This window comes from Oncorhynchus mykiss, chromosome 16 (genome assembly GCF_057628025.1).
Source record: "Oncorhynchus mykiss isolate SJ-2025 chromosome 16, ASM5762802v1, whole genome shotgun sequence".
In the NCBI taxonomy this organism is placed as follows: domain Eukaryota; kingdom Metazoa; phylum Chordata; class Actinopteri; order Salmoniformes; family Salmonidae; genus Oncorhynchus; species Oncorhynchus mykiss.
This window is the reverse complement of record NC_143037.1, coordinates 19,804,310-19,933,488: the sequence shown is the minus strand read 5'-3', so window position 1 is coordinate 19,933,488 and position 129,179 is coordinate 19,804,310. Positions and strand designations below refer to the sequence as shown.

At 43.0% G+C, this 129,179-nt stretch overlaps 5 protein-coding genes across 7 annotated transcripts in view; 3 read left to right on the top strand and 2 right to left on the bottom strand.

Annotated features, from left to right (window-relative positions):
• Window positions 1–6,679, top strand: part of kcnj12a (potassium inwardly rectifying channel subfamily J member 12a) — an 11,880-nt gene extending 5,201 nt beyond the window's left edge. The window contains exon 2 of the mRNA XM_021565106.3: window positions 1,872–6,679. Within this exon, the coding sequence (XP_021420781.1) occupies window positions 2,050–3,387 (1,338 nt within the window). The 5' untranslated portion in view covers window positions 1,872–2,049 and the 3' untranslated portion in view covers window positions 3,388–6,679. The remainder of the gene's footprint in view (window positions 1–1,871) is intronic.
• Window positions 6,680–38,040: 31,361 nt separating this feature from the next.
• On the top strand, window positions 38,041–67,933 carry med24 (mediator complex subunit 24). Its single transcript, XM_090201680.1, is given in 31 exon segments — window positions 38,041–41,114; window positions 41,310–41,348; window positions 41,459–41,547; window positions 41,716–41,963; window positions 42,941–43,010; window positions 43,012–43,050; window positions 43,155–43,407; window positions 43,450–43,453; window positions 43,570–43,668; window positions 43,671–43,695; window positions 43,697–43,718; window positions 43,720–43,751; window positions 43,839–43,884; window positions 44,064–44,149; window positions 44,652–44,799; window positions 44,802–44,999; window positions 45,233–45,253; window positions 45,255–45,329; window positions 45,331–45,377; window positions 45,686–45,723; window positions 45,884–45,966; window positions 46,351–46,484; window positions 46,748–46,847; window positions 47,114–47,380; window positions 49,353–49,479; window positions 49,641–49,839; window positions 52,170–52,242; window positions 60,430–60,602; window positions 60,887–60,990; window positions 64,952–65,032; window positions 65,265–67,933. Coding segments are annotated over 31 exon segments (3,216 nt in total). The 5' UTR covers window positions 38,041–41,036; the 3' UTR covers window positions 65,483–67,933.
• Window positions 67,934–70,912: 2,979 nt separating this feature from the next.
• On the bottom strand, window positions 70,913–75,279 carry csf3a (colony stimulating factor 3 (granulocyte) a). Its single transcript, XM_021565105.3, has 5 exons — window positions 75,182–75,279; window positions 74,467–74,651; window positions 73,941–74,051; window positions 73,568–73,708; window positions 70,913–73,428 (listed from the first exon to the last, which is right to left on the bottom strand). Exons 1-5 carry the CDS (start codon window positions 75,195–75,197, stop codon window positions 73,234–73,236), a joined length of 648 nt encoding a protein of 215 aa, XP_021420780.1. The 5' UTR covers window positions 75,198–75,279; the 3' UTR covers window positions 70,913–73,233.
• A 9,514-nt stretch (window positions 75,280–84,793) lies between these two features.
• lrrc3ca (leucine rich repeat containing 3Ca) lies at window positions 84,794–104,060 on the bottom strand. Of its 3 annotated transcripts, none has more exons than XM_090202170.1 (2): window positions 103,959–104,060; window positions 84,794–86,141 (listed from the first exon to the last, which is right to left on the bottom strand). In XM_090202170.1, exon 2 carries the CDS (start codon window positions 86,056–86,058, stop codon window positions 85,264–85,266), a length of 795 nt encoding a protein of 264 aa, XP_090058296.1. In that variant the 5' UTR covers window positions 86,059–86,141; window positions 103,959–104,060; the 3' UTR covers window positions 84,794–85,263. The 3 variants fall into 3 exon arrangements, with proteins under 3 accessions (XP_090058296.1, XP_090058295.1, XP_021420779.3); XM_090202169.1 differs by having other exon boundaries at window positions 103,725–104,053; XM_021565104.3 differs by lacking the exon at window positions 103,959–104,060 and adding an exon at window positions 98,669–99,293.
• Window positions 104,061–104,073: 13 nt separating this feature from the next.
• top2a (DNA topoisomerase II alpha) lies at window positions 104,074–128,323 on the top strand. Its single transcript, XM_021565103.3, has 35 exons — window positions 104,074–104,399; window positions 105,841–105,978; window positions 106,214–106,304; window positions 106,444–106,507; window positions 107,796–107,941; window positions 108,091–108,188; window positions 108,323–108,535; window positions 108,746–108,919; window positions 109,225–109,326; window positions 109,846–109,983; window positions 110,112–110,250; window positions 110,455–110,612; window positions 111,063–111,188; window positions 111,480–111,590; window positions 111,946–112,051; window positions 112,208–112,317; window positions 113,534–113,626; window positions 113,790–113,904; window positions 115,521–115,642; window positions 115,867–116,015; window positions 116,292–116,523; window positions 116,843–116,977; window positions 117,264–117,464; window positions 117,708–117,903; window positions 118,161–118,258; window positions 118,425–118,562; window positions 119,548–119,631; window positions 120,292–120,492; window positions 120,654–120,783; window positions 122,636–122,794; window positions 124,848–125,010; window positions 125,186–125,241; window positions 125,356–125,469; window positions 127,309–127,538; window positions 127,757–128,323. Exons 1-35 carry the CDS (start codon window positions 104,382–104,384, stop codon window positions 127,886–127,888), a joined length of 4,680 nt encoding a protein of 1,559 aa, XP_021420778.2. The 5' UTR covers window positions 104,074–104,381; the 3' UTR covers window positions 127,889–128,323.
• The last annotated feature ends 856 nt before the right edge of the window (window positions 128,324–129,179 follow it).

The window sequence follows — 129,179 nt, the reverse complement described above, 5'->3', positions numbered from 1 at the left end:
TCAAGCCTTCAGAGTGTTGATCCGGGGTATAGGGATGAGACAGGGACTGTCTGGGGATCCAGAGGGACCTGTGGCTGGCTACTGGGGGCCTATAGACACTTTTACCCTGCTCTGCTGGTTACCCTGGAGACTGGACATGATGTGGACCAGGTGACGTCTGTGGCCCAGGTCACATCTGTGGCCCTTCGTAGCCGAGGTCTAGTAAATTAGTAGACAATATCTATACAGAAATGGATAAATCATTACAGATTGGCAAATGTGTTTGTAAACCTAAGGCTAGTGTGATGTACGGCGTGTGTGGCGCAAAATAAAAAGTTATATACAGTGTGTGTGTGTTTCTGTGTGTGTTTCTGCTGTGTGTGCGTGAATAAATATGTTATTCTTTAGTCTGTACATGTTTATTTTTAATTCTATACAAATTTGTTTTAAATGTGAATGATTGATCACTTAACCATGAGAAACGTTTCCGTCTAGTATTGAACATGCACACACGCAGAGGGTGGAGAAATGCAGTATACGTATTTATAAACTGGGTGGTTCTAGCCTTGAATGCTGATTGGCTGACAGCCGTGGTATATCAGACCGTACCACGGATATACCACGGATATGACAAAACATTTATTTTTACTGCTCTAATTACTTTGGTACCCAGTTTATAATAGCAATAAGGCACCTTGGGTGTTTGTGATATATGGCCAATATACCACGGCTAAGAGCTGTGTCCAGGCACTTCACATTCACATTACTAAGATCAGCCCTTAGCCTTGGTATATTGGTTAAAAATATAAGAGGCAGTGGTAAAATGCTGTAAATCTTACACCATCCTCGTTGCGTGATTAATAATACTGCAAATTATACTGAATCAGGTCAAGTAAATAGAGCTTGAAACCTGGCTAAGTAGTGACAGAACATTTTCATTTTTAGACCAAGTGTGTCTCTCCCTCTCCTTCTGTCCCTGTGCTTAACATCTGTGATGGCGCACCCATGAAAACTGTGGCACGCACAGGAGTCCCCTGGGAATCCTGAATTAAACACACGCATGCACACACACACAGGCAAAAAAAAAAAGACTTGATCAAATTGAGTGCAATGCTGACATGACAGCCAGAAGAGCTCAGTACGGAAATGAACACACCGCTGAGATAGGAAGCTTTACCATGTTGAACTTTCCACTACGTCCTAGTGTTGATGTAGCTGAAATCTGATAATTCTGCTGACTGTGTGTACTATAGCGTACAGAAGGCTGCAAAAAAAATTGTGAATGATGTCTGGTAGCATCTCATCGGTTCTAAGCAAGTGGCCGATAAAAGCACAGGAAACGTCTTGTGAGAGAAGTGTCTGGATCTAGCTAGCTCCTCTCCACTTTGCCCGGCAATCAACAAAAATACTTCTGAAAAGGGCCATTTGGAATGAATGTGTGAGTCGTGATCAGGCTTCGGAAGCAGGAGGTAAAGGGAGGGGGTGGGGGACAGACAGGGTGTGAGTCTTTTGCCATTCATATTGAAAACAAAATCATGATAAAAATCTAGCATTTTCTCAAGAGTCATGGTAATAGCACTAAGGCCATGATAATATCACCATAATGTACAAAACATTTAAGGAATCTTATACGGTATGGTGACTACATCATTTAAGGTATTGGTGTCAATGGATTATGTGAAATGTGGTTGTGTCATGTGGCAATAGCCTGAAGACTACTTATGAAAGTCCAGTGGCATAATGGATTATGTGTGCATGAATTACACCAAATAAATGTCTTTGTAGTGCAGTTCCCCAGAGTCTTAAATGGTGAAGTACTTTGATACTGATATGCTGTAATATGACAGTTATTTCAAAGTACTGACGTCCGTATCCCTCTCTTCTCTCCTCAGGGTGTGGTCGGCCGAGAGTACAACAACCCACACAGCACACCTTCTCCCTGGCTATGACCGGCTGAGATGGGGCTCTGGCAGTGACACCACTGGAAAGGACCTCTGAGTGATCACACATTGGGACATCCGGGACCTCCCACCTACTCCCGACCCTGCAGCCCGGGCCTACGTGGCCAGCATGAGTGTGGGGCGTCTCAACCGTTACAGCATTGTGTCATCCGAGGAGGAGGCGCTGCGGCTCACCAACATGCACGGTGGCAGCAGTGGTGGAATGAATGGCTTTGGCAACGGCAAAATCCACACACGCCGCAAGGTCCGCAACCGCTTCGTCAAGAAGAATGGCCAGTGCAATGTGCAGTTCGCAAACATGGAGGACAAGTCATCGCGCTACATGGCCGATATGTTCACCACGTGCGTGGACATCCGTTGGCGCTACATGCTGGTGCTGTTCACGCTGGTGTTTGTGCTGTCTTGGCTGGCCTTTGGCCTGGCCTTCTGGGTCATAGCGTTACTCCACGGCGACCTTGACAACCCGGCCGGAGACGACAACTTCACGCCCTGCGTTCTGCAAGTCAACGGCTTTGTGGCCGCCTTCCTGTTCTCCATCGAAACCCAGTCAACCATCGGCTACGGCTACCGCTGCGTGACGGAGGAGTGTCCCGTCGCAGTCTTCATGGTGGTCTTCCAGTCGATCGTGGGCTGCATCATTGACTGCTTCATGATTGGCGCCATCATGGCCAAGATGGCACGGCCCAAGAAGCGGGCACAGACGCTGCTGTTCAGCCACAACGCAGTGATCGCCATGCGCGACAGCAAGCTGTGCCTCATGTGGAGGGTGGGGAACCTGAGGAAGAGTCACATTGTAGAGGCCCATGTCAGAGCTCAACTCATCAAACCCCGGATCACTGACGAAGGGGAGTACATCCCCTTGGACCAAATAGACATCAATGTGGGCTTTGACAAAGGCCTGGACAGGATTTTCTTGGTGTCGCCCATTACGATTATCCATGAGATCGATGAGGATAGTCCACTCTATGGGATTGGTAAAAATGACCTGGAGACGGCAGACTTTGAGATCGTGGTCATACTGGAGGGAATGGTCGAGGCGACTGCCATGACCACACAGGCGCGCAGCTCCTACCTGGCCACGGAGGTGCTGTGGGGTCACCGGTTCGAGCCGGTGCTCTTCGAGGAGAAGAACCTGTACAAGGTGGATTACTCTCACTTTCACAAGACCTACGAGGTACCGTCCACCCCGCGCTACAGTGCCAAGGACATGGTGGAGAACAAATTCCTGGTGCCCACCTCCAACTCCTTCTGTTACGAGAATGAGCTGGCCTTTCTCAGCCGGGACGAGGACGAGGAAGAGGATGTGGTGGGCGTGGGCGTGGGGGGTGGTGTCAGAGTGCTGGCCAACCTGAACAGTCCGGACCGGACCAGTCGACACGAGTTCGAGAGGATACAGACCACTAGGGGACTGGACCAAAGGTCGTACCGCAGGGAGTCAGAGATATGACCCCTGCCCTTGTACCTACCCGGGGTCAACATTTGATACGTTTTCTTTCCTTCCAAGGGTAAAAATGCAGAACAATGCAAAGTGCCATAGGAAAAGCTGACTACTGTAATAGGTTGGAAAGAAAATAAGGGGACAGTGAAAGGGAAAGAGGGATACTGTTTGGAAGGAATAGGTGAAAGCTAGAGTACGCAGCTCGCAAAACTGTGGTAGAGAACGTCGTCAACAAAAGGAAAAGGCCTGTGAAGGACCTTATTCCTTCATGGAAACTTGAATATTTTTTTCACAATGTCATTTGAGTTTCAATGATGCATCGAACAGGTATAATGACAAGACCTAATAATCCGATACTAGGTGTTCATATTATTGCTTAGATAAGTTGTTTTGTGTGGAGTACCGTTTTTCAACATATTTTTGCTATTTCAACTTGCTGTTGGGCACAAATGATAGTGTTACAGTTTAAAGCTACCCATACGCTTCCCACATTGCTGGAATTCCCAATCGCTGTAACAGAGTTACGAAAATTCCTGTAAAAGTGTACTGCAGCATTCAGAAGCAATGAACCATGCTAAATCATTTAACCATCCACGAGCCATTGAAGCACAACGTAGTTTCACAACTTGAATTTGAACCAGTTGTGATGAATACATATAATTTGCACTATTAGCCCAATAGTAATGCAGTAAATGAATTTAGAATGGGCAGGGGTGAACATCTCAAAATTCTCTAGAAAGAAAATAAATTGAATTGATCATTTTGATACCGCCTTGCTTAAAACATAAAAATAACACAGGATTATTCTGACCTCAACGAAGTTTGAAACAACTATAGGGAAAATATCATTACGTTTCTTTTTTTTCTCTCTTTCTCTCTTTTTTATTCTCTTTAAAACAAATCTATGCACATCATTAATGATATCAAGGGGACAGAAACTGAATGGATTTCCGTAGAAGATGCTATGATGTCGTCCAATCACCATCGCATAATTCTACAAAGGGAACCGGTTTGATGAATGTGTGTCTGAACTCAATGAGGATTGAGGGCCTTCACATGTATAAAGTGTTTCCCCTCTAATATCTTTATAAGTAAAGAGCAGTTATTGTATGCTATCAAATCCCCTTTGATAGAAAAGTTCAAATAGTATGCAGAAAGAATGGTACTTTACCAGGTTAATTCATGTGTGTTAAAGGAATACTCCACTCATGATGATGGTGTAAGTGACAATTTGCTTTTTGAAAGTCCTACATCTTGAAAACTTGCTGACATTTTCGGACTATATCGACAATGGACTTATGAAATAAAATACTAAATATAGTTTAAAATAGTGTATTATTCCTTCAAGATTTGCTTTGCTGGAAAACTGTCATCAATATTTTCCTAATGGTCTACACAGGGTATGCATGTGGGGCAGGGTTAAAATGTGTAAAATGATTAATCCCATGGTTTTAGAAACATACTGTAAGAGCAAGCTATTAACCCCTATTAAGCACGAGAAACTATCTGTGATATGTTGAAAAAAGTCCTTAGTTGATTTGATTCAATTACATCTCAGAAGCAATAGGCTTACATGATCAGGTGGACAGACAATATGAAAAGCAATAATACTGAAATGTACCTCCATGTTATGTACTAAACATAAATGGTGAATGGCACAGAGCTAAATTTGGCTATCATGAGTCTATTTGTGGAACCCGGTTGGCTAGTCTGGTGACTCCATTCTCTCGTGGTGCACCTGTTTTATAACTGGCACCACACTTATCTCTCTGACAGTGATGTTTTGAGTCTCGAGGAGCGCTTTCACCAAAACATAATGTATCATAATGTATCTTTCGTCCTTCATTTACTGGAGTGATCTTCAAAGTTCAATAACTCAAGAAGTAGCTGAGCAGCTGAGTTAAGTTGGGTTCGGAACAACATTATATACATTATATTAAGAATGAGTACAATAACAAAAATTATTTGTAAGGTGTGTTGCTATGATATGGAAGCCTAAAGGTACCAAAACTCAATTTAAAATGCAAATTGGAATGGAAGTAACAAAAGGAGTCATAAATAGGAAAGGTGTCTTGAATGTTAATAATCTAGGTTCAACTTCAAGCACAAAATCAAGCAAAAAAATTCTAAATTCAAAACAAATAAATGTCATATTTTAGTATCTACAGATTTGTTTTTGTCTTAGTTACATATACTGAGTAGTTTGTAATTTATCAGTATCTAGGTAAAGCAAGAAAACTAAGGTGCATGACAGACTAATTTTAATCTTTGGCATGAATCGTAGCATATGAAATGTATACCTTGAATTTATGCCTACCCATAATGCACTGCTCTACTAAATAGCACACAATATATTATGCTGTGTCATGAAATCATTGAAATCCTCATTGAAATGTGCAGTTCATGTCCCCTAAAATACTACTTTTCCTCTTCCACCAAAATAACTGCCCTTGTATCTAAGAAAGGGGGAAGTAGGAGGTATAGTACTGTAAGACTAGCACAAGAAGAAACACCATGATGGTCATTCAGCTGGCGACAATGACTGATATTTTCCTAGTGGTCCTTTTATCCCAGGGGTATCCTTTGCCCTAAATAATTATACATAATGTGTTGCTTTTTAGAACTTTTAGGCTACGAGAGATTTTTGGGGAGATGAATGAAGCCTTTTTGTCCCAATCCTAGACTTTATGCTCATTGCCTTCTGGGAAGGCTCTGGTATCCTAATGTGTGACACCTTTGTACCTACTTATAATGTTTCGGTGGTATCCATGGTAAAGCATCATCAGCTTCTATGCTGCATCATCGGAATGCAAAATTCCATCATGCCTTTTTCTTTTTTATCGGAAGAAGTTTTAATATTACCCAACCTGGCTCCATGAAAACAGATAATGCACTAGCTGTACACAACATCAATAAACTATATTGGGCAACAGCTAAATACACACAAATCAACACATCTGTTTTAAAAGTAAGTTATTTTTAAATGACAGTATTTCATTGAGATACATTAGAATAAAATCATCCATATTTATCGATTTTTGTACCAGAAGAAAATCTGAAGAAATCACAAAGAAAGAGGCAAAAATTGATTTGTTGCCTCAGGTTATCAATGATTTGATTTTGTTTCATTTCAGCACAGAAGCTTGTGATTAAACAGGTATTTCTCTTAAAGGGATGATTGGAAAACCTTTGACCTCTGTAGAAGTCTTCCTATGGCCCAGGTGAAGAAACGTGCCCTGGGCTTTTATTTTAATGCAAAGTCAATTAAATTATTCAATTAAAACCTAATTGTAAATGAAAACTGGTTGGAGTGCATATTTTGTTAAATTTGCTTACTTCATGTATTTATCGTTGTAAAACTGAAAACATTGGTATTACATTACAGTAGTAGCCCACAACACAACAGCTGCTGTGAATTAACGTAATATTCCAGCATTTTGTTTCTCCCACCTAGCAAATTTCTGTGTTGCGAATCAACTCTAAACACAGGTGGTACTCATAAGGCCTGACTAATCAATCGACCAACTAACAGAGAGCTGTATCATGATGACAAATGTGATCAGACTGAGATCACAGATCAACATCTGTGTTGCCGAGGTGACCAGATGCCTCTCTGGTCTATGGACAATTATTCGATCCAGTCGTTCAATAAATCACTGTGACATACACTCACACAAACAGCCTGGCGGGTTCAGGAGCCTTTTGGGACCCTATGGACCAGAACTGGAGGACAACCAGACACAGGTGTAGAGAGAGAGATCAATGGAGGAAACAACTAGATGCATCATCATTACTCTACTGACAAAATAATAGAGAAAATGCTGGTTATATTTCTAATACTCGTTTCAATGTCTCACTTCTGGGATTCTCTCTAGCAGATCACTAACTTGACAAACCAATCACACAACGTCTGTTGGAGACAGACAGGTCGCGTGGCAAATGAGATGAGCCCCTCCCCTCTTTATAAGGTACCACTCGCCCAATTGTTCTCAGGCAAACCGTGAGGTTAGCGCTGCCAAACGTAGGACCTCAGCTCCTGTCGATAGTGTTGAGTACTGACCAAAAGGAAAGTTTTGCTTAGAGTATAATTTATTTGGAAGCTAGCGTCACACGGCTAGCTATCAAGACTTGGTTAGCCCACGCCGCAAGGCTTTAGCTAACTTGGCTAGCTAGCTGGAAAGCTAGTTAACCACCCTCAAAGGGCTCTTGCTGCATGGCCAGATCAACCCACGTTCACCCGTGCCAAGTTGATTAAACTGACTACCCTAGATTTACAGCTCGACGGTCGAGAGACACACTTTGTTTGTCGAGACACAAAGAACACACACACTTTCTCCAGCTAGCATTGTGCTATCTAGTTAGGCTGTTAGCCGAAAGGCGAGGAAAACTATTTTCTCGAGGAAAACTATTTTCTCTGAGCCATGGAGCCTTCTACCCCTTCACAGGGAGAACCAAGCAGGACTCTTGCCCCACTACTGTCACACTTGTATCCGTGTGGGGCTATGCTATCAGGCAAGGACACACACTCTTTGTGTATCATCTGCCTGGGGGCAGAGCATGCTGAAGCATCACTCGGTAATCCCTAGTCCTGTGTGCACTGTAGGGACATAAGCCTGCCCTTAAGCCAAGACTGCATAGATCAAACCCTTCACGGGCCCCATCGTCCTCACAGCCTGCGGGTGAGGAGGCTACCCCGCAACTTCAACCCTCATGGGCTGAGGTAGAGGAGGCTTACCCGAGGACCTCCAACCATTGTTTGATCACTCTACAGTGGAGGAAGGAGAAGGGGACCTCATCATCAATGAGTTCGATAGGACTGGCCTTCGATACTCGATGACCGATTCAGGCTTATCGATGTCTGCAGACTGGCAGTGGCACACACCCGTGGGGGGTGGCAGTGCAAAAGGGGATTGATACGACAGGAGGAGTCTCCCCTCTTATACCGTCCCAGGAAATACACTTCTTCCAGCTGTCCCAGCTTGCGTGGAGGAAGCCAAGTGGGGCAAGTGGGGCAACTGGGGCAAGCCCTTGTCCACTAAAGTCCAGACCAGGACATCCCTTGGTAGTTGAGCAGTCGCTGGCCAACCACACCAACCCCAGTGCAACGTCACAGACCGGCCCTTTTCTGAATCTATATTCAAGAAGAACATAATGTCCCTACTGTTGGCTTATCAGGCAGATTTGCCGCTGGCACTGCCAAACAGGACCTATGAGAGGAGATCTGCGTCATTGCCGATCTTAACGTCTGTGCCTCCAGAGGACGTGTCATGAGCCTTGCTGTGGTGGCGGAGAGTGCCCTGCAAGTGTGGGAACGTCTCTCATCTCATTGGATAGCGGAGGCTATTATATTTGCTTATAATAGCAAGGGTTTACAGCCCTGGAGGGACTGAAGGCTCATTCCACCAGAGGTGGGCAATGTTCAAAGTAGAGGTTGACCGATTAATCGGAATGGCCGATTAATTAGGGCAGATTTCAAGTTTTCATAACAATCGGTAATCGGCATTTTTGGACACCGATCATGGACGATTACATTGCACTCCACGAGGAAACTGTGTGGCAGGCTGACTACCTGTTATGCGAGTGCAGCAAGAAGCCCAGGTAAGGCGCTAGCTAGCATTAAACGTATCTTATAAAACTAGTTAACTACACATGGTTGATGATATTACTAGTTTATCTAGCTTGTCCTGCGTTGCATATAATCAATGCGGTGCCTGTTAATTTATCATTGAATCACAGCCTACTTCGCCAAACGGATGATTTAACAAGCGCATTCGCGAAAAAAGCACTGTCGTTGCACCAATGTGTACCTAACCATAAACATCAACGCCTTTCTTAAAATCAATACACAAGTATATATTTTTCAACCTGCATATTTAGTTAATATTGCATGCTAACATGAATTTCTTTTAACTAGGGAAATTGTGACACTTCTCTTGCCTTCTGTGCAACAGAGTCAGGGTATATGCAGCAGTTTGGGCCGCCTGGCTCGTTGCAAACTGTGTGAAGACTATTTCTTCCTAACAAAGAAAGCCAACTTCGCCAAACAAGGGATGATTTAACAAAAGCGCATTTGCGTAAAAAGCACAATCGTTGCATGAATGTACCTAACCATAAACATCAATGCCTTTCTTAAAATCAATACACAGAAGTATATTTTTTTTAACCTGCATATTTAGTTCAAAGAAATTCATGTTAGCAGGCAATATTAAACTAGGGAAATTGTGTCACTTCTCTTGCGTTCATTGCACGCAGAGTCAGGGTATATGCAACAGTTTGGGCCGCCTGGCTCGTTGCGAACTAATTTGCCAGAATTTTACGTAATTATGACTTAACATTGAAGGTTGTGCAATGTAACAGCAATATTTAGACTTATGGATGCCACCCGTTAGATAAAATACGGAACGGTTCCGTATTTCACTGAAAGAATAAACGTTTTGTTTTCGAAATGATAGGTCATTAATATGGTCAAATCCGTAAACTAAGGCTTATATTTCTGTGTGTTATTATATTACAATTAAGTCTATGATTTGATAGAGCAGTCTGACTGAGCGGTGGTAGGCAGCAGCAGGCTCGTAAGCATTCATTCAAACAGCACTTTATTGCGTTTGCCAGCAGCTCTTCACAATGCTTCAAGCATTGCGCCGTTTATGACTTCAAGCCTATCAACTCCTGAGATTAGGCTGGCAATACTAAAGTACCTATTAGAACATGCAATAGTCAAATGTATATGAAATACAAATGGTATAGAGAGAAATAGTCCTATAATAACTACAACCTTACACTTCTTACCTGGGAATATTGAAGACTCATGTTAAAAGGAACCACCAGCTTTTATATATTCTCATGTTCTGAGCAAGGAACTAAAACGTTAGCTTTTTTACATGGCACATATTGCACTTTTACTTTCTTCTGCAACACTTTGTTTTTGCATTATTTAAACCAAATTGAACATGTTTCATTATTTACTTGAGACTAAATTGATTTTATTGATGTATTATATTAAGTTAAAATAAAAGTGTTCATTGTTCATTCAGTATTGTTGTAATTGTCATTATTACGAATATATATATATATATATATATATATATATATATATATATATATATATAAATCGTCCGATTAATCGGTATCGGTGTTGAAAAATCATAAATCGGTCGACCACTAGTTCAAAAGGAATCTTATTGAGACACATTTGCAATTCGGCATGTTGGGCCACTCCCTATGAGGTTTTACCGACTGGATGTCACTGCATCTTCGTTGGTGCATACTGTTCTCAGTGCCTCTGGCCCAACATGCCGAATTTCAGGTCCGTTACCATGGTTGGGCCGCAGGCGTGAAAGATTCAGCAGGCTACTGGCATTACACATCTGGCTAAAAGATTGCAGTAGCTCTGTTGGAATCACTTTTATATATAACTTTGACACCTTCTGGAAACAGAAGATGCCCTACCATCCAAATCATCTTGTCTCCTGGACTCTGTCAAAGCATTTCAAGGCTTCGTTGAGACAATGATTTATCAATGACCCAAGACCAGGTCAGTTAATCCCTACCATTGTGTCACTGAGTTGTCATAATGCTGCAGCAAATGTAAATTATCCAAGGGTTGTTGGCAGACACAATGTAAATAACTTAATTTATGTCCCCCTAACTGCCTCTGTTGATCCTACAGCTATTGTATGCAGTAATCATGTGCCTATGAACCAAAGTTATACTGTTAGCACTGAGACAGTGTAGGAAGTCCACTATGTGCAGCTCACCATGTACTTTCAGCTCAAATATAAATAACATGAGCATGTCTACTTCTGATACGCTTCCCAGTAAAGCAATAAAAAACAATCAAACATCCCAGAAAAGTGATAAAAATAGCCTACATTAACATATGTAGCCTTTTGAAACAAGGTTCATGAAGTCAATAACTTACTAGTAACAGATGACATTCATATTCTGACTATCTCTGATAATACCTTTGATGATACAGTGGTAGCAACACATGGTTATAACATCTACAGAAAAGACAGAAATGCCAATGGTGGCGGTGTTGCCGTCTATATTCAGAACCACATTCCTGTAGCATAGAGAGGATCTCATGTGAAACACTGTTGAAGTAATATAGCTACAGGTTCATCTGCCTCACCTAAAGCCCATTTTTGTGGGAAGCTGCTATAGACCACCAAGTGCTAACAATCAGTATCTGGTTAATATCTGTGAAATTCTTGATGATGTATCTGACATCAACAGAGAGGTAGATTTTCTGGGTGATTTGAATATTGACTGGCTTTCATCAAGCTGCCCACTCAAGAGAAAATGTCAAACTGTAACCAGTGCATGCAACCTGGTTCAGGTTATCAGTCAACCTACCAGGGTAGTTACAAACAGCACAGGAATGAAATCATCAATGTATTGATCACATCTTTCCTAATGCTGCAGAAATTAGCTTTAAAGCAGTATCCAAATCCATCGGATGTAGTGATCACAATATAGTAGCCATATATATGAAAACTAAAGTTCCAAAGGCTGGGCCTAATATAGTGTATGAGAAGTCATACAATCAGTTTTGTAGGGATTCTTATGTTGATTATGTAAATAATATTTGCTGGTCTGTGGTGTGAAGAGCAACCAGACGCAGCACTTGACACATTTATGAAATTGCTTATTCCAGTTACTAATAAGCATGCACCCATTACGAAAACGACTGTAAAAACAGTTAAATCCCCTTGGATTGATGAGGAATTAAAAAATTGTGTGGTTGAGAGGGATAAGGCAAGAGGTATGGCAAATAAGTCTGGCAGCACAACCAATTGGCAAACATACTGCAAATTGAGAAATAATTAGACAAAACTGAATGAAAATAATTAGAAACAATACTATGAAGCAAAGAAAGGCTGAAAATATTTGGAGCTTTAGAGTACCTTAAATTACATTTTGGACAAAAATGCAAACTCAGCTCCCTCATTCATTGAATCAGATTGGTCATTCATCACAAAGCCCACTGATATTGCCAACAACTTTAATGGCTTTTTCACTTGCAAGATTTGCAAACTTAGGCATGACATGCCAGCAACAAACGCTGACACTACATATTCAAGTATATCTGACCAAATTATGAAAGACAAGCATTGCCATTTTGAATTCTGTAAAGTGAGTGTAGAAGAGGTGAAACAATTAATGTTGTCCATCAACAATGTCAAGCCACCGGGTTCTGACAACTTGGATGGAAAATTGCTTAGGATAATAGAGGACGATATTGCCACTCCTATTTGCCATATATTTAAGCCTACTAGAAAGTGTGTGCCCTCTGGCATGGACGGATGCAAAAGTAATTCCGCTACCTAAGAATAGTAAAGCCCCCTTTACCGGCTCAAAAAGCCGCCAAATCAGCCTGTTACCAACCCTTAGTAAACTTTTTGAGAAAATTCTTTGACCAGTATACAATGCTATTTTATAGTAAACAAATTGACAACAGACTTTCAGCACACCTATAAGGAAGGACATTCAACAGGCAAATGATTGAGGATTGGCTGAGAGAAATATATGATAAAAAAGATTGTGGGGGCTGTTTTGTTAGATTTCAGTGTGGTTTTTGACATTATCGATCATAGTCTGCTCCTGGAAAAACGTGTGTGTTATGGCTTTACACCCCCTGCTATATTGGGGATAAAAGGTTACCTAACAGAACATAGAGGGTGTTCTTTAATGGAAGCCTCTCCAACATAATCCAGGTAGAATCAGGAATTCCCCAGGGCAGCAGTCTAGGCCCCTCACTTTTTTCAGTCTTTACTAACGACATGCCACTCACTGGCTTTGAGTAAAGCCAGTGTGTCTATGTATGCGGATGACTCAACACTATACACATCAGCTACTACAGCGACTGAAATGACTGAAACACTTATTCCTAAATATTTGAAAAACTAAAAGTATTGTATTTAGGATAAATCATTCACTATACCCTAAACCTCAACTAAAACTTGTAATGAATAATGTGGAAATTTACCAAGTTGAGGTGACTAAACTGCTCGGAGTAACCCTGGATTGGAAACTGTCATGGTCAAAACATGCTGATACAACAATAGCTAAGATGGTCCAGAACATACTATGGAAGGCGCACAGTACTACATAGAGCCACGACTAAACAAAACTCTATTCCACATCGGGTAACTGATGCAAGCAGTAGAATCAGATTTTTAAAAACAGATAAAAATTCACCTTATGGAACAGAGGAGACTGTGAAGAGACACATACACAGGTACAGACACGCATACGCACACACACTCTGCACACACGTACATTGTAATATTGTCGTATGGTGGTATTATACATTTTGTACTGTAGATATGTAGTGGTGTAATAATGTTATATGAAGTAATGTTGTATCTTTTGTTTTATGTGTAATGAAAGTGCCTTAATGTGTTTGGACTACAGGAAGAGAATGGGTATCGCTAATAAATACAAATACAAAATACAGATAAGGAGGGTAGGGGCTCACAACAGGTGTTGTGTGATTGGTTCTTCAAGTTACTGATGCGCTACAACAAATCCCAAAAGTGAGACATCTCAGTCATGTTCTCATAGAACCAGGGTTACGCAAGTGACCCTAAGTTCTGTTGCTTTGAAACCAGCCTTAAAAGTATTTTTGACATATTCTTGTGATATTATGTTGTTGACACAGCACATGCAGTTTTACACCACTTGTGGTAAAATAATCCTGTATAGAGTATAACTTTCAAGATGGCGCAGCAAAAAGACCTGTTTGTTATCGTCCCATGTAAGTATTGTCTTTTTTGTATTTCTTTTGTATACATTTCAATGTCTATTTTCCATTTTCGAAATAACTATACATTCCTGCAACCTGCCTCACCCAATGTGGTACGGATCAGCTTGTAATGGCTCTCGTTTGTTGAATGAAAAGTGAACCAAGACCCAGCGTGGAAAGTGTTCATGATTTTAATATTCAAAAACACTCAAACAAAATAACAAACGTGAAAATGAAAACAAACAGTTCTGTCAGGCGAAAAACAAAGAAATAGAAAACATAGACTTTCCCACCCGAGTCACACCCTGACCTAACCAAACATAGAGTATAATAAGGATCTCTAAGGTCAGGGTGTGACACAGCTATTTCTTTTAGACCTTATAACTGGAACCTCCATCAGAAGCCAGCCAGCCCCAGCCAGCTACTAGCTATTTAGTCATTGTTAGCCTCTGCTAGCGGTCTTTACCTTTAGCTCAGACTCCTGCTGCTTTAGCCTGGATAGCCCGGATAATACCTGCCAGTCTGCACAAAGCGATACCAGCCCTTAGCATATCGGACTGCTTTTTTCCACTACATCACCGGATTTCTGCCGCAAGCTCTGGACCATTACACGGGATATTCGAAAGCTAGCTGGATGCTACCGAGGAGCTATTGTGGCTAACGACCTTATCCAGAAGCATGCACCAGTTAGCCGCGAGCTAGGCCAATTTCCCGGCTAGCAAACGAAGTACACCAACTACAACACTTCTCTTGTCAATTGGCCTGGACCCTTTGTCGACACGGAGCCCGCCGATCCATCACGACTGGTCTGCTGATATAACTCGGCCGATGTGTTCTCAACCGGGCTCTGCGTCGTGGATGTTTGGTGATGATCCATCTGCTAGCTCCGGCCTGCTAGCTCCCTGAATGCCGTGTCTCCCGCTCGCTCAATGTAATCGACTACCGAACGGTTCCCTGTTTCATCTAGTGCTGCTCATTGGACCCTACGGTCACTCGGCTACACAGCCGATGCCTGCTGTACTGTCCATTATTAACACGGTACTTCATTTTGTTTATCTGTCTACCCCAGCCTCAAACTCAGGCCCTGTGTGTAGCTAACTGACTCTTTCTACCCATTCATCGCCATATACCCATTGTTGTCCTAGCTGTTTACCCGTTGTCGTCTTACCCGTTGTTGTCTTAGCTCTCCCAATCAACACCTGTGATTGCTTATGCCTTTCTCTAATGTCAATATGCCTTGTATACTGTTGTTTAGGGCAGCTCTCATTGTTTTATTTTACTGCAGAGCCCCTAGTCTTGCTCAACATGCCTCAGATAGCTACTTTGTCCCACCCCCCACACATGCGGAGACCGCGCCCAGAGATGCAACCTCTCTCATCATCACTCAATGCCTAGGTTTACCCCCACTGTACTCGCACCCTACCTTACCCTTGTCTGTACACTATGCCCTGAATCTATCCTACCACGCCCAGATATCTGCTCCTTTTATTCTCTGTTCCCAACGCACTAGACGATCAGTTCTTATAGCCTTTAGCCGTACCCTCATCCTACTCCTCCTCTGTTCCTCTGGTGATGTAGAGATTAACCCAGGCCCTGTGTCCCTCCAGGCGCTCTCATTTTGTTAACGTCTGCAACCGTAAAAGCCTTGGGTTCTTGCATATTAACATCAGAAGCCTCCTCCCTAAATTTGCTTTATTCACTGCTTAGTACACTCCGCCAATCCTGATGTGCTAGCCGTGTCTGAATCCTGGCTTAGGAAGGCCATCAAAAACTCTGACATTTCCATCCCCAATATTTCACTGGTCATCCCCAAAGCCAACACCTCCTTTGGCCGCCTTTCCTTCCACTTCTCTGCTGCCAATGACTGGAACAAACTGCAAAAATCACTGAAGCTGGAGACTTATATCTCCCTCACTAAGTTTAAGCGTCAGCTGTCAGAGCAGCTTACCGATCACTGCAGCTGTACACAGCCCAACTGTAAATAGCCCATCCAACCAACCAACCAACTACCTCATCCCCATATTTGTTTTTGTTTTTCTGCTCTTCTGCACACCAGTATTTCTACTTGCACATCTATCACTCCAGTGTAAATTGCTAAATTGTAATTACTTCGGCACTATTGGCCTATTTATTGCCTTACCTCCTTATTTGCTCACACTTATTTACACACACTGTATACATATTTTTCTATTGTGTTATTGACTGTACGATTGTTTATCCCATGTGTAACTCTGTTGTTTTTGTCGCACTGCTTTGCTTTATCTTGGCCAGGTCGCAGTTGTAAATTAGAACTTGACCTCAACTGGCCTACCTGGTTAAATAAAGGTGAAAAAATATATATATTTAAAGAGTGGAGGCTGGTGACGTGAAAAATTTAGGAGGATGGAAGACCCACAGTATAGGCGCGGACCAAACGGACACGACAAAGGTTGTTTCAAAAATCATCGAAGACAAATTATTGTAGAACCCTTTCCTGCAGCCTCATGAGTGGAATGTTATTAATATTTGTAATTTCATAATTAAATCAACATTTAAAAAAATGTAACTCTGAAAATCATGTCAAATGTCCATGTGTGAAGTGTATACTTTTGTTTCAAAGTAGATTTGTTTAAGACTACCAAGAAACACTGTCCCCTGATTTAGCCCACTGCAGTAAAAGATGAACCTATAACATGAATTGTAAAAATACTATGGGGAATGGAAATGAGAGGGCTACTGCACAGGGTTGAAAAGGGATCACAGCAGGGATTGAATGAGTTATTGAGGCATGAGTTGAGGTGTTCAGAGGCTTCAGTGCAGGACAGGCTCATCATCGATGAATGGTGTAGGAGAAGAGCTCGACTCTTCAACTAAGGGCAGGACAGGATTTTCCTGGGAAGGAAAAAACAACAACAATACAGTTGGGCAAAATAACTAAGAATGAGTTAGTTCAAGCAAGGATTAAAATCACCTTAAAAATAAACATAGCAGACACATGTTATTACAACAGAGCCATCTGCCATTTGGGCAACACATTTCTCCATAAAATTAAACTCAGACATCTAAAAATTCACAAGGTCAAATAGACTTCCCGAGAAACGTTCCTGAATAAAGCCCTGATCATCCACATAACTGATGATGACTGACAACTGTGAGCGACAGCTGATGTCTGTTGTATCATCCATTTGCAATGTGAAAAAAAATCACTGATTCAACCTCTCTTTTAATCTCACTTTTAATGGATGATGCAACGGAAGCCATCAAATCATTCTGAATTGATTTCGACATCCCAGAGAAGACAGTAGAAACTTACATATGCTCAGCAAGTAAAGTATGGTAAAGTATAATTACCTCTGCAAGCTCCTTGTAGTAGCCAAGTGTTAGCTTAACTTTCCCTCCCGTAAAAGCCAACTCTTACATGCCCGAAAATGCAGTAGTGTTGATGAGCTGCTTGAGACATCGCTGTTTCTTCTTACCTTGCCATTGTGTTGCGCAGTTTGAATACGCAGACCTTCTTCCAGTACATGATTAATGCATCTTTTTCCCAGAAGCTTGAATCTGATGTAGACTATGCAAGGGGTTCCTCAACAAAATTCCACTATATTGTCGTTAGTGTTAGCTAGCTATTCTGGCAGAGAAAGCTACACTCTGCTAGCTACTAAAATTAGCAAGACAAATTGAAATAAATTGATCTCATTTTAAATAAAGCTCTAAAACCAAGAAAAATATATATAAAATCTACCTTCTCCGTCTCCTGTAGTTTGAACAAACAAATTTGAATAGAATAATATCCTAAAATCCTCAACTATCCATATTACTATCTCAATCTATCCAACAATGTCATCAACTCACCAAGTTTCTAAATCACACATGCGTAGTACTAGGTTAATTCTCTGATTCTTTGATCGGATGGACAACATGTCAGCTCATACTGCAAAAGCTTTGATTGGTTGGAGGACGTCCTCCAAAAGTCGACATAATTACTATATAGGTCTATGAAAAGTGGGTGAGGTTTTCTTATGAAATCAATGTAGCCAGAGAATGGAAAATAGCTGTCCTCCGGTTACACCACGGTGATACCCTAGAGGATGCTGAGACTACTATAGACCATCACAAAACAGTTTTAATTAGGTATTTGGTAACATGTGAATATATTTAGTATAGTTTTATCTAAAACTGTTAACTTTTTTCTGTTTTATAAATTTATAAATTTGGTCCTCCCCTTCCTCCTCTGAGGAGCCTCCGCTTATGGCAGTGGGGTTAACGTGACAGCCGAGTTGAGACGTTCGCTCCTAGTTAGGCAAGCTATGTCAAGCTATGTACGTTAACAACTTTTTGTCTTGTGATAAATAATCTGCCGTGCTTTGCATTAGAGCCCTATAGACACCAACTCTTGTAAATAATTGAAATCGGAGTGATTAAGTCAACCTCCAGTGAGTGACAGATGTAGGATTAGCGTAGCTGGCTTGGGTTGTGGTGAGCTCAGGGAGCGAGTGACACTGGATCACAGGGTCTGGAGAAGAATCAGCTCATGGAGTTATGTAATGGGGTTTGGTTGTGTCGATGAGAGGCTTTGGGGGGTTTTGGGATGTCAGTGTCACAAGTATGGGTGAAGCTGCCATATGTTGGATTACTGGTGGAAAGTAATAATGGATACATACGGTATCACATGAAAACATGGTAACTGCAAGACATAGTCAGTGAGGTTCTGTGCATGATAGGTAGCACACACAGATCCAAAATGGCTATCATCACAAAATGTTAATAATAGCTGTCATGCTCCTTCAAAGTTCAAGCAATGTTGTAACATGGATTTGTGTTGCAGCATGGTAAGGGTGCACTTGCACGACATGGGAGAAGATAAGCTCTTTTGTAACTGAGACTAATGAGTCAAGGGTCACTTTAATTTCAGATATGTCATACACATGCCACTCTGAAAAGCTTGGACCTAAAGGACTTATTCATGATTAATGTATCAAGAGTAATCGTAAGGGTTACAAATATACTTTGGTTAACTAGAATAATAAATGTTTGTTTGAAATTGCAATGTCTATTCCAGGGGCAGCTTTAGCAGTTTGGGGGTGCGTTTCAAAATGCTGTTAATTATGAAATATATAGGCCATATACAGCTGTTTTTAACACTTGTGCATCACAATTCAGTCAGTGAGGGCCCCCTGGGCAGCTGGTGCCTGTTTCAATTGACGCCTATGAAACATAGCAAAGTCTGCTTTTGGTCCATTCTACTCATTCCCCTTACGCATATAGAAGTTTGATGGTGCTGGGAACCAAACATGGCAGAATATTACAAGAAAAAAAGATTGAACGTGTTCTGTGTTCTTAATATTTGGCTATTTGGTTAAGTAAAGAAACTCAACCAGAATAACATTTGAAAAGTGTCATTTTCTTCAGATTCCAGCATGTTCCTAGCTGTACCCCCTGTGGCTGGAAAGGCTTGAATTCAAATAGGTCTATTAGCAGCAGTCTGAGCCCCTAGGGTGAGTGTGTCACCACTGCCCCGGCCTCTCCCTTGACACCCACGCCACGGTCCCTGTGAATAAAACCCATTACAGTTTTTTCCAAGCAATTTTTGGATCTGTGTTGAAAAGTATTTATAGCAATGGTCAAATACATTAGCAGAACATCTGATGATTGTCTTCCCTCAGTACCTCTTGCATATCTTAAACCACCTTTTGCAAAACTTTAAATACAAACGTCATCAGTAAATTCACTGATAATGATGACTATATGTGAGATAAAAAAAATGGACAGATTGTTTCTCACACAAGATTATTGTTAAACACACAAACTTCCCTTATTTATAAGATGTGTATGTTTGGTTGTAGGCCCACCTCTTTCAAAATGTGTTAGCTGGGGCTGGGGTGTGTCACCAATCAAACCCCTGAGCACAGGAGTTGAACATTTACTGACCTAGATTAGAGATAAAACTAGCTAGTTTTAGAATGTTGTGTTGTACAACAGCTGACTAAAGACAGGGCATTCAGATCAAGAACATGACATGTGCAGTTGAATGTTTCCATGGTAACGGTGTTGCTTAATTTCATGATGAAATTTGAAAACAAAGTTGCCACTTGTGGAAAACGAGTGTCATGAAATACATATACCAGAAACAGGGTACAGTTTTAGACTTGTCAGAAATGTCTGCAAGCCAGGCTAACTGTGTACAGCAAAATAGCTAGCAAGCACTCTTTGGCTAGCTAGTTAACATAAACTCACCCCATTCCGTACAAATGTGCGCAACCTCAACATTCAAACGAGGCTACAAAGAAAACTAATGGGACTATAGTGACTGTGTTGACTTCAACATCTGGGGTGTGAACTACGTTTCTATTCAAGCATTGATCGACATGGTAATGGCTCTATAGTAATGGAGAAAAATGGAAAAAAACTGACCCTCCGTTACATCGTGACGTGTCATGCCGTAACGTAACGCATAAAGCAACTATTTCTGTTTTACAATCTCTCTCCACCAGGTGTAGCACTTCTCACATCGTTTAAAAACAAGAAATGGACAGTGACGGGGTAAGGGGGGATACCTAGTCATTTTTTGCATCATCACTGTAAGCGATCGTCACTCTCAAAGCCATTGTTTACTTCTGAAGATCACTTTAGCACCGCCCTAAAACCCGATTCATATTCGACACAAACCTTCAAATAGGTATGTAATGACACATTATATAAACTCTTTATAGTGTTTTATTTACATTTTAGAGGCGATAAGTTGGACAGATCGAGTGAAAAAAATAAGTTTTCCCACACATCTCCTTCCCACTACCACGCATTAGTTTCGCTTCCCCACCCGCCATTTTTAAAAAGACCCGAAGGAGCTCATTGTCTTCTTCAATCATGCATAAACGGGCAGCGTGGAGGTCTCGGCATGAATTCTGTTGGAAAGGGGAGAAATTGTGCTTTACAATGGTAGTGACATTACAGTTGATCTGGAAGTATTACGTTTTTTGGGCGCTAAAATAAGGTCAATTGTAAGGACCAAGGCGATGTACAAAAGTGAGTGAGTTTACGTTAGTTGCTTTGCTGAACACAGAACGTTAGCGCACTGTTCTTTGAATGGCTAAATGGACCTGTCTCGTCGCAAGACTTTGACTAAAGTTGATATGTTGAATCTCGAATATTCCAGCCAATGACATGAGACGTTCTAAAACTAGACTGTTCAGATCAAACAAACAGTTGCGCGGTTTCTCATATGTATCTGAACTGGGCTTTGTGGCTATTCCGTGCCGGTACGCTTGTATGAACTGAAGTAGCTAGCTAGCCAATATCAACGTGGTCTTCAGACCACAAACATCAGAAATGTAACAAGGTCAGGTAGCGTTGTCACATAAGATCGCTAGTTATGACTAACTAGTGAAGAAACATTTTATATGAAAATGAAACAAACCAATGTCTTCGTCTGCTAAAAAGCTACTAACCAATGTTAGCTAGCTAATAGAAACTATTGGACGTGTATCTTGAAAACAATCAAAACAAGTAATCCAAAATACTACTCACATACATATTTACAACCAAATAGCAACATTTCACTTTATATCTAGAAAGATACATAGCAAGCTTGCTATGTCTTACCTTTTCAGCAGGAAAAAAATCGAATTCTCGGTCGGTTATGAATCCCTTCAAGTTCTTTCCCATGTGTGAACGTAAATCTGAGGTTTACTCTCATCTTGGCCCGGGGCTCTGTCGCTTTCCTTTTTTAAATGTCTGCTCTCCAAATTTCTGCCTGAGAACCGCTGCATCATTGCTGCTGGGTCAGGTCGTTAGGCCATCGCGTCTGCAAATGTCTGTAAGCTAGCTAACTCCACTAGCCATTAGCCAAGTGTTGGCCATGGGCTAAACTACTAGCTAGCGATCACACCCCCTCCTCACTGATGGAAAACACGCCACTCATTGTGCGTGCCACAAAATGAATATAGGGGTTCTCAGGCAGGCTAGGAGTACACTATTGTTACTGTTGCATCACATTGGATGAATACTAGTGATTTGTTGGAGCTTTTGAACATACATTTAATTTTTTTACATATTGCAGCTTTAAGTATTCTGTTCACAAAATATAACAAAGGTTACATATTTTACCCACGGTTATGTGAGCTATATGTATCACTCCAATATATTGTTATCACTCCACGGTAGAGGTGAGGATTTACAGATTTACTCCCTTGTACACCTGTGTCATGGCTGGGGTCCGCCAATATATATATCAAATCAAATCAAATTTTATTTGTCACATACACATGGTTAGCAGATGTTAATGCGAGTGTAGCGAAATGCTTGTGCTTCTAGTTCCGACAATGCAGTAATAACAAGTAATCTAACTAACAATTCCAAAACTACTGTCTTGTACACAGTGTAAGGGGATAAAGAATATGTACATAAGGATATATGAATGAGTGATGGTACAGAGCAGCATAGGCAAGATACAGTAGATGGTATCGAGTACAGTATGTACAAATGAGATGAGTATGTAAACAAAGTGGCATAGTATAGTATAAAGTGGCTAGTGATACATGTATTACATAAGGATACCGTCGATGATATAGAGTACAGTATATACGTATGCATATGAGATGAATAATGTAGGGTAAGTAACATTTATATAAGGTAGCATTGTTTAAAGTGGCTAGTGATATATTTACATCATTTCCCATCAATTCCCATTATTAAAGTGGCTGGAGTTGAGTCAGTGTCAGTGTGTTGGCAGCAGCCACTCAGTGTTAGTGGTGGCTGTTTAACAGTCTGATGGCCTTGAGATAGAAGCTGTTTTTCAGTCTCTCGGTCCCAGCTTTGATGCACCTGTACTGACCTCGCCTTCTGGATGATAGCGGGGTGAACAGGCAGTGGCTCGGGTGGTTGATGTCCTTGATGATCTTTATGGCCTTCCTGTGACATCGGGTGGTGTAGGTGTCCTGGAGGGCAGGTAGTTTGCCCCCGGTGATGCGTTGTGCAGACCTCACTACCCTCTGGAGAGCCTTACGGTTGAGGGCGGTGCAGTTGCCATACCAGGCGGTGATACAGCCCGCCAGGATGCTCTCGATTGTGCATCTGTAGAAGTTTGTGAGTGCTTTTGGTGACAAGCCGAATTTCTTCAGCCTCCTGAGGTTGAAGAGGCGCTGCTGCGCCTTCTTCACGATGCTGTCTGTGTGAGTGGACCAATTCAGTTTGTCTGTGATGTGTATGCCGAGGAACTTAAAACTTGCTACCCTCTCCACTACTGTTCCATCGATGTGGATAGGGGGGTGTTCCCTCTGCTGTTTCCTGAAGTCCACAATCATCTCCTTAGTTTTGTTGACGTTGAGTGTGAGGTTATTTTCCTGACACCACACTCCGAGGGCCCTCACCTCCTCCCTGTAGGCCGTCTCGTCGTTGTTGGTAATCAAGCCTACCACTGTTGTGTCGTCCGCAAACTTGATGATTGAGTTGGAGGCGTGCGTGGCCACGCAGTCGTGGGTGAACAGGGAGTACAGGAGAGGGCTCAGAACGCACCCTTGTGGGGCCCCAGTGTTGAGGATCAGCGGGGAGGAGATGTTGTTGCCTACCCTCACCACCTGGGGGCGGCCCGTCAGGAAGTCCAGTACCCAGTTGCACAGGGCGGGGTCTGAGCTTGGAGGGTACTATGGTGTTGAATGCCGAGCTGTAGTCGATGAACAGCATTCTCACATAGGTATTCCTCTTGTCCAGATGGGTTAGGGCAGTGTGCAGTGTGGTTGAGATTGCATCGTCTGTGGACCTATTTGGGCGGTAAGCAAATTGGAGTGGGTCTAGGGTGTCAGGTAGGGTGGAGGTGATATGGTCCTTGACTAGTCTCTCAAAGCACTTCATGATGACGGATGTGAGTGCTACGGGGCGGTAGTCGTTTAGCTCAGTTACTTTAGCTTTCTTGGGAACAGGAACAATGGTGGCCCTCTTGAAGCATGTGGGAACAGCAGACTGGTATAGGGATTGATTGAATATGTCCGTAAACACACCGGCCAGCTGGTCTGCGCATGCTCTGAGGGCGCGGCTGGGGATGCCGTCTGGGCCTGCAGCCTTGCGAGGGTTGACACGTTTAAATGTCTTACTCACCTCGGCTGCAGTGAAGGAGAGACCGCATGTTTTCGTTGCAGGCCGTGTCAGTGGCACTGTAATGTCCTCAAAGCGGGCAAAAAAGTTATTTAGTCTGCCTGGGAGCAAGACATCCTGGTCCGTGACTGGGCTGGATTTCTTCCTGTAGTCCGTGATTGACTGTAGACCCTGCCACATGCCTCTTGTGTCTGAGCCATTGAATTGAGATTCTACTTTGTCTCTGTACTGGCGCTTAGCTTGTTTGATAGCCTTGCGGAGGGAATAGCTGCACTGTTTGTATTCGGTCATGTTACCAGACACCTTGCCCTGATTAAAAGCAGTGGTTCGCTCTTTCAGTTTCACACGAATGCTGCCATCAATCCACGGTTTCTGGTTAGGGAATGTTTTAATCGTTGCTATGGGAACGACATCTTCAACGCATGTTCTAATGAACTCGCACACCGAATCAGCGTATTCGTCAATGTTGTTATCTGACGCAATACGAAACATCTCCCAGTCCACGTGATGGAAGCAGTCTTGGAGTGTGGAGTCAGCTTGGTCGGACCAGCGTTGGACAGACCTCAGCGTGGGAGCCTCTTGTTTTAGTTTCTGTCTGTAGGCAGGGATCAACAAAATGGAGTCGTGGTCAGCTTTTCCGAAAGGGGGGCGGGGCAGGGCCTTATATGCGTTGCGGAAGTTAGAGTAACAATGATCCAAGGTCTTTCCTCCCCTGGTTGCGCAATCGATATGCTGATAAAATTTGGGGAGTCTTGTTTTCAGATTAGCCTTGTTAAAATCCCCAGCTACAATGAATGCAGCCTCCGGATAAATCGTTTCCAGTTTGCAGAGAGTTAAATAAAGCACATATAGACCCCATGGCCGCGACACACGTTCTCTACATCATTTGAGGTGCCTCTAGCACCGTAGAGGATTGGAGTGATCCATATAGCTCACATAATCGCGGTTACATACATAGCCTTTGTTATGTTTCACTATATTGGATCACTCCAATATATTAGTATACCCGTACCAGATTTAGTCCGTACTAGAGGGACCTGGCCAGTCAGCGGCGAGGCGCAGGGGCTGTCAATGTGGAAGGGGGGTATAGGCACTGTCCCCGAAAGGGAAGACGATGCCCAGGACCACTGAACCAACCGCAGAGGGAGGTGCCACATTTAACCGATAGTACCTAGCAAATGTGCAAGAGGAAGCCCAGCTGGCCGTAGCACAGATATCAGCAAGGGGCACTCCTCTCAGTAGAGCCCAGGACATAGCCACACCTAGTGTTGAATGTGCCACCACAGACATCAGCACTGGCCTGCCAGCCAGGTGGTATGCTGTCAGTAATCATGTTCAAGATCCAATGAGCGAGCCTCTGCTTTGATAACCCAGCCCCCAGGACACTCTCACCATAGCAGACAAAGAGCTGGTCTGTGGTTCTTACTGACCGTGTCCGCACCACATAGGCAGCCAGTTCCCGCACAGGGCACAGCATGCCGGGGTGAGGCCCTGACTTCCCCCACCACTGACGGGGGGGGTCGTAAGCAGACAGGATAAAAGGGATGTTCACATGCCTGTCTGACAGAACCTTCGGGAAGAATGAAGGATTGGGGCAGAGAGATATACTCCTCCCACCAGGTTCTATACAGTAGCACTCAGAATGGATCTCACCCACCCTCTTCATGGAAGTAATCGCTATCAAGAAAGACACCTTCAAAGAGAGGTTTTTCAGGGAGGCAGACTCCAATGGTTCGAAAGGCGGCTTTGCCAAAGCTGCCAAGATCACATCCAGATCCCAGCTCACCATTCAGCGGGTCCTAGCTGGACGCAGGCAACGAACCCCCTTCATAAACCTGGAGACCAAGGGATGGCACCCCATATGGCAGGGCAGATATAGCGGCCAAATACCCTCAGTGTAGAGGCTGCCAAGCCCTCATCCAAGCGAGACTGCAAGTATTGAAGGACATACTGCACCCAGCATGACTTGGGCACAACCTCAATACCAGTGCACCAAGAGCAGAACAATCGCCAGTGCAACTGGCATGCCGCGGTTGTATCCGGTGCCCTTGTGCTCTGCATGGTGTACATTACACCCTCCTGTAGTCCTAACATGGATCATTGGTGCCATTCAGGGGCCAAGCCCACAGACTGAGGCGGTGTGGTCTCGGATGCCACAGAATCCCCCCGACCTGAGACAACAGGGACAGGAGAAGGCTGAACCAGGGTGGTCTGGGCCAGTATGGGGCCACCAGCTGTAGATGATGCTCCGCCATCTTGGTCCTGTCCAGCACAGCCTGGATCATGGGACAAGGTGGGAATGCATGAAGCTCCAGCCCTGGCCAATCATGAGCCAGAGCATCCAATCCCAGAGGCCCTGGTGTCTCCGACATGGAGTACCACAGGGGGGCAGTGTGCATTCTCCCAAACTTGTCCCACAGGTGCTGCACCAACTGGGGATGTAGGCTCCAGTCCCAAGGTGGCGGGCCCTCCCTCGAGAGCATATCCGCTGCTACATTCAGGATGCCATGTACATGCGCTGTGCGTAGAGACGCTAGACATCCCTGAGCCCAGAGAAGGAGCTCCTGTGCCATAAGATGGAGGCGGTGGGACCTCAGTCCACCCTGATGGTTGATGTAAGCCACCACTGTGGTGTTGTCCATTCTCACAAGGACATGTTTTCCCTTCAGATGTGGAAGGAAAGACAGAAGGGCCAGCAGTACAGCTCAGAGCTCTAGTGTATTGATGAGCCTGTCCCTCCAAGGGGGTAGCCAACAGCCGCTGGCCAACCTGTCCTTGGTCACACCACCCCAACCGTTCTGGGAGGAGTCTGTACTGACCAACTCTCAGCATCTCCGCCCCGCCTGAGAGAGAGGAGCGACAGCGCCACTTCAACAATGCCCTGAGGCACTGTGCGGTCACCCACAGCTGGCAGTGACGGTGACGCTTCGGGTGCAGACGGTGGAAGTTGAACCACTGTTGAAAAGGCTGGAGATAAAGCAGGCCCAGGGGAATTAGCAACGAGGCCACCGTCAGCAATCCCAACAGGTGTTGGCATGTCAGGGAGGTTACCATCCGCCCCTGCCGAAAGTGGTCGGGGCAAGATAAGATCGCCTGAACCCTTCTGGTGGGCAAGCGTGCTCTCATGAGGATTGAGTCCAGTTCCATGCCAATGAAGACCACACTCTGGGTGGGCATCAGGCGACTCTTCTTGACGTTTACAGTAATGCCCAGCCCGCCGATGTGGGTCAGGAGCATGTCTCTGTCTGACAGGACCTGGTTCCTGGTCGTGGCACACATTGGCCAATCGTCCAGGTAATTGAGGATCAACAATCCTCGGGTGTGAGTGGTGCCAGGACAGTGTCCTTGCACTTTGTGAATGTGCTGGGTGCCAAGGAGAGACCGAAGACAAGAACCATGAATTCGTAAGCCGTTCCTTCGAATGCGAATCAGAGGTACTGCCAATGAGCTGGGTCCATTGAGCTGGGTGAACAGGAACATGGAAGTACGCACCCTTAGGTCCAGCGTCACAAAACACTGGTCCCTGTACACGGCCTGCAACACACTGGCTTTGGACAGCATGTGGAACCTCAGTACCTTCAAGTACCCATTGAGGTTGCAGAGGTCCATTCTGATGTCTCAATCCTGCGGATGGCACCCTTGTCCAAGTGTGAGGAGATCTCCAGCCACAGGGTTTTCTTCAGGGGGGTCAGCAACCATGGTGACATGAAGGCCCCTGAAGGACGGGGGCCAACACCGGAATTAGAGTTGGTACCCCTTGAGCATTGTGGACAACACCCTCCTCCCACTTTGAGACCGGTAGAAGCAGCCAAGGCCAGGGAAGGGTGTGTCAGGAGTCCGGCCGGGGCCCGCCTCAGGGAGGGGCTCCACCGCACGCTGTGCCCCTCCCCGCTGTTGTCCCGCAGCCCGAGGTGATGGGGCAGGAAAGGGACCCCACTGTCGTTCGGGTGCAGGCGGGTGGCAACGGTCTGTCTGCCTGAGGATGTGGAATGAACCGTCTCAGGGTCTCCCTGTCCCTACGAACCTCTCCTGCAAGGCCTCACAGAACTCAGCAGAGATGGGGACAGGTGGAGAATCATCACTGTCCACCAGTTTGAAGTCCAGTGCAGTGGCTACCCGACTGAGTAGGCTCCTCATAGCCTCTCAAGCCGCTGGGGGGCGATTAAGCCCCGCTGCCGGCTTCTGATGGCCTGTCAGCCTGGTAGCCCCGCTCACAGTGGAGAACAGTGCCAGCATTGTCCCCCAGAATAATCCTATCACTGGCCAACAGGGAACAGCTGTCGTCGCCTTCGAAGCTATCAACCTCCTGACGCAGGGCATGCACCCTCCGTCCAAGGTGGTCCCAGCAGTTTGCCTCCTGCCCCCATCCAGGACTGGCATCAGCTATGCTCTACCTGTGTTGGCTCCCGCCACACTTCCTGGGAGGGGTACTGGGCGCAGTACAGGGACCAACAGCTCGCTGGCGCACCACTCCTAATGGAAGGAGCTCGTCTCCAGCCTGAGCCCAAGTCTGGCCACCCACTCGCGCATGGCCTCCAATCGCACTAAGGGCAGGAGTTCTGAGAACACCACACAAAACAGGCATCCAGTAGCGCACTCCACCGCCCTCCCTGCGTGGCTCAAACCCAGGCAGTGCATACACGAGGTATGCGGATCCCACCATCACACCTGTCACAAAGGGAAGCCATAAGCTCAGCCAAGCCAACAAGGCCAAGGAGCATGGGTCCGACACCCTGGGAAAGCTTATGTCATGACCCGCTTGGAGGTATAGGAACCTGGTGAAGGATAAACTATCCAGTACCTCTGCAAAAAAACAGGGAAGACCCGTGTGGTAAAAGCAGGCATACAAAAAAACAGCAACCAGTTAATGGATTTGATTTTCATGTTATTTATTTTATGCCAACTGCAATATTACCTAGCCGTTTAATATCCAAGCAGTAAAAACAGCACCATATGATGGAGTAACCCCGTTCAGGAACTCCAAAGCTAATGTCTCAACATAGTGAAAAGCCCACCATGATACTCTTACACTCTGCAGGGGAAAGAACAAGAAAGAAAAAAACTTGCATGGTAATTAGCAGAGAACCAGCCGTTTAAGCAATTCAGAACACACACATAGAACAAGCCAGTCGGCAAGTTGTGTAAGGTAAATTACAGTTTGTGGCTGCAAGAGCCACCATACTAACAGGCTGACCACACCGCTCGCATCACGTGCGTTGCAAAATAAATTTAGAAATCTGTGTTATTCAATTATTGCAGCCACACTGCTCGAGTGTCTGCGTTGCCACGGGCTAAAATAGAAATGCGTTCTATTTCTGATGCAGATCGCACTGCAAGTCCTGCCTCTCCCATCTCCTCATTGGTTTATAGAAGCAGGTACCCACGTGCCATCTTCTCATTGGTTATACTCACGTGGGTGACTGAAAGACGAACGAGGTCAGTGGTGGTAATGCACCTAATTTATGAAGGTTGCCAATTGCAATATAAAGTCAAGAGAAGAAAAAGCCTGGAAGGAAGAGAGTTGACTAGAAACGATTCGGTTGACCGTTTTGTGGGTGGATTAATTGGCGGAGTAGAGGACCTTGTGCATTTCAGGTCAATTAACAACTCAATGTTTATATCCTAGGACAAATTAGCTAGCACAGCAAGCTAGCTAAATAGGACAACTTAGCTAGCAAGTGCAAGCTAGCTAGCTAAATTGCCATAAAGGTTTAATAATGCTTTTTCGACCTGTCCCCAAATTAATGTAATTGTAGTTAGTTTTGATATTTTAACTGCGTGTCGTGATCGCGTTTGGTGTGGGGGGACAAAATAAATGTATGCACGATGGCGTACGAGCACAGCCGGTTTGGGTTCCATGTAATGGATGCACACAGAGTCATAGGGTCGCTTAGGGTCCCAGGAACTCAGTCAGGGTCTAAACGTACTGTTATAGTAGAATGCAAAAGGTGCAATTTTTCTCTTGTTTTATGTCAGTCACTGACAGTCACTCAGGCATGCAGGGCCCTGACATCCAGTGGGCCCTGTGAGAGCTAAACTCATGACTATGATTATATTTCCATTATTAGCAGCATCTAGGCTGTCCTCTTTGAAGAAGCTGAGACAGAATGGCTATATAAGGAATGGAACATATAGGACCATGGCCCTGCTACCATTTTAACCTATACAGCTGTCAGATGTGGGCGTTAAGTAGCAAGAACTGAGATGGAAAGATGATGGAGAAAGGTCAAGGGAAGCTATTTTCATATAGAGGGAGGGGACTCTATACGTTATGCAAAGACAGAATCCTATAAAGGCAGGACTCTGTAAAATGAGAATTTAGTATTCTCCATGGAGGGGCTTGGCTCCGTTACATTTGTAATAAAGTCTTTCCATGGAAGGGTTCGTCTTTGTTATTTTGTATTAAAGTCTATTTTGAATTCACAAGTTCTAGTAAGAGTGTTATATTTCTGAGTCAATATCAGATACACTCAGATATCATTAACATGGCATTAGTCATAGCAAAATGTGTAGAATTGCAGGAAATCAGCTGTAAAACGGAACATTTTTTCTCTGCCCCATGGCAAAATTTGTAGAATAACATAAAATGTGTCATGAAATTGTCACACTCTGATCTGTTTCACCTGTCTTTGAGCTTGTCTCCACCTCCCTCCAGGTGTCGCCCATCTTCCTCATTATCCACAGTGTATTTATAGCTGTGTCCTCAGTTTGTCTTGTCAGTCTGTCTTCTTGCTTGCTCAAGTTCTGTTTCCCCGGCTCTGACCATTCTGCCTGCCCTGACCCCGAACCTGCCTGTCGTTCTGTATCTGCCCGACTCTGACCCGTTTGTGAACCTCTGCCTGTCCTGAGCCTGCCTGCTGTTTTGTGACTTATTGACTCTGCCCTGGATTACGGACCTCTGCCTGCCTTTGTCTTTTGCCTGCTCCCTATTTGAGTCAATAAACATTGCGTTAATCTTTTTGCAGGCAGTAGTGTTCTTTTGATGAATCTACTTGTATTTATGTTTTGAGAAGGCAACTACATTTTGAAAACGCATTTACTGTTTTGCACAAGGCCCCAGAGTTCTGTGTCTTGTGAACTCTGTTTTGAAAATTGACAATTGTTCCAAAAAAATGCTTGTAAACAATTGAGGAAAACTGTAATTAACATACGGAGGCTGCTGCCTGCCATGTGACTACCCCGGCCAAGAAAAATTAGCCCGCAGCTGGAGAACCATACACTGAGACCTACTCCCCAATGTGTACCTGCCTGGCCCTCCCCTTTATATGTTTCCCCCCTGTTTTTGAGGCACCCAGAAAATATGTAATCAGGTTTTGACCATTAATGCACTCAAAAATTCCTACTATTTTGCTGAAATTGTGAAAAAAATTGAGAGTGAGGATGACACCCAAGGGAATGTCAGCCCCTTCTGTGGTCCAAATTAGCATATCCACACACGCCCCAGCCAGCTGGGGGCTTTCATTCACATACTATGAAACAAGGAACAACCCAACAACACACACATTCCTTTCAAGAGAGGAGACTGACTGACTATGGGAGCCAGAGTGTGTAGTACATTACTGTACAGTCAGCCATGCTCTGTGTGCCTGCCATATAGGTTAATTAGCCCCACATCACACTCCCAATGGCTGGGGCTCTGGCAGGGGCTCTTGGTGACAGTAAAACGATGGGCAGTCGTGTTGAAGGGGCTATATAAAGCACTACCATGTCAAGCTGTACGGCTCTCCGGCCGCTTTCATTGCTCAAAGTACTCGCTCTTAGTTACCAAGATGATATCACTGAGTGATAGAGACTTTTAGCTCGGAGGTCTCTAGCTATTCAATCAGCCTACCTTCGCTTTTAAATACATTAATAGAACATTCTTCCACTGCAAATCCACCACCTTGTGAACAGTGTTTGATGCCAGAAGGCAAGATGGATTATTATCATATGTACAATTGCATCACAATTAGGCCTAACCTTTATAAAGCCAACATTACTACGTGGTAAACATAGCCCTGAATCCAGGGGCCTTGCACCAAGGTAGAAAAATATTATCAATATATTCTAACATGAGAAGCATTGGCCAACTTTATCACAATGAAATTCAGTATCAATGGTTTCTTGAATAACTTTAGTTAGCTTTATCTTAGCCTAGTATAGTGCCCTGTGTGGTGAAGTCATGAGAAAAGACCAGCAGCTCTTTGGTCTGTCTGGGAGGGAACTGGCATCTGTCATCAACTGCTCTAATAGCCCTTTCACTGGGAGAGAGCAGGGATTTGATTCTCATCTCTTTAGCCCTCCATCCACCCCTCCCTTCTCTCCATCCATGCCAGCTGGAGTAGCATCTTTCTATTACTGATATCACTGTGTCCCAATTGGACACAGGCCCTTCTCCGGCCGAGACAGAGTCTCCTGTGTAAGGCAAAATGGGGGCCATTGTAGAGGGGGGCTCTGGGGAAAAGAACATCCACACAAAGACAGGCTGGGTTGGAGGCGTGGGGTGTTCGGGGAGAGAGCACCTCGTCCAACCTGTCTGGCTATTCCCCTTTAAGCCAGGCACAACAACAACCAGGGAAACCTGACCTCACAGGACACCTCACTTGTGTGGGAGGTCCACTTTCAAAACATAGTCATGATAGGACTGATGTTATTACCCTATTAGTGATAATCATGATGACATGGTATCATGTTGAGAATAAAATAGTATAGTATGGCACAAGCTAATATAAGCTAAAAGTAGCCAGTAACCCTCAAGATTGTCAGTCAAATGGAGTTTCAGCGTCCTGCATTTAATGGCATGCACGTCACTACCTTTCAACTCCAATGGTTTGTATGGTCACTAAGGGCACTTAAGGATGGGCCATTGGCAGAACTCTAATATGGCGCCTGAGACAGGCACACAGAGGACATTGCTGCTGACAAAGACAAGTGAAACTGGAGACTCACAGTGACAAGTCCCCATTGCTACAGACAAGGACCTTACTGAGAACCCCAAAAAATGAATGACCCTATTACATTAGAATTTCTTTCTCAAGTCATCTATTACATAAGAATGTATTTCTGAAGTCATTTATTCTCTTTGGTAATCTAATGTGGTATAGTTACATTATGTAATATGTCAGATAACACTTGTTGTTCTTAGGTTTTCCAACATTAATTTAACTAGTCATGGTCTATTGGCGCTATATTCAAAACACCCCGAGGGGGGAGGGGGGCAGTAGACCTATTGTGGCATTTTCAGTGTCATATGTTCAACCATTAAATTAGTAATTGTGTATCAATATCAGCTGTATTGTTATTCTACACCAAACCTATCCTCTGAAGATTTGTTCGCGTTCCAAGTTCTCAACTAAACTGTGGCAAAGGAGCGCAACATAAGTGTGAAAGGCGTGACATCTAGTGGCGAAAATTGGCGGTTTGAACGAAAGTAACCAATGGGCCTGTTGTTTCATCAAAACTGTCTCTCTTGACCAATCAGTGTATACGATGTTTTTCTCGTAGTTTAAACAAAAGATGGCGTTCATTGTATTGTAAATCCAACATTAGGCTACATTTATCTATTAAATTCATACATTGTCGACGTTTCATGTAAGTATTTATTTAACTGGTTATTTATCTAGCTACGAATCATAGTCTTCACATTGAGTACACCAAGGCTCTCGGTGCAAGCTAACAGTAAGCTGCTACGCTAACTACTTTGCTGTGGAAGACAGCTTGCTAGCTAGTCGTTGTTACTAGATATGTCTCAAATGTATATTGCAATACGTCAACAACTTTCCTGCAAACAGTCTACACGGTGAACAACAAAAAGCTATCTAGAAAGGCACTCTGGGTACGGTAGTTTCATACTAGTAACGTTATGTGCATGATGCATAATTGCTCTGGTAAATTACATGGCGTTATAGTTAAGTTCTTCAACATGACCTTTCCAGAATTTTGTTTAGTGATGGCTTCAATATACTGTTGTTACTCGCCAAATAGTGAAAAGCGACTTCTCACCAAAGTAAAGATGTCGGTAGTGTGTGAACGTCCTGTTTGTTATCTGTTAGCTTCGACCGCAACTAAGGATTCTGAGGGGACATTGCGTTGGTAGCGTGGTAAGTTTGGAAGTTAAACTTTTGTTCTCGTATTGTATCCCGTGTTATAGAGCAGCTTTTCAGGAACACAGAACACTTTTACGAGGATATTACTTATTTAGGTCAAGATAAGGTGGTCTTAGACCCTTTCAGAGACACTCTGACAGCCAAATACTCCATCAAAAAGTGAATAGATTCTCACTTGCGATGCCTTTCGTATCACATCAAAATAATTTCACAAATGCAAAATACATACTTTGTACACTGTTTTAACCAGCTTTATCCCAGTTGCAGCCAACAGTATTTTTCAGTGACCACACGTTTCTGGCGGCCTTCCGTTACACATTTCAAACAGCTAATTAGCTAATTAATTAGCAAACACTAATTAACACGCGATGTGAGATGGCAGTGTGGGGACGCTAACCTTACCCTATAAATTTGTGTATCAATTTAACGTTTCGGTTTATTTCTCGCTGATATGAAAGATAAGGTCCTTGTGCCTACAAAATCAGGTGGGGCACTTTATAAAACTCCCCCATACAAAGAGGCTTTCCTCCAATGACTTAAGTGTAATGTAATGGAATTGAGTCACGATCAAAAGCTAGGACTTGCTATGAGATATCTTATTTTCAAGTGATCAGAAAAGGCAGAAAAGTTAGCGGACATGTCAATGATTCCCATGTCAATAAGAAACCAAATCATCTGTCTGGAATCTTAAATTCCAAATAAAATTGTATTTCTTACATGCTTCCTAACCACAGGTGTAGACCAACAGGGAAATACTTTCTTTCGGGTCTTTTCCAATAATGCAGAGTTAACGATAAAATAAAAATATAAATAGTGACACAAGGAATAAATACACAGTGGATAATGAGTAAAAATAACAACATGTCCTATATACAGGGAGTACCAGTACCGAGTCGATGTGCAGGGGTACGAGGTAACTGAGATAGATATGTACATATAGGTAGGGGTAAAGTGACTAGCTAACAGGATAGAGAAGACTGAGTTGTAGCAGCAGCAGCAGCATATGTGAAGCAGTAGCAGCAGAGTGGGTGTGGGTAGAGTCCAGGGTGTGCATAGTCAGTGCAAAAGAGTTAGTTAAAAAGGGTCAATGCAGGTAGTCCAGGTAGCCATTTTATTAGCTATTTAGCAGTCTTGTGGCTTGGGGGTAGAAGCTGTTTAGGGTTCCTGTTGGTTCCAGATTTGGTGCACTGGTACCGCTTGCTGTTCGGTAGCAAAGAGAACAATCTATGGCTTGGGTGGCTGGAGTCTTTGAGGCCTTCCCCAGACACTGCCTTGTATAAAGGTTCTGGATGGCAAGGAGCTCAGCCCCAGTGATGAGCTGGGCTGTATTCACCACCCTCTGTAGCACCTTGTAATTGGGTGTCTTACAGTTGCTGTACCAAGCAATGACGCAGCTAGTCAAAATGCACTCAATGGTGCAGCTGTAGAACTATTTGAGGATCTGAGGGCCCATGCTAAATCTTTTTTTAGCCTCCTGAGGGGGAAGAGGTGCTGTCGTGCACTCATCACAATTGTGTGGCTGTGTGTAGACCATGTTAATTCCTTAGTGATGTGGTCACAGAGGAACTTGAAGGTCTTGACCCGCTCCAGTACAGCCCCATCGAAGTGGATGGGGGCGTGCTCGTTTCTCCGTTTCCTGTAGTCCACGATCAGCTCCTTTGTCTTGCTGACATTGAGGGAAAGGTTGTTGTCCTGGCACCACACTGCCAGGTCTCTGACCTCCTTCTTATAGGCTGTCTCATTGTTGTCGGTGATCAGTCCTACCATCGTCGTGTCATCCGCAAACTTGATAATGGTGTTGGAGTTGTTCGTGGCCACACTGTCGTGGAACAGGGAGTACAGGGGGGGACTAAGCACACACCCTGAGGGGCCCCTGTGTTGATGTTCAGGGTGGCGGAAGTGTTATTGCCTACCCTCACCGCCTGGGGGCGGCCTGCCAGGAAGACCAGAATCTTGTTGCAGAGGGAGGTGTTCAAAATTCAACACTTTGTCCATTATCTCAAGATACAGTGGTCATGTTGTTATATTTTCAGGGCTGATGTAGAACACGGAGATTATTCAAATAAAAGTAAAATACACACACCAGGGGTGGTAACAGAGTAGATATTACTGGGATTTTTTATTTATTTACCAATTAGTAACATTTTGACTGTATATATCACAGGTATGTTGTATTTTTAGTAGCCCAACTGATTAAGCCTAGAGAGACAAATAATACCTCCAACCTTGTGCCCTTGCCACCTGCATGCGCACACACACACGCCACACAACGCACACATTGCTTAACACGACTCAAACTTCTCAGCATCTGCACACATTTACACAGCACTCCCACCATCACACACACCAGGATTAGAAAAGCTGATAAAACTTACTGTTAACTTCCCCAAAAAATCCTATTGGAAAATAATGCTTTTTATATTTATTGCTGGAAATACCAGTGCATTGAAATACATTTGACCATCATGCTTATTGGTCTATAGGTTAATTTGCATAATGTAGTGGAATTAAATTGCGCTGTGTGAATTTTTATCCAACACAACTATCAGCGCACAGCATACAGAGCCTGTTTTGAGCACGATTTCTCCTGCAGCTCCTAAACTGGTTGTTGCTGGAGTAAAACGTGCGCTTTTATAACCTCATTCATTGCGCAACAATTTTAAATGCAATCGCATGATAAAAAAACGTTTTGGTGCATGATTAAAAATACCTAGTATTGTTATTGCCTCCTATTTACCATTTCAGGGCAGGCAACAAGCTAACAGAGCATCACCCACCACTTTACAATGAGAGCTGGGGGCAGTATGCATTTTGAAAACATACTTAATTGTTTGAAACCTGAATGTTTTATTTATGAGGCATGTTTTACCTTTATTCAAAGTAGCCTATAGGGAAAATCCGACCATGGAAACGTGGAGGCAATTATTTTATAAAGACTTCATAGGCGGCGAAGTGAGTTTCGAGTTTGATTAAGCTTAGGCTACAATTTATCCTACAATTTCTACAGTTCTGCTTGCCCGTTCTGATTTTAATATACGCATTTTCGTGGAACACCTTCATTTCATTAATAACGTTTTTGTTTCTCAAAGTCATTGTCACGTGGTTAGTCATACAAATCGGACTTAAAATGATACAAATCAAGAAGTTAAAAGTCAACTAATGCGAGATCATCAGCCTCTACCGTATGGACACATTGTGACAGAACTGATATTGCAGGTGAAAACCTGAGGAAAATCCATCCAGGAAGTGCTGTTTTTTTGAAACTACTCCTTTCCATTGCACTCCTCCATTTAAAGGGATATCAACCAGATTCCTTTCCCTATGGCTTCCACAAGGTGTGAACAGTCTTTAGACATAGTTGCAGGCTTTTATTCTGAAAAATGAGCGAGAATGATCACATCGTGTCAGTGGATAGCCAGATGTCCTCAGATTTATGCATGCGCGCGCGCCTGGAGCGAGACCTTTTCTTTCTCTCTTCTATTGAAAATGCTACCGTCCGGTTGAAATATTATCGATTATTTATTGTATAAACAACCTGAGGATTGATTATAAAAAAAAAAAATTGACATGTTTCTACGAACTTTACGGATACTATTTGGAATTTTCGTCTGCCCATCGTGACCGTATGAGCCTGTGGATTTCTGAACAAAACAAGCCAACCAAATTGAGTTTTTTGGATATAAAGAGAATCTTTTTCGAACAAAACAAACATTTATTGTGTAACTGGGAGTCTCGTGAGTGCAAATATACGAAGATCATCAAAGGTAAGCGATTAATTTGATTGCTTTTCTGACTTTCGTGACCAATCTACTTTGCCTGCTAGCTGTTTGTGATGCTTTGTCTGTTGAGAGCTGTCCTCACATAATCGTATTGCTTTCACCGTAAAGCCTTTTTGAAATCTGACACGCCAGGTAGATTAACAACAAGTTGTGTTTTGGTATATTGCACTTGTGATTTCATGAAAAATTAATATTTTTAGTAATTTAATTTTAATTTGGCGCTATGCAATTCGCCGGATGTTGACAAATTATCCCGCTAAAGGGATCTGTGCTCCAAGGGTAAAAAAAAAAAAAACTCTCCTACATTTCTGTGCAGTGGTGGAAAAAGTACTCAGTAAAATCGCCCAGTAAAATACAACTTGAGTAAAAGTATTTGCTTTTAAATATACTTAATTATCAAAAGTAAATGTAATTGCTAAAATATACTTAAGTATCAAAAGTACAAATAAAAGTATAGATTGTTTCTTATTCCTTATATTAAGCCAACCAGACAACACAATTCTCTTGTTTTTATTTATTTATGGATAGCCAGGGGCACACTCCAACACTCAGACATAACACAAATGCTTTATTTGTAAATTTAGTGAATCCTCCAGATTAGAGGCGGCAGGCATGACCAGGGATGTTCTCTTGATAAGTGTGTGAATTGGACCATTTTCCTGTGCTGCAAGGCATTGAAAATGTAACTAGTACTTTTGGGTGTCAGGGAAAATGTATGGAGTAAAAAGTACGTTCATTTTCTTTAGAAATGTGATAAAGTAAAAGTTGTCATATATATAAATTGTAAAGTACAGATACTCAAAAAACGTACTTAAGTAGTTCTTCAAAGTATTTTTACTTAAGTACTTTACACCACGCTCCCTCAACGTCACCAGGACAGAGAAACCAGACACATGCTCATTGCTCACATGGCGCACTCCGAACAAAAGACAATGAAAAAATGGACACATCTAGTAAATTATTGTTATGAAATAAGCCAAAACCAAGTGTAGCAGGTTGGGAACTCTGCAAACAATGTTTCCACTCTGAGAACGAGAATGGTAAATGACTGTAATTAATATATGCATTGACAGAAATTAATCATGCTTTCTGGTGAAGTATTTTATTTATTTCTGTATAGAAAGGAGTAATTACACTGTATAGAAAGAACAAAATGTAAACGCAACAATTTCAACAATTTTACTCTGTTATATTCATATAAGGAAATCAGTAAATTGAAATAAATTCATTGGGTCCTGATGTATGGACCTTTCGGTTACTGGCCCAACGCTCTAACCACTAAGCTTTCCGCCCCAGTAGCTATTGAAGGTGAGCATTTTCCCACTGAAGTCGGTTACAATGCTGAACTGCAGTCAGGTTAAGACCCTGGTGAGGATGACAAGCACCCAGATAAGCTTCCCTGAGATGGTTTCTGACAGTTTGTGCAGAAAAGATTTGTTTGTGCAAACCCACAGTTTCATCAGCTGTCTGGGTGGCTGGTCTCAGACGATCCCGCAGGTGAAGAAGCCGAATGTGGAGGTCCAGGGCTGGCGTGGTTACACGCGGTCTGCGGTTGTGAGACCAGTTGGACGTCCTGACACATTCTCTAAAACGAAGTTGGAAGCGGCTTATGGGTGCACTTTGTGCACCCAGCTGTGGTGGAAATTCCTTCAGTCAGCATGCCAATTGCACGCTCCCTCAACTTGAGACATCTGTGGCATTGTGTTGTGTGACAACTGCACATTTTGGAGTGGCCTTTTCTTGTCCCCAGCACAAAGTGCACCTGTGTAATTATTTTGCTGTTGAATCAACTTCTTGAAATGCCACACCTGTCAGGTGGATGGATTATCTTGGCAAATGAGTGCTTTAACCATATTTAATAACAAATGGTAAATAGAAGGTATGTCATCTTTGTCAGATTGCATCTCTTTATACGCAGAGCCAGGATGAGAAATCGCATAGCGGTGGGTCCAATAGGGAAGCATATGGAAATAAATGTGCAAAAATGCTACAAACAGAACAAAAATATAAGCGAACGATGTAAAGTGTTGGTCCCATGTTTCATGAGCTGAAATAAATGATCACAGAAATGTTCCATATGCACAAAAAAATGTATTTCTCTCATATGTTGTGCACAAATTGGTTTACATCCCTGTTAGTGAGCATTTCACCTTCTGCTACCATTTCTGTCAAGCCGTCTTCTTCGCATACAATTTGATGCATATGTTTGATAAATCCACCGTATGCACCACACAGAACGCACTGCAACTGCCTCTTCAATACAATGCTGCAAGGCAAAAGCAGCGTTCCATTAGAAATGAATGTACTTCTGGTGTACCAAAACGCAATGACGCTGTAGGTGTGATGGAGGCGTTGGTTGATGTTCGCTTCGTCTTGCAACTAAGGGATTCTGTTGGGATACAGAACCAGAATCCCTCAGTTGCGGCAGAATCCCTTAGTTGTGGTCAAATAAGCTAGTTCTTTGTGTGTGCAAGGTGTAACTTATCCAAAATAAACTACTTTTGAGCACTTTTTCTGTTTACCGCCAGACTACTTCTGGTTCATGTGCATGCGTTGGATCTGCACTACGAGCTTCATTGAGCATCCGACGCTACATGCATGGGCTAGCATCAAAGTGAGCCAGCAGTGTCACCAGGCACAACTTTGTGGCTACAGTTTCACCAAGACGTACATAATGGAGCTGATCCATCTTATGACATTTTCATATGCTAAAAACACTTGATTTCCATGTATTGCATGTGTTTGATAATGTGTTTAGCTCTTGTCGGTATGAAGGTGGTCAATTTTAAACAAGCCATACTCCAGGCTTGGAAGGAGCCTAGTCCCATGTGGCTCCCTTTCCACCTCAACCTGGCAGGTCAGCTGACTTGTGTTGATCATCCATGTAAATGTATGCGATGTGGAAAGTAAACAGTTAATTAATGATTTCAGAGTATGAAATAAGTCATTTCTTTATTTCCCTATGTTCCAGAGGCTCTTATGGAGCAGGCAATGATTGGCCCTTCTCCCAACCCGCTCATCTTGTCCTACCTAAAGTATGCCATCAGTTCCCGTATGGTTGACATTTTGAAAACCATCGTTTATCCTATACATAGCGTCAAAATAGACATATGATCTGTATTCTTTGGTTGTAGCGATATTAAAGGGTTCATCTTCATATTCTGCACATAGTAGGAAAGGCAGTGTTCAAGATTGGCTAGTGTGCTTGATTTATAATGCACAATAATTACAAATGGAAATGTCTTTCCTCAGATGGTGTCTTATTCAAGTGTACTCTTAGCCATCAGTTTGGCCACCTTTTTATATCTCTCCGGCTAATACCAACTGTCTGACCACTACTAGACATGCATACTTTCATCGGCTGACAACTTGTCTGACAAATGCCCCTGTTTGTTCCCAAGTTTGTTGATTTCTCCAGGGAGCTCTGCGTCAAGTCCCTGTAGATTCTGGACATGTGCTCCCACCGTCTCAGGTGCACATCCTTTCATAAGTCCTTCCTTTAAATTGGGCATTGGTGGCTCATCCTGGCTCTGTGTATAAATAGATGCAACCTGACAAAGATGACATACCTTCTATTCACCATTTGTTATTAAATATGGTTAAAGTACTATTCGGTATGAGTCTGCTGCTCGAATAATTTTCTCAGGGCTAAAGAGAGTGAGTGCATTTCTGATGTCAAGTCACCTTTTCATATTGAAAAATAATCTGCAGTATAATCCCAAACCTCAATTTGCATGGTAGTGTGGTTGCTGACAGGCTGTGCCTGGTACTGCGAGAGGCTCGGGGAGCTGGGGCCGGCGGCCGTCACTGAAGCCAGCCATAGGGCCTGCCAGGAGAGGCTAAGGGACCTGGTGAACAGCACAAAGAACAGGGCCCTGGTCCACATCGCATGCCTGGAGAACCAAGGTCAGTCAGCAGCTACGGAATCTTCTAAGGGATTTTCCTTTCACTACCTGTGCTTGGCTGCATATTATTGTGATCAAACTGAAATGACAGCAAAATATTAATATTGTTGTTGTAGCATTTGATTGAATGGATTTCATTGGTATTGTTAGAGTTGCGTAAATTCGAATCTGGTATCAGGATAAATATAACAATGAGTCACCGATTTTATACTATGTATTTTTTTATTAGCTAAGTAATAAATGGAAAATGCAACTTTCGTATATACGGGCTCACTGTAATGCCACGCAGGGCAGAACAGAGAACTGACAGGATGTACATAAACAGTTGTTCTTATACTGTGATAGTTCCAAACCCGTCTGTTGGCCTATGTCTATCACAGTAGAGGCTGGGCGTGGTTTAAACTTGCCCAGCCTATCGCAGGCGCTCAGTCGGGTCCCCGCCTCTTGGCGCTTCTTGGAGTCCTCCCTCCGTCGATGTATAGATCCTTACTGTTCTGGTATCACCCCCTAGTTATAACAGTTGCTCAGTTCCTGCTATTGTGTTGTTCAGTATTTTTCCATCTCAGTTAAACCTCGTGATGACCACCCCTCCCTATCACAACTTTGTAAGATACAGCAAGTCACACCATGTGCTCAATATTGTTACATACAAAAACAAGGACAAAGCATCTGCTGGGCTGTTATCTACAGTTTTGCAACATGCAGGTCACACCAAGTTACTCAGTTCTTGTCACACACAAACATGATGCGCCAGTGCACAAATGCAGACACCTCACACAACCAACATCAGATAATATTTAATCATATATATGCTAATGGCTATAATGTAAAATACAGAATCCAACAGTATGTTTAAGTCCACATCATATCTGAGGGCTTGGCTCCGTCCATTGTATGTGTATTCTTTCAGTTAGTAGGATAAATCTTACTTTATCTTTGTCCGATTTTCTGCTTTTCCCCTGATATATGTTTTAAAAGCCTCCTGGACCAATGTGGAGCTAGCTTTTTTCAAAGTGACAGAGGGCCTCAGCAGTCTAACCAATCAGACAGAGAGGCAAGCTGGAAGTGTGTATTTCATTGGTGAAGAGGTGAGAATGTAGCACCTTTGGAGCATAAGCGATTGCCTTTGTAAACAATAATTGAAGCCACAATGTTTTTAAAAAATAATCATCTGACCTATCTTCCACCTCAGTATTCCTACGATAGGGTTGGAACAGTCCGACCCCCTGCATCACTCATCGTTCCCCTCGGTCCACGCCTTCATCATGCTGGAAGGAACCATGAACCTGACGGGGGAGACTCAGCCACTGGTGGAACAGCTGATGATGATCAAGAGGGTGCAGGTGAGCCTTGATTGGTCTAGAGCACTGTTTCGTAAATATTGGTCGGGACTCAGTGTGGGCCCTGGCCATGTGAGAGGTGGATTTCGAGTAGTGAGAATAAATGTATAATCACACACTATTTATACTTAATTTGGATCACGGGAGGACAGTCAATTTATAATTTGGGTTCTTGAGCTGAAAAGGTTTAAGAACCCCTGGTCTAGAGTTAACGTATGCAAAGCATATGCGAGTTTCACTTTAAATTGAGGTAAAATTGTAATTCAGTTTACTTCCTGAATTTAAATGGAATACTGACCCCCCCCCCCCCCATTGTGGTGCGTTCCCCTGTGCCGCGTATCCCTGCGCCACTCTTTGTGTTGGAGATCTGAAGACGTGTTTCACTGGCCTCATAGTCACCAGAGGGCACTGAAGAGCTTGAAGTGGACCGCCTTCACCATCCTCGAGGTACTTCTCACAATGAAGGCCGGATAGTTACAGGATGTGAATGTTTTATTTTCCTTGGAGCCCGTGAACCATCTCTCATCTCTAGATCCCCCCCAGGTTCTCCTCAGACTGAAGAAGTATCCCCAGGGAGAGAATGTACAGTACAGATATAGTGACTGAGTTATTATCTTGACATCATAACAATCAATGGTTATAATGTCTGTTTCAAGTTTATTTACCAGTAAAAAATACATTGGTCATATTACTCAATCACCACTGAATGAAATGAATGTAGGCTAGTGAATACTGCTGGTCTAGTCTCTGTCAATCTGCAGCAGGACTTCATGGACAACGTTAACATTGCCTTTAAATACCCTCTGAAGCTCACACCACTGCTGGACATGGCTGACCAGCAATGCATGTGAGTGATCCAGAACATAAGAAGCATGGTATCATGTTTTATGCCATGGCATTGTTGAATTCTCGTTTCTGATTGGCTTGAAGGGCATGCTAGAGCGTGCATTATTGCCCTATAAAGCACAGTAGAATTCAATGGTTATAGTTATTGCTTACATGTTCCAAGTGTGAGCTGCTTTTGAAAGCAAAAGTCGAATTTCAACATTGTTGAATTCGATTTTCATAATAGCAAGTTAGGACTGATGGTTTGGTTAGCTAAATAGCAAGTCTGTTTGTTGGTTACCAAAGCAACTAATGTAGCTATCTAGTAAACATGCTAGCTACTTCAGTGGATGTTCAACACATTTCTACCTGTAAATTAACACATCTCTAGTGGCAAATGTGTTTATTTATAGCAATGGTATAAAAGGGATAATCAAGGGAAAGGGGATACCTAGTCAGTTGCTCAAGTTAATGCATTCAACCGAAATGTGTCTTCTGCATTTTACCCAACCCCTCTGAATCAGAGAGGTGTGGAGGGCTGCCTTAATCAACCTCCATGTCTGTTGTTGGCAGTTAACTGCCTTGCTCAAGGGCAGAACCTCCGATTTTTCCACCTTGCCGGCTCGGGGGTTCTACCTAGCGACCTTTAAGTTACTGGCCCAACGCTCTTAACCGGTAGGCTGTCTCCCCCTTTCACACATTCCTATCACTACATCACTGTCTGTCTGTCAGTGTATTTTTCTCTCTCTCTCTCTCTCTCGTGTAACCTTCGGGGTGAGGACAGGGAGTACTCCCCACGGCTGAAGACTGCAGAAAATGCCAACCCAGGCCTCATCCTGTGAGCCGAGCCCATCGTCACCAACATCCTCAAGGTTCCTCCTTCTCCCCATGCCAACCCTACCTGGCCTTAAAGTCAGCAGGGTCATGATGTTCACCAGGAGGTCCATTGCAAAATGTGTTGCTACGGTGTGTTCTAATGAACACAATGCTGACTTTTACCCGCTACTATATCCCTGGATTAGTACTGAGGATAAGACCGTTAGTTCACCTTGTCATGAAGTCATATCACACTGTCATCACTATCTGTCTTCCCCTGTTGTGTTAGACGGTGGACGCAGACCACTCCCAAGTCTCCAGAGGGCTTGCTGGTTGTGCCGTGACACATGCTGTCTGGAAAAAGCCTGGACCCCCTCCTGGCTGCATATCGCAGCCACGGGAAAACTCACATCCTTTGCCCGGATGTTCATCAAGTGAGACAGACATCAACATACTGACATGTATTATATTAAAGTCCATTAGAACAGTTCAATCCACTGTATTGACAGACTCAAATGATGTTACTGTGGAGAGTCTTAAAGATGCAATCTGTCATTTGGTATTGGTTACTCCAGCCCCATTCCTCAGCTTAATAGCAAACCAAGTGGCGGGGCAGCCGTTTTGGTTGAAAAACAAATTACGGATTGTGGCTTTAAAGTCCAAATGGGAATGTCCAAATGATGGAAGAGGGACATAATGTTTGCAGGAGATGATTTATTGATGCTCTGTTTTTGCTCTTCAGGCTGAATGAGTTTCTGAAGCACTTCAGTGGAGAAGGATGTGAGTACATGAGTTAAGAATGTTTCACAGTTCCAGTGTTACTGAGTATGGGACTTTTTGAATGAGATTTTACATTAATGTTGAAGACATGCTGAGTGTGGGAGCTGTTGAAACCAATTTAATATTAACATTGGGCACTATTTGTTCTATCTCGTTGCTGCCAAGTCGGCCTCGGTGCGAGCCCTGCTGTTCGACATATCCTTCCTCATGCAGTGTCACGGGTTGCAGACCTACGGATCAGAAGTTGGTCTCACACCTAGTACTAATGCTATCTATCATAGGGATGTAGGTCAGAATTCATAAAGTGTCACAGAGCAGGAGAGCTGATCTAGGATCAGGTCCCTCCTGTCCATGCCAAATAACAATTACACTTATCCTGAAGAGTTTGCATCATTGTCCTGCTCTTTCAGCACAACACCACTAGGTGGCCAACCACCCAATAGCTTTCTGCCTGTGCTGTCTGAGTGGCACAGCTGCAAGCGGCTTTGCCACATTTATATGATGTGTAGTATGATTCATGTAACATAAGTGTCATGGTCAGAACCTGGTCCTCATATAAATGGATGTTATGTCCCCCACTCCCTATTATTTATTATATGATATGAATCCATGTTGCGACCCCTCAAGGTGATCCTGTCGGACCTCAGCCCCTCAGAGGAGAGCAAGACCCTGAACCCAGACCACCCCTGCTTTAGGATGGAGTTGGGCAAGGTGGAGAGCCTGGTGGCCCTCTTCAACAATGCCACTGAGCTGAAGCTAGTGTGAGTGATATTTCACTCTAGGGTCAGAATCAGACTGGCTTTGTGTTTCTCAGCTGCTGGGTGAAAAAGGAGGAAGGAACAAGCCCATGCTATGGTTAAAATGTTGTTCCCCATGTTCATTTTTTATTTTATTTTTTATTTATGAGCGTAATTTAAACCAGTGAGTCCTTTCTGCACCTTCTCTTTTCCCTCCTAGAAATCTTGGCATGACTCATTGTTTTCCTGAAGCTGTACTGATTGTTTTGTACCGCTGTGTGTGTCAGTCAAATGAAGTGGCACGAAATCTGCCTCAGCACACCTGTAGCCATCCTGGAGGTGTTGAACGCCTGTGAGAATGGCGTGCTGTATGTGGAGGCCGTGCAGGTGATTCCAGTATTGTGTGTCATGGTCTATCTTGCTCTCGAAACCATGTCGACAGTCAACCGTTGAACCACAAAAGTGAACTTGCTCTTGCCGTAGTGGAAAATGAGTCATAGCATATGACTGCTGGCATTATGACTTGAGGTTGCATGTGTGCTGTTTTTAGTCCCTTCCTCATTTAAACCATTCATAAAGTTAGGTAATTTGTCGTATGTGGCCTGGAAGCATGTTCAGAGTTCACACACAGACATCCCCCCCTCTGAGTGTAGAAGATAACAGACAACATTAAGGGCAAGGTGTGCTTCATGGCTATATGTGCTGTGGCCTGGCTGGTAGCCCATGTGAGGATGCTGGGGCTGGACGAGAGGGAGAAGCCCCAGACCATGATACGTCAGCTCATGACCCCGCTGTATGAGGAGAACACACTGCAGTTCTACAACGAAGGGTACACACACACACACAGATGGATGCTCGGTACACACACACACACACACACACACACACCAGACCCGGGTTTAATACATGTGTATTTGATTATTATTTAATATTTATTTTCTGTGTGTTTGACTATTTTCAAATAATGTGGCCCAAATCAACTACTATTGGAAGTACTTTCAAATAATTTCCTATAAATAAATAGCTTACTATTTGATAGTATTTTCAAATACCATGGTTAAATGCATAGAAGTTCATTTGAGTCAGTCTTTTTGAGTGTTTTCAAATACATGCCAATACTTTCCAAGTGTATTTCTAAATACTTTCCAATATTCAACTATATATTTGTCTATTCAAATAAAACATATCAGAATACTTCAAAATGTACAGTACCTGTTAAAAGTTCAGACGCTCAACTTTTTCATTCAAAGGTTTTTCTTTATTTTGACAATTTTCTACATTGTAGAATAATAGTGAAGACATCAAAACTATGAAATAACACACACGGAATCATGTAGTAACCAAAAAGTATTAAAACAAATCAAAATATATTCATATTTTAGATTCTTCAAAGTAGCCACCCTTTGCCTTGATGACAGCTTTGCACACTCTTGCCATTCTCTGAACCAGCTTCATGAGGAATGCTTTTCCAACAGTTTTGAAGGTGTTCGCACATATGCTGAGCACTGCTTTTCCTTCACTCTGAGGACCAACTCATCCCAAACCATCTCAATTGGGTTGAGGTTGGGTGATTGTGGAGGCCAGGTCATCTGATGCAACACTCCATCTCTCCTTCTTTTTCAAATAGCCCTTACACAGCATGCGGAGATCATCCTTTCACCTACTCTGCGTCTCACAAAGACACGGCGGTTGTAACCAAAAACCTCAAATTTGGACTCATCAGACCAAAGGACAGATTACCGCTATACTAATGTCAATTGCTCGTGTTTCTTGGCACATGCAAGTCTCTTCTTCTTATTGGTGTCCTTTAATAGTGGTTTCTTTGCAGCAATTCAACCACGAAGACCTGATTTACGCAGTCTCCCTTGTGGCGCAGCGGTCTAAGGCACTGCATCTCAGTGCTAGAGGTGTCTCTACAGACCCTGGTTCGATTCCAGGCTGTGTCACAACCGGCCGTGATTGGGAATCCCATAGGGCGGCGCACAATTGCCACGTCGTCGTCCGGGTTTGGCCAGGGTAGGCGGTCATTGTAAATAATAATTTGTTCTCTTCTTCTTATTGGTGTCCTTTAATAGTGGTTTCTTTGCAGCAATTCAACCACGAAGACCTGATTTACGCAGTCTCCCTTGTGGCGCAGCGGTCTAAGGCACTGCATCTCAGTGCTAGAGGTGTCTCTACAGACCCTGGTTCGATTCCAGGCTGTGTCACAACCGGCCGTGATTGGGAATCCCATAGGGCGACACACAATTGCCACGTCGTCGTCCGGGTTTGGCCAGGGTAGGCGGTCATTGTAAATAATAATTTGTTCTTAACTAATAAAATAATAATTTGTCTTAACTGACGTATCCTCTGAACAGTTGATGTTGAGATGTGTCTGTTACTTGAAATCTATGAAGCATTTATTTGGGCTGCAATCTGAGGTGCAGTTAACTCTAATGAACTTATCCTCTGCAGCAGAGGTAACTCTGGGTCTTCTTTTCCTGTGGCGGTCCTCATGAGAGCCAGTTTCATCAAAGCAGTTCTGTATGGATGTTGCCTGTAATCGATGGCTTCTGGTTGGGGTATGTACGCACGGTAACTGTGTGATGTGATGCAGATACTGGGACGAAGATGTTGTCAATGCGCTAGTTAATGAAGCTGGTGACTGTGGTAAACTGCTTAATGTTTCGAATGAATCCCGGAACATATTCCAGTCTGTGCTAGCAAAACAGTCCTGTAGTGTAGCATCCGCTTCATCGGACCATTTCCGTATTGAGGGCGTCACCAGTACTTTTTGAGTTTTTGCTTGGAAGTGATTTGCCAAATGGATGGCGAGGGAGGGCCTTGTAAAGAGTAATCTAGAGTTTTGTCACCTCTCATTGCACAGGTGACGTGCTGCCTCTCGTTCTTCAGGTCGGCAAACAGCTGGAAGAAGTAGTGCGGGTCCGTTTTCATCTGGAGCATGTTGCCATCAGGTTGAGGATGGACAGGCAGCGGTCCCAGGAGATCTCCCTGACGGTCTCCACCAGGAAGGGTCTCAGTGGGTAGGAAGTCTCGTTGCAGGAGCAAGTCCGGTAGAAGCAGGTGATCACAACGTCCTGCAGCTGGTGCTCTGTTGCCATCTCCAAGGAGACCACCTTGCGACAAAGCATTAAGACAAAAACCACATTGGCCGGGGCGAGGGTACTCTGGTTCCCCCAGCCATGGCCAAGCAGGAAGCGGTCCACACTCTGCAGCCACAGTCCTGGGTCATTGGGACAGGTTCTGGAGCCGGGAGCAGTGCTTGCACAGGAACTAACCCAGGCAACACAGTGGCTCGCCAGTGGAGGCCTGGACCATCACCCTCTTGGGTGTGTCAGGGCCACAAAGTGGGAGCCTTCTTGACCTGTGAGGAGGTGTTGTCAGAGCCCTTTACTAGGTCTGGGGTGCTCTGATCCTGGGTGAGAGTGGACAGGTTGGTGCATGACTGTGGCTTCTCCAGGTTCTCGTTGTTGAGGTGGATCATGTTGTTCTGGTTGTTCTAGTTAGGCAGCACTTGGAGCACTTTTTCCACTTGATCTTGAGCGAGCGGCGCTGCATCTGTTCTTGTCTTTGGCGTTGTTGCTGTACTGAACTGCCATGTCGTGCCCCACTACATTTTCCCACTTATTCAACGCCGTTGTGCATCGACATTAGGTTTATGTGTGTTCGTAAATGTGAGAAATATAATACAATTGATTTGTTCCTGTCTTGACTAAGTAAATGACTTCTGTGTGGCTGCTAGTGCTAGCAAGCCTATTGTGTTGCATTTCAGTCTACAGTGTATGAATAACGTGTTTGCTGATGGTTTTGCATTGATCTACAGTACCAGTCAAAAGTTAGGACACACCTACTCATTCCAGGGTTTTTCTTTATTTTTACTATTTTCTACGTTCTAGAATAATATTAAAGACATCAAAACTATGAAATAACACACATGGAATCATGTAGCAACCAAAAAAAGTGTTGAAACAAAACAAAATATATTTTAGATTATAGATTTTTCAAAATAGCCACCCTTTGCCTTGATGACAGCTTTGCACACTCTTGGCATTGTCTCAACCAGCTTCATGAGGTAGTCACCTGGAATGCATTTCAATTAACAGATGTGCCTTGTTAAAATGTCATTTGTGGAATTTCTTTCCTTAATACGTTTGAGTCAATCAGTTGTGTTGTGAGGGGTGGTATACAGAAGATAGCCCTATTTGGTAAAAGACCAAGTCCATAGTATGGCAAGAAAAGCTCAAATAAGCAAAGAGAAACGACAGTCCATTATTTCAACCTCCACAGGATCGGTGTCCCCCCGATTAACATGTTTTTTTTCTTTATAATGTTTTACCAGTGTGACGACCCTCCCACTCTGTCTGCCGAATTCTTTCTCTTTGCTCTTGTTTTCCTTAAGTCTTTGTTGAGAGCTTATTGTACTGAGATGGATAAGGATTGGGAGGAGGGGTTGCCTTGGTTACTGTTATCCGCTAGGGAGGTTTCACAGGAGAGCATGGGTTTCAGTCCAAATTACCTTGTGTTTGGACATAGAAGTCCATGCACCCTATCTGTTCTCCAGGATGACTGGAAGTCTCCCGAGCCCCCTCAGTCCCTGGTATCTTATGTGTGTGATTTCCGGCGCCTGTACGCCGCTGGTGAAATGGCTAAAGAGAAGCTATCTTCACAGGAGAGGATGAAGGGCATATTTGATCTGGGAACTGAGCCTCGTCACTTTAGTCCATGTGACGAGGTTCTTGCTCTGCTGCCAATTGTTGGTTCTCCTTTTCAAGCCAAGTTTCAAGGTCCATTTACGGTTATGCGTCAGTTTTGCTCAGTGCACTATCTAGTTGCCACTCCAGAATGGATTGAAGCACACCAACTGTGCTGTGTAAATTTGTTAAAACCCTGTTAAGCACGTTCCTTTGATGCTGAACAGGGGGAGTCTACAAAGGACGGAAAACCTGTTATTTTGGCTGATACCGTTATTTGGCTGGGTTCTTGTCATGCTAGGTCTGTGCATGGGGAGGAAGATGTTCCTGGTCCTGATGATTGCATACTGCAGGGTAGATTGAAAAGACAGTCTTCTCACTCAACTACCTGTTGATGGGCGGGAAGAGATGGTCGGTCTGATTCAGAGATTTCTAGGTTTGTTTTCTGATACACCTACACGTACAAACTTAGTAGAACACGTTATTGACGTTGGAGATACTGACCCCATTCGTCAGCGGTTCTATAGAAGTTCTTCAGAGAAACTACATTGTCTGGATGCTAAGGTCAGGTACATGCTGAAGAGTAATATAGCAGAGCCTTCTTTCTCCAGTTGGGCTTCTCCATATATCTTGGTCAATAAACTGGATGGGACAAACAGTCACTAAGCCAGGTTCATTTCCTCTTCCTCGGATAGAGGACTGCGTTGATCAAGTCAGAGCAGCTAAGTTTGAGCAAATTTGACCTGTTAAAGGGCTATTGGCAGGTGCCACTGACGAATAGGACACATGAAATCTGCCTTTATTACACCCTCTGGTCTGTACTCCTATTCGAGTTTTGAGTTTTGGCCTGCGTAATGCACCTGCCACTTTTCAGCGACTTGTGGACAGGGTGAATGTCCATGTGACTGACCACTGTTATTTTGTGTTTGGTATTTCGTCCTGTTCTATTGCTCCTGTCTGTTCCCTTCTGGTCTCATTTTCTTCTTTCCTCTTTAACGGTTGCCTCTTGTGTGCAAAGGTTGCTGAGGTCTGGGGAGGACGAGGTTTGCTGGGGCAAGTGGGAGTGTGAACACGTACCCCTTGTGGATTTGGTACGCAGGCTGGGTCAATTTGGGAAGCAGGCTGGGTCAATTGGTTTGTGATTGGTATGGTGTTCTGGGGTCCTTGTTGGTCCCTGGTTTTATGGGGGGGGGGGGACCCTCCCACTCTGTCTGACCAAATTATTTATCTTTGCTCTTGTTTTCCTTAATAGAATGTAAGTAGGCAGAGCTGGGAGGCCCGGGTGTGTCCCAGGATAAATGCACCACTTCCCCATTCAGTGAGGAGACTCTCTCCATGTAGACACATAGATTTTGGTTGTGGCATTTTTTGTGTCTGTTTGCGTTGGCACCTTTCAACACCCCTCTATCATTTATCCACGCAACCACTCACTTACACTACTGATTACTGACACACATGTCATTGTTAATTGTATTTAGTTTACTTTAGTTAATAAATATATTTTGCTATTCCTTATCTCCACGTTGTCTCCCTTTTTTGTTACGAACTTTGAGCATGTTCGTGACACCAGATCTAATGTGATGTATTTTCCTACATTCATCTCACATTTCCACAAGCTTCAGTGTTTCCTTTCAATTGGTATCAAGAATATGCATATTCTTGCTTCAGGTCCTGAGCTACAGGCAGTTAGATTTGGGTATGTCATTTTAGGCAAATTTTAAAAAGTGTCCGTTCCTTATTAAGACATGATGGTCAGTCAATCTGGAAAATTTCGGGAACAAAAAGTTTCAAGTGCAGTTGCAAAAACCATCAAGCGCTATGATGAATTGACTATGATGAAACCATCACAGGAAAGGAAGACCCAGAGTTACCTCTGCTGCAGAGGATAAGTTCATTAGTTACCAGCCTCAGAAATTGCAGCCCAAATAAATGCTTCATGGAGTTCAAGTAACACACATCTCAACATCAACTGTTCAGAGGAGACTGCATAAATCATGCCTTCGTGGTTGAATTGCTGCAAAGAAACCATTACTAAAGTTCACCAATAAGAAGACTTGCTTGGGCTAAAAAACACCAGGAATGGACATTAGACTGGTGGAAATCTTCAAGGCACACAACCACCAGCATGGCTACCACAGCAATCTGCAGCGATACTCCATCCCACCTGGCTTGCGCTTAGTGGGACTATCATTTATTTTTCAACAGGACAATGACTCAACACACTTTCAGGCTGTGTAAGGGCTATTTGACCAAGAAGGAGCAGGATGGAGTGCTGCATCAGATGACCTAGCCTCCACAATCACCCGACCTCCATCCAATTGAGATGGTTTGTGATGAGTTTGACCGCAGAGAGAAGGAAAAGTGACCAACAAGTGCTCAACATATGTGGGAACTCCTTAAAGACTGTTGGAAAAGCATTCCAGGTGAAGCTAGTCTGGAGAATGTTCAAGAATGTGTGCAAAGCTGTCATCAAGGCAAAGGGTGGCTACTTTGAAGAATCTAAAATATTTTTGGATTTTAACACTTCTGGTTACTACGTAATTCCATATGTGCTATTTAATAGTGTTGATGTCTTCGCTGTTATTCTACAATGTAGAAAATAGTCAAAAATAATGAAAAAATCTTGACTGAGTAGATGTGTCAACTTTTCACTGGTACTGTATGTCCCAGAATGTCTGTGGAAACTGCTTTAGGTTCACATTGTTTAATTCCTCTATTTGAAATGGGGGGGAAATAGAAAACAGTTCATGTCTCAAGCCTCACTGGAGGGATAAATGCGCTACAAACATAAATTGCCCTTTTCATGTAAAGCTCAACATGAGAAACTTTATTGATACGAGATGGCGCTGGAGAACAAGGCTGACGTTTGATGTATTCCTAACCAATTTTTTTTTTTTTTTGTCTTTGCGTTGTTTATCTTATTTTCTACATAATGTTGCTGCTACCATCTCTTATGACCGAAAATAACTTCTGTGCATCAGAAATACGATTACTCACCACGGACTGGCAGATCCCATTTTTCCCTTTAACGAGTCCGACGAGCCCGACTTGAGTTTTTTTACTGCTTCCCCAGGAACAGGCCCAGATCCCCATTATTTGTGTGAAGAGAAGGCAGAGAAAAAGGGGCCAGAGGGCGAGCTGCCTTCTGAAAATTCGTAGGCGATTGTATAAACCCCACTTCCTTCCATTCTGCTAGCAAATGTGCAATCTTTGGAAAATAAAATTGATGACCTACGCAGAAGATTAAACTACCAACCTGACTTTCAAAACTAATCTGATATGCTTCAGGGAGTCGTGGCTGAACAGAACAGCGGCATCTGGTAAGACAAAGGGCGGCGGACTATGTATTTTTGAAAATAACAGCTGGTGCACGATATCTAAGGAAGTCGCAAGGTTTTGCTCACCTGAGGTAGAGTATCTCATGATAAGCTGTAGACCACATTATCTACCGAGAGAGAATTTAATCTGTATTTTTCATAGCTGTCTACATACCACCACAGACTGATACTGGCACTAAGACATCACTGAATGAGCTGTATTCCACCATAAGCAAACAAAACGCTCACCCAGAGGCGGCGCTCCTAGTAGCCGGGGACTTTAATGCAGGGAGCTGAAATCTGTCTTACCAAATTTCTATCAGCATATTAAATGTGCAACCAGAGGGGAAAAAACAATGGACCACCTTTACTCTTATTCTATCCTCCTGATTCCTGCTTACAAAAAAAAGCAGGAAGCACCAGTGAATCGATCAATAAAAAAAGTGGTCAGATGAAGGAGATGCTAAGCTACAGGACTGTTTTACTAGCACAGACTGGAATACAGTGCCTTGCGAAAGTATTCGGCCCCCTTGAACTTTGCGCCCTTTTGCCACATTTCAGGCCTCAAACATAAAGATATAAAACTGTATTTTTGTTTGTGAAGAATCAACAACAAGTGGGACACAATCATGAAGTGGAACGACATTTATTGGATATTTCAAACTTTTTTAACAAATCAAAAACTGAAAAATTGGGCGTGCAAAATTATTCAGCCCCCTTAAGTTAATACTTTGTAGCGCCACCTTTTGCTGCGATTACAGCTGTAAGTCGCTTGGGGTATGTCTCTATCAGTTTTGCACATCGAGAGACTGACATTTTTTCCCATTCCTCCTTGCAAAACAGCTCGAGCTCAGTAAGGTTGGATGGAGAGCATTTGTGAACAGCAGTTTTCAGTTCTTTCCACAGATTCTCGATTAGATTCAGGTCTGGACTTTGACTTGGCCATTCTAACACCTGGATATGTTTATTTTTGAACCATTCCATTGTAGATTTTGCTTTATGTTTTGGATCATTGTCTTGTTAGAAGACAAATCTCCGTCCCAGTCTCAGGTCTTTTGCAGACTCCATCAGGTTTTCTTCCAGAATGGTCCTGTATTTGGCTCCATCCATCTTCCCATCAATTTTAACCATCTTCCCTGTCCCTGCTGAAGAAAAGCAGGCCCAAACCATGATGCTGCCACCACCATGTTTGACAGTGGGGATGGTGTGTTCAGCTGTGTTGCTTTTATGCCAAACATAATGTTTTGCATTGTTGCCAAAAAGTTCAATTTTGGTTTCATCTGACCAGAGCACCTTCTTCCACATGTTTGGTGTGTCTCTCAGGTGGCTTGTGGCAAACTTTAACCGACACTTTTTATGGATATCTTTAAGAAATGGCTTTCTTCTTGCCACTCTTCCATAAAGGCCAGATTTGTGCAATATACGACTGATTGTTGTCCTATGGACAGAGTCTCCCACCTCAGCTGTAGATCTCTGCAGTTCATCCAGAGTGATCATGGGCCTCTTGGCTGCATCTCTGATCAGTCTTCTCCTTGTATGAGCTGAAAGTTTAGAGGGACGGCCAGGTCTTGGTAGATTTGCAGTGCTCTGATACTCCTTCCATCTCAATATTATCACTTGCACAGTGCTCCTTGGGATGTTTAAAGCTTGGGAAATCTTTTTGTATCCAAATCCGGCTTTAAACTTCTTCACAACAGTATCTCGGACCTGCCTGGTGTGTTCCTTGTTCTTCATGATGCTCTCTGCGCTTTTAACGGACCTCTGAGACTATCACAGTGTAGGTGCATTTATACGGAGACTTGATTACACACAGGTGGATTGTATATATCATCATTAGTCATTTAGGTCAACATTGGATCATTCAGAGATCCTCACTGAACTTCTGGAGAGAGTTTGCTGCACTGAAAGTAAAGGGGCTGAATAATTTTGCACGCCCAATTTTTCAGTTTTTGATTTGTTAAAAAGGTTTGAAATATCCAATAAATGTCGTTCCACTTCATGATTGTGTCCCACTTGTTGTTGATTCTTCACAAAAAAATACAGTTTTATATCTTTGTTTGAAGCCTGAAATGTGGCAAAAGGTCGCAAAGTCCAAGGGGGCCGAATACTTTCGCAAGGCACTGTATGTTCCCGGAGTGCACCACATCAGTCATTGGCTTCATCAATAAGTGCACATCGATGACGTCGTCCCCACCGTGACTTTACGTACATACCCCAACCAGAAGCCATGGATTACACGCAACATCCGCACTGAGCTAAAGGCTAGAGCTGCCGCTTTCAAGGAGTGGGACTCTAACCCGGAAGCTTATAAAAAAATCTTACGAACCATCAAGCAGGCAAAGCGTCAGTTTGGGATTAAGATCGAATTGTACTACACCGGCTCTGACACTCGTCACAACCGAGAGCTGCACATTAACATGAGCCTACCAGACGAGCTAAACAACTTCTATGCTCGCTTCGAGGAAAATAACACAAACATGCATGAGAGTACCAACTGTTCCGGAAGACTGTGTGATCACGCTCTCTGCAGCCGATGTAAGACCTTTAAACAGGTCAACATTCACTAAACCGCAGGGCCAGATGGATTACCAGGACGTGTACTGCAATCATGCGCTGACCAACTGGCAAGTGTCTTCACTGACATTTTCAACCTCTCCCTGTCTGAGTCTGTAATACCAACATGTTTCAAGCAGACACCCATAGTGCCTGTCCCCAAGAACACTAAGATAACCTGCCTAAATGACTACCGACCCATAGCACTCACGTCTGTAGCCATGAAGTGCTTTGAAAGGTTGGTCATGGCTCACATCAACACCATTATCCCAGAAACCCTAGACCCACTCCAATTTCCATACCGCTCTAACAGATCCACAGATGATGCAATCTCAATTACACTCCACACTGCCCTTTCCCACCTGGACAAAAGGAACACCTATGTGAAAATGCTATTCATTGACTACAGCTCAGCGTTCAACACCATAGTGCCCACAAAGCTCATCAATAAGTTAAGGACCCTGGGACTAAACACCTCCCTCTGCAACTGGATCCGGGACTTCCTGATGGGCCGCCACCAGGTGGTAAGGGTAGGTAACAACACATCCACCACGCTGATCCCCAACACGGGCTCCTCAGGGTTGCTTGCTTAGTCCCCTCCTATACTCACTGTTCATTCATGACTGCATGGTCCAAGCACACCAAGACAGTTGTGAAGAGAGCATGACAAAACCTATTCCCCCTCAGGAGACTGAAAATATTTGGTATGGGTCCTCAGATCCTCAAAAGGTTCTACAGCTGCACCATCGAGAGCATCCTGACTGGTTGCATCACTGCCTGGCATGGCAACTGCTTGGCCTCCGACCGGAAGGTACTACAGAGGTACTGGGCCGTACGCACTACCATCACTGGGGCCAAGCTTCCTGCCATCCAGGACCTCTACACCAGGCTGTGTCAGAGGAAGGCCCTAAAAATTGTCAAAGTTTCCAGCCACCATAGTTATAGACTGTCCTCTCTGCTACTTCACAGCAAGTGGTACCGGAGCACCAAGTCTAGGTCCAAGAGGCTTCTAAACAGTTTCTACCCCCAAGCCATAAGACTCCTGAACATCTAATCAAATGGCTACCCAGTCTATTTGCATTGCCCCCCCCCCCCCCCCTTTTTTTACACCACTGCTACTCACTGTTGTTATCATCTATGCCTAGTCACTTTAACTCTACCTACATGTACATATTACCTCAACTAACTGGTGCCCCCGCACATTGACTCTGTACCGATACCCCCCTGTGTATAGTCTCACTATTGTTATTTGTTAGTTATTGTTATTTTGTTATTTTACTGCTGCTCTTTAATTACTTGTTACTTTTATTTCTTATTCTTAATCGTATTGTTTTAAAACTGTGTTGTTGGTTAGGGGCTTGTAAGTAAGCATTTCACTGACCACCTGTTGTATTCGGCACATGTGACTAATACAATTTGATAACACAATCGCATTGTGTGCACATATGCCGCGTTCATGTGCTAGTCGTAACTAGGAAACTCTGAAATTTTAAACTTGCTAACTGGTTGTAGTTATACACGTGACACATTCAACAAGTCAGCAAGTCTGACATTTCAGAGTTCCAGTCTAGCATGTGAACGAGGCATAAAACCACCAAAAGACGCAGCCTAATTGTAAACAAAGCCACTTGTCTGAAGCACCAGCAGCTCAATGCGCTGTTATTTTTTTATTTTAAAAACCATTTGTATTGGGATGGTCTATCCTTGCATGTAACAAAAGTCACACGGATATAGATGTTTTTATTTTGACCAAGCGTTTTTAAATGGCCTACACTTTTCCCCAAAAAATTAACTCTGCAAGAAAAGAAACATCCTCTCACTGTCAACTGTGTTTATTTTCTGCAAACTTAACATGTGTAAATATTTGTATGAACATAGCAAGATTCAACAACGGAGACAAAAACTGAACAAGTTCCATAGACATGTGACTAACAGAAATTTAATAATGTGTCGCTGAACAAAGGGGGGGGGGGTCAAAAGTAACAGTCAGTATCTGGTGTGGCCACCAGCTGCATTAAGTACTGCAGTGCATCTCCTCATGGACTGCACCAGATTTGCCAGTTCTTGCTGTGAGATGTCACGCCACTCTTCCACCAATGCACCTGCAAGTTCCCAGACATTTCTGGGGGGAATGGCCAAGGCCCTAGCCCTCACCCTCTGATCCAACAGGTCCCAGACGTGCTCAATGGGATTGAGATCCGGGCTATTCGCTGACCATGGCAGTACACTGACATTCTTGTCTTGCAGGAAATCACGCACAGAACGAGCAGTATGGCTTGTGGCATTGTCATGCTGGAGGGTCATGTCAGGGTGAGCCTGCAGGAAGGATACCACATGAGGGAGGAGGATGTCTTCCCTGTAATGCACAGCATTGAGATTGCTTGCAATGACAACAGGCTCAGTCCGATGATGCTGTGACACACCGCCCCAGACCATAACGGACCCTCCACCTCCAAATCAATCCCGCTCCAGAGTACAGGCCTCGGTGTAACGCTCATTCCTTTCAACGATAAACACAAATCCGACCATCACCCCTGGTGAGACAACTGCGACTCGTCAGTGAAGAGCACTTTTTGCCAGTCCTGTCTGTTCCGGCGACGGTGGGTTTGTTCCCATAGGCAGCGTTTTTGCGGGTGATGTCTGGTGAGGACCTGCCTTACTACAGGCCTACAAGTCCTCAGTCCAGCCTCTCTCAGCCTATTGCGGACAGTCTGAGCACTGATGGAGGGATTGCGCGTTCCTGGTGTAACTCGGGCAGTTGTTGCCATTCTGTACCTGTCCCGCAGATGTGATGTTCGGATGTATCGATCCTGTGCAGGTGTTGTTACATCTGGTCTGCCACTGCGAGGACGATCAGCTGTCCGTTTTGTCTCCCTGTAGTGCCGTCTTAGGCGTCTCACAGTACGGACATTGCAATTTATTGCCCTGGCCACATCTGCAGTCCTCCTTGCAACATGCCTGAGGCACTTTCATGCAGATGAGCAGGGACCCTGGGCATCTTTTCTTTTGGTGTTTTTCAGAGTCAGTAGAAAAGCCTCTTTAGTGCCCTAATTTTTCCTAACTGCGACCTTAATTGCCTACCGTCTGTAAGCTGTTAGTGTCTTAACGACCGTTCCACAAGTGCATGTTCATTAATTGTTTGTGGTTCATTTGAAAAAGCATGGGAAACAGTGTTTAAACCCTTTACAATGAAGATCTGTGAAGTTATTTGGATTTTTACGAATTATCTTTGAAAGACAGGGTCCTGAAAAAGGGAAGTTTTTTTTGTTGAGTTTAGTCATTAAAGTAATTTTTTGGGGGAATAAATTATTTGAATGTGTGTCTGTCTCTGTGTGTATTTACTCTTACCCTAAATTATATACAGTATGTATCAATCCATTTCTCATTCCTACTTCCTATGTGTCTCAGGAGCTGCTGAAGGAGACTTGCCAGGAGTGGGCCAACCGGGTGGTGCAGCTGCTTTACAGCATTTTCTGCCTGGACACCCAGCAGATCACCTTCACCCTGCTGGGCCACACCCTGCTCACAGACTCTGCCTACTGGCACAGCCTGGCAGACCCGCCCAGCAAGGCCCTGGCCAAGTAAGACTGAGTCCTCCGAGTCTAGTTTCTCGGATTCTCAATGACAATGCTATGATAATGTGCCATGTGCTAGCTAAGTCATATAGGGGCTTGCTATCTGGCTTAATAGGTGACTGTAGGGGACAGTTTCCAGAACACAGATTAAACCTAGTCCTGGCCAAAAAAACACTTTCAATTGAGATTCCCCATTAGTCCAGGGCTAGGCTTAATCTGTGCCTGGGAAGCCGGCCCTAGTTAAACATGGTCCCTGTACAGCAGGGTTCCCCATCTGAGCGTCTGCTCAGCTCCAATGAGGACGAGCCGGTGGTCCTCTCTAGTCTAGGTGAGACTGCTGCTCTCTGGTGTCAAACAAAGTACATCAGGGACCGGTTCAGCAGGCAGACGTTGGGTAAAGTTGCAGATAGAAATGAAATGAAAGAAAGTTATAGAACATGTTAAGATAAAAAAATATATATAATCATAAATAAATAAAAACATAACATGATGCCACAATACTTTAAAATAAAATGGGATCAACAACATTGCATTCAACTCATATTACTGGCCTTTATGACAAGGTGAAAAGAAAGAAGCCTGTGTTAAGAAATCCACTCCAAATCATTCTGTTTGCAACAAGGCTGTTAGGTAATACTGCAAGACAACACGGCAAATCAATTAACTTTTTGGCCTAAATTAAAAACTACAAGTTTGGGTCAAATCCAATACAACACAGAGTGAAACCCTCTCTATTTTCAAGTATTGTGATTGCATGTTATGGGTATGCTTGTCATCGACCGGGACTGTGGAGTTTTTCAGGATCAATATAAATATGAATGGAGCAAAGCCCAGGTAAAAAGTTAGAGGAAACCCCGCCTCAGTCTTTTGAATATCTAACCCTGGGATAGTTTTATTTTTCAGCGAGACATTTACTCAAATGTTTATGCCAAAAACACACAAGAATGGCTTTCCAATAGGTGTTCCTGAGTTGTTTAGTCTCAGTCCTGACTTAAATGTGCTTGAAAATGTTTGAATATTGCTGCCCATTAATGATTCCCAACCAAATATAATCAGCTTGAACAATTTTGACAAAAATAATGAATATATGTTTCCCTATGAGTTGTGCAAAGTTGGTAGAATCTTAATGGAGAATGATTAATGATTTTTAAGTTTCTTTGTTGTTGTTTTTTAATTTGGAACATTTTCTATAACTTTTTTTCACTTTGAAAATGTGGAGTTGGTTGTGTAGATCTGTATGACAAATCTGTAATTTAATAGGTGTCATTTTAAGGTAGAAAAATTTGAAATAAGTTAAAGGGGGGTGTAGACTTTCCATATATATGGAGAGCCTAGTGTCAAAATACAATTTTTACATTGCGTTTTACTTTTTACTGTGCCTTCGGGGTTGACTGCATTCACCCAGATTCCATGAAGGTTTTTAAGACCCGAGTAGGGTTCTGAACCTCCATCAACTGCAAGTAGACACAAGCTCTCTAAACCAAATGACAGGCAAACAATAACAACTGTTTTCTTAAGAAAAAGGGTTACTTTTTCCCCCATATCACCAGGGTGAAATGGGCAATTCTAAAAGCTCCACTAGGTAAGTGTCATTTACTTGCCTTAACATGATTTAAACCTGCCTTGGGCAAAACTGTGATCACGGAGTACAGCTTGAAATTTGAGCAATCGTGGCCATTCTGTATAGAAACGAAAGTTCCCTGCGTCAAATCACACAGTATATTGCATTACTCTGGAAAGCAATAGCACACTTCTGTTGAATGATGAGGTTTAGTGGACTAATTAGTGTCAGGTAGAAACCCAGTGTGCAAGAAGGTGGTGTAGAAGAACATTTTGGAAAAACACGCACTTTAAATATTACATACACACTATACATGTGTATGTATAGTGGAGGTAACAAGGTAATTTAGAAACTTCTATTTCCCTGCTATGGACTTGAAATAGGAGGAAGTGTCCTCATAGACTCACTCATATGATAAAAAAATGTTTTAATTTCTTACACCAGTACTTCAATTGAAATCCATAAGGGAAGAGGACCAGTGAAAACTTAGGGTGTTAGCCAATTTTGACATGTGGCAACTAGTGTTATCTCATAGCTGTGTGAATAAGGTTAGGATTAGGTAGGTTTAAAATCTGATTTTAAGAAGATAAATTGTATAAATTAGGTGGTGTTTAGCCATAATTATGACTTTGAGACTGTAATAACTAGTGATGACCAAGTTTAGGGCAAATTAGAGATTTGCGAAGTAACCTTTATTTGAATAATCTCTTTATGTCAGAGCAGTGACACAAATACACTGAGTTGATTTACATGCACACAAATAATTAGATTTTAAACTGATTATGACAGTTGGCCGAGTATGGCATTAGTATCTTAATCAGTGTAAGGTCATAATCGAAGTAAGCATACACCAATTAAAACACCTGGTTTTCTGAGCAATCTTTCCAATTATTAGGACATGTCCTTAATTGGAGTTACAGCGGTGTATTTGATCTGCGCATGTGCTAGCTCGAGCAGCGTGAGCTTCCTTCTTTTGCGCGAGTGAAGTGAGTTTTGGGAGAACTGAGTATGCATCTTAGAAATAGTTTTCACATACAAACTTTATGTCCAAACTTTGTGTCACAGAAATAACATGGTTGCTGTGGTAGAACGTTTGTTTATTGGCTATTTTCGGCATTTATCAAAGTCCCATCAGGTAGCCTGATTTCAGATGTGTCCATGTAAACATGATTATTAGGGAAGTCATTCTTCTTGCAAAAATATAAACACAACATGTAAAGTGTTGGTCCCATGTTTCATGAGCAGAAATCAAAGATCCCAGAAATTGTACACAAATTGGTTTACATCGCTTTTAGTGAGCATTTCTCCTTTGCCAAGATAATCCATCCACCTGACAGGTGTGGCATATCAAGAAGCTGATTCAACCGCATGATCATTACACAGGTGCACCTTGTGCAGGGGACAATAAAAAGCCACTCTAAAATGTGCCGTTTTGACCACACTACACAATGCCACAGATGTCTCAAGATTTAAGGGAGTGTGCAATTGGCATGCAGACTTCAGAAATGTCCACCAGAGAGCTGTTGCCAGATAATTTAGTGTTAATTTCTCGACAATAAGCAGCCTAGAACTTAATTTTAGAGAATTTGTCAGTACGTCCAACTGGCCTCACAATTGCAGACCACATGTAATCACGCCAACCCAGGACCTCCACATCCGGCTTCTTCACCTGTGGGGATCGTCTGAGACCAGCCATCCGGACAGCTGATGAAACTGTGGGTTTGCATAACCGAAGAATTTCTGCACACTGTCAGAAATAGTCTCAGGGAAGCTGCGTGCTCGTCATCCTCACCAGGGTCTTGACATGACTGCAGTTTGGCGTCATAACCGACTTCAGTGTGCAAATGCTCACCTTCGATGGCCACTGGCACGCTAGAGAAGTGTGCTCTTCACAGATGAATCCCAGTTTCAATTGTACCAGGTAGATGGCAGACCGCGTTTATGGGGTCGTGTGGGCGAGCGATTTTCTGATATTGTTGTGAACCCCATGGTGGTGGCGGGATTATGGTATATGAGCAGGCATAAGCTACGGAAAACGAACACAACTGGATTTTATCAATGGCAATTTGAATGCACAGTGATGTGGTGATGGCGACGGATGAATGGCACAACATGTTTCAGCGTAATGCACTGCCCCATCTGTACACAATTCATGGAAGATGAAATTGTCCCAGTTCTTCCTGCATACTCACCAGACATGTCACACATTGAGCATGTTTGGGATTCTCTGGATCGACGTGTACGACCGTTTGTTCCACTTCCCGCCAATATCCAGCAACATCGCCCACCCATTGAAGAGGAGTGGGACAACAATCAACAGCCTGATCAACTCTATGCGAAGGAGGTGTCGCGCTGCATGAGGCAAATGGTGGTCACACCAGATACAGATTTTGATTTTTTTTTTGTTATCCACACCCTACCTTTATTGTTACCAACAGTATCTGTATTCCCAGTCATGTGAAATCCATAGATTAGGGCCTAATTTATTTATTTCAATTGACTGATTTCCTAATAGGAAGTATAACTCAGTAACATCGTTGAAATTGTTGCATTTATATTTTTGTTCAGTATATTAATCTGACGTCACAATAATCGTAATATTGTGTGCATGTAACCGTACTCACTGACATAACTTCCATATGGGGTCTTTAACCTTGGCTGCCTATGAACCACAATAACCCCCCTACTCTTTTGACTTTGCTAATGAAGACACCTTTTCCTCTTTCTCCATTCCTGTTGATTGTCACTATAATGACCTTTAATCTTTTCCCTGTCTCTTGTGGTTGTGTTGTAGGTGACCGCTCCATGTCCACCTCCCTATCGGCCTCCCAGCTCCACACGGTCAACATGAGGGACCCTCTCAACCACGTCCTAGGTTAGAACCATGCGCCGGTCTCAAAGCCTTAGCACCTATTAGGCATTGTGGCTTACCAGTATGGCTTACCAGGGCATGCCTTTAATGTTTTAGTGCTTCTCATAACGATTTCATTCTAGCTTATATGTTTGATTAAGTCGCTCTGGATAAGAGCGTCTGCTAAATGACTAAAATGTGATTTAGTGGAGCCCAGGACGGATCCACTCTGCTCTATCTCTTTCTCCCTCTAAAGCCAACCTGTTCCTGCTGATCTCATCCGTCCTTGGCTCCAAGACAGCGGGGCCACACATCCAGTTTGTGCAGAGCTTCATGAAGGAGTGTGTGGAGTGCCTGGAACAGAGCAGCTGCGGGAGCATCTTGCAGTTCCATGCCTTTCACCATGGTGAGTGGGAGAGAGGGGAGTTGACCGTGGGGGAGATGAACTGTGGTAGTCTAGGGGAAGGAGAGTAGTTATGTAGTGATAACAGTTGATTGTTAGTTCTACGCAATTTAGGTAAGAAATGTGACTTCGACATGGGATTTTTACTCAACACATTCTGGGGAGACATATTCCTGCAATGATGAGGTTTTTTTTTCATTTCTTTTGATAACGATAATTTTACTATTTTTACCTTCTATGTTTTTAAAAAATCTTAGTACATCTGGCCCCAAGTTTCTAGCTGACCTCATTCTTGCATCCACACTTTTATAATGATGCTTTTAATGTATGATTTTTTTAAAAATTACTTCTCATTCCTCTAGTTTATTTGTTCATACTTTTATTGAATTTTATTATTTTATGATTTGAAGAGCTACAGTTGAAGTTGGAAGTTTACATAAACCTAAGCCAAATACATTTTAACTCGGTATTTCACAATTCCTGACATTTAATCCTAGTAATAATTCCCTGTTTTATGTCAGTTAGGATCACCACAAGAATGTGAAATGTCAGAATAATAGTAGAGAGAATGATTTATTTCAGCTTTTACTTCTTTCATCACATGCCCAGTGGGTCAGAGGTTTACATACACTCAATTAGTATTTGGTAGCATTGCCTTTAAATTGTTTAACTTGGTTCAAACTTTTCGGTTAGCCTTCTACAAGCTTCCCACAATAAGTTGGGTGAATTTTGGCCCATTCCTCCTGACAGAGCTGGTGTAACTGAGTCAGGTTTGTAGGCCTCCTTGCCCGCATACGCTTTTTCAGTTCTTCCCACAAATGTTATTTTGGATTGAGGTCACGGCTTTGTGATGGCCACTCCAATACCTTGACTGTGTTGTCCTTAGGCCATTTTGCCACAACTTTGGAAGTATGCTTGGGGTCATTGTCCATTTGGAAGACCCATTTGCGACCAAGCTTTCATTTCCTGACTGATGTTACTTCAATATATCCACACAATTTTCTTGTCCTCATGATACCATCTATTTTGTGAAGTGCACCAGTCCCTCCTGCAGCAAAGCACCCCCACAACGTGATGCTGCCACCCCCATGCTTCACGGTTGGGATGGTGTTCTTCGGCTTGCAAGCCTCCCCCTTTATCCTCCAAATATAACGATGGTCATAATGGCCAAACAGTTTTATTTTTGTTTCATCAGACCAGAGGACATTTCTCCAAAAAGTACGATCTTTGTCCCCATGTGCAGTTGCAAACTGTAGTCTGGCTTTTTTATGGTGGTTTTTGGAGCAGTGCCTTCTTCCTTGCTGAACGGCCTTTCAGGTTATGTCGCTATAGGACTAATTTTACTGTGGATATAGAATCTTTTGTACCTGTTTCCTCCAGCATCTTCACACGGTCCTTTGCTGCTGTTCTGGGATTGATTTGCACTTTTTGCTCCAAAGTATGTTCATCTCTAGGAGACAGAACACGTCTCCTTCCTGAGCGGTATGACTGCTGTGTGGTCCCATGGTGTTTATACTTGCGTGCTATTGTTTGTACAAATGAACGTGGTACCTTCAGGCATTTGGAAATTGCTCCCAAGGATGAACCAGACTTGTGGAGGTCTACAATTGTTTTTCTGAGATCTTGGCTGATTTCTTTTGATTTTCCCATGATGTCAGCAAAGAGGCATTGAGTTTGATGGTAGACCTTGAAATACATCCACAGACACACCTCCAATTGACTCAAATTATGTCAGTTAGCCTTTCAGAAGCTTCTAAAGCCATTACATAATTTTCTTTCTGTTTAAAGGCACAGTCAACTTAGTGTATGTAAACTTCTGACCCACTGGAATTGTGATACAGTGAATTATAAGTGAAACCTGTCTGTAAACAATTGTTTGAAAAATGTCATGTCATGCACAAAGTTGATGTCCTAACCGACTTGCCAAAACTATAGTTTGTTAACAAGAAATTTGTGGAGTGGTTGAAAAATGACATGTAAACTTCCAACTTCAACTGTATATAAATAGTTAGAATCTGGAAAATGCCACGTAAGAAGTGTGTCGTGTGTTGTCTGTCTGTCGGTCGGTCGGTCGGTCGTGGGCATCACTGACTTGACTCTGCCCCTGGGGAGGAGCGTAGCAGCAAAGGCCAGCTTAGTCTTATGGTACCCTGATGGTTCCCAGGGCTCAGCTCACCCACCTCTGCCTTCTCCATGGATTCTATTTCCCCAGTCACTCAGGGGCGAAACCAGCTTCACACATAAATAAGCATTTTACTTAGTCATGCATTAGTGTCAATGTGAGACTAAGATAAGATCTGACAAAGTGGAAGTTAGGATTCACACTTCAAAGCTTGGGACTCCACTTAGATGGTGTTTCATCACTTTGGCATAGAAATGCCAGTTTCACGATACTCCAAAGTTGGTTAACAACTGTTATGTAATCCTGATTGCTTCATCATTCATTCAAATGTAGGTTTTCTTTCATTTTGATAGTCTCTATGGTCAGTAATACAAAACTGTCAAATTAAATGTTTTCACAATCTTGGAATCATTATTCATAAAAAGTGTACATATTGTCATCTTTATAGTAACGCCTCATGAAAATGTAAATACCTTCTAAATTAAGATATTTTATAGGTGTTTTTCAGTATGCTGATAATTTTCAGAATTCAAATATTTTCACTTAAATACAAAGTATATACAGTACCAGTCAAAAGTTTGGACACCTACTCATTCAAGGGTTTTTCTTTATTTTGACTATTTTCTACATTGAAGAATAATAGTGAAGACATCGAAACAATGAAATAATATATGGAATCATGTAGTAACCAAAAAAGTGTTAAACAAATGTAAATATATTTTAGATTCTTCAAAGTCGCCACCCTTTGTGCAAAGCTGTAATCAAGGCAATCTTGGCATTCACTCAACCAGCTTCACGAGGAAGGCACCTGGAATGCATTTCAATGAACAGGTGTGCCTTGTTAAAAGTAAATTTGTGGAATTTCTTTCCTTCTTAATGTGTTTGAGCCAATCAGTTGTGTTGTGACAAGGTAGGGATGGTATACAGAAGATAGCCCTATTTGGTAAAAGACCAAGTCCATATTATGGCAAGAAAAGCTCAAATAAGCAAAGAAAAACGATAGTCCATCATTATTTTAAGGTCAGTCAATCCAGAACATTTCAAGAACTTTGAACATTTCTTCAAGTGCATTCACAAAAACCATCAAACTCTATGATGAAACTGGCTCTCATGAGGACCACCACAGGAAAGTTGGACCGCAGAGTGAAGGAAAAGCAGCCAAAAAGTGATCCGCATATGTGGGAACTCCTTCAAGATTGTTGGAAAAGCATTCCAGGGGAAGCTGGTTGAGAGAACGCAAAGAGTGTGCAAAGCTGTCATCAAGGCAATCAAGGCTACATTGAAGAATCTCAAATATAAAATATATTTTGATTTGTTTAACACTTTATTGGGCATGACATGATTCCATATGTGTTATTTCATAGTTTGTCTTCACTATTATTTCACAGGTGTAGAAAATAGTAAAAATAAAGAAGAACCCTGGAATGAGTAGATGTGTCAACTTTTGACTGGTAATGTTCGTTAATTGACCTTCAGTGCTCCTTGCTAGAGTAATAGGCTACCTACCTGTAACATTGTTTACAGTGACTTCCTCCCGTTGCTTGCTTTGTTTTTGTCGTTATCAAACATATGGCTACTGAATGTCACTATCCCATCACTAGGTTCCTGTGTTTTGTTTAATCATGTCACATGGCCTGGATTTTAACCTTATAAAAAGGGGACAGTTTAATAAAGCTTTAAGTCAGATGGTCCAGCACCATCCTCAGATTTTGTGTCTTATTCTCATTTCTGGGTAAGGAAACAAATCTAGGTCATATGACATGAATAACTAAAACACAGGGCCTTACCCATGACGGATGATCACATGGCATTGTTTTGAGACAGAAAGGGCCTTATTCTTTAGGGCACATCATAGCAAAACGTTTTGGAACTGAAAATGAAAATAAGCATTTGTTATTGGTGGTTAATCCCTGTTTCAGACCATTTTCTTCCGTTTGATGCCAAATGAACATGACCACAACCATAATCCCACATATTCAACCTCTTCACTGTCACATGGTGGTGTGATGCTCTCTGAGTGATATTCCCCGGGCCTTTGAAGGAACACCCCACTGGTGATTCTTAGTGAGCTCGTGCTTATCAGTCATCTAGCCTTGCATAACTTCCTAAATGAAGTCCCTGGATGGGGGAGGGAAATAAGGGATGTCATTAGACGTAACAGTCTAAATGTTACTTTCGGGTTCACAGAAGATGCTTACTCACTGTCTAATAATCCTTAATTTCCTCTGTAGACGGTCAAACAAGCATCTAGACACAAGGCTTTTAAGGAACAACTGCTTTTACTAGACAACCCTTGTCCTACCATATTTGGCAATTGCAAACCTCATTTTTGTTATTATACTTAACACAAATATAACGTAACATGCAACAAGTTCATATAAGGAAATCAGTCAATTGAAATAAATTCATTAGGCCCTAATCTATGGATTTCACATGACTGGGAATACAGATATGCATCTGTTGGTCACAGATACCTTAAGAAATATATATTTTTTAAAAGGTGTAGATCAGAAAAGCAGTCCGTATCTGGTGTGACCACCATTTGCCTCATGTAGCGAGACATCTCCTTTGCATAGAGTTTGAACAGGCTGTTGATTGTAGCCTGTGGAATGTTGTCCCACTCTTCTTCAATGGCTGTGCAAAGTTGCTGAATATTGGCAACAACTGGAACACGCTGTCATATGTCGATCCAGGGCATCCCAAACATGCTCAATGTGTGAAATGTCTGGTGAGTATGCAGGCCATGGAAGAACTGAGACATTTTCTGCTTCCAGGAATTGTGTACGAATCCTTTCGACATGGAGCCGTGTATTATAATGCTGAAAGATGTGATGGCAGCGGATGAATAGCACAATGGGTCTCAGGATCTCATCACGATATCTCTGTTCATTCAAATTGCCATTGCTAAAATGCAATTGTGTTCATTGTCCATAACTTATGCCTGCCCATACCATAAACACACAGCCACCATGGGGTATTCTGTTCACAACGTTGACAACATCAAACCACTCGCCCACACGACGCCATGCACGTGGTCTGCGGTTGTGAGGCCGGTTGGATGTACTGCCACATTCTCTAAAACTTAACTGGAGGTGGCTTATGGTCGAAAAATAAACATACAATTCTCTGGCAAACAGCTCTGGTGGACATTCCTGCCAATTGCACGTTCTCTCAACTTGAGCCATCTGTAGCATTGTGTTGTGTGATGAAACTGCACATTTCCGAGTGGTCTTGTATTGTCCCAAGCACAAGGTATGTAATGATCATGCTGTTTAATCAGCTTCTTGGTATGCCACACCTCTCAGGTGGATGGATTATCTTGGTAAAGGAAAAATGCTCACTAACAGGGATGTAAACTAAACAATTTAGAGAAAGAAGCTTTTTGTGCATATTGAACATTTTTGGGTTCTTTTTTATTTCAGCTCATGAAACATGGGACGAACATGTTTATATTTTTGTTCAGTGTATATTTGGTGAGCGCTAATGCATTGCATTTGACAAAATAAAATGTACTAATAACTCCAAAATGAAGTATAACATACAGATACTTGCAAGCAATTGTCTCTGTAAAAAACAGTACATTTTCATAGAACTTATGAAATACAAATGGTGGATTCATGTATAACCCCTAAAAAAAACTTCCTCAATGACACCCTGGGACAAAAGTTGATAACAGCTTATGAAGCTTACTACAAGGGTTGCTCACAAAGCATACAGGCAAATAATTGAGTAGGCTTGCAGTGCATTTGGAAAGTATTCAGACCCCTTGACTTTCCCCACATTTTGTTATGTTACAGCTTTATTCTAAAATGGATTACATTTATCTACAAACAATACCCCATAATGACAAAGCGAAAACGGGTTTTATACAAAATAAAAAAACAGGGCCTCCCGAGTGGCGCAGAGATCTAAGGCACTGCATCGCAGTGCTTTAGGTGTCACTACAGACCCAGGTTTGATCCCAGGCTATGTCACAACTGGCCGTGACCGGGAGTCCCATAGGACGTTGCACAATTGGCAGTTCTGGCCAGGGGGCTTTACTTGGCTTATCACACTCTAGCGACTCCTTGTGGCAGGCCGGGCGCCTGCAGGCTGACTTCGGCGGTCAAATGAGCTGTGTTTCCTCCGACACATTGGTGCGGCTGGTTTCCCGGGATAAGCGGGCAGGTGTTAAGGAGCGCGGATTGGCGCTTCAAAACATTTACATAAGTATTAAAACCCTTTGCTATGAGACTCGAAATTGAGCTCAGGTGAATCCTGAGGTGAATGTCTGCTGCATTGAAGGTCCCCAAGAACACAATGGCCTCCATCGTTCTTAAATGGAATAAGTTTGGAACCACCAAGACTCTTCCTGGCCGCCTGGCCAAACTGAGCAATCGGGGGCGAAGGGCCTTGGTCAGGGAGGTGACCAAGAACCCGATGGTCACTCTGACAGAGCTCTAGAGTTCCTCTATGCAGATGGGAGAACCTTCCAGAAGGACAACCATCTCTGCAGCACTCCACCAATCAGGCATTTATGGTAGAGTGGCCAGGCGGAAGCCACTCCTCAGTAAAAGGCACATGACAGCCCATGTGTAGTTTGCCAAAAGGCACATAAAGGTTCTGACTGAGAAACAAGATTCTCTGGTCTAATGAAACCAAGATTGAACTCTTTGGCCTGAATGCCAAGCGTCGCGTCTGGAGGAAACCTGGCACTATCCCTACGGTGAAGCATGGTGGTGGCAGCATCATGCTGTGGGGATGTTTTTCAGCGGCAGGGACCGGGAGACTAGTCAGGATCACGGAAAAGATGAACAGAGCAAATTACAGAGAGGTCCTTGATTTTAAAAACCTGCTCCAGAGCACTCGGGAACTCAGACTGGGGAGAAGGTTCACCTTCCAACAGGACAACAACCCTAAGCACACAGCCAAGACAACACAGGAGTGGCTTCGGGACAAGTCTCTGAATGACCTTGAGTGGCCCAGCCAGAGCCCGGATTTGAATATGATCGAACATCTCTGGAGACCTGAAAATAGCTGTGCAGTGATGCTCCCCATCCAACCTGACAGAGCTTGAGAGGATCTGCAGAGAAGATTGGGAGTACAGGTGTGCCAAGCTTGTACCCAAGAAGACTCTAGGCTGTAATCACTGCCAACAGTGATTCAACAACATACTGAGCAAAGGGTGTGAATACTTATGTAAATGTAATATATATTAAATAAATTTAAGAACAAATTCTAATTTACAATGATGGCCTAGGAACAGTGCCTTGTTTAGTGGCAAAACGACAGATTTTTACCTTTATAGCTCTGGGATTCGATCTAGCAACCTTTCGGTTACTGGCCCAATGCTCTAACCACTAGGCTACCTGGTGCCCCAAAATATACATTTGCTAAAAATTCTAAAAACCTGTTTTTGCTCTGTCATTATGGAGTATTATATGTGTAGATTTGAGGAGGGGGGAGGGGGGCGGGGGGGGGGGACAATTTAGTCACTTTTTGAATATTGCTGTACTGTAACAAAATCTGGAAAAAGTCCAGGGGTCTGAATACTTTCCAAATGCACTGTAATTGGAACATGTAAAAAAAGCATTTAAATTATATTTTAAGCATTTTATAAATACACATCTAATCATAAATAGACTGAATAATAAATAGATCATAAATAAATAAATAAAATACATCACCATAAAAACATGGCAATTTCAAGTCAGTTTTGGGTCAATCGCTCTGCCCATTTGCTTGGGCTATGTTCCTTAGACTGCGGACTATGTCCTGGCCAAAGCTTTGGAGCTGCACCAGAGTCAGATGTGTGGCTACCTGAACCTCATAGTCCCCAGTGAGACGAGAGGCCAGGCTTGTGGCTGTGGGCTGCACCGCCACCGGGCTCTCCGCCACTTGGACCGCTTTCAGCATCTGGAGATACAAAGAACTCTAATTACAAAGAACTCTATAATCAATCAGCATTTATGTCGGAACAGTATTTGAATCCAAGGGATTGTATAATACTGTGTATGCGTGCATGGTGTATAAGTCGTTTTACAGGGAGCCTCACCCTGTTGATCTGTACGCGGAGATCTCTGATATCAGTCAGCAGTGCAGTGATTCTCTCTGTGTTGGCCAGGCGTTGTACGACAGCTCTTAGCAGGTCCTGGTGCACCTGTAGTCCCTCTGACATACGTCTCAGACAGGTCTCCTGATGGAGAGACCTCAAATGTCAAAGCAATGCCTTATTTCTAGGGCTGATATCATTTTCAGATGCCATATTTCTTATAGTTTCTAATCCGGGCCTAGAGTTGTTCCTGGGCAGGTCTGGCCGTCACTATAGTACTATAGGCTCCAGGTAGTAACATATTTCATCCGGAACCTGGTCTTCATATTTACGTTAAATTAGGCATAGAGGCTGTAGTGCAGAGTCTGACGCTCACCAAAGTAAAGTTATCTGTCAAGGCGTTGAGTGTGGGAGCAGAGGGGATGCCAAGGTTGATCGCCAGGTATTGTAGTTTCCTGTTCTCACTGCTCGAGTTAAGAATCAGGGTCTGAGAGCCAAAAGACAGGATTAGAAAACCAATGTTTAGAATTAGAACATTGGACGTCCATTAAGTACTTATCTAAACTGAGTGGAATTTCCAACTAAAATAACTGATTCCACCTATCAAAAATGGATACATTTTGTGCGTAATAGTAGGCCTATATAGGCTACAGTTGCCATTTTTTGTGCACGATCAGACCACCATAGACATAAAAACATCGTCCAGAATGGTAACAGCTTCTTCAATGCTTGTGTATGCTATTAAATGTACATTTCCTGTAATATGGAGAATGATAATACATCTGATTGGATTTGGCCTATACAGCTCACTCTCCCCACAGATACACAAACGGTGGTGTCTGGTACAGCCTGTCACGGACAGAAGTAACGTTAGTGGGCTTAGCCGAGGCCGATCCACTTACCTCAGAATGAATGCACGATGTGTGTGTCTCAGGAATAGCATCCAACACCTTTTTGATCAAACTCTTGCTGTTTTCTACGGACAGGTTGAATTCTGGATCGTCGACTAGTTGACCCGCCTCGCCAGAATACTCCAAGATCGGTGCGCTTTGACCGTAGCTGGCCATGTTGCAGAGAATGGCGAAAACTGTAGAGAACAACGTTGCCTCTGTTATAGCTTCCGAACCTCCGGTTTAATGCAATGTCGAAATCGGGGTTGTGATGAAACTGTGTGATCATTGGTTGATATGAATATGCAATATCTGTCCCATTTGCCCTAGCAAATTACACACATCCCCGTGAGTATAACCTAGTTAAAAATAGCAACAGAGGAACAGGAACCCCTGTCAAAAATACCTGCACCTTTAAAAATAAATCCATAGCTATAACTTCAAACTATCTTTTACAGTGATAACTCAATGATAGCCTTGATTCCATCAACTATTTGACTTGCTCTGAAGTATCCTTCTTTCTCTGAAATAACTTTTGTCTGAACTAAAAAGTTGAAACATCCTAATTTTACACATTTTTTTTGTCGTTTTAAAAGCTGTCCATCTAATAAATTGTCTACTAGAATATATTCCACGTTTTACTTTACTTGTTGCATTCTTTCTCATATCCAGTTGTTGTGAAGTCAGTCAGTCTACCAGCAGTGAAGGAGGGACTTGTACTACTCACCTATCAGAATGTTCATTGCCTTTGGGTTGATGGCACTTCAAGGAATTTGCTGATACAATTGACCGACCAGTGAACGCAAGTTGTTAGATACCATCATAGCCTTTACCCACTATATTTATACTAGTTGATGGGAATTCCCTTTCTATCACAATACTAGCTGTACAGTATCGAGTTGAATCAGTCATCTTTTCTGGTGAAAGTGTTGGAAGTGTAAAAATATTGCAATTGAATGGGCTGTATTATAAACACATTATAATTGAATACATATATACTACATGTATAGTAATATGAACATGAAAATAATCTTGAAACAACTTGAACATCTAAAACATCTTTAAAATGTGTTGGCATGGTGTTAGAATTCGGCAGCTGTGTTAAGTGACAATGGAGCCTGGTTTGGCAAATTATGACAAATGACAATAACTTAATGTTCATATATACATACATTTTCTGATTTTGGTTAGGAAAAGCTGTGTAGACCAGCAATATTGAAGTCATTAAATTCTGGAGAGAAAAAAAACTATCTGGAATTCCTACATTCCATAAACTGAGCCTGTCCTCAGGCAATGTTAATTAGAGGAAAACATGCATATCTGGAAAGCCCAATGAAAAAGAACTGTCATGACATACACTGAGAATACAAAACATTAAGAACACCTGCTCTTTCCATGACATAGACTGACCAGGTGAATCCAGGTGAAAACTTTGATCCCTTATTGATGTTACTTGTTAAATCCACTTCCATCAGTGTAGATGAAGGGGGGGAGACAGGTTGAATAAGGATTTTTAAGCCTTGAGACATGGATTGTGTATGTGTGCCCTTCAGAGGGTGAATGGGCAAGACAAAATATTTATGTGCCTTTGAACAAGGTATGGTAGTAGGTGCCAGGTCTGTGTCACCGGTTTGTGTCAATAACTGCCACGCTGCTGGGTTTTTTCACACTCAACAGTTTTCTGTGTGTATCACAAATGATCTACCACCCAAAGGACATCCAGCTAACTTGACACAACTGTGAGAAGCATTGGAGTCAACATAGGCCAGCATCCCTGTGGAACACTTTAGACACCTTGTGGAGTCCATGCCCTGACGAATTGAGGCTGTTCTGAGGGCAAAAGCTGTTCTTAATGTTTGGTATACTCAGTGTATACTGGAGGGGGGACCACCGAGAGTTCCACAGTAGTTTTCATCACAGGTCTGAAAATACTACATTTTAGTAATCCACTATAACAAAACATTACATTTCAGGAATTACATCACCTTTATGAAACAAAACACATCTCACATGTGCAGTGGATTCATTAATATCCTAATTTCCTAAAACTCTGGATTTGATAGTGTGGTCACTGTGGTCAAATAATAACTTCCACTTAGTTTCACTTCTGTTCTCTTAGTCTCGATTGCCATCAGTGAAAATTCTTCTTAAATGGAAGTTAGGATTTGCCCCGATGTGAGCAAGTGGAGTGAGTGACGTCAAATAAAAATGGAATTGGCCTCTGTGGGGTTTCATACAAGTCTGCCATCTTGTGGCCTCTTGTTACCCAAGCCTCAGTTTCTGATTTACTCAACAGTGGCATTCATCAGCACCAGAAAATAGGTTCCTCTCAGCCTATAGGTGTGCTTCCTAGTCTTAATTTGCTTCTTCTAAGGGGGAAATCTCAAACTGACATCCAGCCACGGCTCTTCTCTTATATGTGACTAAATCATTATGTATTTGTGTTTTATTGACTGTTGTTTTGACTTCCGTATTCCTTTCAACATTATTTGTACAAATTTACCAAAGGCTGTCTTGTGGATTCCAATTCTATACTAAATACCTTGCAGTGTTTTGTCAGCCCTTCTCAACCATGTCTTGTATAGTTCTCCTTGTAACAGATCCGGTTTCTCTTCATGCTTTGACACTAAAACTGAGCCTGTGATCAGTCAATGTGGATTGTTACATCTGGCCATGCATGGAGAGCTCCACCAAACCAGACCCCTGAAATCCACACGGCCTCTATCTTCATTCAACCAAACCTAGACATGAAAGGAGGCCATTATTCACTGCCGTGCTCAATGTAAATGTTACTGACATGGGTATTGAACCCAAAGTTTCCACGCAACTCAAGACAGTGTTAGCTCGCTGAGCTAAAGCATTAGCTCCAGAACTAACATGAGTCTTTAGTTCTCAGGCGAGGTCACTTGTCACACATACCATAAAATGTTTTTGCACAGTAAAAGGACCGGTTACACTTGGTATAGACCTACTGCCTGTACATGGGTAATCTGGTGGATACAACTCTACAGCAAGTGTGCAGCCGGGAGAGATTGGCATTTCTCCGCTGTCTTGAATGTATGCAGGGTGAAGCAGCTTGATGTACAAGATGGCCCCCAGGACATAGGGTCTGTGTATAGAAACATTGGTCTCCCAGCAGGGTTAAACCATGTTCCCTGATAGCGACACAAATAATGTGAATAACTGGTCCAAACAGTATATAGTCAGAAAGTCAAATGTTGGGATTCATATTTATTTTACTTGGTAATTTTCATTTCTGACAGCTACATGCTTTTGTATTTATCTCTGTGACATATCCTGCGAGAATTAGGGTGTGCTGTACTGAAGTCTTACTGTAAAGCCTGAGTAGATAGACGAGTCACAACTCTGTGCTGGAAATTACAACGACGTACAATCCAGTTGGAGTGATGTAGATGTCATTGCGCATGCTTTACATCTGACACTGATGTTGGTCAAGTAGGAGTCATGGAGGAGTTGAGCAAGAACGAATGGTTACAGTGGAAACGGAGCAAGTGTGTGTTGAGCAAGACAATGACATCAACTTCAAGAAATGGGAGAAAATACTGCATGCCAAGGCACTAAGCATGGGCCAAGAGATTGAGAAAAACTCATTTTCTCAGCAGACCCAGAATAGGTTTGTTCTAAAGGAAATGGTTCATCCCTACCCTCCCTCTCTCCATTGAAATTGTTAACAGACATGCTCTAGATTGTTTATGTACCTAGTGACTACTGTGTACTGTATGAACAGTACATTGTGCATACACTTGCCAGAGTCTTGTTCAAATTTAGCAAAATAAATTGGTCATAGTAGCGAAGTAATTACAATTTAGCTAATTTAAAACTGGAGTGATAGACTTACAACTGCGACCTGGCCAAGATAAAGCAAAGCAATGCGAAACAAACAAAAACAACACAGTTACACATGGAATAAACAAACGTACAGTCAATAACACAATAGAAAAAAGTCTATATGCAGTGTGTGCAAATGGCGTGAGGAGGTAAGGCAATAAATAGGCCATAGTAGCGAAGTAATTACAATTTAGAAAATTAAAACTGGACTGATAGATGTGCAGATGATGATGTGCAAAAGAGCAAAAAAGTAAATAAAAACTATGGGGATGAGGTAGGTAGATTGGATGGGCTATTTACAGATGGGCTGTGTACAGCTGCAGCGATCGGATAGCTGATGTTTAAAGTTAGTGAGGGAGATATGAGTCTCCAACTTCAGCGATTTTTGCAATTCGTTCCAGTCATTGGCAGCAGAGAACTGGAAGGAAAGGCAGCCAAAGCAGGTGTTGGCTTTGGGGATGAAACAGATGTTACTGTGATAGACTGCATGTAGTTTGCTGAGTAGAGTGTTGGAGGCTATTTTGTAAATGTCATCGCCGAAGTTGAGGATCGGTAAGATAGTCAGTTCTACGAGGGTATGTTTGGCGGCGTCAGAGAAGGAGGCTTTGTTGCAAAATAGGAAGCCGATTCTAGATTTCATTTTGGATTGGAGATGCTTAATATGAGTCTGGAAGGAGAGTTTACTGTCTAGCCAGACACCTAGGTATTTGTAGTTGTCCACATATTCTAAGTCAGAACCGTCCAGAGTAGTGATGCTAGTCGGGCGGACGGGTGCGGGCAGCGATCGGTTGAAAAGCATGCATTTAGTTAGCGTTTAAGAGCAGTTGGAGGTCACGGAAGGAGTGTTGTATGGCATTGAAGCTCGTTTGGAGGTTAACACAGTGTCCAAAGAAGGGCCAGATGTATACAGAATGGTGTCGTCTGCGTAGAGGTGGATCAGGGAATCACCCGCAGCAAGAGTGACATCGTTAATATATACAGAGAAAAGAGTCGGCCCGAGAATTGAACCCTGTGGCAACCTCATAGACTGCCAGAGGTCCGGACAACATGCCCTCCAATTTGACACATTGAACTCTATCTGAGAAGTAGTTAGTGAACCAGGCGAGGCAGTAATTTGAGAAACTAAGGCTGTTGAGTCTGCCGATAAGAATACTGTGATTGACAGAGTCGAAAGCCTTGGCATGGTCGATGAATACAGCTGCACAGCACTGTCTTTTATCGATGGCGGTTATGATATCGTTTAGTACCTTGAGCGTGGCTGAGGTCCACCAGTGACCGGCTCGGAAACCGGATTGCACAGCGGAGAAGGTACGGTGGGATTCGAAGTGGTCAGTGATCTGTTCGTTAATTTGGCTTTCAAAGACGTTAGAAAGGCAGGGCAGGATGGATATAGGTCTGTAACAGTTTGGGTCTAGAGTGTCACGCCCTTTGATGACCGCGGCAGCTTTCCAGTCTTTAGGGATCTCGGACAATACGAAAGAGAGGTTGAACAGACTGGTAATAGGGGTTGCAACAATGGCGGCAGATAATTCTAGAAATAGAGGGTCCAGATTGTCAAGCCCAGCTGATTTGTACAGGTCCAGGTTTTGCAGCTCTTTCAGAACATCTGCTATCTGGATTTGGGTGAAGGAGAAGCTGGGGAGGCTTGGGCAGGTAGCTGCGGGGGGTGTGGAGCTATTGGTCGGGGTTGGGGTAGCCAGGAGGAAGTTCTCGATTATCGTGAATTTATCGGTGGTGACAGTGTTTCCTAGCCTCAGTGCAGTGGGCAGCTGGGAGGAGGTGCTCTTATTCTCCATGGACTTCACAGTGCCCCAAAACTTTTGGAGTTTGAGCAAATTTCTGTTTGAAAAATCTAGCCTTTGTTTTCCTAACTGACTGCATGTATTGGTTCCTGACTTCCCTGAAAAGTTGCATATCAAGGGGACTATTCGATGCTAGTGCAGTCCGCCACAACAGGATGTTTTTAGGCTGGTTGAGGGCAGTCAAGTCTGGAGTGAACCAAGGGCTATTACTGTTATTAGTTCTAAATTTTTTTGAAAGGGGCATGGTTATTTTTTATTTTACCCCTTTTTCTCCCCAATTTCGTGGTATCCAATTGTTTAGTAGCTACTATCTTGTCTCATAACTCGGGAGAGACGAAGGTTGAAAGTCATGCGTCCTCCGATACACAACCCAACCAAGCCGCACTGCTTCTTAACACAGCGTGCCTCCTGCCACAGGAGTTGCTGGTGCGCGATGAGACAAGGACATCCCTACCGGCCAAGCCCTCCCTAACCCGGGCGACGCGAGGCCAATTGTGCGTCGCCCCACAGACCTCCCGGTCGTGGCCAGTTACGACAGAGCCTGGGCGCAAACCCAGAGTCTCTGATGCTACAGCTGGCGCTGCAGTACAGCTCCCTTAACCACTGCGCCACCCGGGAGGCTCGGAAATTACTTTTAAAGAACCAGGCATCCTCTACTGACGGGATGAGGTCAATATTCTTCCAGGATACCTGGGCCAGGTCGATTAGAAAGGCCTGCTCGCTGAAGTGTTTTAGGGAGCGTTTGACAGTGAGGAGGAGTGGTCGTTTGACCGCGGACCCATAGCGGATGCAGGCAGTGATCCTGAAAACAGCAGAGGTGTTGGTCAGGATAATATCTATGAGAGTGCCCATGTTTACGGATTTAGGGTTGTACCTGGTTGGTTCCTTGATAATTTGTGTGAGATTGAGGGCACCTAGCTTAGATTGTAGGACTGCCGGGTGTTAAGCATATCCCAGTTTAGGTCACCTAACAGAACGAACTCTGAAGATAGATGGGGGGCAATTAATTCAATTCAACTCATAGTAATGGCTGGAACGGAACTAATGGAATGGTATCAAACTCAAACATGTTTGATACCATTCCATTCCAGCCATTATTATGAGCCCATCCTCCCCTCAGCAGCCTTCTGTGATGACCATGTTGATCTGGGGTTGGAGATTTGATCAAAAGTGGGGAAGCCTTTTTACTCTGCCATCCACTTACACATATTCGGGGACAGGGGAGCTGTGGTGTACCAATAGAAGGGGAGTGAGAGTGGGGAAAAAGGAAGAGAAAAGTTTGCATCTCAATAGTCTTACACAGCTTCCTCGTCTGGTATCCTTTCATTCACACTGAAAGAATTAGACAGGTGAAAGCACATTTATTTTAGGCATCCACCATATTGCTTTTTTGGGCTTCCGAATCATCATACAGGTGAAGGAAAGCAGACAGGGAAAGGAAGCAACTCTAGACTATTGAGATGTACTCAGGGACATCCTCACTCACTCCTCGTCAATAGCCTTCACTTTAGGCCGGAAGAGGAAACTGTCCAGGCCCTGGCTGGAAACATTTTAATCTGCAACCCAATGCCATGTTGGGCTGCGCTCTGTGGGATTGGATGGGTAACTTTATCCCCCACTTTGTGTCCCATTACCCAGCAGTTGTAATACTCACACCAGTGTAACATGTCTGAGGGTAGCGGGCGGGGCAAGGTGAGCCTGAAATTTAAATTAACCACAGCGACAGCTACTGCATGTGCTAGGGAACAGGGGTGTTACATTACATGTGTGCTGCCCCACATACTCACAAAACAATATATTCAGATACACAGACACCCATGCACAGGTTCACTCACACACACACACATTTGTCTCACACACAAACACAGAACTAATTTGTGTTTGTTTACTCTACCATCAAGCCCCCCGCCACACAAACACCACAGGCGGCAGGTGGCACCTCAATTGGGGAGGCCAGGCTCAAAGTAATGGCTGGAACAGAATACTATTGAATGGTATCGAACACATCAAGCACATCGTATCCATGTGTTTAATAACGCTCCATTCACTCCATTCCAGTCATTATTATGAGGCGTCCTCCCCTCAGCAGCCTCCTGTGACACACACACACACAAGTATGTTACTGGGAAGGGCGGGACTGGCCAGCTAGCTGTGTTAGGAAATGTCAGCAAGGGAGGCTTGCCATCTATATTTCAGTGCTGTTGAACCTCCTGCTCGTCACGGGAGCCTGTTTCCTTGAGATTAGCTCTGTTAGGATCAATAACACTGTCCTGTAAAGCAAACTCAGCCAGGAGGAGAAGTGCTGTGAATAGAATGCTGATGCACCAGAGAATCTATGTGCTCATATCAAAGCAAATGAATGATAAAGGTTCTTCCTTATTAAAGTTATTTCTTAGCGTCTTTGAGTTTGCCCTCTAAACTAAGTCAAATATAGAGCAAAATGGATGAACAAGCTACTGGAGAGAGAGGACTCTTAAAAGCGGATGTGTTGCCTAAGGGACTAAGGAAGTGTAAAGCCACAACGAGCATCATACACTCTGCTGGGCAGCTCAAGGGCACCCCCTGCCCAGTCATCATGGAGAGGGCCAGGTGGTCCCATTTTGTCCTCCTCAACCCCAGAACAGGGTCACCCAAGTTGAAGGATTCCTTCCCAGACTTTTTATGGCCCTCATACATAGTTTATTGGCTTGTTCTACTCTGGAGGCATGTGTTTTCGATGCAGAGATACCCTTGTTGACAAACCCAGTTACAGGGTATGCTGCGCTAACAGCCGATTTCATTATTCATCATCGTGTTCTGTGTTAAATCTCACCAGTTCATGTCGAATAGACACAAATGCAACATTATATAAGGTTTTCCTTGACTTATTCTAATAAAATATTAAATTAGGTATTTTGTGTCCTTTGTAACCTGCATAGTAATAAGGTTATTTAAGGCAGATTGGAGGTTTGCGAATTCCATCTTGTTTAAATGCTTGGCTAGGTTTAGGCAAGAAATTCTAACTGGTTAAGATTAGGTTTAGGGGTTGGGATACGTTTAGGTAAGAAATGTGACTGGTTAAGTTTAGGGTTAGTATTTGAACCAGTAATGTTTTGTGTGGCAACCCGCAAATCTGTTTATTTCACACCTACTGTGCTGACCGTTGAGCTTTCATCCAACCAATCACATTCATTCCGCCCTGGAAGCAGAGCTGCTCTCGGAACAACAACGAATAAGGAAGCCTCCACTGAGCATATTAAAACAGGAGTTTACTCTCTTGGTTTACCGCTTGCTGTGTCATGTTCAATTCCACTCTACTTAAATCCACTCTTCTCATATTCGATCCTCTCCTACAAAATTACACTGAGGGGAAATGGACATGCATTTCCTTGTGCCTGAGTCTGTCCAATTAGGCAGTTCATATCAACCACAGCAGCAACTGGACCAGCAGGTCGCAGCCCCTGCAATGCAGTTTGGAAAGCCCCAGGGAAATGGCCTCGGTAGACGGTCTGGCTCCCACCATGACGCCAGGCTCCCTCAGAGACACTAGCGGGAAGAGGAGGACAGGAGGCACCCCTATAATCTAGAGATAGCTTCCTATTCCTTGTCTCTCTTTATGTGTGATGTCTGGGCTGTTTTCCTGATCACGTGACCTTAACCAGGACATTGAACATAAGTAGATTATAGGCTTTAACTAGGGCCCATAATTCATCCTAGTCAGTGCACATGATCACCACTGCTCTTAATGGATCTGACATTTATCCCGTTCTTGTACTTATCAGTTGTATCTAAAGGGAGATATTCGAGAGTATTGGGACAGAGCCCAAGATTAGAATATCATTAGCATTTGCTGGTTTCTGAATGGCAGTCAGTGCTGCCAGCATTGTGAAGTTTGAATTTCAGCTATCAGGTAGACTGAGGGGCTGGACTGACTATGTCCTACACCCCTGGGTAACGATATGTCAGTCAGTGTGTTTCCCTTGTCGAAGAACAACTACATCGGAGTATCCCAAACAATCTAATTTATAATCTCTTTCCGTTTCTTGGAACCCACCACAAGGTTAATTCTGCTGAGTAATACAACTCAGACAAGGGCAAGTACATTTTTAAAAAGCCCTTCCCTTTCAAATATTAAACTGCTGAACGTGTGTATTAGATCTTATTGGCAATTTTAGTCCCAGTGGACTCAGCCCACAGTTTTGGAAGCATTGTGTTGTGCCAGCATGAGTGATTAACGCACTGTAAACCCCCACAGCAGGACCTTAATGTGCACTTTAAAACAGAAGGGAACTAAAAGGAACACATTTTCTCCCACTTGGGATGGTTTCTGTGTGAAGGATCATTGTGCCGTGGTGTGTAGGCAGGAATGTTCCTATACTGTGCTGGCTGTTTCATTGTCTTGGTGAGAACATACAAAAGGTCGCTATAGTACAGCGAGGACGGGTTTCCTGTACAGCCCTTCTACTACACAGTGCATAACAGCAATGCAGCTTGTATGTGTACTGTTTTATAGTGGTGTGTGGATCAATCAGATCTCTGAGCCCTTTTACCGGTTGGAGCGTTTCATTGATTAATGATTAATGTGTATCATTCTAGTACAGTGGCCTGAACACATTATAGGCAGATTCAACTGATGGTCCAGTTGACATATGCACATACATTTGCTTAGTTTCTTGGAGGTAAAATAAGACCATTTGCACCAACGATAATTTTAAAAAGAAACCCATGGAATACATTGTTTTATTGTAAAGAACTACATTTCACTGTTTATAGACTGCGTATACTATATGGATGTTGTATGGAAAACAATAATTGTACATGGAAGGATACGGAGTGACAGAGTTGTTCATAGTGTGTGTTGCTATCCTGTTGTTCTGTTTGCTGTTTTATATGGCCAAAGGACCCTTCACAGGCACAATTTTGATAATGGGCCACTCCTGGTTCAATTATTAATCTGGGTTATGTACGGTGCCCAGGTCTGGATGGGCTTCCTGCATATATGGACACAAATCCTAGTGCCGCTGTGGCACCCACCTAAAAGCCAGACAGAACTCTCCTTGGCTGGCACTGAATGGCCTGAAGTGTGGGTGTAGCCAGGTTACGGCCCTATAATAACCACCTCCTCTGGCAGACTTAGCCCTCCAGCCTAAGCCCCCAACTGGGCTCTCCTGGTCCTGGGCTATACCATAGTGCTGACAGTAGAAGAGGCCTCGGACGGGCCCGGCTTGGTGGGCAGAGACTTGAGGTACTCCAGGTGGCGGCGGGCGTCCTCCGTGTTGTGGCGGACGTAGTAGACCAGGTAGGAGATGACCATGGTGAACCAGCCGAACATGGTGACCAGCATGGCCACGTCCGTGGTCTTCTTCATCACCACGCACAGGTCCAGGTCCTGGGCCAGCAGGAAGGGCACACCCTCCGCCCCCACGTCGGGCGGATCCGACGTCTCGCACACGATGCCCGTCAGCGAGAGGGGCTCCAGGTCAATGTGGGGCATGGACATCTGCAGGCTGCAGTCGCAGTGCCACGGGTTATTGGTCAGGTTGGCGCGCGCCCGCAGCCCCTGAAAGGCTTCAGGGTTAAAGTTGACCAATTTGTTGGAAGACAAGTCCAGGAAGGTGAGCGAGGGCCCCAGGCTCCTGAAGGCCCCTCGCTCCAGCTTGGCCAGCTCGTTGTTGGAGAGGTCCAGCTCGCTGAGCAGGGGCAGACCCTGGAAAGCATTGCTGGGGACCTCGGTGAGCAGGTTGAAGTCCAGGTAGATGCGCCGTGTGTCATTGGGTAGGTCCTGGGGGATCTCCGTGAGACGCAGGTTGCTGCAGCGCACCGTCTTTCCACGGCCGTCGCTCTCAGAGCAGTAGCAGCCCTGGGAGCAGCTGGTGGCGGCGTGGTGGAAGCAGGTCATCAGCACCACGCTGTGCAGCAGCAGACACATGACCACCGAATGGCGCAGTAGCCAGCCGCTCGCCAGCAGGTGCATGGTGGGATATGGGCATGCTCCAGGGAAGACCAACCTGGGCGAAGGGGCGGAGCCAGTGTCAACCTCCCCAATAGCTGTCAAGCCTATGGAGAAACAAGAAGCATGATTGGTGGAGGGAGTCAACACAACCCACTGATAGGAGAGGTACAATTGTTGCAATTGGTCACCAAACATGCAAAACATTTATTACAAATAGATGTGTTACTTCAAACACAGATGCAGGATAACTAGTGTAACTGTGGTGAGGATGCGGAGGGGATCTTGCGGTCTTGTTCAGCAAAAAGTGCTTTGGTGTCAGTGGGACTGATAATTGACATCCCTGCAGTGCTGGCTTATTTCGGCAGGTAGCCTAGTGGTTAGAGCGTTGGACTAGTAACCGAAAGGTTGCAAGATCGAATCCCCCCCGAGCTGACAAGGTAAAAATCTGTTGTTCTGCCCCTGAACAAGGCAGTTAACCCACTGTTCCTAGGCCGTCATTGAAAATAAGAATTTGTTCTTAACCGTCTTGCCTAGTTAAATAAAGGTCAAATTGTCACGCGGGACTAGGTGTGTGTGCAGGAATCAGACGCAGAGAGAGAGTAACGGAGTAAAGTGCTTTACTATTGCACACCCAACTGATAAGCCCAATACAATACAGGGCGCAGGACACTATACCAGACAACCCAAAACCACAGGGTGTCCAGTATAGAAAATAAAATACAATACGACCTAATATGTACACCAGTAACAAAAGACAATCCCGCACAAAACAAGGGCGGGTCAAACTACTACATATAGGGAAGCTAATTAAACCAAAATACACACAGGTGAAACTAATAAGACAAAACCAACAGACAAACGAAAAAGGGATCTGTAGCGGCTAGTAGGACGTGACGATGACCGCTGAGCACCGCCCAAACAGGCAGGGGAGCCAACTTCGGCGGAAGTCGTGACACAAATAAAGTAAAAATATATATATTTTTCAGTGAATCAAATTGAATCAAGCTTTATTTATAAAGCACATTTCAGACATTGAGTGCAACAAAATGTGCTTTTACAGGGAAAAAACCCCCAATGAAAATAAAAGCTGAAATATTTACTACACAACAAAAATAAGACAACAACAAAAAGAATGACACACTGAACAACTAAAAAGCACTCTGAGGGATCTCTTTTAAATATGCCCACAGTTTCAGCTCCCCTCAGGTTCTCTGGCAGGCTATTCCAGAGGCTGGGGGCATAATAACCTCTCCATGCTTCTTGGTCCTAGGCTTTGGGATAGTTAGAAGGCCAGTGCCAGATGACCTGAGGGAACTACTGAGTCCATATCTTAAAAGCATGTTTGACATGTATTGGGGTGCACAATTGTGGATTGATTTAAAAACCAATAGAAAAACCTTAAAATTATTCTAAAAGTAACAGGCAGCCAGTGTAGAGACCTTAAAACCAGTGTAATGTGTGTGCTCTGTCTGGTCTTGGTCAGTACCCGTGCTGCAGCATTTTGTATGTTTTTCAGTTGACCGATGACTTTCTTGGGAAGACCAGACAGGAGAGCATTAAAGTAGTCATCACCACGTAATAAAAGCATGGATGAGTCTGACTGTATCAGTCAGAGAGAAACAGCTGCACCTTGGCAATGTGGTTAAAAGCTATTTTGGTCACATTCCTAATGTGTGATTTGAAATTGAGTTAAGAATCTAAAATAACAACTATCTTTATTGCGCATGAATTAAAATGTGCAGCCAGATTCTCTCTCTGTGCTTTGGCTCCAACAAGTACCTCGGCCTTGTCTTGTGAGCAATCCAAGTATTTAAATCACTAATACAGTCAAATCATTTATCCATGGAGTTAAAATCCTCTGGTGATACAGAAATGTAAAGTCGTGTATCGTCTGCGTAGCAGTGAAAATCAATGCTGTGCTTTCTGACGACGCTGTCAAGGGATATCATCAGTGGCGGTCAGTGCCGTTTAAGATGGAGGATGATTTTATTTTTTTATGAGCATGGCCTTCTTTCTATTAAAGCATATTGGATGACTGTCATTCATATTCCATTCACCCAGCTCAATGTAACAGCATTTTTTTTGTATACCCATCATGAGGTTGCTACAGCCCAGCCAATGAATGACAGTTTACAATGTAGGTGCACACAGGTCGAGACACAAATTTGAGGTGACAGACAGTGACATTCAATACCGCCTTGCACACTCCTGCCAGCATCTAGCTGATATGCGGTGTAATCATTAGTCCAACAGTTGCAAACAAGAGTTTCTATTGGACAAATTCAGGTATGTTTATCCCCATTTTGTTCCGTTTGCGTCCTTTTAAGAATCGGTTTTCAACATAAACGGTGGAATGAATATCACGCGTAAACACAGTTCACTTTCATAGCAACCACGTTGTATCCCTTCTCGCATCTATGCACTCTCCTCCTCTTACCTCTTCCCTTTGATTGTGGACTTCAATGCACAACACATCAGCTGTATGTGACCAGGCAAAAATAAACACTACACACAACTAACATCGTTGTCACCATACTAGCTAAAGTAACATCTAACGATAATGGCGCCGGAGGAGATGGCTGCTGTCTTACAGCCCCCTAACCAAATTGTGCTATTGTGTGTGTTTTTTCACACTTATTTTGTACATAATGTTTTTGCCACCGTCTCTTATGACCAAAAAGAGCTTCTAGATATCACGACAGTGATTACTCACCCCGTACTGGAAGAAGATTATTTTTCTTTAATGAGATGGATGCAAAGGATTTACTCCAGACACCCAACAAGGCCCTCATCCCAGTCATTCGCAGGAGAAAGAGACAGCGATATCTGGGACGCATGTCTGGGTGCCTTGTAAGGATTCGACGGCAAGTGGGTAATCTTTCTTTACCATCGGTCCTATTAGCCAACGTACAATCATTTGATAATAAAATAGACGAACTGCGAGCATGTATATCCTACCAAAGGGACATTTAAAAACTGTAATATCTTATGTTTCACCGAGTCGTAGCTGAACGACGACATGAATAACATACAGCTGGCGGGTTTTATGCTTTTTTGGCAGGATAGAACAGCAGCCTCTGGGGTCAAAGGAAGTCTCAAGGTTTTGCTCGCCTAAGGTAGAGTATCTCATGATAAGCTGTAGACCACACTATTTACTAAGAGAGTTTTCATCTATATTCTTTGTAGCTGTCTATTTACCACCACAAACCGATGCTGGCACTAAGACCGCACTCAATGAGCTGTATACGGTCATAAGCAAACAGGAAAATGCTCATCCAGATGCGGTGCTCCTAGTGGCCGGGGACTTAAATCACATCAGTCATTGGCTTCATCAATAAGTGCATCGATGACGTCGTCCCCACAGTGACTTTACGTACATACTAGAGGTCGACCGATTATGATTTTTCAATACCGATACCGATTATTGGAGGACCAAAAAAATTGATACCGATTAATCGGCCAATTGTTTTATTTATTTATTTGTAATAATGACAATTACAACAATACTGAATGAACACTTATTTTAACTTAATATAATACATCAATACAATCAATTTAACCTCAAATAAATAATTAAACATGTTCAATTTGGTTTAAATAATGCAAAACAAAGTGTTAGAGAAGAAAGTAATTTGTGCCAATATGCAATATGTGCCAATATGCAATATGTGCCATGTACTGTATGTGCCATGTAAAATGTGTACCATGTAAAATATGTGCCACGTAAAAAAGCTAACGTTTAAGTTCCTTGCTGAGAACATGAGAACATATGAAAGTTGGTGGTTCCTTTTAACATGAGACTTCAATATTCCAAGGTAAGAGGTTTTAGGTTGTAGTTAATATAGTATTTATGGGACTATTTCTCTCTATACCATTTGTATTTCATATACCTTTGACTATTGGATGTTCTTATAGGCACTATAGTATTGCCAGTGTAACAGTATAGCTTCCGTCCCCCTCCTCGCCCCTACCTGGGCTCGAACCAGGAACACATCGACAACAGCCACACTCGAAGCAGCATTACCCATTGCTCCACAAAAGCCGCGGCCCTTGCAGTGCAAGGGGAATAACTACTCCAAATCTAAAAGCGGGTGACGTTTGAAACAATATTAGCGCACACCCAGCTAACTAGCTAGCCATTTCACATTGGTTACACCAGCCATTAGGCTGATAGGCTTGAAGTCATAAAAAGCGATGTGCTTGCGAAGAGCTGCTGGCAAAACGCACAAAAGTGCTGTTTGAATGAATGATTACGGGCCTGCTGCTGCTCAGTCAGACTGCTCTATCAACTCAGACTTAATTATAACATAATAACACATTTATATAGAATCCGGAAACTATAATTTCGAAAACCCAAGTTTATTATTTCAGTGAAATACGGAACCGTTCAGTATTTTCTCTAACGGGTGGCATCCCGTTAGATAAAGTCTAAAGTCTAAATATTCTTGTTACATTGCACAACCTTCAATGTTATGTCATAATTACGTAAAATTCTGGCAAATTAGTTCGCAATGAGCCAGGCAGCACAAACTGTTGCATATACCCTGACTCTGCGTGCAATGAAGGTAAGAGAAATGACACAATTTCACCTGGTTAATATTGCATGCTAAACTGGATTAGTAGTTATAACTAGTGGTTATGATTGATTGTTTTTTATAAGATAAGTTTAAAAGCTAGCTAGCAATTTACCTTGGCTTCTACTGCATTCGCGTAACAGGCATGCTTCTCGTGGAGTGCAATGGTTAGAGCGTTGGACTAGTTAACTGTACAGTTGCAAGATTGAATCCCCTGAGCTGACAAGGTGGAAATCTGTCGTTCTGCCCCTGAACAAGGCAGTTAACCCACCGTTCCTAGGCCGTAATTGAAAATAAGAATGTGCTCTTAACTGACTTGCCTAGTTAAATAAAAGGTATACAAAAATAATAATAATAATTTTTAAAAATCGGAGCCCAAAAATACCGATTTCCGATTGTTATGAAAACTTGAAATCGGCCCTAATTAATCGGCCATTCAGATTAATCGGTCGACCTCTAGTACATACCCCAACCAGAAGCCATGGATTACAGGTAACATCCGCACTGAGCTAAAGGCTAGACCTGCCACTTTCAAGGAGCGGGACTCTAACCCAGAAGCTTATAAGAAATCCCACTATGCCCGCCGACTAACCATCAAACAGGCAAAGTGTCAATACAGGACTAAGATTGAGTCGAACTACACTGGCTCATACGCACGTGGCATGGCTTGCAAACTATTACAGACTACAAAGGGAAGCAAAGCCACGAGCTGCCAAGTGACACGAGCCTACCAGTCGAGCCAAATTACTTCTATGCTCGCTTCAAGGCAAGTAACACTGAAATTTGCATGAGAGCATCAGCTGTTCCGGACGACTGTGTGATCACGCTCTCCATAGCTGATGTGAGTAAGACCTTTAAACAGGTCAACATTCACAACGCAGCAGGGCCTGATGGATTACCAGGATGTGTACTCCGAGCATGCGCTGACTAACTGGCAAGTGTCTTCACTGACATTTTCAACCTGTCCCTGACTGAGTTTGTAATACCAATATGTTTCAAGCAGACCACCATAGTCCCTGTGCCCAAGAACACTAAGGTAACCTGTCTAAATGACTACCAACCCGTAGCACTCACGTCTTGAACCATGAAGTGCTTTGAAAGGCTGGTCATGGCTCAAATCAACACCATTATCCCTGAAACCCTAGACCTAGACCCACTAATTCGCATTCCACCCTGACAGATCCACAGATGATGCAGTCTCTATTGCACTCCACACTGCCCTTTCCCACCTGGACAAAATGAACACCTATGTGAGTATACTATTCATTGACTACAGCTCAGTGTTTATGTGGACACCAAGGAATTTGAAGCTCTCAACCTGCTCCACTACAGCCCCGTCGATGAGAATGGGGACGTGCTCGGTGCTCCTTTTCCTGTAGTCCACAATCATCTCCTTAGTCTTGATTATGTTGAGGGATAGGTTGTTATTCTGGCACCACCTGGCCAGGTCTCTGACCTCCTCCCTATAGGCTGTCTCGTCATTGTCGGTGATCAGGCCTACACTGTTGTGTCTTCAGCAAACTTAATGATGGTGTTGGAGTCGTGCCTGGCAGTCGTGGGTGAACAGGGAGTACAGGAGGGGACTGAGCACGCACCCCTGGAGAGCTCCAGTGTTGAGGGTCAGTGTGGCAGATTTGTTGCTACCTACCCTCACCACCTGGGGGCGGCCCATCAGGAAGTCCAGGATCCAGTTGCAGAGGGAGGTGTTTAGTCCCAGGTTCCTTAGCTTGGTGATGAGCTTTGAGTGTACTATGGTGTTGAACGCTGAGCTGTAGTCAAATCAAATCAAATTTATTTATATAGCCCTTCGTACATCAGCTGATATCTCAAAGTGCTGTACAGAAACCCAGCCTAAAACCCCAAACAGCAAGCAATTCAGGTGTAGAAGCACGGTGGCTAGGAAAAACTCCCTAGAAAGGCCAAAACCTAGGAAGAAACCTAGAGAGGAACCAGGCTATGTGGGGTGGCCAGTCCTCTTCTGGCTGTGCCGGGTGGAGATTATAACAAAACATGGTCAAGATGTTCAAATGTTCATAAATGACCAGCATGGTCGAATAATAATAAGGCAGAATAGTTGAAACTGGAGCAGCAGCACAGTCAGGTGGACTGGGGACAGCAAGGAGTCATCATGTCAGGTATTCCTGGGGCATGGTCCTAGGGCTCAGGTCCTCCGAGAGAGAGAAAGAAAGAGAGAATTAGAGAGAGCATATGTGGGATGGCCAGTCCTCTTCTGGCTGTGCCGGGTGGAGATTATAACAGAACATGGCCAAGATGTTCAAATGTTCATAAATGACCAGCATGGTCAATGAACAGCATTCTCACATAGGTGTTCCTTTTGTCCAGGTGGGAAATAACCAGGTCCAGAGTAGGGTGGGCCTAGCAACATGCTGGATAAAGTCCATAGAGCTTAAAATATTAATAAATTCAATGGTCTTGGAGTCAGTTTCTTGGTCAAGATTAATATTAAAATCACCCAACACAATGATTTTATCATAGTTCTCAAGGACAATAGACAATAGTTCAGATAAAACAGTAAAGAAAGTGGGGCGGTGCTTTCACGACCTATACAGGGTTATGGCCAGCACTGGTGGCTGACATTTAAACAGTATAGCATGATGCTCAAAAGACCCAAAGTCACCAAACAAAATGTCCTTACAGCTGAGAGCATTAGTAAAAATAGAGACTGTTCTCCCACCCTTTTTTGATAGAGTATGAAAAGCTGTAGGCCAGGGGGAGGTTTCAATAAGAGCGGCACTACAGTCTGATGACAGCCATGTTTCAACAAGGAACATGCAATCAACTTGGCATTCAGGGGCCTCCCGAGTGGCGCAGTGGTCAAATGCACTGCATCGCAGTGCTAGCTGCGTCACTACAGATCCTGGTTTGATACCAGGTTGTGTCGCAGCCGGCCGTGACCGGGAGACCCATGAGGCGACGCACAATTGGCCCATCTTTTCAGTTTCCTGAGGGGGAAAAGGTTTTGTCGTGACCTCTTCAGGACTGTCTTGGTATGTTTGGACCATGATAGTTTGTTGGTGATGTGGACACCAAGGAACTTGAAACTCTCGACCCGCTCCACTACAGCCTCGTCGATGTTAATGGGGGCCTGTTCGGCCCACATTTACAGTGCCTTGCGAAAGTATTCGGCCCCCTTGAACTTTGCGCCCTTTTGCCACATTTCAGGCTTCAAACATAAAGGAATAAAACTGTATTTTTTTGTGAAGAATCAACAACAAGTGGGACACAATCATGAAGTGGAACGACATTTATTGGATATTTCAAACTTTTTTAACAAATCAAAAACTGAAAAATTGGGAGTGCAAAATTATTCAGCCCCCTTAAGTTAATACTTTGTAGCGCCACCTTTTGCTGCGATTACAGCTGTAAGTCGCTTGGTGTATGTCTCTATCAGTTTTGCACATCGAGAGACTGAAATTTTTTCCCATTCCTCCTTGCAAAACAGCTCGAGCTCAGTGAGGTTGGATGGAGAGCATTTGTGAACAGCAGTTTTCAGTTCTTTCCACAGAATCTCGATTGGATTCAGGTCTGGACTTTGACTTGGCCATTCTAACACCTGGATATGTTTATTTTTGAACCATTCCATTGTAGATTTTGCTTTATGTTTTGGATCACTGTCTTGTTGGAAGACGAATCTCCGTCCCAGTCTCAGGTCTTTTGCAGACTCCATCAGGTTTTCTTCCAGAATGGTCCTGTATTTGGCTCCATCCATCTTCCCATCAATTTTAACCATCTTCCCTGTCCCTGCTGAAGAAAAGCAGGCCCAAACCATGATGCTGCCACCACCATGTTTGACAGTGGGGATGGTGTGTTCAGCTGTGTTGCTTTTACGCCAAACATAACGTTTTGCATTGTTGCCAAAAAGTTCAATTTTGGTTTCATCTGACCAGAGCACCTTCTTCCACATGTTTGGTGTGTCTCCCAGGTGGCTTGTGGCAAACTTTAAACAACACTTTTTATGGATATCTTTAAGAAATGTCTTTCTTCTTGCCACTCTTCCATAAAGGCCAGATTGTTGTTGTCCTATGGACAGAGTCTCCAACCTCAGCTGTAGATCTCTGCAGTTCATCCAGAGTGATCATGGGCCTCTTGGCTTCATCTCTGATCAGTCTTCTCCTTGTATGAGCTGAAAGTTTAGAGGGACGGCCAGGTCTTGGTAGATTTGCAGTGGTCTGATACTCCTTCCATTTCAATATTATCGCTTGCACAGTGCTCCTTGGGATGTTTAAAGCTTGGGAAATCTTTTTGTATCCAAATCCGGCTTTAAACTTCTTCACAACAGTATCTCGGACCTTCCTGGTGTGTTCCTTGTTCTTCATGATGCTCTCTGCGCTTTTAACGGACCTCTGAGACTATCACAGTGCAGGTGCATTTATACGGAGACTTGATTACACACAGGTGGATTGTATTTATCATCATTAGTCATTTAGGTCAACATTGGATCATTCAGAGATCCTCACTGAACTTCTGGAGAGAGTTTGCTGCACTGAAAGTAAAGGGGCTGAATAATTTTGCACGCCCAATTTTTCAGTTTTTGATTTGTTAAAAAAGTTTGAAATATCCAATAAATGTCGTTCCACTTCATGATTGTGTCCCACTTGTTGTTGATTCTTCACAAAAAAATACAGTTTTATATCTTTATGTTTGAAGCCTGAAATGTGGCAAAAGGTCGCAAAGTTCAAGGGGGCCGAATACTTTCACAAGGCACTGTACCTGTCGTCCACAATCATCTCCTTTGTCTTGCTCACATTGAGGGAGAGGTTGTTGCCCTGGCACCACACTGCCAGTTCTCGGACCTCCTCCCTATAGGCCGCCTCATCATTCTCGGTGATCAGGCCTACCACTGTTGTGTCGTCAGCAAACTTAATGAGGGTGTTGGCCACGCAGTCGTGGGTGAACAGGGAATACAGGAGGGGACTAAGTACACACCCCTGTGGGGCCCCAGTGTTAAGGATCAGCATGGCAGACGTGTTGTTGCCAACTCTTACCACCTGGGGGCGGCCCGTCAGAAAGTCCAGAATCCTCTGCCAGAGTCCTTAACTTAGTGATGAGCTTTGTGGGCACAATGAACAGCATTCTCACATATGTGTTCCCTTTGTCCAGGTGAGAAAGGGCAGTGTGAAGTGTGATTGAGATTGCGTCATCTGTGGATCTGTTGGGGCGGTATACGAATTGAAGTGGGTCTAGGGTGTCAGGGAGGATGCTGTTGATGTGTGAGCCATGACCAGCCTTTCAAAGCACTTCATGGCTACCGACTTCGCTTACTTGGGCACAGGGACTATGGTGGTCTGCTTGAAACATGTAGGCATTACAGACTCGGTCAGGGAGAGGTTGAAAATGTCAGTGAAGACACTTGACAGTTGAGTACACGTCCTGGTAATCCGTCTGGCCCAGCGGCATTGTGAATGTTGACTTGTTTAAAGGTTTTTGTTCACATCAGCTACTGATGTGAACTGTGTTCAGTAGGCTAATCCATAAACTGTTTACGCACTCAGAACCGGGGTCAGTGCAAACAACATTGAGCTAACAACTTGTTAATGAGTCCTGTAATTTACACTTTTTATTTAGCATGTAAGCCTCTAAAAAATTATCTGTCCTTTTACCCTAACACCCTTCATTAATACCTGAACACCAACCATTTGCTATCCCATTACTAATCCTCTTAAGGAAAAACTCACTTGACATGTATTTTGGCCACCCAACAGCATTGTACGGCTACATGCTAAAGCTAAAAAAAGGCAACAAAGGCAACCCAAACAGCCTTAGCATGTTGTGCTAGCAGCTATATCCTCTCCTGTAAAAAATAATTTAACTTAAACTCTCGGACTTCGGCTGGTTCTTTAAAATGGCTGGAGACCAGAGCAAGATCCACGTACCAAGATTAAAAAAATGAAATTGAGCTCTAAGTACCACATGACCGGGGGAGTCGTCTAAATGACGCATCCTAACAAGTCTCATTGCAATAGGCCAGACCAGTTGAAAGTTCAAGACCGTCCCTATCAGCCCTGACCTTCTTCTTTCAAAAGACACACTCAGATGATTATCCCCATTTCGTTATTAAAGCCAAACAAAGAAGATATAGTGGAACAGCACTGACTACAGATAAGACAAAATGCTCAAGGATATGAAAAGGATGCCTAAAGTGTTTCTGTGTAAGAAAAGCGGTCATTTTCCCACCATGATCCATGCTGCCCTGATGAGGTGGAGCTGTGGGGAACCAAGGAAACTGGACACATGAGGAGAGAGAGAGAGAGAGAAAAAAAAAGGAGAGATCTGAGGAAAATAGGTAACATGACAATGGAGAAGAACACAGAGGAAGGCCCACTGAAGAGAGATTAATGAGATGCATCGGAGGAAAGAGGGAGATATTAGCATGTCATGGGCTGAGAAAGACAGCTGTTAATGAAAAGCGGAGGCTGGAGGGGTGACGGAGGGAAGGATGTGGTGATGGAGAGACGAAAGTGAGTGAGGGATAAAGCTATGGGACAACAAGAGAGAAAGAGCGCAAAACCAACCTCATTAAATAAATTATCAATAAAATCAGGTTAATTAAGCTATAAAGACATCAACAACCCAACTATAATTGACCTCTCCTGCATTTAAATTTACACTGTGCTCAAGACAAGTGCCCAGAGGTCAGTTTTGGCAGTTCATAAATTGACTGCAGTCAATGTTAGAATAATAGGCTACATCTCAGGCACCAAGTGCGCAAGAGCAATAATTTTGATATGACGCAAATGTAGGACCTAACTCAGCAAAACCATTATAATCCCGAAGGAATAGAACTACAATGTCCTCAAAGCAAAGGATTGTCAAAGTTGTTCATGTATTATTTTGTTGTGATTGTTCATTGTATTATCATTCTGTCCAGACAACCAATGATAGACAAGTTAGGCCTATGTAGGTCATGAGGATGAGACACAGAAAGGGAGGTGAGGAGAGAGGAAGCACAGAAGAACAAACACAGCTGTGAGGGAATGTTATGTTGAGATGCAGACACTTACGTATGAGTCTAACCATATTACCATGCTCTCCCAACTCTGTCCCTATCCACCCCAATTATGAACACATTTCAGTCGGTTTAGGGACTCAGATTATTATTGCCTGCCTGTCTGATTTCCATTGAAAGACTTCATGCATTTATTCCCAGAATTATATATTATAGTACTGGTGCTTGCCTAGCCAGCCATGTGTTAGAGAAACAGGAACACACGTTTTCGTTAGAGGCCATCTAGAGTTCAAACAATAACAAAGTGCGCCACCCAGCCACTGTTTTAGTAAAGAGCGGAGGGATGGGCTGGAGAAATGTAACCACTCTCAAATGTATAGACAGACCTATGAATCCAAGGACCAAGGACTGACCATGCTTAAATATTTTTTTTTTCCCCCAAGAACCAAATGAGTACATATCCTTCATTTAAAAGTAAAAAATATATATTTAGCAATTTTGACCCTTTAAGCAGAACATCATTTTGATTAATCGAAATGGCCATTTAGAGCTGCAGGAATGAATTTCCATTTTGAACTTGACCCCTGTGATATCAACTAAAATTGAAGCAATAATTAAAGGATTAATAATCAAGTGTATTATTTAAATTCAGTTCACTTTGAAGGGTATTCTGACATACAATACATTTATAAATACACATTTTTTTAGGCTATTAATCTACTATTGTTACTTACACACAAATATTTTACCTGCACATTTTCTTTGGCGTAATAGTCACTATTTTCATTGTAAGCAACAAGCGTGTCAATAATAAACTCTTACTGGGTGTAGGCTAGACCAATGCCTCCTGGGGAATTGATAGCCTTTCGAAGTTAGTCTTCTATCTTGTCAGGCTAAATACGGTAGGTAATAAGCTACTGTTTGCCCCATTCTTCAACAAGCATTTTTGGAGCCAAGCTGCAGTTATTTCCACAATCATAAAAGCCTTATAGTAGCCTATATCACCGCATGCTGTGTTTAACAGTATATGTAAACGTATGTCTATGAAATGCATGCATTTTGAATAACATGCAGAAGAAGCATTACTTACATCTTTAACGTTCTCCCCCTCCTTCGCATGGCGTGTGACACTCAACCGAATCACTTTAGTTTCAAGACGCCCACTTTCAAATCTTCAAAATAGATAATTATTCATTCCACTCCAAACTGGAATTCGGTCGCTTCCATGGGGTCCTCTGTTGCATATCGCCAAACCAACCGCGCGCAATGCACCTTGAATTGAGTGCTTGCTCAATGCAGCTTTTTAGTTTCCACGCAACCAGAAAACTAACATTGCTGTAGCCATCGGAAAATTGGCAGGGACACAACACGCGAGTGTACGACGCCTATGGAGGGTTTCATCCAAGTGTGATCCTGCCAATTATGACAAATAATTATAGTGCAAGTGCAGCCACGGAGCGGAATATATTTTAGACACTGAAAAGACAACGTTTGGCTACTGACATCTGAAATCATTGTCCTAAGTGGGCACATAATAATGAAACACCATTTGTTTGGTATTATAATCTTGTCTTCCAGGAGCTTGTGTTTTGACAAACAGTTTACAGATTGTAATATATATTTGAGTTGTATTAGAACACACACACATACAGACACACTCACACAGCCATTGATTCTCAATATAACTTATAAATGCCTCATGAGCTTAGTTCAACTGTCATTCCCCATCAGAACCCAAGATATAAGCTCGTTTCTCTCCAATATTTGTAAATAAAAAAAGTACATGTAAACAAACAGTGTAAAGCTTCAAAACATGGTTCAAATTATCATTTTCATCTCATGGAGTCCTTCCATCCATAGGTCCATCTATGAATTTGAGTGGTTACAGCCCCATCTCTGAGCTATTTACCAAAACACTGGCGGGGTCGCCACTTTGTTATCGTTTGAACTGCAGATTGCCCTTTTAAGAAAGTGGGGTTTGACTAATCATGTTTGATCTGCAGGTTATTGTTTCAGTACTGTGTTGCCAGTGCAGTCTATCTTTGGCTGTCTCCGGGCCTCTTCCTGTGTGTTGCCAACCGATAAGGAAGCCATCCAATCAAAACCACACTGTGATAACAGACACAGGCTGGGGCCCAAGAGTGGCTGCCAAGCAAAAAGGGTATTAATGGAATTTAAATCAATCAAAGCACCCCACGTAAGTCCCCCTCAATGTCCCCTCAAACCATCAAATCAATGTCAATGACAGGATGTGTGTGTGAGACTGAGTTATGAATGTATGTTGCTTTTACAAAATAGCTCAAGAATAGACTTGATGGGAATTAATTTGTGTTTTATCACCCGGGAAGACTAAAGATGCTATTGTGTATGTATTGGCCACATAATTACAGTGCTCAGCGAGAGTGGATTATGCCGCTTTTCCTTGTCAATTAGGTTCGGATTACATACGAGGATGAGCATATGAAGATGAAACAGCAGAAAATGCGACTATTCCCTGTATGGTGCACTACATAGGGAAAAGGGTGCCATTTGGGATGCAGGCAGAGGGGAGAGGAGGAGATAGCAGCACTTCCAGTCAGTCAAATGCCTTGCCTTCATCTTCTGCATGCAGCATCAGATTACTTCAAACGGCCCGCAATGGTGGATGTATGCATTCTGCATTAACAGAGTGTACCTAACAGTGGAGGCCGCTGAGGGGAGGACGGCTCATAATAACGTCTGGAACGGAGCAAATGGAATGGCATCAAACACCTGGAAACCAAGTGTTTGATGTTATTGATACTGTACCTTTCCACGTATTCCACTCCAGCCATTACCACGTGCCTGCCCTCCCCAATTAAGGTGCCACCAACCTCCTGTGATACCTAATACTGATAGACTACACTCCAAGTGCTCCAATTCCTTCAAGTGAATCAAAGTTAATTCTCCCCTCTTTGATCCAATCAGCTGGGCCTCTAAGGAGGAAAAGTTGCCTGGATTGCTCCCATCAACATGGTGGTGCTGGAGTGCTGCTAAGTGTGAACTCAGCTGAGGTGCATACTGAAGTTGCTGTAATGTTGTATTAACAATGGAATGTGAACGTTGTGCCAAGATTAGCGAGGCTACGCTTCGCTCTCTCTGGCACAAGAAGAAAAGGAGAGTAATTAATGAGATCCAGGGTCTGTGGTCCTCCCCTCCGTCTCTCTCTGTCGATCTTTCTCTCTCTCACTCCGCCTGTACCTCTCTCTCTCTCTCTCTTTGTCTCTTTCTCACCCTCGCGCTCTGTCTCCTCACTGCTCTCAGCTCACTCCAAGATCAAAGCCGTGGCTTGTCTTTGTGAGCATGACAGTACTTCCAACTTATTTATTTATTTCCCTGGCAGCTAATTTTTAAAAAAAAATCAAAAGCGACAAGAGTATATAAAAATAATTCCCCCAACCACCTTGGGGAACAGAGTTACTGCCGGTCAGCCTATCTGTGAGGAACGCTTGCGTCAAAGTCTACAATGCAATTAAACAATGCACCTCACTGTGGAAATTGGACGTAGTTATACTTAGTTTCCTTTGAGTTGTTATATGAAATGAATTCCCCATGGTGGCATTGAGCTATCTGAGTCTTTTTCCAAATGTGATAGAAATACGCCATAGAACTAGAATTACACTGACAATGTCAGTTACCATGTCAGCCATTTTGAATGTAAGGCTGTGGTCTAAGGGGCTTTACCCGTTCTAATAATTATATATTTGTATGGGATGGATCAACCTTGTTCTTAGAGAGTTGATCATATCTCGGGAGGATTCCTTCATCACAAGGGAAATTCTCAGTGCGCCATATGACAAGCTTATGAAAACGTTATTCGCATTTCTGCAGATATGACGTGAGAAGCATTGGCAATCAGGGTTGGGGTCAATTTATTTGAAGGCAGTCAGCTCAGAAAGTAAACGGAAATTACAATTCAACAATTGAAACAAGAGCATTTATTTTCAATGACTTCTCAATCAATTGAAAAGTAGAACCTTAAAATCACTTCCTGAATTGACTGCCTTTAATTCGAATTGACCCCAACCCTGTAGGCGATGTAAAAATGATGGAGACCCAAATGGATTTGTGAATCAAGTCTTGGTGTCTGATAGTTTGTAAAGGGCATGTGGAGATGGGGATTCGATTGACACAGACATGACGACACACGCACACATCCACTCCCAGACTATCTAATTTAGCTTCATCTCCCTCCGAACCTCAGTCAGACATAATCTGTCAACAGGAGTGGAGGGAAAAAATCTGAATGTGTCAAAATCAATGCAAAACAATGTCTGATTTTTCACTTCCAAATTGTGGCCTTGTTGAAATCCAGTCAAAGCACTCATGTTATGTTTTAACTAGTGCGACAACACTAGCTAATGGACTTACATTTACTGGGCTGGTTTCAGTATGGGGCTATTATCTAAAGAGTGACTGAGGTTATAGACTAGTGCACAGTACCTCAAAAGTGAAATTATTATGGTAGCCGTTGTCATCGCCTGGCTCTGTTTCCTAATGCCCTTTCATTATGATTAATATTTCTCACCCTTTCATTGTGTCAAGCATATTCACAAAGGGAGGCAGGGAGGGGCATACACTTCAAAGGTCACTGCATACATACCTCTCCAAATATACTTCTTCTGGGAGTGACTTGGTCAAAACAGGAAAGGGACTTAAAATGTTGTCAGGTCAGATTTCAGGATGTATTAACGTTGCATATGATATTGGATATTTATCTATTTACAATGTTGTGTCACATCCGGCCATGATTGGGGAGTCCCATAGGGCGGTGCACAATTGGCCCAGCATCGTCCGGGTTTGGCTGTGGTAGGCCGTCATTGTAAGTAAGAATTTGTTCTTAACTGACTTGCCTAGTTAAATAAGAGTTCAATAAAAATGTTTTTTATTTTACGATCTACATGAGTCAATAAATGAAGACCCTTGTGTGAACGGAATTACATTTTTACACACCCTGAACATTTTTAATAGATATTTCTGACATGCTTCACAACTGCTCAGTAAAACGCGTTTGGAGAGTTCATTGCAAGCAGATGCTTAAATAAACGTTTCTCTACCTCTATCCCAAAAACCACTATCCTTGTCTGACAGAGGACATCAAGCAACAAGCAACTTGAGATCCCTGTTAGACAGCTATCCGCAGATCTGCGACAAATCCTGTTTCCGTCTCCCTTGCTGCCACAACAGTCAGACTGCATCAAGGCCCCAAAAACACACCATCAATAAGTAAACAGGAAGGCAGGCAGGCAGCGAGTGTCCATCTCACTTCATTACCAATGTGCCTCTTCAACTTCAAATGGGCTTCTATTTCCAGATGCTTAGCGTGCTTGTGTACTCTGAAGTCTACCCCCTGGTCTGTGTCTGTGAGAGACTGTGTGTATGTATGTATGTATGTGTGTGTGTGTTTTTGTGTGTGTGTGTGTCTGTGATTGTGTGGGTGTTTGTCCCTCTAGTATTGGTTCATTCAGAAAGTGGATAGTTTGTTGTACTGATTGACAACAATCACACACTTTTCCACTGAGTATACAAAGTCTCACTGCACCACTTTCTACACGGACAGGCCAGCCAAGGTGCATAATTAATCATGCAGTTAATTTACAGCTGCTAGGTTATCCTTAAGGACCATTAACAAATTAGAATCTTAAGAGTTTTTCTTGAGTATGCAGTCTGCGTCATATCTGTGAATCTACAGTATTTTGTGTAGCACAGGAGGTTGTTGGGACCTTAATTGAGGAGGACAGGCACATGGTAATGGCTGGAGGGGAATTGGTGGAATGGTATCAAATACGTCAAACATATGGTTCCATGTGTTTCATGACATTCCATTTACTCCATGCCAGAAATTATTATGAGCCGTCCTTCCCTCAGCAGCCTCCACTGTTGTGTATGTAGAACCAGCCATATATACTGTACTGTATTATATGGGTCACAGCATCATCCAGTATAGTCTACACTATAGTTCTGATATGAAATAAAACATTGCCAAGAGTTTGACATATTCATTCTTAGCAGAAAAACAAACCAACAGGGACATGAAGCCATGGCCACCGCCTACTAGTGAGATAAACCCATTTAGTACTGAGGGGCCTTGAGCCATGGGTTAAATAATTCAAACATTTTTGACAAACCTGTAAGGCAAAGGCCAAAAGGGCTCCCTCTCCTGGTCAGGCAGCACTCACAGTAGGAAACAAACTAGGAAACAAACTCACTCTCTGAAGATTTGAAGGCTTCAACAGTATGATGACATGTTAACTAAACATTGGAATACAATTTCTAGTCATTTGCACTCATGCAAAGATAATATCCCTCTCCTTACTATCTGAAGAACAAGTGCCTATAGTGCCTGTCAAGTGATCCAGTACCTTTCTTTTCTTCTACAGCTAATGTATTGATCCTGAATCAAAGGGAAATTATGATACTCCAGTCTCACTGATTGGGCGAAAAATTCAGAGAGTGTAGTTTCTTTTTCCCCCCTTATTTGAACGTTCTTTGTTCTAGAAATGGGCGGTATAATAATGCTTCTGGTTAGAGATCATTGGTTTACGCCGGAGGGAAAAAATCTTAACCTGTCTGATAGGTCCATCTTGTTGGCGGGAGGGAGAACGTTCGAAGTTTGAACATTTCAAACGTTATGAGCAAAGGAAAAACAAGCGCCCGTTAGAGGTTGCAAATATTAGGGACAGAAAGTGAATAACGTTTACGGATATAAAAACTAGCTAGATAAATTTGTCAGAGGCTCAGAAAATTCAAGTTATCAAGCTTAAGGAACAGAATACAGCAGAAGCATGTCTGAACCATTGAAGGTAAGATAGCTAACACGTTCATATTGTCGATACGATAGACTACAAACACGATGTAACGTTACACACTTTCATGCAAAATACATTTCTTTCAATTTTTAAGTTTTCATGGCTTATTTTAATGACTTACTACATTTTAGCTAGCTGGTAAGTGGTAGTTAGCTAGGTAACTATGATTGACCTTAAAGTAATGTAAGCTAGGTAGCTAACTAGTCGCCTCAGTAAGACACACGGATAGAACCATGAGGCTGAGGTTTAGCGACAGGGACGTTAGCTAGTTATACTAAAAAATAGCCCAGTCAGTGATTACGCCAACCATAATCCTCCCATTCAGTCCAGAATGTTACCTTTTCAGAAGTACATAAGACTTATGTAACCATACCAAACGTAACATATCATATTAATTAGACTGTCACAGATTTACGTTTACCGTTTTACGTCTAGTCTGATGGTCATTTGAAACTAAAGTATTTCGAATAATGTTTTAATTAAAAAAAGTGTACAAACTCCAGGGAGCTTGTGCCCTCTGCCTGTTTCATCAGAAGGGCGGGGGAGGGGCGATAGAAGAGCTAGGGCTAGTGCGTTACTTTGCGGTATGGCATGGAGGGCGATAGTAGCCAAACCGACTCGCGCTAGTTAGACAAACTTCGTGCAGCCATAACTTAACGATCATGCCATCTAGTGCCTGTCTTGGCTGAGTCAAATCCTTGTCAGAAGCTAGCTAACTAGCTTTAGTAGCCAGCTATAGCTAAAGTAGATATTTTGCTGCGCTCCCTGTGCAATGTACAGGCTACCTACCTGTTAGTTGAGCATTGTGGCCAAATTAATTCCTTTTAGCTTTTTATTTTATTTTTTTAGAAATCTTCCACTTCACTTGCTACATATGGATCCTCCGACTGTGGCGCTGCTTTTATTGACCAACAATGTAAACTTAGTTGAACTTTTCTTTAACTAGGCAAGTCAATTAAGAACAGTAACAACAAGCAAAATGTGTAGGCTTCATTTTTATTTTTATGCACGCATAAAAACAGTACAGTATAAAACTGTTTTAGACCATTTGCCATGTTTATATCCTTGTAGGCTATGTAGCAATGTCACAGATCATTTTAGAGGAAGCGCCCCCCCCCCCCCCCCCCCCAATACTCGCCCGAGTAATCGAATACTAACGTCCATTTGGATGAGTGGTCATCTCTACATAAGACCGAATGTTACTTAAATTAAGCCAACAACTAAAGGAGAGCCGATGGGTGGGAGGATAATCTTTTTAGCATGTTTTATTTTGCAGTGGTGGCCTTGCATATAGGGGAAACACTCCCTAGCCCCCCCCCCCCCCCCCCCTTTGTGTGTGTGTATATATATATACACATATATATGTACAATATATATATATATTATATTTATTATTATTATTATTTTTTTAATACATTTGTTTTATTTCACACAGAGCTTGTTTGAGAACAAGGCGGTGGAGAAGACCAAGAAGGGCCTGTCAGTGGAAAGGATCTACCAGAAAAAGACTCAGCTGGAGCACATTCTGCTACGTCCAGACACCTACATTGGCTCTGTGGAGTCTGTCACACAGGTAACTAGTGCCATGCTACCTTATCAAACAAGTACCACACTGCGTCAATATTCTCCCTGAAAACTCAGAGCCCTGTTTGTTTAGAGTCATACACACATTTGATTGTGGGGCAGGGGTGTCAAATTAGAGTAAAATATAAGCAGACAATGCTTATCTTTAGAACACAACCAATGGTTGCTGTTTCCTGTTTATTGTTAGTATTGTCACCAACGCATACTGTCACTCTCCTCTCCAGCAATTGTGGGTGTTTGATGAGGATGTTGGAATGAACTGTCGAGATGTGACCTTTGTACCAGGTCTCTACAAGATCTTTGATGAGATCCTTGGTGAGTAAACTCCTATTAAACGAGTAATGTTACTGTATTCATTTCACGGATGATGTATTGTACAGTTAAACCTTCACCATTTGAAAATCTCTTACAAAATTGTGATGTGCCTATTCCCCGACTTCCCTTCTAACCACAGTGAATGCTGCCGATAACAAGCAAAGAGATAAAACCATGACCTGCATTAAAGTAAACATTGACGCGTGAGTATTCTCGTATATTAAACATGACACTGTTTAATATGAATCCTGAAGTGATGGCGGCTGTCCTATGAAATGGAAACTTTCAAGTGTATTATACCATTGTGTATATGTCACTATTGGGCTATACAAAATTGTTTAACAGTTGAAGGACATGCATCTGGTGTAGTAGAAACAATTATTGGTACACGATTGTCTACTTAAAAATAAAATTATTTCCACTTATGTTCATTTTTCTGTTCACTGTAATGGGGAATCCTGTCTTGTGCTAAAAATGCATGCAGCAACTTCTGTGGCTTTAATGAAAGGGGAGCAGTCATTCTCCCCTGATGGCAGTAGTCAGGATTTGGTTCAATCACGGTGAATCAATTCATGTGAATCCAAATAATTTGTCAAACAGTACTTTTAGGGGAAAATATTAGCTGTAGTTTTCCTTTTGGATTATGTGGCTGCAAAACTTGTTCTGTAGATAGATACTTCAGGTTGATATGAGCATTACATTTATGGTACGTTGCAACTCAATAGATTCTTGTCAGCACACAAAGTAAACACTTCTAAGGTAAGTTATATGACAACTAGAAAAGGTCAATTTCCTGGGGGAAATGTACTTGCTCAAATTTGTATGGTAGTGGGTGATGTGTTAAATGTAGAATTCAAGCTGAATGGAAGTAGTTAGTTATAGGGAGAATATGCTTGATTACATTAGTGCTTTTTATTTTTTTTAACTAGGCAAGTCTGTTAAGAACAAATTCTTATTTTCATTGACCGCATAGGAACAGTGGGTTAACTGCCTTGTTCAGGGGCAGAACGACAGATTTTTAACTTGCCCGTTCTGGGATTCGATCTTGCAACCTTTCGGCTACTAGTCCAATGCTCTAACCACTAGGCTACCTACTGCCCCAATTGTTCGTTTTTTTTCCTTCAATTGTTACATAAATTATAAAAAATGCTAGCACTATGCCTCTGAAATGAACTGTGCCTAAAACTCTTCTACTCTTTCAATGGTGCTATCCAACTCCTGACACCATTGTAGTTAACATGGGGGGGGTACCCTGACCAGGGCTCAAACTGAGGTCCCTGTGTTGGTCATTCCAAAACCATTATACCAAAAGGCTAAAATCTCTTGGTAAGGTCTTGTACTAGGGTTGCTTTAGTATTTTCTTTTACAGGGGGTCATGTGTTTTATTGGCTCGCTCGTCTCAATTTTCAAAACATGAAATGTGTTAAACAGTGAATGAACTCTGTATGGCCTTACTGTAAGTGACCTGAGCTTGTGCTTGGTGTTTTTCAGTGAGAACAACTCCATCAGTGTGTGGAACAATGGGAAGGGCATCCCTGTGGTGGAGCACAAGGTGGAGAAGGTCTATGTGCCAGCTCTCATCTTTGGACAGCTCCTCACCTCCAGTAACTATGACGACGACCAGAAGAAAGTCACCGGTAAGACTTAATGAAATCAGACACTTATTGTCACTCGTTATTTACTCCAAGAAAAAGCGTACTCTATTGGTTCTCATTCCAATAGAGGAGTCTTGCATATTTTAAAAACCTGCCATCTATCTTCACATGTTATTGTACTCCATCTTTAGGTGGACGCAACGGCTATGGTGCCAAGCTTTGCAACATCTTCAGCAACAAGTTCACCGTGGAGACGGCCTGCAAGGAGTCCAAGAAAACCTTCAAGCAGGTTGGTCAAACTACCAACGGCACCTTACAATACACATCAATTTCTTGGAAGTCTGCTCAGGCTTGTGACGATGTATCCTATTACCGAAGTCTTAATTCTATTTGTTGTTACCTGTTCTCTTTGTGCCCCTGCAGACGTGGTATGACAACATGGGGCGGGCTGGGGAGCACAAGATCAGGCCGTTTGACGGCGCCGAGTTCACGTGTATCACCTTCCAGCCGGACCTGGCCAAGTTCAAGATGCAGGCCCTGGACAAGGACACGGTGGCCATCATGACCCGACGGGCTTACGATATCGCCGGTGCCACCAAGGGAGTCCGCGTGTTCCTCAATGGCAAGAGGCTACCCGTAAGTGCAGGGTAACCTAGTGGTAAACTAGGCGCGATTGCCACACTAAGAAATGACTCTGCGCTATAGTGACTTTAACAACAGGATAACATCTGTTAAAGGACAATCTGTCCATACTGACGTCTCCAAATGTATTCCTTTGACGGTTGAAATGCTGTTGGACTACAATGTTTGTCGGTTTTGATTACCAACATCTCTCTGTCCCTCTAGGTGACGAGTTTCCGGAGCTACGTGGACCTGTACCTGAAGGACAAGGTGGATGAGTTGGGCTCACCCCTCATTGTGGTCCATGAGGTGGTGAGTGAGCGCTGGGAGGTGTGCCTCACACTGAGCGAGAAGGGCTTCCAGCAAGTCAGCTTTGTCAACAGCATCGCCACCACCAAGGTAAAAAGGACAGTGGTCTAAGGGGCATGTGGTTTTGTTGTGATGTGTGTGTACAATGTTGGGTTTTGGATTGAGAAGATAAATGCAACTGTGAATGTACTCTAACTGGATAATATTGTTTTGGATTTTAATGTTACGGCTTACCAACCACTTGGTTTTATTACCGGAGTCATTTTCTATTGTTGGCAACAATATGTCACCATCTTGGTTCCTTTTCCACAAGTCATAATCTTAAAATAGTATGCATAACAAATATGTGGGACTACTATACATGGTTTCTGACTGTTCCTGTTCTTTGGCCCCAGGGTGGGAGACATGCTGACTACGTGGCAGACCAGGTGACTTCCAAGATCATTGAAGTTGTCAAGAAGAAGAACAAGGCTGGCGTGGTCGTCAAGCCTTTCCAGGTATATTTGACATTTAGCAGACGTTTTTTTTTATCCAAAGTGACTTAGCCGTGCGTGAATACATTTTTAGGGCTCTCGAGTGGCGTAGCGGTCTAAGGCACTTAATCTCAGTGCTAGAGGCGCCACTACAGACCCTGGTTCGATTCCAGGATCTATTACCGGTCGTGATTGGGAGTCCCGTAGGGCGGTGCACAATTGGCCCGACGTCGTTAGGGTTTGACTGGGTAGGCCGTCATTGTAAAATAAGATTTTTTTTTTTCTTAACTGACTTGCCTACTTAAATAAAGGTTAAGTAAAAAATATAATTGTGTATGTGTGGTCCCGGGAATCGAACCCACTACCGCCAGGGTCTACCTACTAAGCTAAGAAAAAAAGGACCAGGTACCCCACCAAACTGACCCAGTCTCCCTGAGATGCCATATTTGCTGATCAAAGATGACAAGATAAAACTGTATTGTCCGTTACATTTTCATAACATGACTATTTTAATGAGATTGTACTTTGTCCACCTCTCCCCAGGTGAAGAACCACATGTGGATTTTTGTCAACTGCCTGATCGAGAACCCTACCTTCGACTCCCAGACCAAGGAGAACATGACCCTGCAGCAGAAGAGCTTCGGTTCCACCTGCCCCCTCAGTGACAAGTTTATCAAACAGGTAAACGGGGCCTAGCCTTAAGTTCATTGTTCCTTTTCTCCATAGAAAGTCCATTGTCACTCATACAAAATATCATACTCTTGTTTGGATTGAATCATTTTGTACATGGCTTATTGTCTGTCAACCAGGCCAACTCCTGTGGGATAGTGGAGAGCATCATGAACTGGGTGAAGTTCAAGGCCCAGACGCAGCTCAACAAGAAGTGCTCTGCCGTCAAGCACACCAGGATCAAGGGAGTGCCCAAACTGGACGACGCCAACGACGCAGGTAAATCCCATTCGTTATGATATGCATTTTAGTCTAGTCTGTCACGATTTCGCTTAAGAGGTTAGCCCTTAGTTCACTTCTAGTTACTTATAATCTACAGTTTTAAAACAAATCAATCAACTTGTTGATCTAGTAAAGTTTTACACCTAGTAATGATGTCATACGATTCAAAATAGTGAAGTCGCTGTGTTTCTCTACAACCAGGTGGTAAGAACTCCCACGGCTGCACTCTGATCCTGACGGAGGGAGACTCGGCCAAGACGCTGGCCGTGTCTGGTCTGGGCGTGGTGGGCAGAGACCGCTACGGAGTCTTCCCCCTCAGGGGAAAAATGCTCAACGTGCGGGAAGCCACTCACAAGCAGGTCAGAACAGGCATATAAAAAAATTGAAGTTGGTGATCACTATATAGATATCTCTAAGGCTCTGCTGGGCATAATTGGGAATGCAATTGATAATGACTTTATCACTACGGGGAATTTTTTGTTCGGTGTTGAATCAAATCAAATGTATTTGTCACATACACATGGTTAGCAGATGTTAATGCGAGTGTAGCGAAATGCTTGTGCTTCTAGTTCCGACAATGCAGTAATAACCAACGAGTAATCTAACCTAACAATTCCAAAACTACTACCTTATACACACAAGTGTAAAGGGACAAAGAATATGTACATAAAGATATATGAATGAGTGAATCGATCCTCACCATATGTTTTACAAAGGGCCTCAACCTCTAGAATGTTAGGCATCTGCTGTGGTCGTCCACTATTGAACTAGTTGTTAATAGTTTGATCCCTGTGTGTCCCCTGTGTCAGATCATGGATAATGCTGAGATCAACAACGTCATCAAGATCCTGGGGCTGCAGTACAAGAAGAACTACAGCAACCCAGAATCCCTCAAGTCCCTGCGTTACGGCAAACTCATGATCATGACCGATCAGGTCTGCACTGTCTACTGGCAATTTCTCTGTGGAATTTAGAGCTTTTTGTCTGTGAACTCATTTATTCGAGTAGCTCATTGGAATGTTTTGTTTTTAACTGTAACCTTTATTTAGTCATGAAGTCCTATTGATTGAGATACTTTTCTCATGGTGACCTAGCCAGTAAAGCAGCTCTACTCCTAGAATGCAAATAATAATTGATCTTAATGGCCCTAGTCAGAGTAGACCAGTTGTCTCACTGACAGAACATTTCTCAGATCATTGATGCTCTCCTGTGTGGTTGTTTGACAGGACCTGGATGGCTCCCACATCAAGGGGTTGCTTATCAACTTCATCCACCACAACTGGCCCTCATTGCTACACCACAACTTCCTGGAGGAGTTCATCACCCCCATCATCAAGGTACATGGTACAGTCCAGTTGAGACTGACGGTTGCTGTTTTGGGCACACATACTTCAAGGCAACTCCCCATAGTGAACATCAATTTTTAATCCAGCTATATTAAATACAGCCATGCCGACTCTGTCTACAGAACTAAGATAACGTAGAAGCTTGCTTGTACAGTATCCTGAACTAGTCTTTACATGCAACGCCAGTGCCATCTGTTGATGACATTTCATAACTGTAACAAATGCATACTGTATTTATATTATAGTTTTACAGTAGCAAGCATTTTGAGGTTTTTGCAAATATAGAGATCGGTTAATATTAACAAGTATAGCAAAGAGACAAATGTCGATTTTTGAATTCTTCCAGGCCACTAACAAGAAGCAGGAGCTGTCCTTTTACAGCATCCCAGAGTTCAGCGAGTGGAAGGAAGCACAGCCCAACATCAAATCTTGGAAAATAAAATACTACAAAGGTTTGTGCCCTGTGGTAGTGAAGCTGAACATGTAAGCAGCCACTTCCTATTTTTCCCATACCTGCCCCAAATCTTAAGGTGTATTTTATTTTTTACCATAACCCCCTCCCCATATATTTGGATGTGCTTCTAACATCACCACCTGTATCTATCCAGGTTTGGGTACCAGCACTTCGAAGGAAGCAAAGGAGTACTTCTCTGACATGCAGAGACATCGCATTCCCTTCAAGTACGCTGGACCTGTCGACGACGAGGCAATTACCCTGGTACGTTGGCCATTCACCCTCATTTGAATCCCTGTATAAAGGTTGAATAAAAAGAAATCGACTCCCATGACCAAACCAAGATCTTTCTCAATCAGCAGATCTTTATATTTTGATTGGAGAATCTTTCTCCGTCTATAGCCACATTTTTATGTGAAGTCATGCCGTATAAAAACATGTTTACCTCACGTTGTTGTGACAGAAACATGACTTGTCGGTACAATTTCATAAATGTCGGAAGACAATTTGTTCGGTCGACATGGTAGAATCTTTTTGTGTATGTAAAATGAATTATGTGACAATTCCAGCGGAAACTGTGCAAATGCATAAAATAAACAATTTCAAGGTAAACGAGTCACGTGATCATATGCTAAGTTGTACTACAACATGAACAAGAGTTTACGGGCATATGAAATAAAATTATCTTCATGGTGGTTAAGTGATGAGCTTGATGCAAATTTCCAGTAAATATTGAGGGTAATATTTGAATGCTGGTGACTTGATTGACTGACAAATTATGGGGCGGGGGGGTGTATATTGCTTCATATAACCTGCCTGTCCAATTGATCAGTGAACTGCTGTCTAGAACATGCAGAAATGACACATAAAAAATACAATGCACTGAAACCAATAGGGCTGTAACCAATGGTTATGGATAATCTTTCTTTGTGGAACAAATGGCTGACTGAAGGCCGTTTCTGTTGTAACGTGGACTCTACAATGTGATGACTTTGTTGCGCCTTGCTTAAACAAGCAAGTTGTTGTGGCAAACAACTATTTGGTTGTCTAGGCCAGGGTTTCCCAAACTGTCCTTGGTGCCTCGCTGGGTTAACATTTTTTTAAACTTTTGTTTTGCCCAGGTACTACACAGCTGACTCAAATAACCAACTCATCAACAAGCTTTGATTATTTGTATCTGATGTGTGTAGTGCTAGGGCAAAAAACATATGGCCCCCTCCCTGGGTGCACAAAGGACAGAGTTTGGGAAACCCTGGTCCTGCAGCAGCACATGCAGTCAGGAGGAGAGAGAACAGTACGTTCCGTGGACAGTTTATGTACACCACCCCATTCACAAAAATGCTTTGCTTCTACAGGCATGGAGTCAAGCAGACTGGCATCGATCTGTCACCAATTGGCTTGAAACCTAGCTTGTGATTCCGTTAGCGGTAGTTTCAACTGTGATCGAGTCTTACCCTCTTTTTTTTTCTTTTCTCCCTAGGCCTTTAGCAAGAAAAAGATTGAGGAACGTAAAGAGTGGCTGACCAACTTCATGGTCAATAGACGCCAGCGCAGGGAACACAACCTGCCTGAGGTACATCACTGGTGACCTTTGACCCTTTAGACAGCCCAACCATAGAAATGGAATTGGTAGAACAGATATTCCCAGTCAAGTCTGCTCCGTGATGGGTGGCTCATTCTAGTAATTATATTTATATGAGCCTAGTCATACCACCTTCTGTATTTTTGTGTTCCAGGAGTACCTGTATGGTCAAGCCACCGAGTCCCTGTCCTACAACGATTTTATCAACAAGGAGCTTGTGATGTTCTCTAACTCAGACAACGAGAGGTCCCTCCCCTGCCTAGTCGATGGTCAGTGGTGGAAAGGGGGTTGACCTTAAACAGTACTTGTTAAAGAGGGTAGTGCCTGCTGCAAAAATGTATTTTAAAAAACAATGTTTTTTGTGCGAACCAACCTTTTTTTTGTTGCAACTGTTTGTTGGTTTTACATTGCACCAGCCAAAGTTCTTCGCTATAAACAGTTACTTAGTTCATCCAGGAAATATATAAATCTATACCACTTGAAACGTTAACTATGTCGTGACTATCATTACTGTTATTTATTGAATAATTACCTACTATATTTAATTATTACTCGATTTAAAGTAACGATTAACTCATTAGGAATTTTGGGGACCACAGGACTAGTTCTTTAACGAGTTACTACCTCCCAACTTAAACTCTAAAGATATTATAAGTATCTCTTACATCAATAAGTCACTTATTAATTAATACCTCGTCAGTCTCATTCTGAACATTGACTGCGTAAATCTGCACGAACCCTAACCTAATTGATGAATCAGCGATACACAAATTGCCTTAGTAAATAAATAACTAATCACACACTCACACGGTATAGGTTATTGATTACTAACAATGCGATAAAGTCCCTAGTGGACTAACCCAACAGAAAGGGGGTGGTGAAAGATAAAGAGCAGGAGAGACGGAGAGCGAGCACTTATCGTACATGCATTTAGAAACTATGCTCACCGTAAATATGAATATTTGGCACCCTAATAACCGCTCATTTGGATTAGAAATGCAACATGTATTTACGCTTAGATGTCTTTCTCTGTCTCTGAAACCACTCGGTCCGTCTATGAGAAGTAGTTCGATGCAAGTCTCTGGGTGTCCACCAGAGGTCACAATGTCCTTAGTTGTGGGCTTCTTTGTCTTGAATGTTGGAAGGATACATCAGATGTACCATACGGTGTTGAGGGAACTGTTCTTCCCTAGCGTCAATTGTCCTAGACTCCTTCACATGCAGAGCTGCAGACGGTGCATGTTTTAGTCTAGTCTTCACCCGTTGAGTTTCAGAGTCTTACCATTTCCTGGTCTTTCTGGTAGTTTTAACCACTTCAACCTGTGGACTGTTCTCTGGTCTATTTAAATTCTCAGCAAGTCCTTTTAAGCCTTCTGGCCTTGGAGGGCAGTTCCATCAAGTAGGCACAAACTCTGATTTCATTATGGGTGTGGTTTAGTGTGCAACAGACCTGAAAAACCATTCTCATTAGACTGAACTCACATTTCTATCTTTTTAAACAGTTTCATCGTTCTTCATATTGTATGAACATCCTATAGGGTGGAAACATTACAGCTAAGTTACAGTATTTCTGATACTTTTAATGACATCACAAAATAGACATTAATTTTCCATATTCCATCCCTCATCGGATGTTGAAATATATTGTCCCCGTCTTTTTATGAAGTTTTGGCAAGAGTTTCTCTACACACAGCACATTCCTTTGTTCAATATTGCAGGGCGTGAGAGAGTTTACAACTGGCGTTAAGTCCTAAAACCAGCCCAATTCCCCCATTCCTCTCTGGTGGGAGGGGTTGGCTGGCTTTCAGTCACCAAGGAGAAAGTCATGACAACTAGGAGAGCTAAATGCACACAATCAAAACTGATATACTGTTGTGTCTCCCAGGTCTGAAGCCGGGCCAGAGGAAGGTGCTGTTCTGCTGCTTCAAGAGGAATGACAAGCGGGAGGTGAAGGTGGCTCAGCTGGCTGGTTCCGTGGCCGAGATGTCAGCCTATCACCATGGAGAGGTGAGACCCAGTGAACTGTGGGGAAATGTAGTGACAACTTTCAATATCCCTCGACTCAATTTGTTGGTTTCTATTTTGTTTATTGTTGGATCGGTATTGTAGTACTCATAAGGGTATTAATAAGTGACCATTTTTCTGACATAGCTACAACATGTAGACTAGAGTTTGTCTTCAACCTCTTTCAGAATGGACTGTCATCCTCTGTGTCTCTCTCTCTCTGTCAGAGCTCTCTCATGATGACCATCGTTGGCTTGGCCCAGAACTTTGTGGGCAGCAACAACTTGAACCTGCTGCAGCCTCAGGGTCAGTTTGGCACGCGGCTGCACGGTGGCAAGGACTCTGCCAGCCCCCGTTACATCTTCACCATGCTCAGGTCAGCGCCACAAGATGCTCTGGATATGCCACTCCCTGTTATGGTGCAGCGTACTTGGTTCCGTGAAGTTTCTTGGCGACGACTAAGCTTTTAGAATCGCCTCCATTCGATGTGACTTGCCTAAGCGGCCGCTGCGGTCTTGACAATACATAGACGGAGGGCTTAGGAGGTCACTTCAATTCCAGAGATAGACATTAGCACAGTTTCGACCACTGTCTTCGCCAGGCTGCCGTGTTTGTCAGTGACATAAGACTACTCTCTCTCCCCCCCCTAAAGCCCTCTGGCCCGTCTACTCTTCCCTGCGGTGGACGACAACCTGCTGAAGTATAACTATGACGACAACCAACGCGTGGAGCCTGAGTGGTACATCCCCATTATCCCCACCGTGCTAGTGAACGGCGCCGACGGCATCGGCACGGGCTGGGCAAGCCGCATCCCCAACTTCGGCGTCCGCGAGATCGTCAATAACATCCACCGCATGCTGAACGGGGAGGAGCCGCTGCCTTTGGTGAGGGGAGATTCGTTAAAGGCCTATATAAATGGGAGCTAGGAGTTGGGATGGGTTTAAGATCGAATGCCCTTTATGCGTTCAGAATGTGTACAGGACGAGTCAATCAAGGCCTAATCAAGAATCCATACTCAGTATTTCTTCTTTCGGATGTGAAATCTAGATAAAATATGTTTTAGTGACTGTTCCTTTGCAGGTTTGGGATTGGCCCATAGTTTCAGATCCAGTTATAGTTTGACATTTTGTTACAATCAAGTTCTCAATCAAACCTTTCCTTCTCAAGGATTCAAATGTAAACAAAATGACTTGTTCTGTTCAGCTCCCCGGCTACAAGGGTTTCAAAGGCACCATTGACCAACTGATGACGAATCAGTACATGAACAGTGGAGAGGTGGCCATCATCGACAGCACCACCATCGAGATCTCTGAGCTACCCGTCAAGACATGGACACAGGTTGGTACATAGTTTTATACCCTGGTCTTGGGTAAATCAGTTGGGTGGTTTATCTTTACTTGATAGAAGTCGGTGTCAAGTCACTGTCCTGCTATATGAATATACAGTAGCATAGTAGTGCCTTGGATCCATAAGAACAATGGTTTGAATCTGTTTGCCCTTTGCAAACGGAAAACGTAAATCTTGTTCTTATTTGACAAGTTCAGGTTATACCTCTGTTTCAAAAACATGTCCGCCTACTGAACACAACCCAGGTAAATTCTCCATGTCTTCCCCTCTCCCTCAGACCTACAAGGAGAACGTGCTGGAGCCCATGCTGAACGGCACAGAGAAGGTTCGGGCCCTCATCACCGACTACAAGGAGTACCACACGGACACCACGGTGCGCTTTGTGGTCACAATGACAGAGGAGAGGCTGAGGGAGGCCGAGGCGGCTGGCCTGCACAAGGTCTTCAAGCTGCAGCAGTCCCTCACTTGCAACTCAATGGTAATGATCACCCTACCACAAACATGCTACTACTCCCTCAAATAATGTTTAGTCCCATCGTATAATTAATTATTGACTTCTGGTTCCATTTTGTAATGATTGTTTTCATTTGTCTTAAATTGATACTCTGAAGGGTACTACTCATTCCCCAGAAATATAGTACTGCAACAAGACAGTAGACAAGCAGAACATTCAATGTGATGTTTTATATCTATCAGAATAACCTCTCTCCTTGCCCCTCAGGTGCTGTTTGACCATGTGGGCAGCCTGAAGAAGTATGAGTTGGTGCAAGATGTGCTGAGGGATTTCTTTGAGTTAAGGATGAAGTACTACGTTCTGAGAAAGGACTGGCTGGCTGGCATGCTGGGGGCAGAGAGTGCCAAGCTCACCAACCAGGCCCGGTTCATCTTGGAGAAGATTGAGGGAACCCTGATCATCGGTAGGTACCAGCGCTCCTTCCCCTATTCCCCCCCCCCCCCCCCCCTCCAGATCAGAACAGTAGATTCTGTGTTCAAGTCCACACACACAATGCTCTTGTGTTTTCATTCACCCTCAGATTGGCATAGGCAATGTAATGTTAGCTGTTGTACTATTTCTGTGAATTTCATGGAAAGCCCATGCTGCTGGTTGGGTGACATTTTATTTCTTGCTTTTTTTAAAGGTAGCCATTGTATGTCTGTCTCGCCCTTTCTCCAGAGAACAAGCCAAAGAAACAGCTGATCCTCATGCTGACAGAAATGGGCTACGACTCCGACCCTGTCAAGGCCTGGAAAGAGGCTCAGGAGAAGAACGCGGTAGTTAATTTCATTCCCCAATATCTGACCATACTCCTAATTTGTTGGTCTTGTTTTTCTTTGATCATATAATGCAAAATCCAAGCCACAGTTATGATATCATGAGCGTACATTGTAGCTTTAACCCAAGAAAGTAAGTTGACTTTATTTGTCTCCCCTATTGAAGACTGTGGAGGAAACGGGGGATGATGAGAACAAAGAGGAAGACACCACTGGGCCAGACTACAACTACCTGTTAAACATGCCTATGTGGTACCTCACCAAGGAGAAGAAAGAGGAGCTGTGCAAACAGAGGGATGCCAAGGTCATTTGTGAACTAATGTTTCATTTTGGTTTTATAAATGGGTTTGTAGCATCGTGAGTCTGTAGTTCAAGTTGACTACAAAATCCACAATGCAATGCTCTTTATGGGCTGGCTAGGTAGCAAGCAAACATGGCTACACACAGTAATACCAAAGACAATATTGGTATCTAAAGTAGCTAGTTAGTGCAGTTTAGGCAATTTTACAGATATTAATTTAAGAGTCTAGCATCTCACCATGTTCAACCTGCAGATCGATGTTCCTCCGAGTGGAGTTCGACACTCGTAAAGACAGATACTTTTGAGGAGATGGGGAAACGTTGCCCATGCTACGTCAATGGGCCACGCAGTGTATTCTGGGACAATGAGTTCTCTTCAGAGTGAAGGGGAGTCTATTGGGTGCTAGCTCAAAACCATATGTATGGATTTCATCAACAAGAAGTGCATTACAAATATTTTCAGATGTGAGATAATTAACTTGCTATCTGTAGTATCGTATAGCTTTGGAATCGTGACATTACGTACTCTAGGAAAATAGGCACATTTCTCAGCATATACATTGACTTTGAGGGGGGTCGCATGGCGACGGGTTTAGCAGCCACGTGACTCAGCATGATGTAATGCGTTCCTTCATTCATTGGATTCCTATCTCCTTCCTTTATCTCTGGCAATGGTACCATGCAATGCACCCTGGATTAAAGCCCTCCTTTAAATGGCCCATTTCTCGAGTTGGGAATGCTGCAAAACAATTATCAATGGCTCATTGGAGAGAAGACAACCTCCAGAGTTATGAAATCTGACATGTATTAAAGACGTTTTCGCAGTCTAACAGTCATGGTCCTGTTAACTTCCAGTGTAGTGAGCGACTTTATCACAGTGCGAATTTCTGCCTGCTTTAACGCCAATAACTGAACCATGAAATCACCCAGGGAATCGATAGAACATCACTGATGCACTAAATCGCCGTAACTTCGCTCCTCTCATGCAGCTGACCGAACTGAACACAGTGGAGAAGAAGAGCCCAGCTGATCTCTGGAAGGAGGACCTCGCTGCCTTCACTGAGGAGCTGGAGGTAACACGACATGACCAATCACATATGTCATTCTGTAGCATTGTCTTTCCTGTAACATTCTGTTATAACGGCACCACCCATTCTATAACATTTTGTCATTCCCTAACGGCACTATTCATTGGTTGCTCCTCTGTCAGTTGGTCTCATCGTGGCCATCGTTATGAATGTTCTATGGACCTCCGGAGTCATATTGGTGCAAATTACAGATGGCTTGGAAATATGAGGACCGCGCTAAAGTTGGCAAATAATTAGTAGGAAACAAATTTTCTGTCATTGTCGTCAAATTTACTTTATAGAGGTCAATGTTGCCGTTAGCTAGCGAAGTCAGTGCTGTCCCCTGAATCTTTGCTAGCTAGCTAAAGTTATATTCCATCTAGTCAATCTGGCGAAATCACAATGATAGCAAAGGTTTTTCCTACTAATTGTCATGGTGTTTCCAAGCCTCAGACAAATAATCAGCGCTCATTGAGTAGAATGTTCAGTCCTAAATCGGCCATAAAAGGAACATTCAAAACAATATAGTGACGAAACGTGCAACCCATGAAGTCATTCATTCCATAAGAACAAGTAGAATTCTGTAACGTTATGTTATTTCATAACACCTGGGTCAAGTAATCATCACTGTCATGTAATATATTTGACTCTGGATTTCTTCCACAGCGTGTGGAGGAGAATGAGCGGCAGAATGCCAGCATGCCCGTGGTGAAGGGAAAGGCTGGCAAGGCTGGCAAGGCGGGGAAGGTGGGGAAGGTGAAGCAGGAGACCATGCCCACGCCCCAGGGACGCCGCGTCATCCCACGCATTACCAGCACCATGAAGGCTGAGGCCACCAAGAAGGCCATTATCCAGAAAGGCAAAAAGGTCAGTGCCTCTTCTGGAACCTTTTTGTGTTAAACCCTAACTAGACTACAATAATCATTTTTAGATTTTATGTAGTTCACTGGTAAAGGAACTTGTTGGAGATGGTAATGGACTTACTTTTGTTTATTTATTTATAATTCAATTTTGATATTTGTTTTTAGGGTGAGGAAGTGGTGATGAAGATGGAGTTTGATGAGGATGGAGGAGAGAACGGAGAGCCGGCTGCTGCTGAGGAGATTAGCCTGGCAGAGCGACTGACCGAGACACTTAAAGCACCAGCCAAGAACAAAGGTGAGGATAAGGATTTGATTTTACCAGAATCATCCCCCATTGGCCGCTTCCAGTAGAGGTGTAGTGACATGTTTTGTGGATTTATTTTGTATGCTAGAAAGTTAACACAAGTATTTAAATGTATTATATAGATCAGGGGTGTTGAACACGTATGTTCAACCAGGCCCGCGAGTGGTTTGAGTAAAACGGTTTCAATGAACCTACATTTAGTCTCTTCACTCTGTCCAGCTTGCTAACAGTCATGGAAATGAAAGCTAGACAGGGTGCATCAAATTCAATAAGTGATGTATCGAGTAGAGGTCGACCGATTAATCGGAATGGCCGATTTCATAACAATCGGAAATCGGTATTTTTGGACACCGATTTGGAAGATTTAAACATTTTACATCTAACTAGGCAAGTCAGTTAACACATTCTTATTTTCAATGATGGCCTAGGAACGGTGGGTTAACTGCCTTGTTCAGGGGCAGAAAGACAGCTTTTTACCTTGTCAGCTCGGGGATTCAATACACAAGTATATATTTTTAAACCTGCGTATTTAGTTAATATTGCCTGCTAACATGAATTTATTTTAACTAGGGAAATTGTCACTTCTCTTGCAACAGTCAGGGTATATGCAGCAGTTTGGGCCACCTGGCTCGTTGCGAACTGTGTGAAGACTATTTCTTCCTAACAAAGACAGCCAACTTCGCCAAATGGGGGATGATTTAATAAAAGCGTATTTGCGAAAAAAAGCACAATTGTTGCACGACTGTACCTAACCATAAACATCAATGCCTTTCTTAAAATCAATACACAGAGGTATATATTTTTAAACCTGCATATTTAGCTAAAATAAATCCAGGTTAGCAGGCAATATTAACCAGGTAAAATTGTTACTTCTCTTGCGTTCATTGCACACAGAGACAGGGTATATGCAACCGTTTGGGCCGCCTAAATTGATTGTATTGATGTATTTATTAAGTTAAAATAAGTGTTCATTCAGTATTGTTGTAATAGTCATTATTACAAATAAATGTTAAAAATCGGCCGATTTTAATCGGTATCGGCTTTCTTTGGTCCTCCAATAATCGTTATCGGCGTTGAAAAATCAGTCGGTCGACCTCTAGTATAGAGGACTACTTTAGCTAATATTGACGTAGAGGAAATAATACATTTTAGGTTCGGCCCTCCAGACCTCTGTAAAGACAATGCGGCCACTAGGGTTTGACACACCTGCCATATTATCAATAAAAAGGATATTAAAATAGTACTTTTTTTGTACAAATATTGTGTCCATAAGTTTTCATTGATACCGCCTTGAAAATCGATCATTACAAAGAGATATATAAATATACATACACACACAAGGATTTTGAGCATTCCTTCCATTGGCACACTTAACAGGGGAGGGTCACCATATAAAATACACTTATCGTACCATTTTAGTATGTCAGACATTTGAGGATTCCATTGATAATTTGGTGTCTAAATGGTGTCATTGGTGTTAATTTAAATGAAGAGGAAATGTTGGGAGATTAGTCATAGCACTTTAGTGAATTCTTTTTTGTAAGGGTTTATGACCTTAGATTTGCGCTTCTGTCGCCTCTTAAGAAAATCCTACATTTGTCATTGTTACCACTGTTACTACTCCTACTGGTGGCACGATGTTATCCTAATAGTAAATGTGTGTGTGTATTTATATATATATATTTTTTATATTTATATAAGCTGCCATATTAGTTGGTTTTAGAATGGGGAGATATACACAAATACATTTTAAAAACAAATGCCGCCACAATTCAAGAATGACCTCTGGTAACATACATAATCTGTGATTCACTGACTAACCAAAGGCCCTATTCCCCTGCAGTATCAAAGTCATTGGGCAAACAGACCACCCTGTCGTTCAAGCCCATGGCGGCCAAGAGGAACCCGTGGTCTGACGATTCTGGCTCAGACAGTGAGTTGGTGATTCCACTGGATGTTGACCCAGTGATACCCAAGGAGAAACCTAAACGCAAAGCCAAAGGTGAGACACTACCCAGAGGGGAAGAGGCAAAAATTGCTACTTGGTGAATTTGTGAGGCATATAAGACATTGCGAGATGCAGATTAGTAAGACATATGCGCACGGTTCTACCTGCCCCTCATGCTGGCCTGCCTGCTCTTTCTCTTCATTATTGACACTAGTGTGTTTGGTCTATTGCATGTAGAATAGACTCGTTTAGGCTATGGGATTGATGTCGCCGGGATACAGTAGGCTACCCGTTTCACATATAATGGTATGTGGCCCATTTGAAAGCGCTACGGCATGTTTGTCTGTTAGGGTAGGCGTTTTAAACGCAGACACAACTTTCTCTGGAGGCATTATACTTGTCTGTAAAGCAATGCCCCTTCTGAAGCGGTATTAACCACCATCGGTAGGTGACCAGACCTGTCAATACTATAGCCTGCCTGCGCACACCTCTTTCCTTTAAAACATTTTTAGAAGCACTTTAAAGTTATACAGTGGGGAGAACAAGTATTTGATACACTGCAGGTTTTCCTACTCACAAAGCATGTAGAGGTCTGTAATTTTTAGGTACACTTCAACTGTGAGAGACGGAATCTAAAACAAAAATCCAGAAAATCACATTTGTATGATTTTTAATTAATTTGCATTTTATTGCATGACATAAGTATTTGATACATCAGAAAAGCAGAACTTAATATTTGGTACAGAAACCTTTGTTTGCAAATACAGAGATCATACTGTAATTCTTGACCAGGTTTGCACACACTGCAGCAGGGATTTTGGCCCACTCCTCCATACAGACCTTCTCCAGATCCTTCAGGTTTCGGGGCTGTCGTTGGGCAATACAGACTTTCAGCTCCCTCCAAAGATTTTCTATTGGGTTCAGGTCTGGAGACTGGCTAGGCCACTCCAGGACCTTGAGATGCTTCTTACGGAGCCACTCCTTAGTTGCCCTGGCTGTGTGTTTCGGGGCGTTGTCATGCTGGAAGACCCAGCCACGACCCATCTTCAATGCTGGTTGTTGTTGGCCAAGATCTCGCGATACATGGCCCCATCCATCCTCCCCTCATTACGGTGCAGTCGTCCTGTCCCCTTTGCAGAAAAGCATCCCCAAAGAATGATGTTTCCACCTCCATGCTTCACGGTCGGGATAGTGTTTTAGATTCCGTCTCTCACAGTTGAATTGTACCTACGATAAAAATTACAGACCTCTACATGCTTTGTAAGTAGGAAACCTGCAAAATCGGCAGTGTTATCAAATACTTGTTCTCCCCACTGTACATCGTGACTTACCAAGACATTTTAGTAGAACGAAAGCTAGGCAGACTACCCTGAGCATAATTCTGTGGATTTCTTTTATTTTTCATATGTCAGTTTTAAACATTACAATTTGTTTCCCATTTGTCGCATCCCTGGTCTAAACCACCCAAACAGTTCTAAATCGGCAATTGCGTTACCCAGCAGTCACTTTATATACTCATTGGCATCCCATGCTCGCGTGTAATTCATCAAGCCCACCAGGCAAAATGACAGTCCCGGTGCCTCAAGTGTTATGTCTGGCTGCTTGTTCTGTTTCATGATTTGGGGGTCTTTGAAGACTCCAGACACTTCCTCTGAGTAATTAGCTGTACTACTCACTTCTGATTAGGCTTGTCTCAGAACTTAGCTTGATTACTTACTGTATGTTGAGGACATTCCCATGTCTCTCGTACTTCCATACAGGAAGCTGTTATTTTGGCACAACCTAACAGTAACATGCTGTCTAACAGTTGCTAATTTTTACAGGAGTAGAAAGGGATGCCTGCCTTTAACAGCATGTGTTGCACTAACTTTATTTAAGGTCTATTTTTGTATTATTTTTTTTCTCCCAAATTTTGTGGTAGTTAGTCTTGTCTCATCACTGCTAAGTTGCTGGGTGGCCTGATTAGTAAGAAAAGAAAAGGTAGCCAGCTAGCTGCACTTTGTGCCTCTGATCAAAAACATGTATCAACCAACTTTTCAACAACAAGCTGGGTTTGTGATTAGTGTTCATGCAGTGATAATGCAACAAGTGTTGTCTTTTCCCAAAGCTGCTGTGAAGTACAACCTGTACAGCAGTGAGGATGAGTTCGACTGTGGGCTGAGCTCCCCCAAGAAGGCAGCGTCCGATGATGACGACTGCTTTTTCCCCGAGGCCAACTCTGCGATCGATAGCGAGGCAGACTCTCCACCGCCTAAGGCCCCTAAGCCCAAGTGAGTCTATGATGAACAGTATAGTTTAACAGGATTTTTTTTGTAGGCCTGGTGACACGGGTGATAATTGTTGGGGGTAATGCAGTGAGTTAAGCGTATGTAAGCAATAGTCTAAACTCTGCACATTTTATTTAATTGCGAATCCTGACACCAGTCAAACTATCTCTTCATATAGAAAGATGGTGAAAAGCAAATCAGCGACTGTAAGTGAAGATAAAAGCAAATCCAGCTGTAAGTATATTCCAGACCTTCCCACCCCAATGGCACACTGTGGCAGACAACTGAGGTGATTCTTGGACTAGCACAGTTGAAAATGTAATCCAAACTTGTTTCTGTGTTCTGCAGCTCAGTCTGATGGCGATGATGCGATGGCCTCTATGCCTGCAGCCAAACCCAAGGCAGCTCCCAAGAAACCAGCAGCTCCCAAGAAAACAGCAACCGCCAAGAAGAAGCCTGCAGGTACTATAGAACACCTCTAGCCCTGCACTGATAATACTGCAGTAGTTGTGACATTAGCTTTCTGCTTCAATGAGTAATAAAACGTGTACAGGTAACTGTCAAAATAAAGGAAACACCAACTGTCTTAATAGGGTGTTCGGCCACCAAGACCGCCAGAACTGCATTAATGCACCTTGGCTGGATGCGACACTATTCTTCCATGACAAAATTCATCATTTGGTTGTGGTGGAAAATGCTGTCTCAGGCGGCTACTCCAGAAACTCCCATAATTGGGTTGAGATCTTGTGACACACGACCTTTAAACCAGAGATTCTCGAACTTTTAGGGCCGGTGACCCATTTTGTGATAGCAAATTTTATTAGGGACACCCCCCATCCCGGGTCTCGGGCCCTGAGAAGGAACATTTTAAAAGCCTGCTTCTCAGCATCGGTGATAGAATTGTGAAGTTTACAAGCTGTTAGTAATATTAATTTAAAAACGTGTATTTTGAGATCTGGCCTGGGCCCTACTTTGAGAGTCCATGCTTTTTAAACCCCCCCTCCCCTTTATGTTTCTCTGAGACCCCTCTTTCAAAGTCAGAGCTCTTCTAGCCATGGTAGACAAGAGTGGGAATTTTTATACATGAACGTAAGCAATGTTCCCTCTAAGCTGCGTGCGTGTGTGGCCGTGCACCACCTCCAGGAAACCACGCAGAAATGCCAGGCAGACGCAATAAATTTTACTTCACTAAGTTCACCCCGTTACTTTGCAGTATGATTTTTTTCTGTGATTAAATCAACATTATCAACTGGGTGGATGGAACCCTGAAAGCTGTGATATATCAGACCGTATACCACGAGTATGACAACATTTTATTTTTACTGCTCTAATTATGTTTGTAACCTGTTGAAATATAGCAATAAGGCACCTCGGAGTTTGTGTTATATGGCCAATATACCACAGCTAAGGGCTGTATCCAGGCACTCCGTGTTGCGCGTAAGAATAGCCCTTAGCTGTATTATGTTGACCATATACCACACCCCCTCGGGCCTTATTGCTTAATTATATCGGCCCCTTTTCAATACAACAAATGGAACTTTGCAGGATTGAGTCTGATTTTGTTGTATGCTGAGCCAGAGCTCGACAGAGTATAATTCTATTGGCAGGGGTAGCCGATGAGCGGTCTTTCAATCAGCTTGTCAGTGAATGTGCTTTTCGGATCGGAGGTGCACATTTCTTAATATTCTTTGATAGTTAGTGAATTATTAGCCCAGTTATAGATAAGTGTATATAGGTCAGAAATGGGGAGTTACTGCTTCCTCCAAGAGCACAAAACGTGTAGGCTACATTTTCAAGTTGTCTTTGAAAAGCCAGTCAGGTAAAAAGTTTGTCTTAAAGGGGCAGTTTTGTATTTTGCGACAGGCTTGAATATGCAAATAAGCCAATAGACAGAGGGGTAGCCTACATTGTCTAATTCTCTGTATGGTAATAATAATTCATTGTATTTTGTATAGTGGTTTGTCATACGATGCAATTTAGTCACCTATTTGGCCTATGGTGTTACAGACCAAGTAAAAAGTAATTCATGTCAAGCCCTTCATAATGTAAAAAAAAACTTAAGTCTCATGCAATGTAGACCTGCATTGAACTCCACATATAGGCTATATCATAGTAATCTAAAGCCATTTCCATGTGAATGTTATTGGATTTGCACTACATTATGCTCGAATAGGTAGCCCTCATTTACTCAAGTGTTTCCTTTATTTTGGCAGTTAACTATATTTACATGTTGTATATCCTGGATGATGTTATATTGAGGGATTATTCTGAACAGACTCCTAACCCCATCATCCCCTCCAGATGCGAAGCAGCCGTCCATCATGGATGCTCTGTCCAAGCCCAAGCCAGCCTCCAAAACCGCCACCAAGAAGATCCCATCGTTTGACTCCAGCGACTCGGACGGCTCGTCCAATGCCCCGTCTAGGGCCGCGCCGGCCAAGCGCAAGGCCCTGGACAGTGACGACTCGGACAGAAGCTCTGATGACCTCATGTCCCGCATCAAGGGCAAGAAGACTACCATCGCCAGCAAGGTGAGTCCAAACAGTGGCGGTTCTAGCATTGATGTGAGCCAAGTTATTGATAATGCAATGATATCCTGAGACTTTTTACAATTGACATGGTGCTGGACAATATCAACTTAAGCTTGTTAACCATGAATTCAGGTTTGCACCCTCCCACCTTGTCAGATCCCTCACTCTGAAATAAATTCACTTCAATTTGGATGTTTTCTTCCTGCATCTCCTTGTAGAAAACAAAAGTGTGGGATGATGACAGCTTCCATATATCAGATGAGGAGGTTGTGGCTCCCAGGAGCAAAGCAGTCCGTGCCAAGAAACCCGTCGCTTACAACTTTGACTCAGACTCTGATGAGGACTTTTAAGTTGGAGCATCCCGTTCTCTTATATGGTCAATGTCTCCTGTTATCAAGGATATTACAACTGAAGTCCCTTTTAATGAATCGATGTTTTTATATACTTCACTGCCGCTTGGCCATTTATGGCTTTGCTTTGTAACATTAGAAGTCTTGATTGCTTTTGCACAGAAGACTGGTTATATTAGAATTTTATCATACCTGTAAGAAAAATAAGACTTGTTTAAAAGCTAATAACAAACCGATGTCCTATGAAGGATTATTCTCACACATCTTGCAAATGCCAAACTTTGACAAATGTTATGCTGAATAATTTCACTAGTTTTAACCTATTTGTTACAGTCTTCGGTTTTCATCTTTTTATTCATATTCTGTCTTGTCATGTAAATATTTAATTGGATGTCTTTTTATATTTGTTTTGGGAAATAAAGTAGTTGCTTGTTATCATGTGGTGGTTGTGTTTGTTAGTAATTGGGAGGAGTTCCATGTAAATTTGAAATCACGCAATGCTTAATTAACAGCTTTGGAATTTAGCATTCCCGTTTATTTGCTTTGACATCTCAGTACAGATGTGCTCCTTATCGCAAATGAGCAGAAGTGTATTCGGTGATTTGGAATGTTCAACATTGCAGACAGAAATGGAAAGAATAGAGCTGACATGATTCCCTAGTCTCTTACACATGTTGTGCATGATACATTTCTATCTTGGTGTTCTGTAAGGTTATATCCTCCCGAGCAGGCCCCTGATCAAGTTGAGCTTGGTGGCCTGATTGGGATGGGCATTTCAACAGTTCTACAACTTCTCTACAAACTCATTTCAGGTGAATACTGTATTATAAGAACTTTAGTTTGACAAGAATTGGGTATCAATACCCTGTGAAATGAACTCATACCTTACTTGCATCAGGGAACATGGATAATCTTTACCTGATACCTTTTGTTCTAATTTGCTATGACTATTTTCATCAATCTAGAAGGCAATATTTTTGAAAAATGTGGTCCCCCCCCCAACCATATGGATTGAAAATACACATTTCAACCCATGTGATATATTGTTATACTTTTGTAATCATACAAATATATCATAGTGAATTCATAATGTGACTTAATAAACCATTTCATACTTTACACTAAAACATTAGGAACAGGTGTTTCTGTTAATGTTATAGCAGCCCCACTTCAGAGGCAGGATGATGTACATGAGACTTGAGACAGCAGCGGTATGAGGTTCAACTCAATATCAGGAAGGTTTTCCTAATGTTTTGTACACTCCATGTATCGGTCACGGTTGTCCCGCAGT

What these genes read in the sequence shown, in the direction of transcription:
- csf3a (XM_021565105.3), bottom strand. An exon ending in CATCGTGCATTCATTCTGAG is followed by an intron (nt 74,052 to 74,466) that starts GTAAGTGGATCG and finishes TTTGGCTCTCAG; the next exon opens with ACCCTGATTCTTAACTCGAG. An exon ending in TGACAGATAACTTTACTTTG is followed by an intron (nt 73,709 to 73,940) that starts GTGAGCGTCAGA and finishes TCTCTCCATCAG; the next exon opens with GAGACCTGTCTGAGACGTAT.
- lrrc3ca (XM_090202170.1), bottom strand. Translation starts at nt 86,058, where the DNA reads ATGCACCTGCTGGCGAGCGGCTGGCTACTGCGCCATTCGGTGGTCATG.
- top2a (XM_021565103.3), top strand. An exon ending in GGGAAGCCACTCACAAGCAG is followed by an intron (nt 110,613 to 111,062) that starts GTCAGAACAGGC and finishes CCCCTGTGTCAG; the next exon opens with ATCATGGATAATGCTGAGAT. An exon ending in TGAGGGAACCCTGATCATCG is followed by an intron (nt 117,904 to 118,160) that starts GTAGGTACCAGC and finishes CCCTTTCTCCAG; the next exon opens with AGAACAAGCCAAAGAAACAG.